At 42.2% G+C, this 121,896-nt stretch overlaps 5 protein-coding genes and 1 long non-coding RNA gene across 11 annotated transcripts in view; 5 read left to right on the forward strand and 1 right to left on the reverse strand.

Annotated features, from left to right (window-relative positions):
* LOC147252325 (uncharacterized) overlaps positions 1 to 434 on the forward strand; it is a 5,100-nt gene extending 4,666 nt beyond the window's left edge. Inside the window, exons 1-2 of the mRNA XM_086220597.1 lie at positions 1 to 30; positions 125 to 434. The exon at positions 1 to 30 is cut by the window's left edge and continues 4,666 nt beyond it. The gene's annotated coding sequence lies outside the window, so the exon portion shown is untranslated. The remainder of the gene's footprint in view (positions 31 to 124) is intronic.
* LOC147252324 (FERM, ARHGEF and pleckstrin domain-containing protein 1-like) overlaps positions 1 to 13,045 on the forward strand; it is a 60,492-nt gene extending 47,447 nt beyond the window's left edge. The window contains exons 14-27 of one of the 2 annotated variants that reach the window (XM_086220596.1): positions 450 to 637; positions 1,224 to 1,313; positions 3,207 to 3,340; positions 4,183 to 4,264; positions 4,350 to 4,587; positions 4,671 to 4,801; positions 4,938 to 5,006; positions 5,971 to 6,060; positions 6,348 to 6,430; positions 6,732 to 6,844; positions 9,075 to 9,211; positions 10,197 to 10,304; positions 11,653 to 11,804; positions 11,898 to 13,045. In XM_086220596.1, coding sequence (XP_086076722.1) covers positions 450 to 637; positions 1,224 to 1,313; positions 3,207 to 3,340; positions 4,183 to 4,264; positions 4,350 to 4,587; positions 4,671 to 4,801; positions 4,938 to 5,006; positions 5,971 to 6,060; positions 6,348 to 6,430; positions 6,732 to 6,844; positions 9,075 to 9,211; positions 10,197 to 10,304; positions 11,653 to 11,804; positions 11,898 to 11,979 — 1,697 coding nt within the window. In that variant the 3' untranslated portion in view covers positions 11,980 to 13,045. Of the gene's footprint in view, positions 1 to 449; positions 638 to 1,223; positions 1,314 to 3,206; positions 3,341 to 4,182; positions 4,265 to 4,349; positions 4,588 to 4,670; positions 4,802 to 4,937; positions 5,007 to 5,970; positions 6,061 to 6,347; positions 6,431 to 6,731; positions 6,845 to 8,163; positions 8,328 to 9,074; positions 9,212 to 10,196; positions 10,305 to 11,652; positions 11,805 to 11,897 lie in introns of both variants that reach the window. The other variant, XM_086220595.1, reaches the window with a different exon arrangement.
* A 1,515-nt stretch (positions 13,046 to 14,560) lies between these two features.
* Positions 14,561 to 91,300, forward strand: LOC147252326 (dedicator of cytokinesis protein 9-like). Of its 5 annotated transcripts, none has more exons than XM_086220601.1 (53): positions 14,561 to 14,948; positions 44,792 to 44,908; positions 50,367 to 50,456; positions 53,012 to 53,094; positions 55,006 to 55,075; positions 57,703 to 57,798; positions 58,886 to 59,020; positions 62,448 to 62,622; positions 64,210 to 64,262; positions 65,407 to 65,481; positions 65,578 to 65,718; positions 66,103 to 66,315; positions 66,959 to 67,081; positions 67,388 to 67,470; positions 67,658 to 67,780; positions 68,010 to 68,089; positions 68,223 to 68,410; positions 68,544 to 68,609; positions 68,691 to 68,783; positions 68,874 to 68,997; positions 69,128 to 69,249; positions 69,412 to 69,498; positions 69,615 to 69,704; positions 70,433 to 70,548; positions 71,490 to 71,559; positions 71,641 to 71,766; positions 71,855 to 71,926; positions 72,900 to 73,046; positions 73,128 to 73,211; positions 73,288 to 73,399; positions 74,417 to 74,595; positions 74,688 to 74,804; positions 75,836 to 75,947; positions 76,028 to 76,161; positions 77,416 to 77,530; positions 77,631 to 77,697; positions 78,226 to 78,273; positions 79,257 to 79,393; positions 80,794 to 80,909; positions 81,058 to 81,195; positions 81,282 to 81,464; positions 81,541 to 81,654; positions 81,746 to 81,961; positions 82,058 to 82,115; positions 82,209 to 82,315; positions 82,957 to 83,079; positions 84,176 to 84,289; positions 85,898 to 86,044; positions 86,140 to 86,350; positions 87,650 to 87,840; positions 87,939 to 88,039; positions 88,712 to 88,850; positions 90,207 to 91,299. In XM_086220601.1, the coding sequence occupies exons 1-53, from the start codon at positions 14,832 to 14,834 to the stop codon at positions 90,330 to 90,332; spliced, it is 6,264 nt and encodes a 2,087-aa protein (XP_086076727.1). In that variant the 5' UTR covers positions 14,561 to 14,831; the 3' UTR covers positions 90,333 to 91,299. The 5 variants fall into 5 exon arrangements, with proteins under 5 accessions (XP_086076727.1, XP_086076728.1, XP_086076725.1 ...); XM_086220602.1 differs by having other exon boundaries at positions 79,326 to 79,393; XM_086220599.1 differs by lacking the exon at positions 14,561 to 14,948 and adding an exon at positions 34,173 to 34,598 and having other exon boundaries at positions 79,326 to 79,393; positions 90,207 to 91,300.
* On the reverse strand, positions 46,033 to 57,490 carry LOC147252327 (uncharacterized). The gene is made up of 3 exons (XR_015118748.1): positions 57,258 to 57,490; positions 48,357 to 48,422; positions 46,033 to 46,303 (listed from the first exon to the last, which is right to left on the reverse strand). It is a non-coding gene; the product is annotated as an uncharacterized LOC147252327 (long non-coding RNA).
* A 1,838-nt stretch (positions 91,301 to 93,138) lies between the features above and the next one.
* LOC147252328 (solute carrier family 15 member 1-like) lies at positions 93,139 to 100,500 on the forward strand. Its single transcript, XM_086220603.1, has 19 exons — positions 93,139 to 93,227; positions 93,341 to 93,440; positions 93,662 to 93,752; positions 94,529 to 94,612; positions 94,716 to 94,798; positions 94,903 to 94,989; positions 95,065 to 95,154; positions 95,240 to 95,284; positions 95,365 to 95,397; positions 95,484 to 95,572; positions 95,814 to 95,895; positions 96,015 to 96,134; positions 96,245 to 96,382; positions 96,470 to 96,516; positions 96,882 to 96,989; positions 97,094 to 97,205; positions 99,800 to 99,937; positions 100,022 to 100,129; positions 100,261 to 100,500. The coding sequence occupies exons 1-19, from the start codon at positions 93,154 to 93,156 to the stop codon at positions 100,498 to 100,500; spliced, it is 1,869 nt and encodes a 622-aa protein (XP_086076729.1). The 5' UTR covers positions 93,139 to 93,153.
* A 2,615-nt stretch (positions 100,501 to 103,115) lies between these two features.
* LOC147252329 (solute carrier family 15 member 1-like) lies at positions 103,116 to 118,324 on the forward strand. Its single transcript, XM_086220604.1, has 21 exons — positions 103,116 to 103,197; positions 103,305 to 103,446; positions 104,966 to 105,085; positions 105,209 to 105,308; positions 106,918 to 107,008; positions 107,568 to 107,651; positions 107,754 to 107,836; positions 107,939 to 108,025; positions 114,411 to 114,500; positions 114,586 to 114,630; positions 114,711 to 114,743; positions 114,831 to 114,919; positions 115,183 to 115,264; positions 115,567 to 115,686; positions 115,797 to 115,934; positions 116,022 to 116,068; positions 116,434 to 116,541; positions 116,646 to 116,757; positions 117,627 to 117,764; positions 117,849 to 117,956; positions 118,088 to 118,324. Exons 1-21 carry the CDS (start codon positions 103,191 to 103,193, stop codon positions 118,322 to 118,324), a joined length of 2,061 nt encoding a protein of 686 aa, XP_086076730.1. The 5' UTR covers positions 103,116 to 103,190.
* The last annotated feature ends 3,572 nt before the right edge of the window (positions 118,325 to 121,896 follow it).

A 121,896-nucleotide genomic window follows, 5' to 3' on the forward strand; every position in this document is an offset into this window, starting at 1 on the left:
GAGCGATACGCACCTTTCTGCTAAAACATAGTAAGTAAGCTCAGTGGAAAGTGTTGAGACACAAATTAAGCTCATGCAGCCCAGTATGCATCTTAGCGTGTGTGTTGATTGATATTGCACCAAGGCTGCCAGAGCTGTCCGGACTCTACCGTGAGTCACTGCTGATTTTCCACTTCCTGGAGGCAGACGGCCCAGCTAGACATCATCATGTCTCTGTGCGTGGCCCAGGAGGACTGGGATCCTGAGTCAGCTCCTGTTAAGATTGCTGCTTTCAGTTTTGCCCTCTTACATTGTTAGTTCAAGACTTAGAAAATGTCACTGGTGTTTTTAGGGTTAGCATGAATATACATATGATTTCTTCACATGATTCTTGTCTGTCCAGAGATTTCGTGTCTGAATCCCTTTAATTGTGACTTTGTTCTCCTGTAACTGCTGTTGCTGATTGGCAGGAGTGGTTTCTAACAGCCCGTACCTGTCGGCGTCCTCCGGTCAGTTACACGGCATGGTGAATGGTCAGAAGTCCATGGAGCTGGGCAGTCACAGTCCAGACGGCCGACAACCCTCCCCCCTCACCAGCCCGCTGCTCAATGACGCCTGCAGCGTTCGCACGGACGATGAAGACGAGGTTCGGAGGAAGGTTTGTGCACGATAATTACTTTAAGATGCTTTAGCGTGCTGGTTTTTTTTTTTTGTATAGTTCTCCAAGTTTAGTCACATACTAAAAGTAACTTATTCTGAATTATCCACTGAAACAGAACATGCGTTTTTACATTAAATCAACCTGGAGAAACGGGGTCCACCACCACACCACCGACTCAGAGATCATAGTTACCAACCTCTGAGGTTTGTTTGTGGGCATAGTGGAAAAAAATGAGAGTAAGAAAAATAATCATTGCAAGGCCAAAAATTACAACTTTTTCCCACAATTTAGTAATTTTGTAGCCACAAGGTACAACTTTTAGGTCAGCATAGATATTTTTAGGCTATAATTCACAACTTTTCCTGAATTTAAGTTATTTTGAGGTCACAAGATATAACTTCTTTCCTCAATTTAACAAATTGTGACCGCAAGATATAATATTTTCAAAAATGACTAAGTTGAGGGAACAAGTTATATCTCATGGCCTCACACTATATCTAAATATTTTCCTGTCTCTCTCTATGGCCACTCCAGGGCTCCATACACAGTCATCACTCTCCCTGTGTGTTTTCTACCTCTGCAGAGGTTCCCTACAGATCGGGCCTACTTTATCGCCAAGGAGCTGCTGACCACTGAAAGGACGTATGTGAAGGACCTGGAGGTGGTGACGGTGGTAAGACAGCCAGAGTGGGCCTGCCAACATGCGGCTCCACTGTTTGTTTTCTCCTTCGCTGTCCTCTGGGGAGAAAACATTGATTATTCCGGTTAGCTGCTTCATCGCAGAGCGCCCGCCAAAACACGGAGGCAGGCAGGGTATTGTGGCAGATGCGATTACATTTTGTATTCATTCACCACACTTGCTCTCTGAGATATATTTCTGTCTCACTCAAGGCTGTGAATACTACACCGTGTTTCATTTTAAAACGATTTACAGTGGCTCTGTTCCCTCCCTATTTTAAACTGTTGCTTTACATTTTTCTGGCTGGGCATGAGCGTAATTTCATTTCCTATTATCTCAAAGGAAATGCAGCAGAAAAGCTATACTATTAAAAGTGCGGCACCAATCAGACTTGAATGAAGGAGAAGGTTCTCTCAAGGCTGCTGTTCACTGATGGCTTTAAAAGCTGCAGCTTTTTCATCTTTTAATTTTGAGAAAAGGCTTTCACACATCTCATAAATATTTGGGTTGGCCCGTGCCCTCATTCTTGTTTCAGCTGCAAGAGTGCTCGCGTGCGTGTGTGTGTGTGTGTGTGTGTGTGTGTGTGTGTGTGTGTGTGTGTGTGTGTGTGTGTGTGTGTGTGTGCTCGCGCGCGCGCGCGCGCGCGCATGCTGCCTCCTTCTCTAGCTCCTTCTCTTCCCATACCCCAGTCATTGCTGGTGAAGTCATCTGAACACCAGCTGTTGCCCCTCTGGCCGTCTTCTCATGCCCCTCTAGAAGCAGCGGCGTGTTCTAAAAGCCACTTCCCTTTTCCATCACATCACCTTGATGCAGCTATTTTCTGCCTGCTCGCTCCGACCCCATCACAGGCTAACCTAGTGAAACAGCAGTGTTTAGAATGATTGACTATTGATTCTTCCATTCATTCCATGGCAATTAAAGGATTTAAGAGATGTTGCACGGCTGAAGTACAACAGCAGAAACAAAGACGGAAAGGCTGAAGTGTTCTGGTTAAACCCGCATTAGCGCTGAATTGACCCGTGTCGTTCATGTGATCATCAACTGTGCTTGAGAGCTTCAAGCTCCTGGTTAAGACATTAAACCACGAAATGCTGCTAAATGTTTTATTTGTTAACCATTCTAGTTTTAATACATTAAAGTAAGCTTTATTTCGTTGGTCTGTTCTAGTATTATTCTGTGGCGTCTGTCTTTCCCTTCAAAGTGGAAAACTTTTAAGCCGTCAAAGATTTGTAACTTCACCCTAGAACAGATGTTCATGCTTCGCGATGATCTTTCCAAAACTATGAAGTGGAAAAGAGAGATGTTATTTATTCTTTTACAGCCTTATAACTAGAAAGGTTGATGATTGATTGCTGGGATTTTCTCATGTATAATGTGAGCTCTGTCTGACTGAGGCACGCTCACCGATACCCATCCCCCTCATTTCACCATCTATCAGAGGACTTTCCAATCCTGGAATTGTGATCGGAACAACTCTTGTGCAAAAGATTTGTTTTACATCGTTAAGGATTCATGCGTTCATGGAAAAACCAGGCAAAAGTCATGGAATTCAAAGTTGGCAATTTGCAATCCTGGAAGTTTTTGAAAAATAAAGCTGCAAAAGTCTTGGAAATATGTTGAGATGATTTTGCAGTTTTAAAGAACAGCAATAATAATGTTCAAGAAGAAAAAGCTCTAATCAGTGTCAGTATTGGACTGAAGCTGAAAAAATGTTGTGCAGCGCAGCTGGTCATTATACGCCGCTAAACTTGGAGTTTTTGTTTTTGTTTTCTATGGCATTTCAGTGATTGTGTGATCAAATATATCCCCGAAGTTGTGGAAAAGTCATGGGAATGTGTCTGAACCGCGACTGTGGCACTGACTGCATCCCTACATTGATGTTCTCAGTCTTTCCAGAACGCTGTGGGGCAGGATGAGGCGACTCCAGACTCTCTGAAGAACACTGTCCTCTCTACGTTCGAGCCTCTGCACAGTTTCCACACAGGTTTTCTCAGGGAGGTGGAGCAGAGACTGGCTCTGTGGTGAGTACCAGTCCCTGTAGGGTTCAAAACATGTTCACTTTTTAAGTCCAATTTTCACAAACTTCTCTTTTAATGAGTTTTATTGGCATTTCGTCTGAAAGAGCAATCCCCAGTCCTTTTTAGATGACCTCAGGAGTTATCATCTCCATGGCAACAGTCTTTCTGCACCAAAGCGGGCTTTTTCTTGCCTGTGGGTCTCTGCTGTCTGATCTCCTTAATGATGTTGTGCTTTATCTAACACACAGACTGAGTCGTGTGCACACACACACACACACACACACACACACACACACAGAGGCAGACAGTGACGCATAAAGCCAGGCTGTCAGAATTTACGGCCATTGACTGCAGACAGATAGTATTTTTATTACCACGCCTCTGTCGGCCTATATTGTTAGAACTCCAAATTAAAGCCGACCTTAATATTCCAGTCTGATAGGAACTGCACTCAAATGCAAATTTTTCTGGCACTGTATGTGTCCCTTTTTTATGATTTTGCGCATTGAAAGCCGTAGCAGATATATAGCTTTGTTGTTGTGAACATGATTAGAAAGCTGTCTGTTAAATAAATAAATAACATATTCTGAATGAATCCACTCAGAGCGGCTGATTATTTCACCTCTGAGGGGAAAGTTACGCTCAAGGGAGACACCTGCTGGTGGATTTCTTCCTTCATTATACGGCTCTCACTAACTTCATTGCGTTTCATGCACAAGGTGACATTTTGCTGAATAATCAATGAGGTTTGGTTTTGTTTTGTTTTTTCTTTTCTGCAGCTCAGTTGATTCATTACCTGTGTACAATGGCTTCATAATGTTTCGGAGATGTTTATCTGTTTTTAGGGAAGGACGTTCCAATGCTCATATCAAAGGGGACTATCAGCGCATTGGAGATGTGCTGCTGAAGAACCTTCAAAGCTTGAAAGTGGGCAAAAACTCTCAATAAGTTTCTGTTTTATAGTTTTGCTCTGTGATTTGTGTGACATTCTCCAAATTAAATCCGTCCACAGCCGCTGACAGCAAACTTGCATAAGCAGTCTGAAGTTCTAGTGGAGCTGGAGAAGGCGTGCAGGGCGTCCCGTAAGGTGGAGGGTCTCTGCAGGGAGTTTGAGCTGCAAAAAGTCTGCTATGTCCCCCTTAATGTCTTCATCCTGCGGCCGCTGCATCGGCTCATCCACTACAAGCAGATCCTGGAGCGTCTGTGCAAACACTACCCAGCTACTCATGTGGATTTCAGGGACTGCAGAGGTACGACGCTTCAGCCTCGTGTTCATTTGAATGTATGTTTATTATTTTACGCTGGTTTTAATTGATTTGACTCTCCCTGTTAGCTGCTCTGGCTGATGTGTCTGAGGTGGTGGAGCAACTCCAGGAAAACATCATCAAGATGGAGAACTTCCAAAAGCTTCTGGAGCTGAAGAAGGATTTGATTGGCGTTGACAATCTTGTTGTTCCTGGTCGGGTGAGCTTAAAAGAACACACACACACACACACACAAAAACCAGACTTCTAAAAGATTCTAATTCCAAGTCGATTTTACGTATTACACCATCAGTGGCTGTGTCTAAGATATCTGTATGTTCTCCCTCTTTTCCTAGGAGTTCATCAGGTTTGGCTGCCTTAGCAAACTGTCTGGAAAAGGCCTACAGCAAAGAATGTTTTTCTTGGTAACATCTTACTATATTTAGATAAGGTCATATCAATTACCTAAATTAAACAAAAGGGAATATTCCGTTCTGATTTATAGTCAATCTTGTGTTTACCATGAGTTATTTATGTTCCCTCTTTGTCATTCACATTTATGTTTAATTTCAGGTATAATTGTCAGACATCTTTTATGGCCTGTTTGAAACAAAATGTTGCAACAGAACACATGAGCAGAATACAAACAACATAAAGTAAAAACATGTGCTGTACACTGTTAAAGCTGTGGTGTAGAGCATTTGTCTCCACCCTGTGGCAGTAACAGGTATTACAAACAACTGTTGCTAGCATTCACATCATAGTCTCCTCCGTAGCCTCATCTGTCATTGCCGTTGCAGCTGTTGAACTGTAAAACCCGCATAAAATTACTCATTTCAGTATTAGTATTTAATCTATTCAGTCTAATGATATTGGGAAAGTCCAGCAGAGCCACATGAGTACAATGTTCGTCCAGAGTCAGACCACGAGAATGTCTCAACAAACCCAAACGTCATAAAAATACAAGGAGATTTACTGCCGAGCCTAATGAGTATCTTGAGAACATGAATGTCCCCCACATTCATTTGTATTAAAATATGCACAATAGCTTCGATTATTTGGCAGTGTATTAATAAATGATGCGTTTATTTTTGAAGCGCTTTAGAGTTTGTATGAGTTCAATGAGGTACAGCAGAAGTACGACTTTTCTATATTTTAATTCTATTCTTACACATTTTGTAAAAAGAAAATAAACATTTACGTTTGGGGAAAAAATAGATATTATTGCAATGGTAAATAAATCTAAGTTGTAGGTGCTGGAACATATGTGTTGATGTAGAATTATCTACATTGTTAATTTGAGTCTCAAAAAACAAATTTGTTTTTTGAAAGGCTGTTCATTTTCCTTTTCTGCCTCCTTTCTTGTTTTCGTGTCTTTCCTAAAAATAGTTCAACGACGTTATTTTGTACACGAGCCGAGGGATGACGGCAACCAATCAGTTCAAAGTGCACGGGCAGCTGCCGCTTCATGGCATGACAGTAAGTGTCTCTCATCTCAACAGAAAGGACTGTCACTAGATCCTGGTTACAGCCAATAAGCTGCAGCAATCGTTTATAATAGCAGCTCTTTCAGCATCTGAGATCGCACACACACACACACACACACACACAAACATGTGCGCGCACGTGCATACATGCACTCTTCCAGGACAGCTACACATGTTTAATCCTCCCTCTCTCCCTTCGTCTCTCCTCTGTCTGTCTATTTTGGTCTTGGCTGTCCTAGATATGCCTGCTCTCTGATGTCTTTCTGTGTCTTCCTCCAGATCAGAGAGAGTGAGGATGAGTGGGGTGTGCCTCACGCCTTCACCCTAGTGGGACAGCAGCAGTCTGTGGTGGTGGCAGCAAGGTAAGAACCCCTGATGTTAACTCATGGTGGCAGCACCCTGTGCTGCTTCCTCTGGAGTGTCGAGATTTTGCACTCTCAACTTGCAGAAAAATCCTGAGTTGTACAAAAAAAGCACACTTCTTCTCCTTCAAGCTAACATTTCGCTCATTCAGGTTAAGTGGCTTCCTGTCTTTTTTTGGCAGGACACTTGGACAAACACATGTTAGCAGGAGGGTTTCAGGCCGTCCCTCCATGACTCGCAGCTGTTTTACTCTTTCAGCGTATTGAGCATCCGATCCATTTTGTGCGTTTCTCTCCGTAGTTCTTTCACAGAGATGGAGAAGTGGATGGAGGACATAAAGACGGCGATAGAAACAGCAAAAACCAGCAACGGGCCTACATCTGACCTGCTGACCAGCAATCTGACCGACAGCAGTAAGTGACTCCACAAACACACTGATAATGTTGTATTTATGTATGATGTAACAACCTGGCCAAAGTACACACGGAATCCCTCAGCAGAACCGGGGCGGGATTTACATGAACCCCGAAGACGCACCATTCACACTCGCCAGGAGGTGAGCCGAGCCAAGTGCGCATATACATACTAGGAATTTAGTCGTTTCCTGTCTTGCACCTGTTGACACATGACGTGGTAAGATGTCCTGTGGAGGGAAGTCGTACCTTCTTCCCTGTAATGTTGCTGCTTGCATTCACCTCACGACCTTCCCAGCATATTCCTGCATTGTTTCCAGGTCTTGAGGATGGAAAGAAAATTGATTCAGACTCACATTCCTACATGACTGAGATGGACAGTAACAAAGTATATTTACTTGAGTGTTGTATGTGTTATGTATATTGTATGTACTACACTACATTACTATGGTGTGTGTGTGTGGGGGGGGGGGGGGGGCACTTTACCTAAGCAGGATTTTTCCTTTTTTTTTTTTAGCAATTTGCCATGAAATTGTGTCGCCAATGGAAAAGAAGCACAGTTGATACCTAATTCCATTCCCTGACAACCCAAGAGCGTTATATGGCCATTCCTATTTGCCGTGGGTAGTTTCTGAGAGCTGCACAGTTTTACAAATGCGTGTAAAAACAATACAGAAGTGCATCTGATATTTTTAAAAAAAGTACTTTTGAAAACATCAGTATTTTTATATCGCGCGCGCACACACACACACATACATATGTGTGTATGTATGTATGTATGTGTATATATATATATATATATATATATATATATATATATATATATATATATATATATAAGCATGTATCTAAATGTACAATTAGTTATGTGAAAAGAAGACAATAGTTTAACAGTGTAGAGTGTAACATGAAAGTAAAGCTGTTACTTCAAATGTACAGTTGTTACTATTAACAGTGAATAGGGAAGGATAATCAGCTTGAGTTTATAGTTTTCAATTTATTCAGCGAAACTAATAGATGTCATTCATCACTCATCAGCCGCCTGCCCCCCCCCCCCGCACATCTGCACCAGTCAGGCTCATAATAGAGGAGACCCCCCCCCCTTGATGTTTTTGCAACCAACTACAATGACAAGCATGTGATAGTGACAACATCAGGGGAGAGCAACACTCCCACGTCAAACATGAAAACACACTAATCCTGATTAATCTGACAGATGTGTGTTGATTTGTGAATGAGCTCACATTGTCTGTGTTTTAGCCCCCCCCCCCCATCCCCCCACTCATTGTCTGGCAGTAACAACCTCCTGACTTTCCCAGAATGCCCTGATGAGTCCTCGGTGGAGGCGGAGTCTGAGGATGACATGACAGCATCACACACCTCCCTGGAGAGGCCCACTCCTCACCGTGGTAACACCATGGTGCACGTGTGCTGGCACAGGAACACCAGCGTGTCCATGGTGGACTTTAGCGTAGCTGTGGAGGTACCGGCCCAAGTTCGAGCTCAGAACCGACCCTCTCCCACCTGCTTCGTTTGCCTTCTTTCTCTGTTTCTGAGTGTTTGCTGTTTGTTGATTCACTGTGATGATTTTTTTTCTGAGGGAACAGCTTCCCTCTGTGCGACGGTCCAACCTCATTTCTCTGCTTTTCTAAATACAGTTTTCTACAAATGAACAAAAAAATAGGAGAGAAAACAAATATCAGAGAAACCTTTGATTCAGATGATCTGATCTGCCTCTTTTTAACAACTTCAGGTGATTTTCGCTACTTTTTGCTAAGAGTCCCAGGAACCTCCAGCCGTAAACAGGGAGGATGCTGTTCCCACCTCTCCCTCTTTTGGCTGACAGCAGCCAACGTGATGTCCTTATCTTAACTCAAAACTGTGCCTTCCTCTGTGCTCCCCTCCTCCTCCTCCTCACCCACACTTTAAAGAGAGCAAGCATCCTTCACTACCAGAACTGATCCCGTTTTGGGATGTAGCCTCTCCTTACAATCCAGCTGTGTCCTGATCCAGTTCTGCTCTTCCTCCTCTGTCCTTGTAACGATGTCCTCTTCACAGCCTGGACTCACCATCGGCCTCCGTGCTTCTCCCTGCCACTGCATGCTTGTGTCTCACCTACTCAGCCTCTGTGTTTCTGTCCTTCCCTCCCTGTCTGTTTTTCTTTCTCTCTGTCTCTCTCTTTCTCTCTCTCTCTTTTCCTCGTGCGTCTGTGCGTCCCCCCCTGTGGTAGAGGACCCTAGTCCAGTCAGTGAGAATAAGACCCCCCTGGTGGGGCCCCCCAGTGGCCAGGGACCAGTGCCTCTGTGTGTTATCTGCTGGTACCGTGTTCAGAGCCTCTCCTTTAGTGAAGCCTGCAGGAGTCTAGAGGTAAAGGAGCCAGACAGATGAGGAGAGGCCCCCGTGTGTTTGTCTGGAAGTTAGACAGTAATTTCTAGACATAAAACTTATAAGTGCTTGTAGATACATTTGTGACTCAGAGCTTCAAAGTCATATTGGAATCTCTTTCATAATTAAATTGTACCATAAGATCCAACAATTGCTTTAAGTCTTGATCAGGCCCCCTGGTGAGTAATAATGCTACTACGGGTGGGCCGCAAAGGGTCATCGACCAAAATAATTGGTTTAATTAAAAGTTTAATTTTCAGTTCATATTATGGCTTGAAAAAAAATTGAGGAAGAATTATAATTTTTTTTTAACGGCTAACGTTAAAATACCATGATTAGACTTTGCAATTTCATTTTTAAAAAAAATCAAATCAGTGTTAAGGTTTTTGTAAATATAAATTCATCTGCACACATCAGTTTTGGCTGGGATAAGCTTTTAAAATATTTAATTTCAAATAGATGGTGGTTAATGTTTCAGTAAATGAACAGATGCATATTTTAAAATAGTTGTATTAGATCAACAACAACAACAAAAATCCTCAGCAACAGTAGATGTCCAGTTTACTTGGAAGTGCAAAACAATTCATTTAAAGGATGGTGCTGGTCTTATTCTGTATTTCTGCATCTGTGAAAATGGGTCACATGGTTAATTCTAAGGCTTAATATTTAGGGGGGGGGGGCTCTTTTCAGCTGTGGATTCATAAATATTTGGTGCTCTAGTGATTATTTCTATCAGGACAGTGTTGGAGAGTGATGTCAAAATAATCTGTTCCTACCTTCGTGCAGCACTCACCGATACGTTAATGATAGTTTTTAAAGACCAACTTGATAACTTTACATTTGATGTGTTTGTATTGAGAAAATCTAGAATATCACCAGGCTCATCCTTTAATCTCTTAAATCAGCGCGTTCTTGTCCTCGGCGTCATCGTCTCCCATGTCAACCCTGCTGTCTTTTGTTGTGGTAGAACCAGCTGTCAGGAAACCTGCTGAGGAAGTTCAAGAACAGCAACGGCTGGCAGAAGCTCTGGGTGGTGTTCACCAACTTCAGCCTGTTCTTCTACAAGTCTCATCAGGTGACGAACGCTCGCTTTTCACCCCTGACGCTCTTCGTCCAGTGAGGACGCGTCAACCTCAGACCTGAATGACCTCATCGCAGGGGAACACCTTCGGTGTTCACCTTCCCCTCGCTTGAGGGCATCGCACCTCTGTGTAGAAACTCAGATGGGTGTGTTACAGAGGGCACTGGTGGAATCTCACACTCTTGTTCCTCTGGATTCATTCCTGAGAAAATGTTTGCTGGCTGCAGACGGTGTGAGTCTGATTATGAAACGAAACATAATCGATAGAAAAAAAACTGAACGGCGCTGAGACCAGCTGAAACAGCCTTTGGAGAACGTCTCAGTGCTGCGTGGTCATGCATGATGAGGTTAGAAAGGTGGGAAATAACATTGGAAGGAGCTAATAGATAAATAAAATACATCACTTGGAGAGAACAAACCGACCTATCATCTATTCACACACACACCGGTCTCAAATACTTACATCCTTGTGCGTACATGACAGTATGTTATTGGAACACAAAAATGTATATAAATCTAATTGTCTTCCGGCTGAAGAGAAAGAAATGAAACCAGATATTAATTTATAATGTTAATCTTGATTGATTCACTAAAAAGTGGGTTTACTGGTGCAACGACACCTGAAAGCAGCCCAGTACAACTACAGCCTGACCCTCTCTGCAGCTCCACTGCAGCAGCCGGGGTTAAAGGTCACAAGGGTGGGGCCAGCGCGGCTTCATCACTTTACCCACCCAGACTTGTCCTGTCGCTCCTCTAACCATGAGGCCACCCCTCGCCTTGTGATCAGTTATTACGAGATGACAACACGAGTCGTATTTTGTTTTACAAGAAGCAAAAACTACTGGATTTTGATACTTTTGGTCATGAATTGTTTTTAGAGGTGAACAATGTGACCAAGGATCTTGAATAAAAGGGTTTCAGAATAAAAGCTGGTTTTCAACTCAGCCGGACCGAAACAGGAGCCAGGAATTTTAATTTTCCAGAATTTCAAAGGATCTGAAATTTACATATGAAGGATAAAAATTAGAAAGATTTAGGTTCAACCAAAGGACTTGTGGAAGGTATCCAAAATGAGAGGCTCCAGGAAGAAATTGTTATATTTCTGGAACAATTGTAAGAAAACATGTAGGAAACTTGGTAAACCTAAAAAAAAAAAAAAGGTTCAAAATTAATTTGACAAGTATTGAAATTTGTGATTGCATTAGTATGGAAGTGAATAGTTAAAGAGATACTTTGTGAAGTTCCCTAAAAAATGCGCAGTACACTTATAACCTCACTGCTGTGTTGCATTGCAATTTGGTTTGGAATACTAATTAGAATCCTCTCTCAATCCTCTTTTCAGGATGATTATCCACTGGCGAGCCTTCCTCTGCTGGGTTACTCCGTCACAATTCCCTCAGAGACCGAAAACATCCACAAGGACTACGTCTTTAAACTGCATTTCAAGTCCCACGTCTACTATTTCCGATCGGAGAGTGAATACACTTTCGAAAGGTGAAGAATCCCTTTTTTTTGTTGTTTTTGTTTTGGTAAGGCAGTTTTGTTGCTTCCCTGATGTTTGGAATTGAATCTTTTTCCTGTGTGCAGGTGGATGGAGGTCATCCGCAGTGCAACAGTCCCCTCCAGTCGCGCTCGTGTCCTGAACAACAAGGAGTCCCACGCTCACTGAGGTGGTCCGCCTACTTTCCACACGCTGTCTCGCTCGGGTGGGCATCTGCCCCGCCCCCTTGGACTCTTTGCTTTTCTTTCTACACATATCTGAGACATTTGTACATGTGTTCATGCACATTTTTGGTGCTTTTTAATGCTTTAATGGTGACACGTCCGCTGGTTTAGACTGCATCAAAGACTGCATTTTTACTCAACTCTGAAACCTCTTTTTAAGGATGTCATTTTGTACTGTTTTCTAACGGTCTGAACCACTTCCTATCTTTCTGGTTTTACATGCTGCCATTTTTTTTTTAATTTTTTAATTTTTAAAGAAGCTGATATAAATATTCAGCCTTTCTTTCTTAGATGGTTAAACTATCACGGCATTGTCATAACATTTTTGTCTACATTCGATGGAAAAACGGCTGCTTTGAAAATGTCCCGCAACTTCAGTGCCAAAATGATTTCTATCAATGTTCCGAACTTTTAGATGCTATTTTGTTACATTAAGGGTGAAGAGTGTCTCCTGTACTGTACACAATGACATTAAAAATCATGTAAAAACAGGCCGCCCTTTAAAACTCAATGCTCTGCCCGTTGCAGTGTGTTCTTGTGTGATGAAAATATAAAAACTCCTCTGTTGTATTAAAGACCCTCCAAGGTCGCTGCCATCAACACTAATAACATTTCAAGTAAATACTCTATTTGCGGATCTTTTCTTGTATGAATACATCTTTTTGTTTTTTGTTTTTTTTTGTCAACTGTGTACGAGAAAATGTGGGACGTGTTCATAATCGTCGTATTATGAAAGTAAGTGTAATTGAAAGCTTTAAGGATTGTGTGAAATAGAAAACCTTTCAGTTCCGAGCACCGTCGCCCTCACTGAACAAGGCTGCCTCCCTCCTACAGATCTTTTTATGGGTCCAAATGAATGGAAATATGCATTTGATAGGGTTTTGCAGTGAAGCTTAAAGGATGGAAAAACTCGGTTCTACTGAGAAATGCAGTGGGTTTTTTTTTCTCCAGACAACAGAGAGCTCTTTGGAAATGAAAGCAATAAAAAAAGACTTATTCAAATTAATGTTGTGTTTTGGGTATTTTTTTTTTTTTGCTTATGGCACCATCACTTCAGTACAGTAGCTCCTTCCAGCTGTGACCAACAGATGGCGTCGTTGGCTCAGTGGAGCTTCTACACTGACTTGCCAATATACCACTAATGGGTAGAGCCTCGAGATGGAGAAAGCGCCCTTGAATGGTTCATTGATTCATTCTTCTTTACCCCTGCATGCCAAACCAATCAGTTTCCTTTGAAATGATGAGAATAGAATTTCAGCACTGCTTATGTGCAACCTTTGTTTTTCAGAATCGTCTCTCAGTTACATCAAATTTTATCATGCTGCCTACACTTAAAAATAGTTTGCATCGGGAGGCATCATTGGACCCCCAAGTGGTGTACAGGCAGTAGCCCAAAAACCCCTTTTAACAGGGAAACAAGACAGAAACCTCCGGGAGAGCCACAGAGGAGGGATCGCTCTCCCAGGATGGACGAACATGATTTAGCAAAAACAGAGCAGATCAGCAAAGTCACAACATGAACAACTTTTGATTAAAAGGCATTAAATGTAATTTATAAAATGAGACGCGTACATTGAACAAGTACGGAGGCCATAGCGCCCCATTTACACCTAGGAGACACCGCTCTGAGGGATGTTGGAGAAGCAGCAACTCATGTCTTGAGAACCAGATGTATGGGGGGGGAGGGGCAGATATTCATATTGGAATTGTAGTGTTTAGTAAGAACCATCTATTGTACAATGCAAACATGCTAAATATTCTTTTTCAATTCTAAAATTCAAGTGCAGTGCACATTGTTTGAGAGGCTGCGGGATGTTTGATGTAAAATAATCATCCTGTCAATCCCCGCCTTTGATCTCAGATCTCTTCTATTCCTTGGGCCCTTTGTCTGATGAGGTGCTGAGCTGTGTGACTTAAAACCTCTTTGACAATCTCCTACTTAGACCTCCGTCATTCTAACTGTCACCCCATCATCTTTAACCTTCTGCTTTTCTACCTGCTAACATATTTGAATACACAAACATCGTGTAGAAAGTGTACTTTTACTTTTGTTACTTGAGGAAAAAAAAAAAAACCTGTCAAATCTCTCCGAAAGGAAAATTTGGATTGAGTTTTCTGCTAGAGTATTATTTTCTCAGGCAATTTCTACAGATAGATAGATAGATAGATAGATAGATATGTGCTTTATTGATCCCAGAGGGAAAATCAATAAAATGTAAGTAAAGTAATGGTGTCCTTCCCTCCTCGAACCCTGAATCTCAGACCCCAGACTATGAAACTTGGCTGTACGGATGCTGAGTTTTTCATTTGTACCATTAAAGACATTTCAACATCGCAACTCATCAAACGCCTAAGAGAACATAGCCGTCATGTTCTCCAGGTGATTCGTCACTGTAAAATGAGGACAACGTCGATAGAAAAGTCCCTCTGGTCAAAGTCCAGTCAGTCCCAGCAGCAGCCAGCAGTGGGCAGGCCTTTAAACCGGCGAGGGGCGGAGTGCGCCGCCGAGGAGAAAACCAGATTATACACCTCCTGTCTGGCGCTGGACGGCCAATGAGCCACTTCTCTGAAAGACAGTTTATCATGGAGATAACACATCTCACAGGAGAGGAAGGAAGAGCGCTGGGCTAATTTAATAAACGATGAATTTAAAAAGTGATCGGAGAAGTGAAACCGCAAGATGAGCCGGCTTCCAACTCGTGGTGCGCACTAGCGGGGATCGGAGAGGGATTAGCCGGTGATGAGTTTCCTTTAACCTTCGCTGATATAACTTTGAGGGAGGTTCGATGCGCGGTGATGGCTACTCCTGCGCACCCGGAGACCAGGAAATTTACGCGGGGACTAGGAAAGCCCGGCACGGCAGCTGAACTCAGGCAAAGTGTCTCTGAGGTGGTCCGGACGTCCGTGCTTGTTGTAAGTACACACCTTGAATCCTTCACCGCCGCTCCCACCTTACCACCATGGCCACAATCATCATGTCTGCTTATTTGGAGCAGGGGGTAATTAGCTTTACGCACATTTCCACGTAAACAGTCAGCTGCGTGGGAGCACGTGGGAATGAGGCTGTATGTTGTTATGAAGTAAGATCCTCACCGATAAAGAGAGCGTGATCGGGAGTGTATGAATGGAGCAGGAGTGGTCTTTTTACAGTCTGAATTTTTTTTTTAATTTTTGATAAATGGCACAATTTGGATTACGTACGAATTTGAACTTGCGTGAGTCTTCACGCCTTGATTTACAGTTTTACTTTTAATCACGTGACTTCCTTCAATCAGTGCCGTTCACGGTGGTTTGTACTTGCTGTCAATGAGGGCATCAGTTTTCAGAGGGATGCTCTAACATGACCTTAAACCTCCCGGCGAGGGAAAGCGTGGAGATTCCATTTCAAGTGTCCAGTGACAGTGACACCTTGCTGAATACGAGCCTCCATTTTTGGAACATGTGGGGGACGAGAACCCTTCAGTATCACTTTTCCTTGCGGAAAAGTGAGTCCTTTTGTTGTGTATCCAAGAGTACTCCAGCTTTTCTGGAAGAAGTTGCTAGGTAACTGAAACAGACACCATCCAGGCACTCTGTCAGAGAAATGGAATCCTGAGTCAGGATCCCAGACATCCAACCACACCTTCATATTATTTATTCATTCTCACTCAGCTCCAGCCGGAGGAGAGCAGACATGGATATAAGTATGCATGTTGGGAAATCAACAGAAGGATTGAACTAACTTTGTTGAAAAGTCTGCGTGCTACTGCTGTGCTACTCTCAATGGGCATCCGATTGCTGAGCTTGTTGATAAACGTGTGAGCAGAAATGTTTGCTGGAGTTTCTCAGTGGGACGAGAATGTAGCTGAAGACACGACCGCCGTCCACGCAGCGTGTAATTAATTCCTCCGTGAAACATGTAAATACCGCAGGAATAGAGGCATCTGTTTCACTGGCATAAAGGAGAGATTGTTGCTTCCGTTCCGATGATGCTGCTTCATTGTGAACACACATATTTCCGTCCCTGAAAAGCTCGACTATCATCTAATTGACAGGATGTTGCGTGCACGGCAGCGCAGCAGATACCTCTGCTACGTTTTAGAGTCAAGTGCAGCTTTTTGCTCCCTTCGTCTCCCAACAATTTGTGCATTTCCACAAAGGCGCACACTGACCAGAGCCTCTTTGTTTATTGTTGGTGTGGAGAGCAGAGAGGCCTGTGATAGGCCAGAGCCCTCAGCTGAGCCGTCCCTCACTCAAGGCATGCTGAGAGCACTACCGGCTCCACGAGGGCTGCCATTAGCTTTGAATTTGTTGATGCACTTGGACACAAACGGGCTTTCCAAGGAGGTAGAGCCGATATTGCTGAGTGTGTGCGGAGTTGAGGGACTGCATTCACACAGATGTATCAGCTGATGGCTGCATAACAGATCAATCACAGCTGGAAATGTTTAAACCATGTATGCAGGGTATGGAAGCGCTGGCAGGTTGTTGTGTTGTGTAATTGTAATCAATAGTCCAAACGGCCTGCCACCTAATGGGGATCTACTCTGAATCTCAGTGTCCTGTTATTCGTCTGACCCGCGGGAGCTGTGCACCAGATGGGTGTCGTTTTCTGGGAGTGATGCCATTAGCAATCCACGGCTGATACACACAAACACACACGCACTTAACCAAGTCACTGTGCAGGGAAAGTGGTGCTCCAGACAACAAGCGCAACTATCAACAAACATGCGTGCTGCTGTGTGAGCCGTCCTTGAGTATCGGTGATGAAGAGTTCAAATATTCCTGCGGTGTGGTCGAACCTGCTGCCTCTTTCTGCATCACGTGACGTTTGATATCACGTGTGCTCAGGTTGAACATGTCGGTCGTAGGACCCTCGCACCTCCATGCATGTTGGAGTGTGTGGTTGTTCTGTAGAGTGAGAGGGAGGTGAAACCTGATGATATTTCAATTTTGGACTTGTAGTTTTTTTCGTATCAGTCAAACAGAAACTGGACGCCACTTGAAAACAGGTTTGAAAATGACATGGCACCTTTGGATACTCGATAGCATTGAAGTAATGAGGCAGGTCCCGCCACGATCTGATATCTAACTTTCTCAAGGCTTTGGGGAACTTCCTAAGGCGTGGAAATACTGGGAATACCTCAAGCAGGTGTGTGTTTGTGATTCTAATCTGAAAAGTGTGTCAGGGACTTTTTCATTCACAGAGATTGGAACGTGTACTGTCATGTCGTGAAGCCAAATTTGTTAGTCACGCTACTCACCAGCATTGGATAGATTCTTAAAGTTAACTTGCACAACTCAGATTAGAGCGGTTTGATCCTCACAAGTCATATTTGTCTCTACCAAAGTGAAGGAACAGGTAGCGGCCGCCCGGCTGTGTGTTTGTGCTCTGGTTGTCATCGCATGCGCTGCAGATCGTCTGAAGATTACTGGGTCGTCAGCGTGGTGGTGCGACGCCTAAGCTGCTTGACCTCCCTCTGCTCTCTGTGTGTCTGTCTCACTGTTAAGGCTTGTTGGTGTCAGCATACACACACACACACACACACACACTCCTGCTACCATGATGATGGTACTCTAGTGGGGGGAGGGGGGTTCTCTCTTGTCAATAATACATGCTGCTCTTGTAACCAATCATGAGAAGAGAAGCCCAAAAATGTTTATTGGGATTTGATGCAAAATGTTCAATTCGAATGAAATGTTCCACTGGATGTATATATTGATCTGCCTGTCACATATCACATGTATTCCTGTTCATGTTGTGTGTATTGTGAGAAATTAAGATGATGATTTTGTTATCATCATGTGTCGAATTATCTCAAAGTGCCACTAAATAAATCAACAGATATGACAGCCTAAATTGGACCAGTTTGCGTAACAAGTTGGAGAAATCTGCTTTTTAAATTTTTTGCTACCCTGATATTGATTCTGACATTTGCATATTGGCCAATACTGAGTGCTGATCTAACAGCAGTGTGTTAGACAGATATGCTAATGACTGTGTCGTCTTCCAGCCCTAACAAGGGTGTTGTTATATGACCAGGCTCAGATTGTACAACTTGGAACAAACACATCCAGAGAATGAAGCTGGAGAACTTTTGTTTCATCATCTACTACTGTAACCTTGACACTGGACACATCACTTCATATCTTACATTGTAAAATATTGACACGTTGCTGACCTTGGGTTAGTTCCAGTTGCTCTGGGCGAGTAGTTGCTGGTGGAAGCGCAACACAACACAACTCCCTCGCTGGATCACTCAAGAGAAGCCTCACGACCGAACGGTCTGATGATGTGTGACAGTGGGTGGGGGGTACAGGCCCATACATTTATAAGCAATCAGATTACACATTTTTTCAGATAACATATTTTTGAACCCCAAAATTGGAAGGATTGGTAAGTTATAAACCACAAAAGTCCCGATGATGTCACATGACATTTAAAAACTTTGGTCGACAGCAAACGTTGCTCCAGATCTGAGGTTGCTAACGTGAGTTGATTCTCTTTGGGGTTTTGAATATTCGTCAAAACAAAATTCTGTGTTGTCTAGACTTTTTTTTAAAATAATGTAACAAAAGTGATTTGTTACATTATGGTTATGTTATTTACAGTTTTAATAACGAACATCATTATGTTTACGATGCTGCAGGTCGAGCCGCCTGTCAGCTCCACCTGTGCTTTCAATACAACTTAATCGGCTGAAACTTTTTCATCTCCTCTGGATGCAGTAGTGACGTGTGTGCTTGTGGAGAACAGGCCTGAGGAAATGTGAGAAATAAAAAGCACCCATCAAACTCTCTGTAAAATCTGTCAGCTTGGGTTTGGGCACGGCTCTTTGCAGTTGCGGTCATAATTTAAACCAGATTTGCCACTTTTGACATTTAGAGCGGAGTCAAAGAGCCAAAGAAGAGCCAAGATGGACGGATTTTGCTCAAAATGCAAATTAAATATCATGGATGTGAATCACGGCTTCCTAGTATTGTAATTCTCTGTGCTAGCTCCGAGTCCTCCGCATTCAAACTAATGTAAAATAAGGGTTAAACATGAACATCTGTGCAGGGTTAGGTAGTGATTTCTTGGCAAAAGTTAGTTCATATTTAACAGGTTTTTCCCATCACAAATCACTGCAGCATGCGATCTGAGAGTCTTTGTTTTTGTCTTCTCAGTGACTATACACACATAATTATGTACCAATTAAATGGTTGTTACATAATGGTCGAGTTTTTAGATTTCCTCTTCCATGACACAGCTGCATGGGTAACCCTCCAGATGTTGGAGCAGGAGAGAGCTCCCTGTCTCCTTGATCTCGAAAATCTTTCCATTTTGCCTGAACAGGAAGAGTCCCTTACTTCCTGTATTCCAGCCTCCCCTGCCAGAGTGGGCGCTTGTCTTTTCTTAGATAGTGCAGGTTAGGTTTTATTTAGGGGACAGTTTGGGCAGGGATCGCTGTCACACCGCCCCCACAGAGGGTTCTGCCTGATGGATCAGGATTGTTTTGGAGAACAGAGGTTACCATAACAGAAGTGGCCAGCTGCTGGGTGTTTTCCTGTTAGCAAGCCCAACACACCGCTCAGTGGCTTGTTTTACACCGTCTGACTATAAACATTTACCGAGCAATAACTATTTTTCTTGTGAAGTGCTCAGAACAGTCGTGAGGTCAGAGTTTGTTGAAGTTTGTTTTGTTGTTGGGTTGGAATGCACCTTGTGTGACAGTGTTTAGTTTTAGCGCCCTCCATAGCACACGGCCACTCAGGTGGAGACGTGTTGAGAGGCAGAGCTCCTGGGAAACCTTCAGTATTAATGGAACGGGCTCAGTGCAGGTGTGGAGGTTCAATTCCTGGTTTTCACTCACAACTGCAAAACCCAAATGAAAATACAATGAATCCCTCCTCTGTATCACCATGTTGTACAGTAAACCAGTGATTGAGGGCAGGGTCAGAGGTCATCAAGGTTTGCAAGAGATATTTTTCAGTTTCCTGTGCAAATGCAATTCAGGGTTTGATACCAGAATGTTTTTGGTGCTCAAAGTGAGGGCTAAACAAATGAATATTCCCACTTCAGTACAGTTACAGTGGGAATCGGTGCGTGCTTCCTCCTCCATCCCACTGTTGAGGCATAACATCCTGCCGCGGAGCCATAAGTGCAGCATATTATCATCAGCAGCAGTCATCAAAGGGAGAATGCTTTGCCTCTGTCCTCCACGCCATTAAGGTTTCTATTTTCATGTGGAAGGAGAACACACACCTACGTGCAGCTGCGGAGGACTCTGGTGTATAATCCGTTTTGTAATGAACATGCCTGCCATCATCTATGATCTAATAAGGAAGGACATTTGAATGAATGGAGGTAATGTATGTCACACAAATGCCTGAAAAATGTCTGGACGTATGGAGAATGTAAAGAGTCTTTGTTGTTATGGGCTGCATGTATGTATATCCACACATATATAATGACAAGGGATGTCATACCGAACCATTCAATAAAACCTCAAAAGTTCAATATGCATATTAAATGCAATTTTTTTTTATTTTTTTTTAGTCCCAACTGGGAAACATAAGTTTTATCAGCTTGTGTGTGTTGCCCATGCTCACGTGCATGGATGGCTCATTAACATCGCCCCTGCTGTACAACGCCGTGACCCAACTGGAACACAAACTGAACCCTGGGCTTTCTGAACCGTCACACCACTAATCAATACTGTTCTTAAGGTTCTATCACCAAAAAAAGCTCAGAGTTGTGTTCTATAAAAGATTTCAGTGGCAGTTCAAATAGATGGACAGTTGAGAACTGACTTGAGAAGCTTTATACTGGCGTAATTGACAGCATACAGGTGCAAAGGGGGGCCTCGCGCGCAGAGAACCGTGACCAAGCGTTGCTATTTGATGACCTGAGAGGAGAATGGCGCCACCACAAACAGTAGCAAGAGAAGAGGGGTGGGGGCCCATAAATGCTTCTGTGGGCCCTTAACTGACCGGGTCCCACAAAACATGAGAATACCATATTAAATAGTGCCTGATTTGTGTTTTTATGGGATTCCAACTCTTTAGCCACACCCCCTGCAAGTGAATGGATGAACTAGCAAGTGTAGGTGTTCGCTGGTCTGCATGCCATCACTAATTCATTAGTGTTGCTCGAGGCCAGGCTCAGTCAGGCAAAATCGTCGCGCTTCACACGTGCAGATTAAGCTCATCGGATTAAAGCCCTGAAAAGCAGCACAACATGACTTGAGACCCAACAGCACATCCACATTGTCAGCTGGAGAAATGTGTAGAAAGAGAAGCCTAATGACTCCCACATTTCCTTTTAAGTCCCTGTGTGTTTTTCTGTGAGGTGTATTTACTCTCCCAGTCCCAGCCGACTGGAATTGTCTATAAAAGTTCCCCTTGCATCCTTCAGCGCAGCTCGCCGTGAACTTGTAATTGTGGGAATGCTGCTCTAAGCATGACAGGGGAGATTGGAGGGTAGGCTCGAGGCCAACACTCTTAACCTTGTCATTACTTTTCCCACCTGACAGATGTCATTTTCTCCATGTTTGAGTCACTGCCAATTACAGGATATGCCTTCTTTTACAGTGAAGGTTTTTCTTGGAGGTGTGTTCTGACTCTACAGTGATTCATGCTCCAGAACCTCGATAAAGTTCCTTGCATACAAATTGTAAGCTCAGTTTCATGCACAATAGACAGAATCAAACAATGCAGGTGAACATTGGTTTCCACTTGTCAAACGTTAAGAAGTCAGAGTACATTTAGGATCCTGTACATCGGTGCTTTTACATTAGTAAATAGTTCGAAGCCTGAAACTTCCACTTTTACCACTTTTTTTTTTAATCTGAACTTTTTTTTCAGTTGCAATTTGTAGTTTTCCTGAGCAGATGAACTAGAACACATTTTGATTGGAGGGTAGAAATACAGTGTTGGAACTGTCAATTTTTAATGTTTATATGTTACTCATACACACACACACACACACACACACACACACTTGTACTTATATCTTTGTAAGGACTTTCATTGACGTATTGCATTCCCTAGCCCCTCACCCTGAATCTAACCAACCTGATTCTAACCTCGACCCTAAAACCAAGTCTTGACCTTCAGACGGCCCTTTGAAGAAGTGAGGTTTGGCCAAAATGTCCTCACTCTGTTGTTTAGAATTTGGTTGGAAACCTCTATGTAGCAAGAACAAGAACACACACACAAACTCACATGCACATGTGGTCAGAGAGTCAAGTCCAGACTGCATCTGTGACACCTTGTGGAATTAAACTTGCTCTTTTTCACACACTTCTGGAGTACAGAGCTCCCGGCCTGTTCTCAGGAGGTAAATCTGCTTTAAACAGCATGACTCCCCCAACATTGCCCAGTTGTGGTCAGTAGCCCTCCATTCACTTGTGGCTCAAAGAAGGCTCGGTTGCTGAATGCTGTAGCAGAGAAATACAAGTGATACAGAGGCTAGGCTCCTTTATTTCTATCCAGGCAGAGGAATCATCTGGACTTATTAAACTCGTAAGAGAGGAGAAATGTTGGAGTGCTGAATGAGTATTTATTCCCCCTCTGAAGTGCTTTGGGAAGTACTTATCATTCCTGCTCTGGGCTAAGGACCAGAAGTAAAACTCCCTGTTGTTTATCTGGGATTCCCTTGAATGTTTCGGACCTTTATGTACTTATTCAGCCACTACACCAAAGCAGAGGCGGATAAACACATGATTATTTAGGTAAACAGATTAAAGTCTGCGCAGTGTGAACCCTCCTCTCTCTTTCCCACGGTGCGTGCTGTGTTAGGTTAATGAAACCGACTTCTTATGGCTTTGTGCAGTGAGCAGTGTGTGGACGGGACCCGCTATAGCCAGAGGGGATCAACTCTAATAACTTTTCACCAGGCCGGCTGCATAGCTGACATTCCTCTCTGTGACACTGTAGGTCAGTGAGGGAAGGAGAGGGAGGGGCACAACCTGCTGGAGGCGGGGTTTCATCTCACCTTTAGATTTAAAAAAAAAAATCCAGCTGTATTGTTTCCTCGAATTTGTATCACAAACTTCTGCTGATCAGTAAAAGGATGAGTTGCTGTCGAGGCCCATTCACCAAACATTTACACGAAACACTGAGCTCCTGTTTTTTTGTTGTTTTGTTTTTTTCTTCCTCTTGAAAGCTCCATTGTGGACTCTGCCCACAGCAAACAAATGAGTTCTGTTTAACGTGACCCATTCACAAAGATTTATTTATAAAACTCTTTCAACTGCTGTTACATTTGCTGATATTGAGAAAAAAAATGTCGGGATAAGGTAGCAGGATTGTACTGAGTGTGCAGGACGCCGGGTGGATAATTGGAGTGAGCTGTGTGTGAAGGCGAACTCCTGGATTGCCATGCAGGCCAAGAGAGTGAGCCGAGCCTTATCTTACACTTTAAAACAGACATGGTGTCCAGCATGTACAATCACATCCATGTTGTTCGCCCCTGTGCAGTAAAGCAGCTCAGTATTCCTGACTTAACTTAATCTCCTGTTAGTGTCTCCGCTCAAGGCCGACGACACCCCCCCCCCCCTCCCCCCCAGTGGCGTGCTGCATTTACTACAGTCATCTGATTAGCATGGAAGCGCTAACTATTCCTAGGACATTCTTCCCTATGTGGCTCCAACATGTTTAGATGATGTAATTCTGACGTTTACTCATGTGAGCCTCTTGAGACCCACAAAAATGTCAAATCCATCTTAGTTGCCATAGCAGCCACACAGCTCACTTGGAAATGAAGCTGATCCGAGAGGCAGGTTCACTCCAACGGATCAGCAACAAATAATAGGATTGTTTGGGCTTTTTTTTTTTTTTTTGTCTACAGAGAGTTGCTCTTCTCTTCCTTAAAATCAACCAGCATGTTTTTAAGACAAAGAGGCAGAGAGACAAAGTGTGCAGCTCAGGTCTAATGGTTTGAGGCGAGCCATTCTTTTACTGGGATGTATCCCATAACATGTGTTTCCTCTGTCAGGAAGGGCGGGAGCCTGTGAAAAGGGGTTTGTCAAGGCACCGCTTGATTTGCTCCGACGGCACCAACAAACTGTAGCTACAACAGGAAGAAGGCAACTTGCCACCCAACAAAGCCCCCCCCCCCACCTGTGGAACAATGAAGATGATGCCTGATAGCACATCGCGGATTTATACTGGTGTACTTCAATATGAACATACAGATCAAGTTCACCACCTTCATGTCTTTATAAAAAAAAAAAAATTCTTTTGAGTAACAGTACAATAATTGCAATTCTTGTGATATAAAACAAGCTTGTACACATGAAAGTAAGTTTGAGGCTACAATATGGATAAATCCACTAAAAATCAATTTTAAAAATGTTAAACTGAGATGATCTTTATGCAGTAAATAGATTTGTCTTTTTCTAAATAAAAATGATCCAGAACTTCCAAAGTTCTGACTTTGGCTTATGTGACAAATCGATCCAAACTCCTGCAGTAGTTTGTAGCTACGTCTGCAAGAGGCAAATGTCCAGAGAGATGTTATGACGACTGCATGGAGTCGTAGTATGCCAAAAGTAACGTCATGTGATTTAAAGAAGTATTAATTCATTCATTTAAATAAAATGTTCCCACGTGGCCTGACTATGTAGGAAGGAAACAATAAAATCGAAATGTCAGCGATTTATTCAAACATGCAGGGCATTGTTATACAGTGTATTTATATATTCGTGCAGTTGGATCACAACATGTTAGTATCTGCGCAGTCATGTATCGACGTGTTGGGGTCTCCTGGAGGGTCCGTGGTTCAGTATCACAGTCAGACCTGCTGTCCCGGTAGCGGCGCAGGTGTACGGACGTGCCCTCATCTCCTCCTCCGTCGTTTGTTTCCCTCGATTGTCAGCAGTGCTCAGAGAATCAGGCTCAAGAGGATTTCCACTGATTGTACCAACTGAGATGAGCTGATGCTTTAAAGGTTCACAAACCCCCCCATAATCATCATCATCATCATCATCCCCACCGTCTTCACATCAGCATCTTTACCCTTGTGCTCTCCTCCTGTTAAAAGACCCGTGTTCTCGGCTTTTTTGTTCTCTTCCTCTGTTGTCTCGTCCTCTTTTTCCTTGTTTCCACTTTCCCGTTAAATCCTGACGCGTTTTTTTTTTTTGTCAGTTTAATGACAGACCCGATTAAAGTGCTTTCTCACTTCATCCCAGGCTGTGTAAACCTTCCTCCTGCTGTCCCACGCTGAACCGCGGCAACATCTTAACATCCGTCTTCCCCTCCTGACGTCTTGTGTGTACAACAGAGAGATGTACAGTACGGTATCACATGGAAAGGATGTGTTGTATCGTGGGAGGTTTGAGTCCATCTCAGTCTATATAGTACCAGGAAAATATTCCGGGATGTGTTTGAGGATATTATTCATTAGCTGCTTCAGACTGGCTTACTGTTCAGTCTTCATCTGTTACCTATTAAGGTTATATCACTTAAAGAGTAGAGGTTTGTGATGTTTTTATTGAGTTAAATCTTTTAAATTCGATAGATGAAGATATTCTTGCATTTAAGTGATGAAAAACACAGGAACGGGAGATGCGCATGCATGACCGAGCAAAACCGTTGCACATGTGACATAAAGCTGGTGGAATCCAGCTGTTATTTAATGAAGTGTTGTTGGTTTTTTTAGTGAGAACATATTATGTGATTTTGATATAGAAACATAAATATATTTCTGTATTTTTTTGTGTATGTTCTTGATCATCTGAACTGATGGCATATTTTTTTTTTATGCCAGCTCGACTTAAAGTGACCGCTCGATGAGTCAATATTAATAAAGTCGTAACTATTTCGCTTCTGCGCCTACATAATGTCAAACGCCATGAAGTTTAACCTGATTAATAGAGCTGCAGGAAGTATTTACCACACTGACGCTGGTTTAATGGTCCTACTGGACCTGCTTGTGTCTCATAGCAGGCTCCCAGTCTGAAGGGCTCCTGTCAGGCCAGTGCAGACTTGTCTGGGATGTCTCAGCTCTGAGCTGCCATACTGCATGTCAGAGCCTGACCCCGATGATGGGCGCTCCTTCTGAAATCTGCGTGACACCTGAGCACTGGCCGCTGACTCGGCGAGGCTTGTTCACCACAGGAAGTGATGACAGCTCATCATGGAGGGGGATGTTTTTCTCTGTGTGGTGAATGTGGGGACCTTTTCCTTTTTATTGAATAAAGGAGTGACAGTTGTTGTCATGTCTCTATGTATCACTGAGTTGTCCTGGGCAGCCACATGTCAGGCCTGTGATTGTCATTTGAATGAGTTTGTGGTGCTGTACAAATAAAGTCAGCAGGGTTCTTGTTCTTCTGGCTTCCTGTACGGTCTCTCCTCCTTCCTGGATAGTGACTCGAGTGTTGTGAATGATTGTTTTCACGCTGAGCTGTGGGAAATCACACGCGTTACACACAATGGCTGCATTCTACCAATAGTAAGGCCGACGGCAGGGAAGAGTGTTGTGTGCTCCGTCTGTAAAGTATCACTGCAATGAAGCGCAAGACTGACTCTGGTCACAACACAGCGGCAGAACCTCATCCATCATCCAGTTCAGGCTCACTGATTTGTCTCTGAGGCCTTTAATACTTCTGATGGTTGTTTTTAATGTGTATCATTTTTGGCCTGTAGGTGGCAGTAAAATAAAATATTCTTTCACTTTGGCTGTCTCTCTGTAAGGAGATCCTGTGTGTGTGTGTGTGTGTGTGTGTGTGTGTGTGTGTGTGTGTGTGTGTGTGTGTGTGTGTGGAGTGAAACCACACTTGTACAGCTGTCTGTGAGGACTGATAAGAGTACGATCTCTGTGAGGACATTTTAATAAGATTAGAAAATAAGGTACTTTTGGTCAGTTGCCATATTCAGAGACATTTAAAGAGCTGTTTTGGGGGTAAAGATTACATTTGAGTTTAGTTTAAGGTTAGGACAAGGATTAGAGTTAAGGAATTTATTATGCAAATATCCTCACAAAACAGCTGCGCCAAATGTGTGATGCAGGGAAGACTTCAAATTACTATTTGAGAAAGAAATCAGTTGTCTTTTGACCCCTTTTTCTGTTTTTTCTTCTTTTCCTCTGTGCTTCATCATGCAGTTTCCTGAGAAAAAGTTTGCAACTTCATTTTTAAATCGTTCAACTTTTAGATGTGCAATCCAGCCACTTTTGTGATGTGCGGAAAGCTTGAGTAAGCAAGTCTATTTTTTGGAGGTTATTTTATGTTGTGTCGAGTGAAACCAAAAACACAGTTGGCAGTGGTGAGTGGGTGATGGCGGACCCTCGGGGGTTTGGCACTGCTTCAGACCCTCTCTGCTGGTGCTGCAGCAGGCGCTTGTGCAAAGGCTGTGCTTGATTATTAACGTTGGGGTGAAACCACCTCAGAGAACACACACACACACACACACACACACACACACACACAGTGGATGGATTTGTGCACATTTGTGCCTTTGTGCAACATATTCTGCTCCTGGTGGCACCACTCCAAAGTAACGGAAGAGGTCCCCTCAGGAAAATGGACCAATTTCTCCTTCTTGGATAAATAAACTTTCCCAAAATAACAAGTTAAAGGAAGAGGATGTGGGCCTGTTTTATTTGTTTTGTACCGTTTTAGAAAGGACAGGATAACCTGACACGAAGCAGTCCCACTATTAGAAGACACACTCTGTAGTCGCCTCTCTCTGTTGTCATGCGTCTCGTATTTTAGGATTCTGAAATGTGAAGCATTTGACTTATTGAAATTCCAGGCCTATCTCTGTAGCCCACCCACATGTTAAACTCCAGGGCAGTGCTTGCTTCTCAAATAAAAACGCTTGAGAAACTTTGTCAGGAAGTGGCACGCTTAAAAATCTCTTGAGGGTTAAGAGTTTCTGGCTTTATCACTGACAAGAGAGTTTTATTTATTCCATTTTTGCTCTCTCTGGGAGCTTTGATTGAATTTGAAGGACTGTGGGCAGAGAGGGGGGTGGCTTCGTTATGACAAAGTACACATACACACACACACACACACACACACACACAGATCAGCAGGAAACAGCCACATCCCCTTCGTAGTTCTCAGAGGTTTCCAGAACAGAACCAGCCTGTTTTATCTGCAACATTGGAGTGTGGATAGCATCTCTATGGTCTTCCCCATTGTGTCCTCTCTCAGGTCACACACACACACACACACGCTCTCCCTGCAGAGGCTGGGCATGGATCTGTGTGCAGCTGCTGACTTTACCTTCATCCCAGAGAGACTCCTCAGATGAGACGCCAGCTCCTCTTGAACTCCAAGGCATGCAGAGAACCTTTTTGGCTTTGTTTTGTGAGGGAGTGTGAAAGGAGACACTGGGGCCAACCCTTCACTTTCCACATGAGCAGGCTTTGATGTTTTAATGCAGCCCCACCCACCACTCGCTATTTACAACTAGAAATTGCTGTATTCCTACAAGGGTGCTGTTTGGAGGGTTACAGCAGGTCAGCAGATGTTGAATGTGGGTATTTTCCTGATGTTGATGTTGGTACAGCAGTCCTACCTGAGACCAGAACTGGTGCAGCAGTACAAGTGCTGGCCCTCTTAGAAGCAGCCTCAGCGGGGCCCCTTCTGCTGTTGGACATACGAGTGGCTGAATCGACGAACACGTTGATTTTTTGCGGTTATTTGAAGGTTTTCGCAACTTATAGCAATTATTGCACGATGTACATTTTTATGGATTTTTTTTTTTTTTTAACCACAGTCGACTCCCTTCAGAGGTGAGAACTGGGAGTGACATCACACTGAGTCCACTGCGTTCCAGTTGTAGTGGGGATATGTGTGGAGAGAAAAATCACACAATGTTTACAGCTTTTACTAACAGCAGCTGTTGTTTTGTTTGCGTCGTAGAAACATGCAGATGAAGTATTATAAATTTGATATAATTAGAAGCTGTATCTTTTCAAAGTTTTCACACGACTGATGAGCAGAGCAGCCGTTTTGATTTGAGATCTAACGTTTGGCCACGTATCTCTTGAGTGTCCGACCTCAGGTGGGATTCCAGAAATTTCCATTTGTGAAAGTACGAATTACGATTTTCGAGTTCAAATGGAATAAAGACTGAAACTCATCCCCCCTCCGGTAAAGTTAACGAAATCTTCAACATTCCGTCTTCTCAGAGGCCCGTGTGAGGCACTTGGATGCCTTGTAGACAAGAAAATTAAAAAATAAAAGGGATAGTTTTGGTTGCATTTCTAATAACGTGAAACGTTGAAGACGCATATTGTAGCAGTTGTGATTCAAGGATTTTGAAAGTTGCCAAACAAACGTTCTCAATTTGTTTCCTTTTGCAATTCTTCCAAAGTCAACTTTAATTACTGGACAATTAAATGGAACAGCAACTAAAGAACACGTTATGCAAAATTTAAAATGTTGTTTTCATCAAATGCGTCTTGGCTTCTAATAATAATAATAAAAAAAAGATAGAGCTGCAACAATTAGTTGTTCAAACAAGATTGGGTAACAATGCCAAATATCGTCTGGTAAAGCGTCTCTACTGTGTGCTCATCTCTGTTTTTAAATCGATGCAAACAGGCCTGGTAATATCTCCGCTATATAACCTGCTGAAGACAGCGTAGCCTGGCTGGAACAACTGCAGCAGTAATCCACGCCACTGCACTCGCCCAGCAGTGTTTCAGCCGGCCTCTTATCTCCTCTGCAGCTGCTGCAGATTTTAGCAGAGCTGCTGGATCGTCACAGTTTCTGTACCCCACAGAGGACGTTCGCGCTTGAACGGATAGAACTGCGCTCTCATAGTAGCCTTGCCTGGAGCCTCAACTCGTGATTTAGAGTAGCAGACACAGTCACGCTGTACTGGTAGAGGCAGATGAAGACATATGTAGACGTTCAGGCAGAAATATAGATGACATTGATTTTGCCTGTCTTGGCACGTGTTTCTTGTGCTAAAAAGGACATTTAACTGCAACATTCATTTAAGAGGACCTGCAGACTGCAGGGAGAAATTGAGCTACACCCAATGACTCAGCAATCTCCTGTCTGACCTTAATAATTTATCGATTGTGGCGGACACTGACGCCTGTTGCAGTATTCAGACACAAACCCGGGAGGCATTTAGTCACTCTTCCTGCAGGTGGTTGTATGTGAACAGGAGCAGGAAATATAGCAGTGGATTCAAACCATGTTGTTACCACCATGTCAAACACAGTGAAGTCTCAAGTTTGGCACGCAGCCATTGCTTTATTGGCTTTTTGTGAGCAGATGTGAACATATTTTGATGACAGGGTGGTGCTGTGGTCTGTCTTGCATCACTTTCTCCCCTGCTAACCATCAGAAGGTCATCAGAACAGACCCAGGAGCTAAGTCGTCATGCCTTTGTATCGTCTAATCATGTGATGGCCGACTGATCTAACCTCCTGATTAACCTTTGTTGATTGTTTCATACATGGATGCATTGTTGAAGAAGACCTGGAGACAAGAACTGCACCAACAGAGTGGACAAACCATGTAATTACAACTATGGCGTCAGTCACATGACACACTGTAGCCAAAAAAGACATTTCCCTATAGTTTTAAAATGTGAAATTCCCATTGTTTGATCCGTATGGTCCAACAGTATATGAAAGTGCAGAGGCCACAGATAACTGTATCCCCCTCACTTGCTTTATCCTCCTATAGGTTGCCTTTTTCTTTTCCTTTCTTTTTTTGCTTGTGCGTCATCATGACACTGACGCTGTATCCACTTCTCTTTACGCATCCGAATGTTAGCATTTTAGTAGCAGGTAGCTTGGAGTCATTTTTCTGCACCTTGTTCACGATGAAGACATCTCTTCCCAATACAAACAAACATCTCTAGCACTTCATGGGCACCGCTCATAAATCAGTTTTCTGTTTAGAGCCCAAATTTTCCTGAGATGACTTAATTTTTATTGGGCTATTTGTGGAGTGCATGAAACTTGGCAGACTTACCTCCAGCTGGAGGCCTTTGTTCTGTTTCATATCCATCTGTTTCTCTCACTTTTCCTGCGTGCACCTCTACTGGTTCTGTCTTTATGATGCATCACTAGTTCCCCAAATCTAAATCACCATCATATTTTTGTCTATAGATTAACATTCTGTACAATGCCTCAACAGCGGAGTTGCCGGCCTCATTACAGTACATTGTTGTGAGCATGTTTCTACACGCACAAGAAGAATCTGTGTCCTCGGGCTGAGTGATTTATGATCGCCAGCTGTGACACTTCAGAGGGTGTCTACTTACAGCCCTGCATCATTGTCCGTTTTGTTGCACTCCTGTTTTTACTGCCCACTTAGCTATAGTAGCAATTATGGCAACTGGTTGTTCTGACAGACAAACACATATTTGTTCTCCGGCAGACTTGCAGAAAATATTAAAAAATGTTGTTGTTGCTGGAGAACCTATAGCTCCTGTTCGTACAGTGTTTGGAATGTATATTTTGGCTTTACCTTTTAGCAAATTCTGTTATTTTGCACGGTGAGTTGCAGAGACGCAAGGTGGAGTGTCGCTCAGAAGTGTGAAAAAAGATGAAGCACAAAGCCAGACACATTTCTAACAGCTCAGTGAGCATAGTCTCTCTCTCTCTCTCTCTCAACGATTGACTCTGCTCTTACTGTATATGTCCTCAGCTGCTTGCAGGCTGCTCAGCTCATCGTACAGTCAAATGTAGTTCAGTGTGTCAAGCACTACTGAAATATTAACGCAGCAGCAGCAGGAATGCGTGCAAGCATTTATAGCTTGGTGCACCAATGATGTAAGGAGGATTCCTCCAGATGTCAGTGTGTACAGTATTTTAAAGATAACTTGACATTCGGGAGGATTTTAGTGAAGTTTCCAGATTTGTTTTTTGACACCAGTGATTTTGTCCAACATTTTTTAAATGAAAGTAACCCTCAGCAGCAGGAGGATGTGTCATGTCTGATTTTTTTTTTTTTTTCCTATTGAGATCTTTTGTATTTTGCAGCTGCAGGAAGGGCAGAGACAGGGATAAATAAACCAAGACGAACTCTGCTCTGTGAAAGCTGAGCACAAGCAAGGTTGGGTATGGTTCACATTTGAACAGATAACGGTGCTGGTACCTGACAGTACTTTCTTTGTTCATTTAATTTTTTCCTAAGAGTAATTTCAATTGTTAAAACTGATTGACTAACAGCATTAGTCAATCAGATATCTAGTGCACACTTCAACTACAAACGGATGAGCTGAACCGTTTCAAAGCACATTTGACCCACAAAGTCCAGTTGCTTTGATTAGCGAGATTGCTGTGTACCACACCCAGGCTCTGTTTGCTTCCCTGGCCCTTCACTGTTAAAGGGGGTGGGCCTCGGCATGGAACAGTTGCAAGGGCACAGAGAGTGGACCTGACATAATCTGGGAGCTCGGCCGAGGTAAATGGTCGATTCCACTTGTACGATACTGTCGACAAAATATTCAACCTTAAGTAGCAAACCTATCTGCTCCATCAGACAATGCTACCGAGGACTGCAAACCCCATTGAGCCCTGACTAATGCTAGCCTTTGCCAGCTCTTATTAGAAGCTACAGGGTCAGGGTTTCGGTAATCTCTTTTAACAGACTTTGCATGTAAATACAGGATCTGTGGTCAAGGGAGAAAATGTTGGGAGAAGGATGCTCCTGGTTTTCGTTTGAGGAGCTTTGACCAATCGATTATGTCCATGTAAACAGTCCATGTCGACTGCCAAGAGAAGGAACGTATCGGCCAAAATGCAAGGTTTGAAAAAATTGGCTACTTTTGAAACAATTTGCTTGTATTTGTCATCTTTCAATGCCATGCGAATGTTTCAAGTTACTATACGGCCTGTGAACAACAAGCAGATGATGGAAGAGGGAAGTCTTGGACCGGATATCCACTAACTGCACCGGCAACCCTGATAGCCGATGGTGTCCAAGATTAGGCTTTGGGTACAGCGGGGTTGACGACAATCATGATTCAGATTACTGTTGGGCAACTGGGCCAAGCATGAGTGCCCCGTCTGATATATATTGTGTTTGATAAAGTTTTTCCTCAGGTCAGGTGTGTCGGTTTCAAATTCTGAAGTGTAACCACACTTGAGATCTCTTTCGGCTCACATTCTGTGGTGGGATTGATCGCATCGCATGGCCTCCGTCTTTTTCCTCCTTTCTGTAATGTACACTTTCACTCTCTCAGTCAGATGGGCTCCCAGGTACCAAACTACGAGTTGATAGTGAGCACCAAGTTCAGATTTTTACCCGCTCACAAGAGGAATTTAGTGACGAGCTCTCCTCTATCAAGAAGTAAAAAGTATTTTTTGCGGGCGGTTGTTTTAATGTGCAGCTTCTCCATTTGCAAAAGCACTCACGACATCAAGGAAGGGAGGTGATTTTCCAGCTGTTTTTTTTTTTTTTTTTTTTTTGAAGTTCATGAAAAATTTGCTGCTTTCCTGTCTTGGCTGTCTGTTAAATCCTGAGACATTTTAATAAAGGTCATGCTCGTAGATGAATCATGCTCTGGCATTTAGCAAGCTTGTGTACGATCAGATTTTGTTGTTGCACTCCCAATATATCTGTGTACTTGGCAGAGCAGCCAGCCTGTGATCAAGCGGCAGCAGCAGCGGCAGCTAATCTTTTAGAAGAGAAAACTCCCCATTTGATGTCTTGGCCTGAAAGGTTTAAATCCTCCCGTGTCCTTGCTGTGTTTTGTAAACACAGATTTCTTTTAGGCTCCGGAGGAGTCATTGGGTTGATATTTTATTTCTGCAAATGTTGTTTTATGACCTTTTTTTAATTTGTATTTTTGAAAGCTGCTGACTGCTGCAGATTTTATGGCATCCGTTCAATGGTGTTCTTCCATTGGCGCTGGATTGCTAGCTGAACTAAATAAGCATTCAGCCATATTGCTGTTTGCCTGCTCACAGAAGCAAATTGTCCCTCTGGATATAAGATCACATTTGGTGTAACCCATTTATTTCATAAAGGGCTCTCAAAAGGAATCACGTTTTTGCAGAGTAAATCACACTCACTCATTTCATGTGCAAATACAGAAATACAAGGAAAGAAAAATAATTTGTAGCTACAGGAACAGATCAAGCGAGTGAGCAAGAGAGAAAGGCTCAGTATTGGTTAAAGCTGCAGCAGAGCTTGCATCCTTCATCCCTCCCATCCCTCATTCTCTCCTCTACCTCACTCACTCGCTGCATCTCCTCTGCTGACTGAGGCATTCCTGCATGCACAGGCTGGAGCTGCTACAGTCAAACTCTCTGTGCATAAATTCATTCTCTGGACGTCCGCTTTTGCTTCTCCTCTCTGGATTTTGGACACCGGCGCTCACTTCCCCGGGTCAACGGTGGTGGATTTGCAGGTCACATCATGGACCAGGGAGGTGCGAGGGACAATCAAGGAAAGTGGGTCACTAGTGGGCTTTCCTGACTGATGCCTGTGTGGACCCGGAGGAATGGGGTGCACCACCAGCACAGTTGTGATTGATGGGCTGCGAACTGTCCTGGAGAGGAACTGTAGTGGCTACATCTGTAAAGGAGCCGCTGAGCCCATTGGGCCGTCTGAGGTTGAGCGAGCACTCAGTCGGAGAGAGTCGCGCGCGTTGCCAACACCAAGAGTACTTAAGGTGTGTGAAGTTCCACAATATTGCATAAATGTACATACACTTTTTTGAGCTTTTGATTAATCTATCATTACCTTATCATTACCTTTTTATCACTAAAATACCAGAAGTGAGGGGAAATGCCTTTTTTCCTCCTCTGATTAAGATATGCAGTTAAAAAATGTATGTTCGAGAGAAGATATCAGAACACTGGAGAGGCAGTGAATATTTATTTAATCGATTAAACAATTAGTAATCTGATTGATCCGTTTTGCTTCTAATGTGTGTATAAATGTCCTAAACACATGATTCTCCATATAAAACTGCTTCCAAGTGTGTGTGTGTTTTTTTTCAAATTTTGCGATGTTTATTCATGCTGTATTCCTTATTTGATTTCTCCTGTAAGGAGGGCAAAATGTAGAACATGAGGACGATAAATGATTCAGACGCTCGTAGTATTAGCATGTGCCGGGGTTGCTGAGTGCACCCCTGTGCTGCTGGAACCAAACTAATATTGTCAAGCTTCATTTCTGATGTACAAGTGTTGCTCATTTCACTGGGCACATGTACAGATGCAGCAGCAACTACGCCGTGTCAGTGTGTGTCCACGAGTGTATAAAATGTAGGGCAGTAGGAGGGCTGGATCTTGCCTCTCGCTAAGCACTACATGGGTTAAAGCCTCTGCAGGCTGGGTTGGGGCTGAGGAGGGTGGGTGGGTGGGGGGACAGTGAGCTCTGTGTCTGCTGGAAATCAATCACCACTCTTCATCTGCGAACCAGCGGGCTTGGCAGGGCTGCTGCTGCTCCGTACCAGCTTGTCTTGCCCTTCTTGGTTGTGTTTACTGTGTGTGTGTGTGTGTGTGTGTGTGTGTGTGTGTGTGTGTGTGTGTGTGTGTGTGTGTGTGTGTGTGTGTGTGTGTGTGATGTCTCCTTTCCCTTGATGGTTCATCAGATTGGCTGCAGAGTGACAGCGGCCCTGGCTGAGAGCAGGGAATTAGGTCAAGGGCATAGTTGTGCTCAGAGAGGTCTTATCATCCAGATGGGGTCAATTAATCCTCCGTCAGCGGCGTTCAGTAGTCGGACAGATCGATACATTAGACGTGTGTACGGAAGGTGGCTCGGCACTGACTCTGACCCCCTACTACACGTCCATGTACTTCAATGATGAAATACTCCTTTCATTACTCTCTCACACCTTTTCCACCCGTTATCCCTGATTGTTAAAGGCTATAAGCCCTTTTAATTTCCTCTGATTGCAGCAGGTCCTCATATTTCTGGGAATACCAATGAGAGGTAGTGGTCACAGTTCTGGTTCCTTCCTTCTAGTCCATGAAGGTCATTGTATCTGACCTTTTTTGAATCTCAACAACTCATTAATTTGTTGATCAAAAGGATCATTGATCATTTCATTATTTTCTCAAACAGAGGTTACCTTGTTCCAAAAAAAACTCATATGCTTTTCCTCTTTCTTTCTTCTTTGGTCATTTATGTTCAGAGACAGTAGCCCGGCATCTGAACTCAATCTTGAGTTCTCGTTTTTGCCTCCAAGCAGAAATTCGTCGGGAATTAGAAGCCAGTTCAGGTGAATCCTTCAGTCAGTCTCGTTCGAAGTCCGATTTAAAGAATCGCTCCTCTCATCTAGCCCTCGTCAGACTTGTTCAAGCCTGATTCAATTGGTTCTTGCCCATTCTTTGGTTGTCCTGCATTCCAAGATCTGTTCAGATTGGCGCGTTCGTTCATATTCGCCCAACACCTGATGAGCAGGTGAGAGGTCTGCGTGTGTCCTCATGGGAATGAAGTAAATCTATAATTGTAAAAGAAAAAAAAGAACAAATGACTTGTTTTGCTTTTGTGCTGCTCTGCTCTACGACAGCTCACCCTTTTGCCTTCTCGTGGGATCTCAATAACAAAAGGTGCTGATTTAAATAACACGGAACTACGAACGCTTTCATATTTCAATTCTCTTTCGGTCTGGAAGAAGTTCTTGGTGTCATCAACTTCCTTCCTGTATCTCAGTGAATGCTGGAGGCCAACAACAATATTGCTGTTACAGAAGTGCTGAAGTGTCTGCTGCTTTTATCGCAGGAATGTTGTTTCAAGGGAAGAAAGCGGTGACGTCAGCTGGGTTGAAGATAAAAGTATCTTTTATGTCATGTTTGGGGAGTGCTACTTCTCTGTTACTCCTGATGCTTTTGTTTTCGCGTCTAATGAGTGGATTATGCTCTGAGTTCCTGTTGAAACACAAACAGCCCCGTGAACAGGGTCTGAAATTAGACACAGATTAAATCCATTTAGTTTTAGTGACGTGGATTAGACTCTCTTCCTTGTGTATTTATTTTGGGATTTTGCACTGATGTGATGTGAGGGTGGAAAAATACCAGTTCACAAAAAATCGTTTTTTTTAACATTTCCACAAATCCGTATTCATTTCTTTGATTTACTTCTGTTACTGTGGTAATAGACTAAGTAATCCTAATTGCACTGTTTAGCAGGGTTGATCAGCAGGGTCAAAAGAGCGTAATGATTATGCGTTCGGTTATTTAGCATTACTTATACATTACCTGCTTCTTCAGTGGGTCCACTTAAATCGTTGGATGTGATCCAACAGCTCTACCATGAATTCGTCCCTTCTGAGACGATCAGGTTCAGTTTTGATCACTAGACCTCCTTTAAATGAGGTGGTGGTTTGCAGCGAGCACTGTAGTGACGACATTCAGTGGCTCCATTATCTCAAACTCGATGGTGGTAGCAGTGTCTCCTTAATCTGCTATTGGTAAGAGAATTAATTGTAGTTTTGTAGTTTTTCCCAGGGGCGGGATGGCTCAGAGGCAGCGTGACCGAAGGGTCGATCCTCACTTCCCCCGGTGGCCATGTCCAAGTATGCTTGAGCAAGATGCTGAACCCCTAATTGCTCCTGTTGGCCCTGCGATGGACTGGTGATCCGTCTAGGGTGAACCCTGCCTCTCTCCCAATGTCAGCTGGGATAGGCTCCAGACCCCCTCCCCCACCCCACGACCCCTAACAGATAAGCAATGGATGGATGGATGGATGGATGGATGGTTGGATGAATGGTTGGATGGATGGATGGATAGTTTTTCTCTTTTAGATAGATGTAAGTTGGTGGAGGAGGTGAGGAGGAAAAAACTTCTGAGAGAATGGTTGCTCCTGTTGGGGATTTAATGTTCAAAATTGAATGTTCATTGATCGGTTTTCTACTTGAGGTATCAGAAGTGTAATCCGCCTTTTATTCAAAATTGAGTTTTAACTCTAAATAAATTAAAACAATAGATGTAAGCATCGTTAATGTTTTGTTTTTGTCCTCCATATTATGATTCCCCATATGCTTTGTGTTACACCTGGGTCATATCTCTGCTTAAACAATCACTCTGCTCTGTTGTTGCAAACTCACTGTGTTCTCTCTCTCATTCTTGCTCTCTCTCTCCCTTGTCTGTCTCTCGCCCCACACACACACACACACACACACACACTAACACACAAAAACCCTATAATTCACCTCGTCTCGTGTCTTAGCCCAATGGATTTACAGTAAAACAGCAGCTACAGTGCAGCGTTGTTTTTTCTGGTGTGTGTGTTTGTGTGTGTGTGTGTGTGTGTGTGTGTGTGTGTGTGTGTACACACACTTGTTTGACTGATAGATGGGACCATTATCTCCAGCACTCGTGCTCGTGTACTTAAAGGACAGTCTGGCAGCAGCAGCGTGATGTTCCTACAGATTGCAGTGCAGTCTTTTCATGACCTGCACTGATCAATACATTAAGATTTTTCGCTGCATTCAGATTTAATCTCACTTTAAGTACAGTAATATAGTTGAAATTTTATATAGTTACCAGAGGATTTGTTTGCTCTAACAACTGCTGTGCCTCTCGTTTCCATCCTGTTATTATATAAGTACCATTTTGTCTCCCCCGTCTCTCTCTCTCGCGCGCGCACACACACACACACACACACACACACACACATCCTGCCCCACTGATGTCAGACATGGCGTGTTGTCATTATCACCTCCATGTTAAAACCTCATTCTCAGAGCACTCGAGGGGGACTGACTCCAAACAGGCTGCTGGACGTTGGGCTCTGGTGCCGAGGGGGTGCCGAGGGGTGGGCCCTGTTTTTGTTACATTCCAGGTTACACCCTGTTTTGCTTTGGCTCATAGTGGGAAGGCCGCGTGATTGCATCAAGCCTGTGTTATGTAATTGAGAAGCTAATGTGTTCATCTTGATAGATGTGGGTAACATCAAATACATTAACACATTAAATAATCACACAACAATGACAGGAATATTTAGGAGCATTGTGACAGCATCCGGGCTGCTGAATATGGCTGAAATGAGAGCTCAACATCTGCTCCAGAAAGATTTACGCTACGAAACAATCTAAATGAATCAATAAGCGCATTTTATCATACATTTGTGAAGTTCTGATTTTTGAGTTGATAGTTGCATTGCGACCGCATTTGCAGGATCATTTTATGTGCCCTTTTTTCTGTTTTTGCAAATTTAATGTCAAAAACTACAGCAGCTAATGCAAAGACACCACTGCTCAGAGTACAAGATGCCTCGCTTGTGGAATCTGAGGTCAGTACTTGATTCCTTAAACAAGTGTCGAATCTCTTGCTCTACTTGAAGAGAGGGGGACTTCTGGTGATGCAGGCACCCGAGTAGACGAGTTCTGTTGGGGTTTCAGCACAATAACCTGCAATATAAGTTTTAAGCAACGCTGATATTTTTATTCTGGGGGATGTCCTTGGGTTACTTTTGGAGCAGGTTTGCTGGTATAATGCCTCCAAAACAATATTCTAGACTGAAAAACACCCTTTCAGCCTCCCCTCAAGATAGCGATGCTATGCTAACAGCTAGCATGGAAGCTGAGCCAACACTGACTAACGCAATCACAGCAGTTCTCACTTAACTGATGGAAGAACAGCAGGACGAGTAAAGTAGACGCCATCCGTGGGTCTGTTCAGAAACCTGGTGGTTCCTTCGATTCTCTTCATTCTGCTGATTGTTACTTTTTCCTCCCCCTGACTTTTTGTTCCTCTCATGCTGTTCCATCATGTGTTTTTAATATGAAGTATTTTTGCTTTATCATTGATTTCCCTCTTATGGGACTGAAACAAGTTGCACTCGTATTACCTGAAGCACCGTTACAAATCAGGTGACAGGTGGGGTCATTTTCTCATGAGCTTTTTGACAGTTGTACCTCCTTTTTTGCCCCCTGCTGGTCACATTGGTTTCCTCCTCAGAGGTGGAAGCTGCGTCCACATTTTCACACTCTCTCTGATATGTCGTTACCGCGGTCATGATGTTGAGCTCAAAGCATTTATCGACACACACATTTCTTATACAAATAAATCCAGATGTGGCCAGAGGTTAGTTTTTCTTATGTGATGTGTGTCAGTAACACTGTCTTGTGCGGAGTCTGCTTCATTTACTGGGGGTTGCCACAACAGCACTCACACAACTGAATGCACTTGAACTTTGGTGGAAGAAATTTGAAATGAACTTTGGTTTACTATTGACAGAGTTTACACTGTCGTGTCAAACCTGGAAATGTCATTGAAGAGTTGGAAATATTTTGAATAGCTCCATATTGGAGCGTACGGTTGTGATCAACTGAGACAAATCGATGTCGCTTAATTTACGGAAATCAATATGCTTTTTCCTTTGAAACCACAAAGCAAGTAAATCATTGCGGTTCTATATACTGTGATAAATTTCTACGTATTTTAGCTCTTATTTTTCAGGCCTACGTATGCTTCAGCAAATGTATCACAAAGATGGAAAAAAAAGTCATGAACATTTTTGAGGAAAACTGTGCATAATAAACCTTTACACACGAAATATTTGAACGGACATAAAGTAAATAACTGATAAGATGCAAATAGGCAACTGGAACTCTGTGTATCACCTTAGAAAATCCAAAAGCTGCGTATTAAAATTATATCAAGCCCGAGGCTACAGTTTCATCTCTGGGAGGTGGAATTTCGAAAGAGGTGGGAGTGTTTTACAAAGTGAACAGAAGGGTTGCTCTTATAAATATTTGGGTTCAGGCTTGGCTGTTAACTGTGAATTTTTGAATTTCTGAGGAATCATGATATGATGTTTTTATTTCATTAAATCCCTTTAACTGCTAGTGGGATTCTCACATGCACGGTGTATATATTTGTCTTATAATACCTTTTTAAAATATTCTTTTGGTTATTGATTTGGTCTGAGTTGCCCATCCCTGTGTGGGGCCCGTAGGAACATGTGACATTGTGGAGTGGGAGCAGCTGAAGAGCTGTCCTGGCCTGGAAAAGATAACATCCTCCCCTGCTGTGAGGAATCTGTAAGGTCTGGCCCACTCCTAGGTGGGTTGGCTGGGGCTGCATCATGTTGGAATGCCCCTCCAGCAGTTGCATCAACAAGCAGCGAGACAGAAGCTGGGCCTAATCTCAACTCTGTGATTACAAACAGCCACTATCTCAGCCACAGTCATGCTGTGGAAGCGCGCCAGCACTAAAAAGTGACCAATGTTTGTCCGTCACATTTTGCGGTGATTAATTTGCTACGCTGCACCCATGGCTGACAGGGAACTGAGTCACCCGGCCCTCTTAAGCAGTTCACATTGGTCAAGTTTTGCCCGTGAAGCTACAATCTGATGCCCTCAACCTGGCACCTTATCTGCTGTTTATGAGGAAAATCACTGCGGCTGATTCTGCAGCGTTAGCTTCTTTGAATGTTATTGTACAAGTAAAGCGCAGCAGTTGTTATCTCATTCTTGAGTCAATTCAAGCAGCTCTTGTTTCAGCTGTCCCTGAACACGAGGAGCGGACGATCCCCCAGCAGACTGTAATACTTGAGGAATGCTTATTGTTTGTCAACCCCTTGTGTCACTGTGCAGGTGGATTGCACAGGGTCAGATTAGGCGTGTGTGTGTGTGTGAGCGCGTGTGTGTTTGTATGTGGGTGTGGGTCTTTTAACTCCCCCAGGCAGCACAGCTGACTGTGGGAGGGGCCATCACAGCAGCCTGGGTGTGAGTCCAGCACTCTCACAGAGACAAGGCAGTGCGAGTTTGTGAGGGAGAACTTCCATAACTTTTTCCACTTCAAGGAGTTTTTCCTCTTCGGATATGCTGGCTGTCCACTTCTTCTGGGGGTATTTCTCTGATTTATCTCACCACAGCTGTTGACAATGCAAGGACGGGCGGGTAAAACTCCAAAGAAGGAGTTAGTCATTGAGAGCCCTCAGCAGTATAAGAGCTTGGCTGCAGCCGAGGCTGAAGTAGACGCTGTGCAGCAGGTGGTGGTAAGTCACTCGAGGGTTCCAGGTGTAGCCAAACAAGTAGTTGGCTGGTCAGATATCAGTTATGTTACATTGTGTAAACCACAAGACTGTGAGCAGAGTCCTGTGAGTGATGTTTGCTTCAAATTCATTCGAACCCTCGCTACTCACATCTGAAAAGAGACACACTTATTACTTCTTGTAAAACACTTTATTTGGCTCAAAAATCAATCTTTAAGACCGTGACAGGAAGGTGTCCAGCGGTCATGTCTCGTCAGTTGCTGAAGACTGGATGTGCCTGATAGTGGCACTACACAGCACCATTGTTCCAGGCTGGTGGAGGGTGCTGTGATGGCATGAGTGGGAGCTGCAGTGAAGCAGCAGCTGGAGAGGGAGTGCAGGAGGAAAACTGTAAATTCCTCCTCCTGATCTGTTGCTTTAAATCATTACACTGATGTTAAACATGCCTTGTTCTGGATTAAACAAAAATCCATGAATGGACATTTTCTGATGTGGATTAATGTCGGTGCTTTGTTTTCTTACGTGTTTACTGCACTGTTTGCTCAACCACCTTGAGCCCCTGACAGTGTGGGAAAGCCCAGAGGGGGAACGCAGAGACAATAGCAACACCAGCAGAGTCCATCAGTGGTGAGAGGGGTCAAGTCTTCCGTCACATTGATTGTGGAGAGCTGTGGTTTCTTTAGGGGTTGTTGTTTTTTTTTTGGTGTATAAGCAATGCGCATTATTATTGTTGTGTGAGGACGTAAAAGGCTGTTCAGCAATAACTCATTTAGTAAAACCCTTGTGGAGGGCGTGTCATCATTCCCATGGTCAGCTTGTTTGTTTACTTCCACCAAGGAGGCAACTTTGACCAAACATGGTGGGAAATAAGGTGCCCATTAAATCTGAGGGCAGATCCATTTAATATAGTGAGAAAAAAATGTGTGTGTGTGTGTGTGTGTATATATATATATATATATATATATATATATATATATATATATATATATATATACACACACACACAAATTTTACATTGGATTTTGTGGACGTAGACAGAATTCCATTTTTCCCCTCTGATATTTGTTGGTATTGACTGAAGACGTGTACTTTAGCTGATGTTCTGAAGACGGCAGGTACAGGCTGTCTGGCTGTTTGTAAAGATCTAGAGATAAACACACACACACACATTTTATCTCACTGACGTCTGTAATTCCCTCCTGATTTACCTGTCCTGCCTGCATCAATCTAACCCTCAATCTTAATCTACCTTTTACAGGACCACCGTGTCCAGATACAACTGAGAATGAGTCAAAACCTGCTGAAGCTGGCAGACTTCTGCTACTAGTATACAGTAACTGGAAGTGTATCATTTAAATGGGATGTCGTAGTTTTTCTCCAGTACACCAGCAGGTGGTCTGGTGGAGCAGACACCGTCACCATCATGATCACTAATCCTGCTGTCAGAGACATGTGGATTTGGGAAACATTACACTGAAAATGATGAGACCTTCGAGATGAGTTTTTCATGTGTCAGGAATGTAAAACACACTAAAGAGTGCAGCTACCTCACCGGGGTCCGTTTTCTCCATACCCATCGGTTGAGTATTAGTTGTTGTAATTGTGAGTCATGACAGTTGTATTTCCCAATTTTCCTGAGAACAACGTGACAGAGCAAAACCCCCCAAATTCACAAAATCAGTCACTCACAAGGCCCTCGGTGTTGATCCCACCCCCGCTTTAAGAAAATAATAAATGAAACTGATAATATAAGATCTGATAATGCTGTAACAGAATGAGATATGTATAAATTGTATTTAAGAACAAATTTAATCAAATAATGTCTACTTATTTATATTTTGGTCATGTTTTTCCTGGGTTTTAATATCTACACATCAGCCTTCAGTGTCAGGTTCTAGCTTTCCGTCTTGGCCTCCCAGATGTGAGCAGCGCCGTCACTCAGCCTCAGTATCCGGCTGTGTGTCGCTGTTTTCTGCTCTCCGGGGCTGTAATATTTATTCTTTTGTTCCATCGACTGGAAGTTTTATTTTTTGTCGAACTGCTACTGTCTCAACTGTAACTCATGAAACGGGCCGCTCGTGAATCTCCATACATTAGAATACAGATCTAAAAATGTTGGCAACACTGATGACCAAGCCACATCGGATCGGCTCGAAACAGAAAACAATCTAAATTCTGATTGTGTCCAAACTACCAGCGAAGGTTTTCTGCTCCGTCACATTACTGTCACAGCAAGTTGGACTGTTTTCCTTGGCGGACATGTTATGCGTGTTGGCTTTCACGGAGAGATAATCTGATGATGACCACCTTCCTGTTACAGAGGTGGATGCATATCCCAACAGATGGAGCCCTGATAGACTTATGGCAGTGTGTCTAACAGTTAGCACATGTTGACGCTGCCTCAAGTTAAATATGTGCTGATCAGCATCATCGAGTATACGACATGTAAAGGAAGTTGTGTGCCAATTACAAACTCGGATATCAAGACGTAGCTGCCATCACTTAAATCCAAGTATTCTTCTTTGCTCTCGTTGCATTTACACGTCATTTCAATTTTCCATGCAACCTTTTAAAACCGTCTCCACCGGTGACCTCATGCTGCGGTTTGTTAGATGTGACGTCTTCCAGGGTCACAGTCGGGTTCAGCTCACTACCAATTTCGATGACGATTCAGCTGAGCCAAAACTACAAGCCTGGGAAGTTTTATGTGTTTGTTAAAATGGATCGAATATCGGTCAAAATAATCAAAGATTTCTCTTTTTTTTTTTTCAAAATTTTCAGCCCTAAGCGGTATAGATAGTGAATAAATCATCAGTTCATATTTGATCAAAATCAGCTTAAGTGAGCTCTTTGAATGTTTCAAGTCTAGATGCATGTCAGGGTCTAACAGGGTTCCCTGTCTGTGTCCCCCAGGTAAAACCTAAGGTGATCGAGCCGCTGGACTATGAAAATGTACTGGTGCAGAGGAAGACGCAGATCCTCAGTGATGTCCTCCGAGACATGCTGCAGTTCCCCCTGGAGGACTTTGAGGTAGGTGTTTGTTGTTGTTTTGTCTACCCTTGTTGGTTTCTTGGATAAATGTGTTTCTTCTGCGCTTGAGAAGGAAACAACTTCGCAAATTCATATGGGAGCGTCGGCGCTGGTAGGAAGTGTAAGGCAGTACTGTTATGTTGGCACCACGGCTACAGTATAGCTTCGGGAGCAGCACTGCCAGATTGGATTTCCAGTAGGGCTTCTCGTGTTACTGTGGTGAACAATCGTGCACTCTGGATTAAAAAAAAGTTAGCTGAATAATGTGTTTTAGTAGGAGACAGAACCGCACACACATTCCTTTATTTAATTTACAATAATACAAGACTACGCCGTTTACTGTTATCCGTCCAACATCTCTCTCATCGGACCACATGCTTGTTTCCTTTGTCGTGTTTGTTTGGGGTTTTTTTTTTGTTTTTTGCAGTCTTTTCCTGTGGCTCGGGTGCGCCCGCTGTTGTGAGTATTAGGGTGGGGTCATTCACTCAGGCCTTCCTTTGTTTACATCTGTCCGTGTTGTAGTGAGAGACAGGTCAGGGGCCGTCTGTTTAATTGGCTCATTCTGCCCCCCATGTTGTGATAGAGTCGGTCTTATCTGCAGCCACATTGTCACAGGACGTACGCTCCCTCACACTTTCCAGCCTGGAACTTTTAACATGGGACTCTGATGTTGTTACTTCAGGAAATCAGATTTTACCAACAGCAACAGCGTGACCTCGACATTACCGGTGTCAGTGGAAATTTTCAGGATTCTGGATTTGACTGTCGTACCTTTTTTTTTGTTGTTTTTTTGTCACTGTTCACGGTGTACATCTTTTATGTGAGTCTCTAGCATGCAAGTATAAAATAGATCCTATGATTCCTCTCAATCCCCGCTTTTACACCAGGACTATGTGAGAAATGTTCTCTTGAAGACATGGGGGACACAAGATGTTCCCAAATATATTCCTCCGCTGTTGTAGTGGGAGCAGCAATCCAGATCCACCACTGCAGCGATGTCACATGATGATTTTTTTTCTTTGATGGAGCGCTGAGTTTAGCAGAAGAGAATGTAGGTATTGTTTAAAACATGTCAACAGTGCTGCATCATTTTCTTTTGGTGGAGCATCATAATATCACTTTATTCTAAATGTATATTTCGCACACCATATTCAAAACCTGCGTTGGCTGCAACAGAATTGAAACATCAGTAGAAGTCGTGAATATTTAACACCTGGATGACAAAATCACCATGGGACGTGTACCTGTCAACACCGCGCTCCCCTGTACAAACTCTTTCAGGTTGGCTAGACTGAAAGGCACAGACCTTGCTTGAATTTGCAGATCTGTGGCAGCTGGCTGCTCACTGGCATCTTTGACTTTGTCTTTTCTTGTATCGGCTCTTCCAGACCTCTGCTGTACAGACAGTACATTGTTAGGGGCTGACAGGTGATTCTGAGTGTGTGTGTGTGTGTGGGGGGGGGGGGGGGGTAAAAAAACTACTACTAGAGGCGCAGTGATTGAACGTAACATCTGTTCCTGCACAGACTCTTGTTCCTGCAGGGTTTTAACCAGCTTCTGTATCAAGGACCTTTCAGTGAAAGGAGGTACGGCTGGTGTGTGTTCACACTGTGACCTCGCTCCGTATAGAGACAGAATAATACATCATGATGATAAATATATGGCTGATAATAATAAGATGGCGGCAAATTTAGTTTCACATTGTTGTATTTTCTACTTTTCTATCAAAAAGACATTCCTGTGCAAGCAACAACATTGTTTGATTCATGTTAAAGGACTCATCCAGCTCCTGAGCCGTCAAAGCAGACAATTATAAATGTGAGTGGCAAGCTGTGATATGGCTGGGCGGTTGTGCTGGGGCACCACATGTGCGGTTAGCTGCCAAAATATTTGATCATCTATCACGTGTGCGGTGATATTTTATTGCTTTCGCTTTTTGGAAACAAAAGTCAACACTGGCACTTTATTCAAGGTGCAGCTGACAACCTCTGTTAAAATACAATACCTTCACATATCAAACTGATCCGGAATGATCAAGAAAAACATAAAATTCTCGTGACTGTATATGCTGATGGTTTACCAAGACAGACACCGTGGTGCTTTGTGTACATTACTAGTTGATTACAATCCAGGCCAAAACAAGCAGATGGAGCTTTAAATCAGATCTGTACTCTGATCTTACCCCTCCTGGCAAAACGCTGAGTCACGTGTTGCTTCTGTTCCTCTGTGAGACAAAGTTTATATCATCTCCATCTGGTTTTGATCTAAAGGTTATTAACACAGCGGAGCTGCGCAGGTTTCTCTCTCTGATCTCTGTGAGGTTTCAGGAGAAATTTGTCCAAGATTATCAGTCTTTTCGTCTCTCCTTTCTTCCATCTGAGGTTTGCTGAAGCCGATCCGTAAAAACCCAGTGGGATTCTTTTCGGGCTACTAGAGTAAAATACCCTTCACGAGGAGGTTCTACCTTTCTCTTGAACCTTCCCTGACCTCAGAGAACTTGGACCCTATATATCCCAACCCTCTCTATGGCCTTCACTCCAGCCTTCCTTGCTCTACTTGCGCTCAACCTTTAAAAATATTTCGTGTGAAGGTCAGTCTTCCACGGAATATTGATGGTGACTTTGAAAGGGGCTTATTGAAGGTTGCGCGGCAGCTCTTGGGTCTCTGTACCACTGCAAGATGGTGGCGACAGATGCACTTCACAAGTGAGAATCTGCTGTAGCCTGTATATCTGTGATATGTAATCAATACATAGACAGATCAATACACACAGATCATGACTGTCGACCGCGCCTACGTCAAGAAGCACAGATCACTATTGCTGTGTTAGCTCGTTTGCTAGAATTAGCATGACAATGCAAAACAGCCTGTTAGCTTTTGCATATACTTTTTGGAATTTGATCTGACTTTGCAAGAGAGGGAATCACTTGCATCTGGTGGCCTACAAATAAAAACCAAAAAACAAGTACGTAAATAGTATCAGCATACTTTTAGGAAATACTGGACAACCACAATATCCAGTCACATGTTTTTGCAGACACACTGTCTTCTGAAGGTCAACTTGACACAGCCTGTAGTTGAAGTGAGCATCCATGAAAAAAATCGCATCCCCGGATCTGTTTATTTGAGTAAAATTGATGGGACACACACACGCACACACTGCTCTCTGATCTTATTTTTTTTCCTGCCAATCAAATATTGATTAACTGACTACTCTGTTTGAGTCGTCACTACTCCATCCGCTGTAGTTGGTTGACATTTTGAAGTGAAAAATGAAATGAGTGATCTGTTATTTCAGGGACAGAGAACGATTTTGCAACAAGCTGCAAGTGCAGGATCATTCCAAGCTAAATTTGCACTAATTTCTCCAGAGATTTATATGGCTCTCTTTGACTTCTTGAAGCCCAATTAAAAGCTTCCCGTTGCCCACTTCCTGTCTCCCTCTTACCTCTGTGTCTGTGTACTTCTGCTGCATGGATTGTGAGGATTACCGTCTCCTCTGCAGGAAACCTGGCTAGCAGAGAGGAAGGGAAAAGGTACATAAATATGAGCGCAGTAAGGAATTTGTCAAAAGTGTCCAGGATAACTCAAAAGAACAGGGAGGCTGGGGAAAGGACAGCAATTAAACTTTTTTTGGTGAGTGCCTAAGTGCCTTTCAGGACACATTGACAATATTTATACGGATGGGTAATTTGTTCTCACCTTAATCTGACCCTGTAAACAGTCTTTAATGTGAACAAAAAAAGCTTAAAACCGTCTGTTTTTACAATGTGTAGGATAATTTCTCCGCGAATCACAGGGAAAACATTCACAGCATTCCACTGCTTTCGATAAAAAGACAGAATATGCTCGCAATAATCTCACTGACATGTTTTCATATTACATTAAGTAGGAGGAAATGGATTCATCCCTGATTGTGGTTAGTAATATTTACTCTTACATAGATGAAGCTAATGTCCAGATAAATATCCACATCTGAGATCGTGGGTGTCGTATAACGCAAGTCTAAAAACAAAACTGTGTTCAGAGAAAATAAGCCTGTCTTGTATCGCGGCCATCGGGTCACAGAAAAGCAGCTCACTGCCGGCGACCGTTTGACTCACAGTGACCCCTTTTAACCAAGTCAGTTGAACTGCTCTCACTTCATGTTTGTACTTAGATTTCACTCACTCACTCACAGGGATTATGTGAGTCGCTTTAGTTTTCCAGTTAGGGTTAATCCTGCGGCGAGGACCTGAAGGGAATATCGCTCACTGTGGTGTGGTTCTGAATCAATGCTGGCGTCTTTGCACCACGTTTTCCTGGAGGTCACACACCATAACATCTTCACATCCTACCGCTGCATCCAGTACAGTTGACACTGTTTTTGAGGGGGTTGTTTTTTGGAGGTTTTTTTGTATCCCCTTCAAGCCACAATAGATGAGTTTTCTCTGGATTGGGTAGAGTGACAAACTGGCAGTGTATTAGTTTGGTTCTATTCTGACCTCCCATTTAAGGATTTTTCATCCAAATGAGATTATGGACACAAGTCTGATTGGACAACTGAAATGTGCGTTGCTTTAAAACTCTAATGATTAGTTGTTGCTCATCTATGTCAAGAAGAAAAATCGCCTCAGAGACGCATTGCAATTCTTAAATGACATTGTTAGTGTAGAAAACTGCAGAAGAAAACTTTATCATTTTGGAAAGAGTCCCTCTTTATTACATTTATCTAATGCCGAAAAAAAACCAAAACGTAAATGTAGCGTTAGGCTTGCTAAGCTAAAATGTGCAGTGTTTTCAACTCCTGACAGAAATGACTTGAAATCAATGCATTTCTTTTTTCTTTTTTCTTTTTTAATTAGTAATCCAGATTCATCTGTAAACAATTTTGATCCATTTCTGGTTTGCATAATTGGAGCTGAATGGAATTGTTAAAGTGGTTCTGGGCATTTAAACAGTTTTTAGCCCGGTTAGTCATATACACACTTCTTTCTCAAAGTTTTCTCACCATTCAGAAATTTAAGGAAGAAGTTATTGTGTATAAATATTGAATGGGTGAATGAAAATAAACAATTATTGATTGTTTTCCTGTGGCGATAAAAGACGTGTTTACACACTTGAGGAATTCTTCTGACTTTTTAAAACATTTTTATACCAAAAACAAAAGTCTTGAAGGAGGCATTAGAGGTGCCAAGATGCGAATCACTTTGAGATTATCTGGATAACAGCAGATGAGAGCCAAATGTGTCTCTGTGAGTCTTGGAGCCAAAAAAATATGGATGAACCCCAGATATCTGTCTGCTCGCTTTAAAAAAATATAAACAAAATTTGCCCACATGCTGTGAGAGACAGCAGAAAATTCCTCCTCCATGTTGTTTCCATTTTTATTACATTGGTCTTTTGTTTAATTACATTTAATGTTGTTATATCCCTGTTGTGTCTTTTTGTTGAATGAAATCTTTGCTTTGTCTGACAGATTTCCACTTTGAGGCGCCATGGAAGGACCCTCTACCCCACAGTGCCTCTAAACGCAGAGAGAGAGGCCCAGAGCCTGTTTGTCCAGGAGGTAGGCTGATCAGACCCTGTACATGACAGAATAATGGGACTTTTACTACTTTTTCCAACAACATTAAAGGAAAGCTGGGTAATGAATATGCCTTCCAATGTGAGCGGGACGTAGCTCCAGCAAAGCACTGGAATGAATAGATGACACGCTGTAGAAAATAACATTTACGCTAAGGTCAGCTCAAGTTCTTGATCGTGAGAGACGCAGCAGGTGTCTCTTTTATCGTGACAGTGAAAATATCAAACACTAATTAAACAAATACAGTCTGTTTATTTGTTGAGACTCAGTGGCAGCTCGTGGAATGTCTGCTCCAAGAGGTCAGAGAGTGGTTATGAACTATATCTCTACACTACACAGACACATGACAGGAAACTGTCACTGTCATGTGCTTCATTACCTCTGTTAACCTTCATCTAAGTCTGTGTAGCCTTGGAAACTATCATGACTGGACTATTGGGGCCGTACATCCTCAGTAATAAGTGTTTATGACAGTAGAATAATGAAGAACACAGAGAAATTAACTCCTTACATTCATTCAAATATCTGGAATGAGTCAGTTCATGTTTAAAGTGCTGCCAGTGACTCTTGAACGTGTTGGCTCAGCTGTCATGCTCACTTCCATCTTCAAGCCAAAAGGTCGTTTTAACGTGTCATTGCACGATAAACACAGCTAACTTGAAACATGCCCGTGTTCCATTTAGGTATTGTGCTTGCTAGCTTACTGGAAGAGCTGTCAAACTAAATAGAGTGAGACCGTGATTAATGAATAATCAACCTGGTATGACGTGTGAAAATGGCTGCTGTAAAAAGCAGCTTTCAGACGAACAAGATACAGACTTAGAAGCACATAGTTGTCGTCAGATTGTGACATTTTATGTTCTAGCAATCATCGCTCCGCCAATGAGTGGTGATCGTAAGCGGTTTAGTCAGTGTTGGCACATTCCTCCCTTGATTCAGCAAGAAAAACCAGGTCCCATCCAGCCATTTAAAGCTTGTGTTATTCTGATGGTATCAGCATATCAGCATGCACATACGTGTGTGTGTGTATATGTATATATGTGTGTGTATATATAAACTTGTCAGTCCATATCGGTACTAACAGTACAGGTACCTTCTTTCAGTACTTTACATCTTCTGCAAAGTAATATCAGTTCTAACTAAAACATTCTCCATCTCATTTAATTCATGGACATTATGCAGGTGTTTCTACAGGCCGTCACTGTGACGTCATTTTTCCCTATAATTTAAACTCCCATCATGCACTGCCAGGTACCAACTTTTGGCACATTTTAATTTATTGTGATTATATTCTCTGTAGTTCCTATCTAATTCTGTCAGTACTCAGACAAGTACCACTAACTCCTACCTCTGTCTTCTTTCCAGTAAGTGTTTATAAAACAATGACAGATTCATGTATTTTTGTGTATCACATCAGTGGGTTACCATCCCAACCTGGCTCCCTCCCTAAGCCAGCTACAAGCTGCTTGTAGTTAACCTTCAGAGTCAAAGGTCACTGCTGAGGGAGCCTTGTCTAATGTTTGAAAGATACAAAACTGTGTGGTCAAGTGTTGCATGACATCATCGGGACAGCTGTGGAGATCCACCCAGCAGGAGCCTCCCTGTTTCCCATCACTCCTCTGATCAGGTTGCATGTGGACCTCCTGGCGGTCAGTTCTGGAGAACAAATACCAGCGAGCCGCTCTTATCGCTTAAGGTTTCCAAGAAAAGGAGATACTCCCTCCCTGTCTGTGTGAGGGGATGTTAGTCAGAGGTGGAGGGCGAACGCAACAACAATCGTCAAAACTGTGTCAGACCACCTCCTCCGCGCTTCTGAAGTCTGAATTTCAGGGGCTGCAACCTGAAATCCAGAAATGAACGCGCGGGGAGTGAGCAGGTGTGAGAAGGCCAGAATAAAAAATAAGAAATAGAACGCTCAAACTTTCTGTTTAAAATGCTGACTGTTCGTGTTCATGTGAACGACTGAGAGACTCGTGACTGCCTGGAGGGAGGGACAGATCACAAGTGTTAACAGTGAGCTTTCTGTACTTTACAGTACTGTACATGTACACACCACAGATACCCTGGAATACATTTGTGATGCATTTTGTTTTTCGACGTAGTTTAAAGGTCTCTTTATTTGTCCATTAGTTCATGTAACAGCATTTTCACTGCTTGTTTTCTGAGCTTATTTTTTCTGCATTCTTACAATATTACACGACTGTTGTGCATTTCACAAATTTGTATTTTTTGAGTATTTTTTACGTTTCTTTATGATAGAATTGTCTTTATTTTACATTTACTTTGAACATATAAAAGATATGTATCATGTCAATAAAATCCTATTGAATTATTAGAATGGAATTAAATCAGAAGTGTCCACGATTATTCTCACACCATCAGCATCCTCATTCATCGGGTTCTCGAGTTTTCACTCCACCTTCAATCGTGAAAATTCGAGATCAGCTATAAGTACTTTAGCTTGCTACTTTACTGTTCAACACACCGTATCCCGTATTGCTGCAGTTTTGTAACCAGCGTTTACTGTGTCTTTTTAGTGCATCAAGACCTACAAGACTGACTGGCATGTTGTCAACTACAAGTATGACGACTACTCTGGAGACTTTCGTCAGCTTCCAAAGTAAGTCTGACGCCGTAAAGCTCAGCTTTCCTGAATGCTGCGCTCACAGAGGTCGTGTTGTGTCAAGACTTTCGGAAAGATGGGCAAGTAAAAACAGCTCCTCCAAATAATGCGTGGATGCCAGGAACTCTACACACAGGGGTTTTTGTGTTTTCAGTTCACCTACTGTAACACATTGTTTGTGTTCCTGCTGCTGACACAATGTGGTCGTGACAATTAGGAGGAAATACAAATGATACTTCTTTCCCTCCAACAAAAGAGCGTATTCTTTATACGACACACTGGATAATTCCTATGGAAAGCATCCTCATTGTCAGGAGATGGTGTCATCAGCCTCTTCCCTGAAGAATATCTATCTTACTGTCAGTGTGCTGGAATAAGAGTTGACAATGACCTTGACGGTATCGTTGCTGCCAAATGTTTTGTCACTTGACAGAGTCTGGGGAAGTTAAAACAATGCACCATGACGTGGACGGCCTGTTAAAGGCTTCACGCTATATTCACTTCAAGTGTACCTTTGGCACACATTGATTTTCCAACAGGCAAAAAAAACCTCCCCCTACACGTTTCCACTAACAGAGTCCTGGAATATGCATTTACCGGAGGGCTTCTTTTTTTTCTTTTTTCTTTTTCCAGACTGTCCTGAGACAGCTGCGCATCATTAACCTTACATCTTTAAAAAAAAAAAAATGCGAAAAAACCAATGAGTTCAAATCCGATAAAATCAGACACGCCACTTTAGACGGCATGTGCAAGAAAGATTTTCAGAGTTAAGCTCGTGAAAAGTGCCAGCAATATCTAGGACAGGCATTAGTTTGCCCCATGAAAAGTACTTACATATGAGAGGGGATTGTATGAATGTCCCAGCAGAACGATAGATCCAGAGGAGCTTGAGGGTTAAACATGATCTTAATCTGATTAAAATAGATATTGCAGTATTGCAGCTGCTCAGAATTGTTCTGAATGCAAGTTACCAGTTTGTGTTTAAGGAGTTAATGGATGGTAATTCCTGGACACCTCAAAGGACGTTTTCCTGCGGTTCTAATGTAATTTATATTTTCATGTTTTTTGACATTTTTAACAAGTCGCAAGTTGTTCTATTCTTTGAACGTGTTGGAAGAAATTTAAAAGTGGCTAATTTTTGTTAACTGTTGTTACTTAAAATAACTTGTGACGATTGCTTCCCTGTTGCTATGGTGACACATAGGGCGTTAGTTTAGAACAACAGTTCCTTAACCTTTTTGGCCGCGCACCCCCTTCTATATCCCAACCTGACTGCCCCCCCAATTCCCCACACCTTAGGGGAGGAAAAACCTCAACAATGCCGCATGCAGCGCGTAGAAGGTAACTTCTTCTACACTTCATCTTAACGTGAGGTGCATTCTGAATAGCCGGCATTTATTTATTAATTAATCATCAGCTTTTGATTTTAAGTTTTACAAAGGAAATGTTTATTTGAACATCTGAATTGTGTGGGAAAATCCCATATAAAAAACACTTCAAACCGTCATCACATTTTTTATCTCATGCACCCCCTAGTGGCAGCTCACGCATCACCACACTTTGGGAAATCAGCTCATGGAAACCCAGCAGCCAATCAGATTTGAGTATTTACCTATTGCCCAGGAGTCCTCAAACTTTTTTAGCCGAGCCCCCGTCTTGTGGGGGGAACACACCTGTTTAGATGTAATCAGTTATTGATTTCATTACTGTTGTCATCCAACCTTTACCTGCCCGTTGGTAGATTGTCCTCCAAGATTTACTCAGTTGTTTTAAACCCCACTCTGCCCCCCCCCCCCCCCCCCCCACACACACACACACACACACACACACACACACACATTTCACCCATGGGCCTGCCAAACATTACGAGAACTACTGTTAAATAAAATGTAATATTTTATTTCACAGCAAAGTGTCCAGGCCTGACAAACTGGCGGTCCATGTCTTTGAAGTGGATGAGGATGCTGATAAAGACGAGGTTAGTTTCTATCTTCCTTTCCGGTCTTTAACAGGGTTCTTTTGCTCGCGATGTGGCTTTCTCAGTTATCTCTATTATTTCTATGTAGGTTTAATGTCTGCTGACAGAAAACTGAACCTAAGGTAGAACTCCACTGAATGAATGTTCTTCCAGCAATTGTTGTTACAAAGAGAACATTTTGAATTTAATTGCGTGAAAAAAACGTTTAAAGTCTTCAACTGACACACCCTGTCACAGCGGAATATTCCAGATCCCTGCGCAACATTTGGATCTTTTCACCCTCTCCTCATTTGTGTGTGACGACCTGGGTGTGTATTTTGCATAGAATACATTGTTGTCTTTGGAAAGGCGTGTGGGAGCGCACAGTGAGGCGGCTCGTAAGGCACCTGACAGACATTCGGATGACACAGCGCTGTGGATGAGTGGTGTATTGTCGGTGCCTGTGTGAGGATCCAGACCTGTCCAAGTCTGCCTCCTGTAGGAGAGTACAGTTGAACCTAAGAATGAGTCTTCATTCCCAGGTCCAAGGGTAAGGGTCTGTCCTGGTCAGGCTCGTTTAAATGACAAGATCCTCATTGCCTCCATCCCACCACAAAGATTGTTTCCCAAGGAGGCTGCTTGATCAGATGAATGATTTGAACATCCCCTCATAAATAATAGTTTAATAAAACTGCCAAATAGTTGAGTGTTTTGGGCCACATCTAAAATAATTTGTCTGACTTGCTTCCTCTTCCTTTTTGTCTGACTTTAGTTTTTCTGTTTTCATTTGCTGGTTTTTTTTATATCCTACAAAGTTTTCTGGAGTAAATTGGAGGTCAGAGGGAATGAGCCTGGTCATTTGTATTCCTCTCTTGGGACCTCTGGATGTTGTCTAGACACTCACAAGACTGTGAACCTTTCCAGATGCTTTTTAGATAACTACATGAGGAACATTGAAAAATATTATGATTCTGCCAGGATCTCTTTTAAAAAAATCTCTGTTTGCTTTATGAAACTGAGGAAAGATAAAGAAGTCCTGCTGAAAGGGAATGATGATTTCACACAGTCTACATAGGTTTACGGTTCCTTGCTGTAGCCTTTCAAACTTTAGATTTGCATGCATGGATGACGTAAACCCATGCAGGACTGTAGAGACCTCTCCCTTCATTACTCCCCTAATTGGTTTATTTAGACTGATGATTCTAGCGGGCGGACCGTGTTTGGTCACACATGGACTCTGCCAGTGAAGGACATGATGTCATGAGATGAGCGGGTGCATGTGTCACGGATCTGCTGCTGTGGAGATCTCAGTGTTTATTTGGCTTCACAGTTTGTTGAATATTTTTCTGCCTGCTTGTTTGGACTGCAGCAGACCTCCATCATGTTGGACTCATCTTTAACCACAACCATCAAAGGTTCTCTGCTCTGTAGGACAATTCTTTGGCAGGGAGTTTTATAAGCTTTAATAAGTGCTGTAATACTGCATAATGTAAAATTCTCTCACTGAGTCTAACACTGTCAAGGCTTCTGAATATATTGATAAAATGTCCATGTATATCGGTTATTGTGACTCGGCCGGTCCAAGGTAGAGTTCTAGCATAGTTCTTTGTGGCCTAAAAACACAAAATTCAGTGGGCCTCTCCTCTCAAACTCAGCAGCACCAGTAGCTGCCAGTTAGCACACACTAAACACTGGCTAGTAAAAGCTAAACGCTAACTAGAACATGCTATCTTCCCGCTAGCACACACTAAATGCCAGATAGGACAAGCTAAAAGTGGACTAGGACAGGCTAAGTGACAACACTGGCCAACTAGGACAAGCTATATGTTGAGGACAATCTAAATGCCGACTAGGACAAGCTAAATGCTGCCTAGCACACACTAAATGCGTCCTAGGACAAGCTAAATGCACATTGGACAAGCTAACTGCCAGCTAGCACACATTCAGCACAGGCTACGACAAGCTAAAGGCCAACTAGGGCAAGCTCAATGCTTGCTAGAACAGGCTAAATGCCAGCAAGGTAAAGCTACAGTAAATGCTGGCTAACACCCAGTAAATGCTGGTTAGCACATATTGAATGCTGGCTAGTCCCACTTAATGCTGTCTATGCCAAAGTAAATCACAAGTTAGCACAAGCTAAATGCCAGCTAGGAACATGAAAACAAAGGCTAGCACAAACAAACTGCAGGTGTTTGTCACCTACCTGCCCAATAGAAAGCAGGCCAATTCTTCATCGCTATTCATCCCAGTCCCTCCTTGTGACTGACAGCGAATGAAAGCCAAACAGAAGTTCACTCCTGTTCTCAAACAAGCTTTTTCAAACTACACTTTTCATCTCTGTAGATCTGTATTTTCTTTTCCTTGCTGCTCTACGTGCATCCTCCATTTTCTCAGAAATTATTTTTATCTTGTCGGGTATTTTATCCGTGCTTTACATCACCTGCACACCCACTCCCCACCCAGAAACATCCTGACAAAATAAAAACATAAAAATGCACACAGAGGTTAGCGGCTTTGCACACAGTCACCGCCACACATGTCAAGAGACCCATAAGTGAAGATTGAGCCTCATTAGTTTTCTATAAGCCTATTTTTTTCAGGAAAGTGTTACAGACTCTAGCTTTAACAAGATCTCTGCTCTCCTGCAGGATACAGCCTCCCTAGGATCCCAGAAGGATGGGATCACCAAACATGGATGGCTTTATAAAGGCAACATGAACAGTGCCATCAGCGTCACTATGAGGGTGAGAAATCTGTATTTATATTGTACTGTATATATTCTGAGTGTGTAGTGCAGACCTCCACCAAGGCCCATTTCAAATAAATGCAGGATTCTACAATTTTAAAAAGGTCTGCCCACATGATTTGATGGGTTTTTCCTTGGCCCATGCTTCACCACTTCATCATGTCTCCTGAAAATGGGCTTGTAGTTTTTGCAACTGACAGACGGGCTTCTTGCTGAGCACAAACCTTCCCCAATGTTTAAAAAAAAGGGGGGGGGGGGCAATTTTTCACGATGTGAAACAGATCTGTCCCAAAAGTTACAAAAGTTAATGGGTTTTTCCTTGGCCTATGGTGTACCCCCCCCCCCCCCCACCCACACACACACACACAAAGATTGTGGAAAATTAGCCTGGTACTTTTTGCATGTGATCTTGCTGACAGAAATAATGAGGAATAGAAAAATAAGGATAATAAAAAAAAAAGTACAAAATTTCTCATCCACGCCATGTTAGATTTTTGTGTCCTTTTTTGTCCCCTGTATTGGGAAAAAAAATCTGAATTAAGAACTTAATGATCTCATTAATTCAAAAAACAGAGCAGATTTTTTTTAAAAATCTCATTAATTCAGGAAAACAGTAAAGAGTAAATCCTACAAGAAGCTCAAAATCCTGCGAGCAGATGAGCTCTAACAGCTGTTGCTTCAGCTTTAGAACTCACTGGACTTCAAGCTTCTCATGGGATTTCTGTTTTTCTGAATGAATGAGATAATTGAGTCCTTAATTCCGAAAAACATGCAAGTTTTTTCTCAACTGAATCTAATAAACTTTATATTTTGATGTTACAGTAATTCTATTCTTTGCAAGAAAGGTGATCAGTTTCATCTTCATTTAAAAAAATGGTTTTCCACCTCAATCATTGTGTTACTCATATGTTGGAGCTTTTTGTGTTTTTAATTTTTTGTGTTTTTTAGTTTTTGTCTTGTAACAGAGAAGTCCTGTACAGTACTGCACAGGTCACTCATGACTCGACTAATTCAAGTAACCGAAATGTTGCATTTCTCTTTTCAATACCTGAAAAATTAAAAGCTATTGTCTCTGGTTGTTTCAGTCATTCAAGAGGCGATATTTCCATCTGACCCAGCTGGGGGACGGCTCTTACAATTTAAACTTCTACAAGGATGAGAAAATCTCCAAAGAACCCAAAGGAACCATATTCTTGGACTCCTGCATGGGTGTTGTTCAGGTACCTTCCCAAATATTCCAGTGATTGTAAAACTCCAGCATTCCTGTATACAACTCATTACCTGCTTTGCCAGACGGGATATCCCTCCTGGCAGCCTGGCAGCGTAGGGTGTAACCAGCTCCCCACCGATCATTAAAATACCATTTACCAGAAATAAACAGAGCAGCTTCCTCTCCCTACTGCTGATGCGTTTTCCATCTTGCAGGGTACAAGTCAAACTAAAACAGGCCAAACTAACTGCTCCGCTGACGAAAGTGATCTGAGAAGCTCTCTCTTGTCCATTTCCCTGAAACCTGAGCTCATTCTCCTCCAAGGTCAGGCATTACTGCTGACGCCGAGCCGATGCAGAGGTCCCTGCACTGCCTCACAATCCAGTCCATGTACGAGCATCTGAATATAGGCCAAGACACACTGGGTGTATTATAATCTCACAATCATCACAGTAGATAGAAAGGACCCAATTCGACTGGCGAGGCACCCAGCTGATATTAATCAGATATGTATTGAGGAAAGCTTCATGAAGAGGAAGATTGGCTGCCTGAATCCATCCTGCTGAGAGAGAGAGAGAGTTCCTGGTTCAAAATGTTGAAAGGTCCGGTCGTGAGAGCAGTCCAGTCCTCTCAAAGTGAACCCGAAAGTAAACCGACAGAGAGGAGACTCGGTTCCTTTTGTGTTCACATTGTCATTTTCATAGAAAGAAGACCTAAATCTCTCTGGTCCACTTCAGCTCTGATAGAGCCTCTTTCTGCTCACACTGTCTGGAGCTCAGACCTCGATTGCTTTGGATTATAGGTAGTTTTCACTTGGAACAAGATGGCTGTTATTTTACGTGCGTCCTTCAAGTGCTGAGCCTCCCGGTGCATGTGAGCTGTCCACAGCAAGCCCAGAGGGTTACAATACAACGGCAAAAGGCAACGTGAACCCGGAGCGCATATTTACTAACCGCGACACGGACTGGGCAGTGAGCCATATTCAGACCGAAGCTCATTCGTATATGCACAAAAAATACTGGAACATCGGTTTGAGTTGCTGTCAAGCTGTTTAACTGTACTGCTGTAGTTATCTCAGTGTAGAAGAACAGGATGAATCTGTTTATCAACGTATGAACAGTATGTCAAGGTATGCCCCTTTACAGCCAGTTGCAACTTTTATCTGATGGACTTTTTTCTACATAAACAAGTTAGCAAGTATTTGGAGACTTTGCAGAAGAAAGTCAATTGATATTTGGATTTTGAAGTGCTGCTGGACTGTTAATATGCAAAGGAAGTATTCAGACTCTGGATGGCAGTAATACATCATCATGGATGCCAGCTGCCTGTAAAGAAGTTAGCAAGCAGTGTCGCTGTGCAATTGTTGACTTAAATGTAATGATTATAGGGAAACAGACTACAGCACTACAATTGTCCTCATTGCCAATTGGAGCATATACATGCTAGAGTTAATTGATCCCAGCTGTATTGGCAGGTATTTTGACTTCAAAATATTACACTCAATTATTCTATATTTACGTGTATTTTTAAAAGTCCAGATTTAGTCTGATCGACACAATAAATCTGCTTTTTCCAACTTAATTTAAATGTTCTGACTGATGCCAGTTTGTTGTGCCATAAAGGAAAAGCCTTCATGAAATACAACAAAATTGTATGCTTTCGTATCTTTATTTACTCTCTTTGATTCATATGATTAAACCAGTCCAGTCTTCTGCTCTAGTTTGTCTTGAAATACATCCAATGGAATGTGCAGCCTCAACAGATACAGGGATTTATTTCATTATTCACATATTAGTATGAGTTGGTGTTCATTGTCATTAAAAAGCTTCCCGTGTGCTGTAAAAGTTGTGCGTTTTTCACTCAAGGGTCAGAATTGGATAATAATACGGCTCCTAGTTGAGGCAGCAGCTTGAGCTCCTGAGTTTGCACCTGCAGATGTTAAACTACGTAGCTGTAATGGCATCTGGAGTGACGTCGTGTTGAGCCTAGAGCTGCTCTTGCACTTTGTTAAGAAATTCAAACGGACAAAGAATTTCTTACCTATGAACGCGAAGTAGGAATAAGGGCAGTACAGGGAAGATGATTTGAATTGGACTGTCTCCTGAGGTAACGTGGAACTGCCAACAAAAAAAAAGAAGCACGTCCTTCAACATACTAGCTGACTAAGTCCTTTTATCAGGTTTGTTCCCCTCCTAAGCGCTCCTCTGGGGCCTGAAGGTAATGAATCTCTCTTAAATCACTCCCACTGTTGTTTTCACATTTTAGGAAAACTACAGTGGAAAATTTAAAAAAAAACAACAACACAACAATCCAATTGGTTCCTCCGAATAATGAGATGATTTCTCAAAAGAAACAGTGCCTCATTATTTGAGCTGTTTAAGGAGCAGCCCTGCGTCATGGAGTAACTGCGGCTGAATCAGCACTTAAGTGAATAAGTTGTAAAAAGAATGATGATGCTGAGCCCCAAACGAGAGTGTGACATCACTCTCTATGGCTGCTCGGAGGTTATAGTTTGGCTCTTCTTTTTTTTTGGGTGGGGGGGGGGGGGGTGAGAGCAGATGGAAATACTCCCTAACTCACTCTGTCCATCTGCTTTCTGTAGCGATCAGTTTACATCTGGTTTAGCTGCTCGCCTCCTCCCAAAACTGTGACTCCCATTTAATAGATTTATGTTGCTAAATAGTTATTTTACTCCAGGGTTTTTCCACTAATATTGTGAAATCTAAATTGTTTTTATAAACTTTTTATATTTTTATAGGTTCACTCAGAACAGGGCTGCAGCTGACTATTGTCACTTTTATTTCCATCACCGGTAAATCTGCGGATTATTTTGACAGTAAGTCAACGAACTGTTTAGGCTGTGACGTGTCAAGAAAATTTGTCAAGTGAGCAAATGTCTTCTTTTTTCCATTTAACTGTCAAAACCCGAAGACATTTCATTTTCTATCATAACACCAAGAAAGCAGCACAAATCAGTATGTGTATATCAGGAACTAGCAAACGTTTGACATTTTTCACTGAACCCCCCCCCAAATAATTCAGTCATCCACATTGTTGGCAATCGATTTCTTCTGATCGATATATCAATCAATCAGTTGTTCGTTGAAGCTCTAAAAAAAATATAAAATGACATTTGTGTAATCCAGATGAAAAAACCAGTCTCAGATTGCGCCAAATTACAATCGCGAATAAGAATAGCGAAAATACAAATAACAGCAAAGGGCATCGAATGAGAGAAATATGAAGTGTCTACGTCGTATAGTTCCTGATAATGAATTCACAAGAGATATTGAATATAATTGTACATAAAAGTATTGTACCTTTTATATTGGGGAAAAAAAAACCAAAATAAAATGAAACCTTTCGGTATTCTCCAGTTGGGTAGTTCATATCATATAAATGTTCCCGCTCTTCTTCGCTGTTCCACTGTGCTGCAGAACAACAAAGTTCGGAGGTTTGCTTTTGAGCTGAAGATGCAGGATAAGAGCACCTACCTGCTGGCTGCGGACAGTGAAGGAGAGATGGAGGACTGGATCAACACGCTCAACAAGATCCTGCACAGTAGCTTTGAGATCGCCATGCAGGAGAAGAGGAACGGAGACATTCATGATGGTGCGACCTCATTTGTCCTTGTACCTGATGATTTGATGTCCTGTAACCCAATCAGTCAATCAGATGTTCTTTATTTGAACAGGTTAGAATAAAAAAAAAACTAACCAAAAAAATGAAAACATATAGAATACACAAGCAGGAAATGAGTTCGAAAGAAAAATCAGTTACGGTGAGGGATCCGGGTTTGAAAGGGTTTTGGATGAAGAAAATCTAGTTCCCTCCCTTTTTTAATATGAATACATATTAATATTCATATTATCAGGTGTATCAGATTGAAAACAAAACAGAAGAAAACAAAGACCCTTTATCCAGAGGCAAAAACAATCAAAACATCTTATAAGACTCCTTATCCTTCCTGTTCTAAATGCACTTCACTTCTCTTTTATCCATTCAACTATATTTTTAAAGATTTGTGTGATATAAATGATTAATTAAATGACTTGTCACCTAAATTCCCATATAATAATGCGGGGTTTATTTGGGAAAGATGAAGGAACTCTATAATACTTCATGGTCATCCATCTAGGTTAAAAAGACAATCACATCTCACTGTCTGAAGAGATATAAAATGGACCAGTACAGCAGCCTACATCTTGTCAAATAGTGACCGAATGGGAAATGAGGTTGTAAGTCTTTTACAACTGTTAATTACTGGTTTATGAAGTGTATATAGTGCAAGCAATCACACTCACACTTAAAATCATTTATTAATCCCTCATAAGGAGAGACATTTTGTAAAGTGGTACATTTTTTCAGTGGCAATTCAAATTAATCCGGATTAAATCCCAAATCTAATTGATGTTTTGTCCTCAGCCTAAATTCTATCATCCTACCAAATAACCAAATCATTCCACAACTTCTCTGTCTAACAGACGGAGCAACACTGGTGGTCACATGACTTCCTTGGAGGAGGTAAAAATATCAATTAAGTGTTTCTCCACACTGGAACCTGTCAGATAAAAGCACTTTTAAATGGTCACATTTTCCCATTTTTTATGTGGAAAGCAGGTACTTTCCAACCTAAAAAGTGCCTCTAATGTTATACAGTGTTATTATAGCCATAATAATAATCAACCACAGTAGTAGATGAGGTATATCGTTCATCATTATGAGTTTATTTGCTCTGGCATATTACATGTGTCAGATGATACACCGCCACCCACAAGTCGCGGCTCACTTCTTCTCAGCCTCTTCCTGGCCTTCCATACGTGTAGTCTGTGGTGGAGATACCGGACCACCCAGGCTTTTAATACTCACCTCCTGTCTCATCGGAGGCTTAGTCGTGGAGGAAAGACGCTGAATGCCTCCGCACAAAATGCTCTGCTAATCTCTCTAACTCCTCAGCCTTTATTAATCAGGATACAGAACAAGAGTGTTCTGCGGTAGATCTCTCTTAACATGTTCTGCTGAGACTTGTTGTATCTCCCTCTGGATCCTGACCGATTCATGAATGGCTGAATGACTGTTTTCTGAACTTAACATGTCAATAAACCTTCAAGGAGGTTTATCTGCTCGAGAGGGGAGTTGTGTTTGTTCTCTACATATTTGGTCTGCATCCAGTGACTTCTTGTATTTATTTATTTCTAGATGATGATCTTGGAAAGTCAGACAGTTCCTCTGGCAGCATGGACAGCTTTCAGGTAGACTCTTCCCTCCCAGCTCCATCCTTATACATGCAGGGTCACTACACCATTCAAAGGACAATCACTCCCCCACCCACCCCCCCCCCACCCCCCAAAAAAGGTACATGCTACTCAAGATAATCCACAGACCTTGTGAGAAGCTCAATGTTGATGGGTGAAAGACGATAGCACCAAACTAAAACGGCTCACAAGTTCATAAAGTTTTATTCGTCTCAGACTCCTGTGTTGTGAAACTTTTTTTTTTTTTTTTTGCTGTCTCTGAGAGTCAAAACCCAGGTTTAGTATGCCAGAAGGAAAAAAAGAAGAAAGACAATAAAATGCAAACCAAACTATGATTTCTGGAACTGTTGAGTTCGTATTTCTTGAGCAGCACAACACAAATCCAGTTCTACTGTTTTCAAGAGAAGTCTGAGGGTGGTATCACTAAAATTTGGCAACCTGAGCCAAAATAATTACAAAAAGCAGCATTTTTTTTTCTTTTTTTGTTTTGGGGTGAAGTGTCCCTTTAAAGCTTTGTTTCCTTTTGAGGACGATCTTTTCGGCCTTAAAACAAGTTTTTCCCCTCGACTTCAGTTGAGTACTTGTAATGTTATGAACTTCTCTGGATTCATTTAGTCCAGCTTTACTGTTCAGAATTGTATCTGAAATATCTCCAGCATTTCAAAGCAATAAATTTAAGGCCTTTGAACAGAAACAGGCCATTTTGATGAACTTAATTTTAAAATGTTAAGAGGTGGAAAAAGTGGACACTCAATGTGACGTAATGATTCCCGTAAACACTCACATCTGAAGAACGTTCTAGATTTTTGAGGATAGAAACATCTGTCTATGGTAACGATATGCTGACTGATGACTTACAGGATCATTTCTCTTCCTAAATGGATATTTGATGTTTTTAGAATTAAACCCTCCATGCTGGCAGTAGTTCAGTCGTATGTGCGTGGAAACAGTTCGCTGGAAAACAGCTTGACAGGTTTTTTTTTGTGCCACCTGACTCTGAGAGGCTCATTTCCAGATGGCTCCAAATGGCAAAAAATAACTAATGATAAAACCAACTGAGTGAAAATCTCCCAGACAGCGCCTCTGGCATTTCAGACAGGTTGCGGTTTAATCAATTTAAGAAACCTGTTCATCTCCTCAGAGCACAAGAGAGATAGAGTCTCGGATGAGGAGCGAGACCAGATTGAAGCTGTTCACCCTGGACCCTGATACACAGGTAATTCAATGTAAAGCACATTTCTGTTCACTTATTCCCACTTATTCATTTATTCCCCCTAATCGTTTGTAATTTCTTCAATTGTGCTGTCTTCAGAAACTTGATTTCTCAGGAATAGAACCAGATGTGAAGCAGTTTGAGGAGAAGTTTGGTAAACGTGTTCTTGTGAACTGCAACGACCTTTCGTTTAATCTGCAAAGCTGCGTGGCCGAGAACGAAGAGGGGCCAACGACAAACGTGAGACGGATCAAACATCATAGAAATATCATTATTTGCATGACTAACTGTGCATAGGATGTTGTTGCGGCCGGATGGACTCCCCTCATTATTTTAGCTCCTGAAGAACTCCTGTTGGCATAGCAACCTGGCTACCAGCTCAGTAATGGCAAACAATCTGTATAATGGAGTCTGATGTCCTGCTGTCCCTCCCTGCATAAAGTGTCAATTACAGACCCTCTGTCTCCACAGAGAAGCTGACAGTTCATGCAGCTCCCTTCATTGACATTTTATCAAAATAGCAACTCACCCACTTTATCCTAATTATAGTGACTGCTTGAGAAAATACGGCAAAATGCAAAATGAAATAAAGATCAGCACTAACTGTTGAACTCTTTTCTCCAGGTGGAGCCATTTTATGTCACCCTGTCATTGTTCGACATCCAGAATGGCAGAAAGATCTCCTCAGACTTCCATGTGGACCTCAACCACCTGTCTGTGAGGGGCATGATGCCCACAAACAACAGTCAGTATATGAATGGGGGAGGGGATGCCCACCCAGAGGGACAACGCTTGGTCCACGGCGTGCCGGAGACGGCCATGCAGTATCCCAGACAGGTGACATTAATATAAAGTTTAGTTGAAATAAAGGAAAGGATCCCAAAAATGGCAAAATAAACTACAAAATAGGAGGAACCACTAATGCATCATTGTAGTTGTGTACCTCCGCGGTGTGGGCCTGTGACCTTTCACCACCAAAGATTTTTCAGTTCGTCCTCATGTCTCAGTGAACATTTGTATCAAATCTGAAGAATTTACCTCAAGGTGTTCCTCAGATATCTCCTCCGAATCAAGTGACTTTGACTTTTGAATTTTGACAATCAAACTCTCGTTACTTCAGTTCTCGTGGATGTTTGTGGCAAATTCTGTGACAGTCCCTCAAAAAGTTCCTGAGATACCCATTTATGGAGAATGAGGTTGTTGCACACTTGTGAGTGGACAGTGACCTTGACTTTTGACCTCAAAAATCTTCTCATTTCGTCCTTGAGGCCAAGTGAATGTTTGGGGCAAATTTGAGGAGGCACCAGAGCTATCGTGTTAAGTGAGAAAGGTTTGCATTTACAGACTGACGAACAACCTGAAAATACAAATCCGTTGCCAGCACTGAGGCTTAGAAACAGCTGTACAATATAATTTTCAGTTTAATTGACTGCTTAAATCTACTACATGTTAATCTGTAAGATATCGATTGTCTCCACAGGGAGTCTTCTCAGTAACGTGCCCCCACCCAGATATTTTCCTGGTGGCTCGCATTGAGAAGGTGCTCCAGGGGGGAATCAACCACTGTGCCGAGCCCTACATGAAGAGCTCCGATTCCACCAAGGTACCGACCCAGACTCAGACCTATCAGCAGCCTCAGCACTTTTCACCAAATCATTCCTCTTCATGCCCAGATAATCCTGTTGAGAGTGCTGACCAGACTCAACACAAGCATTGATTTTGGCTGCACAACTGTGGCTGAAGGGGGCCGAGCTGGGCAGTAATGGGGCTGAAGAATGTATTTGTTAGTGTGTGTTTGGCTTAGGCGCCATCTTATCAAGACTTTCGTGTTGACTTGCCTTAAAACTGGCAGCATGCGGAATCTGTTAACAGTGCTGAGACCCACTATTCTATTCCTGTTTTCCACCAGGTTGCACAGAAAGTCCTGAAAAACGCCAAGCTGGCATGTAGTCGACTGGGCCAATACCGAATGCCTTTTGCCTGGGCAGCAAGGTAAGATACTTTCTACTCTGTCCTCTCGGGGGTCCCCATATCCCACATTCAGCACATTTTTGAATTAAACAGTGGATAAAAAAGATTGGACAACACGTAGCTCATTAGAGTAAGATGAAGCCTTCTATATATTTAAGTGGAGAGATGATGAATGAATTGTTCCTGACCCAGATTTTCTTTATTGCAGGTCGTTGTTCAAAGATGCTTCAGGGACGCTTGACAAAAGTGCTCGTTTTTCGGCTCTCTACAGACAGGACAGCAACAAGTTGTCCAACGATGATATGCTCAAGCTGCTGGCTGACTTCAGAAAGTGAGAGTTCATCCTCAGACTGCATAGCATTATAATATTGAAGGTGCACTGGAAAAGAAAGTATGGAGCTATTGTTTGGGAAATGTTGATTATTATTGCAGATAAAATGTTAATCCACATTTCTAACTGACATATTATACCACTAATCTCATTTCTAAGCAGACTGCCTGTTTTTATACTCAGTAAATGATAGCAGAAGGCTAACTAGAGTTTATTTTCATGTCCTCAGGCCAGAGAAGATGGCCAAACTGCCTGTAATCTTAGGAAACCTCGACGTTACCATCGACAATGTCGCCCCTGACTTGACAAGTAAAACTCCCTCCTTGCATTCAACGCTAGAAACTAAATCTGCTCCTCGGCCTCACATTGATGGCTCACGTTGTCTGCACGCTGTTTATTTGGTTTCCCTCCCTCCCTCCGTCCCTCCTGCTTCTGTCCGTAGATTGTGTTACCTCATCCTACATTCCTGTGAAGCAGTTCGATGTGAGTGAGAAGTCCAACATCTTCTTTGAAGTGGAGGAGTTCGTGCCATGTATAGCCAAATGTTCTCAGCCTTTCACAATCTACAACAATCACCTCTATGTCTACCCCAAGCACTTGAAGTACGACAGCCAGAAGTCTTTTGCAAAGGTATATAGGAAGTATGATTGCTCTGCCCTACATACGTATACTTTACAACTAAATTAAAATATTCTAACAAGACCCCTTTTACTGTGATCCAAGTCTTCAGTCCGCTGTGACTAACTAGATCTTTGTGTCACAGGCTAGGAATATAGCTGTCTGCATCGAGTTTAAGGACTCAGATGAGGAGGACGCTGTTTCGCTAAAGGTATAAATTGTTCTGATTCTGTTTCCAAGAACAAATGTAGCCCATTACAGGGACTAAGCAACCGTAATTATGACTTCACAGTGCATCTATGGCCGACCTGGAGGGCCCTTGTTTACCAAAAATGCCTTCGCTGCAGTATTACATCACCAGCACAACCCGGAATTCTATGATGAGGTAAGATACCAATTTTCTTAAAAGTCTTTGAGGCAAATCTGAATTAATCTAATCTATGACTCATTTGTGTTTATATGCCTTTCCTTTTAGTTTAAGATTGAACTTCCAACCCAGCTCCATGAGAAACATCATTTGCTCTTCACTCTCTATCATGTCAGCTGTGACAGCAACAGCAAGGCCAGCACAAAAAAGAGAGACCTGGTTGAGATGCAAGGTATCACACACACACACACACACACACACATACACACACACACACACACACACACACAAATAAATCTCGCAATATCCTATTAGAAGCAGGAAGTGGCAATGCGATTAACATGTTCTACCTTCACTTCCAGTGGGCTATGCCTGGCTCCCCTTGCTGAAAGATGGCCGGGTGATCATGAATGAGAGTCAGATCTCTGTGGCGGCCAACCTGCCTGCTGGATACCTCAGCTGCCAGGAGGGCGGCGCCAGTAAGGTAGAGGTCATCGTGTGGTTGTTAGGCTTCACCTCACCCAGTCAGGGTTCATGATCTGTGTTAATGCAGACCCGATTTATGAGAATTCCGTTAGAATGTCTTTTGGACATAACTTCATTAGTGGTATATTAATATGATGAGTAAAGTCTTTTTTTCCCTCAGCATTCAAGCCCTGATGTCAGATGGGTGGATGGAGGCAAGCCTTTATTTAAGGTGTCCACTCACCTAGTGTCCACTATCTACACTCAGGTTAGATTTTTTTCCTTTTTAAAACTCACTAATTTGCATCTTTTGCAACGTCCCTGCCCCATCTGAATTACGAGTATCATGTCCAGCTTCATTTATTGTCTCTTTTTTTTTTTCAGGATCAGCATTTGCACAATTTCTTTCATCACTGTCAGAGCATGGCATCTGAACCTCAGGCATCAGGCGGAGAACTGGTCAAATACCTGAAGGTAATCTGCTGACATTGCCTGCTAATGCTGCAACGCTTTTAGCCAATAGAGTTGAGATATACAGTAGCCTGCATTAATGTTGGATTGTACTGTGTAATTAAGGCTGCTGCAGAGAAATAGAGGATTGGGATTAACGTCACAAGGGATGATTTATGATGACGGCTGAGGAAGGAGCACACTAGGCCTGTAGTGTTTAAGTCTAAAACATGGTAATTTTATCCAAATCTGTGCAAAGCTATAGTTTGACCATTAATGAATTTCTGTTTAAATACGTATCTTACCCGTCAAACGCGCACCTCTCCTATTATACAGTGCCTGAGTTATTTTCCGTGTTGCGTCAGATATCACACGTCTTACTCTTCTCCATGGGAATCTCAGTTCACTCCTCCCCTCTTGGACATCGATGTGTAGAGTAACACTTGGTCCAGTGCTGCTCTTGGGCTCTCATATAAACACAGCAGTGCACGTAGCCTGATTGTCAGACAGCTGCACGCCAAATGACTTGGCGAGGTTTGTGTTACACAGACAATGATGCATCAGTCTCCATCTTTCCTCTGCCATGTTCCAGCCACTGAAGCGTGAGCCGTGGTGATTAGCACGGCACTTGTCAACTCATGTTCTCTAGTTGTTACTAGATTAGGTTCCTCATCCTGTAATTCCTCTCCTTTGTTAAAGGGAGGCTATGTTTTTAATGTATGGTTTTAATTGAATACCTATTTGACGCTCAGAGTCTACACGCCATGGAGAGTCACGTGATGATCAAGTTCCTGCCCACCATCCTCAATCAGCTGTTTAGGGTGTTGACCAGCGCCACTCAAGAAGACGTAGCAGTCAACGTCACCAGGCAAGAATTCCTTCAACCCACATTTACTGTGTTTATACAACAGCACTATATAGAATATAGCTTTTAGGTGGTTATTGTGAAATCCAATTGAAAACATTTTTGATTTTCAGACATTACAATTATTTTTATCTTGCAAAAACACTGGTAGAATTTGCTTAAAATGTCTCTCAGAGGCAAATGAAATCAATGTTCTTGAACTATTTGGATTACAAGCTTGATTTGGGCCTCTTTTTAAATGTGTTTTTTTTTTTCCCGCATGCTACTGGATTTCTAAAAACACAAATGAAGTTTGAAAACACTGAAAAAGAATTTGATTATGTTACATCTTAATGTTTATTTGAAAGATTCTCCTTAAGATGACTTTATCTAATTATACTTTTTTACTTTATTGTTCTTGCAACCAAGCATCAATCACAAGGATCTTCCCAACGATATAAACATGGCAGTGTAGTAATCCCACAGCTTGTCTTGGGCTCTTGGAATTGTAACAATTAAAAAACTAGTTTTCCTTTTTTTTTTTCAAGTGGAGTTAAAACACATTAAAATGTGTGATAACGGTCTGTAATTTCCCCCTAAAGAGATGAGAGCCGAAAATCCAGCCCAGCTGAAGCTAAGAAATGATCTTTTAATAGTAAATTCCTTCTTTGTGTTTCAATTATCACAATTAAAAGAGGAAACCTTTGTTAAAAGAGTTCAAACTGGAAGATTCTGTGCCTTTCATCATCTCTTGGAGCTACTTTTATACAAGACCTTTTTATTGATGTCTTGCATATCCAGCATGATCGCAGCAACACTTGTTACTTAAAGATAAACTTGTCAAGTATTGATAGCGCATGCATCAAGTATTGATAGCGCATGCATCTGTGTGTAAAAACTGTCAATAAGGTGCCTTCTTTTCTGGTCAGATCTTCACCCATGCTTCTTCTCCCCTCATTTGTTAGAGTTATGATCCACATCGTCGCCCAGTGCCATGAGGAGGGTTTGGAGCACTACCTGAGATCATACGTGAAGGTTAAAAAAAGCACGTTCACAACTCACTATCCAGCGTGTTAACATGGCGCCTTCTTCACTATTATCGTTGGTGTCATGCAGTTTGTTTTCAAGACGGAGCCCTACACATCGTCCACCGCCCGAACAGTGCATGAAGAGTTAGCCAAAGCCATGACTGCTATCCTCAAGCCTTCCACTGACTTCCTCACTAGTAACAAGCTGCTCAAGGTACACATATTTCTACTTCTTTACTTTGTCTATATGCTGTATAATTCCCCCTCTGTTCTCCACTGATTGCTGTTTGTCTGCCCTCCAGTACTCCTGGTATTTCTTTGAAGCCTTAGTCAAGTCCATGGCTCAGTACTTGATTGAGAGCTGTAAAGTGAAGGTAAGTTTGCCCCAAAGTATGACTCACAGGCTAGTGTCTGCTTTATTACAGCTCAAGTTCTCCGTTACAGTTGTGCAACATGCCAAGTCTTGTGGACAGCCGCAGCACCACAGTCAGAGTATTATGTATCTGCAGTCTGGCCTGCACTATTCTGCACTTGAATTGGCTGCATTTGTTCGTAGCCCATAACCAACCACTTCCTTGTGTTTAACGTCCACTGGTATATTCTGGCAGCCACAGCGGAGTAGAGCAAAGCGGTCTGAAAACAGATCAGTAGATCTCATGAAAATACCAAAACCCTCTGTCTGTTAACACGTCACAACCTCAGCACTTGTGTGTGGCAGACATTCCTCCTGAAACCTACTTTAAAATACTACTAAAATTGACATTAACATTCTTTTAATAAGTACATTTCCCTTAAAAAATACACAGAAGAATACAAATTTGTGGATATTATGTCGTTAAAAGTCAGTTTTGGTAATTGGGAATAGAATTCCCAACAAGACTTGTCCAGTACCACGATGTTCCTTCGTATAAAACATCTTGTGTCAGTTTTCTAGCAAATATTGTAATGCTGCCTTGCAGAATTAGGATATACTTTTATTTAATTCTTTTAATACATGTGTTTGTTAGCAATAAATGACTTGGAAATGTCCTGCTGTTAAAAACATCCCATTACGGACAGAAAGGCTCAAGGTCAGAAACTGTTATTTATCAATAGTAATATGGAAATACCCCTGCAACTTGTCATGGAATGAATTTTAAATTCTTTTTTTTCTTGTTCTCCCTGATTCTTCTATTCATTATAATTTAAAATATTGCTTATTTGATGTGATTGTTGTTCTTGAATGGACCACAGAAAGCCCAGCAAAAACTTAATGCAGCTGATATGTACCAAATAAAGAATGAGGATGATTGATATGAACTGTTTAGTGCTGTATAATAACACTAACCTCCTGATCGTGTCCTGCAGCTGTCCAGGAACCAGCGCTTCTCAGCATCCTTCCATCACACGGTGGAAACTCTGGTCAACATGATGATGCCGCACATCACTCAGAAGTACAAAGACAACTTGGATGCAGCCAGGAACGCCAACCACAGCCTGGCGGTCTTCATCAAGGTGAGGACCCAAGAGATGTGAATGTATGTACAACTTTTCTGTTTCTGTTCATCAATAACAATACTTCTGGTCACCTTGCAGCGCTGCTTCAACCTGATGGACAGAGGCTTTATGTTCAAGCAGATCAATAACTATATCAACTGTTTTGTCCCTGGAGACCCGAAGGTAACTTAGCGGCATTTATAGAAACAGGACCGTTTATTCATAGCTGGGCTTATTGTTTTTGTTGTTTCTCACACAGACTCTGTTTGAGTTCAAGTTTGAGTTCCTGCGTGTTGTGTGCAACCACGAGCACTACGTCCCTTTAAACCTGCCCATGCCTTTCGGGAAAGGAAGGATACTGAGATTTCAAGGTGTAAATGCAATTAATTTCATTTTGTGTGTGTGTGTGTGTGTGTGTGTGTGTGTGTGTGTGTGTGTGTGTGTGTGTGTGTGTTACAACATCAAAAAAGGATCAATTGTACTGTGTACCCAAAATATTACACATGAAACAAAAATATGAACACATTTGTGTTGTAGCTGTCTGAGTTTGAAGAATATAATTTGTTCATTCTGTGTGTTCCTGGTGTTTTTGTCATGTTTTTTAGCTTTATTATCTCCCTATGATACAGTGGAGTCATTCGATGCTCCAGTAGGTAGGCGCGAGGATGCAGCTTGCATGTTCCCTGTGAGAACAGACTTTAATTTAGTCTTTCTACCACGACCAGAAATTTGGAAATTCCCCCCCCGAAATCTTCATTGAATCTCCTCAAGTTTTGCTGCAAACTTGCTGATGTGGAATAATTTATCTGTCCGAGACAAAGAACCAAAAGATTTATACTAAATTTTTTTTTTGTGCTCGTATGTCTATGAGATTAAAAAAGGCCTCGGCAAGTGTGACTAATGAAGTTAAAAAAGGGAAATTTGGTGTGAATATTTCCAGGTGCATTTTATTTGCTGTGATTCCTAAGAAATCATCTTTATAAAGCTTATAAAAAAAAGCTTTGAGAAGATGAATTTTAGAGGTACTCTTGTTTGTGTGATTTCTTTCATGCTATTGGAAGCAGGCAGTGAACGGCCTCCTGTGTTCAATCATGAGCTTTAATCCTGTTTGTCCGCCATAATCACAGTTAATGAAGGACTGCAGCTCAGTCACACAACCTGAATATCTCAAACATGAACCTTTTTTCTTCTTCCATAGTGATTGGGAGGTAATAAGTTTAAGGCCGGGTGAGAACCATGTCTGTACAAATATTTGAGCGCTGGCTACAGTGGGGTTTCATTGTGTCAGATTTATGAAAATTGCTTTTATTGTTTGCTGCTGTGTGATTCTATCTCTACTCACATGCTTTTATCTACTAGTCCTAATCTCTTCATCCTCCTCCTCTCAGACCTTCAACTGGATTACTCGCTGACAGATGACTTTTGTAAGAACCACTTCCTGGTTGGGATGCTCCTCAGGGAGGTCAATGCAGCCCTGCAGGAGTTCAGGGAGATCCGACAGATCGCCATCCAGGTGCTGAAGAACCTGATGATAAAACACACCTTTGATGACCGCTACACCTCAAAAGTAATCACGTCTCTCTCACCTCTGAGTTTTTAAATCAATTCTCACTCTGGGTTTATGTTTGTGAAAAGTTGAGAGATCCGTTTGTCTTCCAGAGCCAGCAGGCCAGGTTGGCCACCCTCTACTTGCCCTTGTTTGGTCTGCTTCAGGAGAACGTCAACAGGTTGAATGTGAAGGAAGTTTCCCCGTTCACCATCAACCTCCCCAGCAATGTAAGGGTGCCATCTAGTGGTCAGTTACATCATAACCGAGAATAACTTCAGAGCTTTACCCCCCACAACACTTTGAAAACAGATATAGATGTCACACAAACAGAGGGAAAACATCCATCCATCTATCCATCCATCCATCACAGGGCCAACATAGAGACAGACAACCATTCACACTCACAGTCACACCTACAGTCAATTTAGAGTATCAGTCAGCCTCGTCCCCTCTTGATGTCTTTGGACTGTGGGAGGAAGCTGGAGTACCAGAGAGAACCCACACAGGAACAGGGAGAACATGGAGACTCCACACAGAAAGATCCTGTGCTGGAGCCAGGACTCGAACGAGGAACCTTCTTGCTGTGAGGCAACAGTGCTAACCACTGCGCCACCGTGCCACCGAAGAAAAACCTATAAAACATAAATCTAAAAAGGGATACAGGAGTCTTTGATGATAAGTTATCAACTAGAAGTTCCACTGTGGCATCCTGATTAATTCACTTCACGGCACAACCGTTTACAGTTCGTGTAAAAAATGTGACTAAAACACCTGGTCTAACAGAGACTAACATCAAATAGGTGAATAACATTCCAATTTCATTATCAACTTATCCATTCAGGAGTAAAACATTAATTCCTAATATTTAAAAAAAAAAATCACAATTGTCAGACTATCAATTATGTTTAAAACCTTTGGTATGTTTGTTTAGGGCAGTACGGTATATTTACTTAAAAAACTTTAAACAATACTAAATATTCCCAGTGGTTCCAGGATGTGCTCCCATGTAGGACATTCACCATCTAAAAGAACTGCTATCTTTCCTTTTCTGAGGTGCTACTTGCTTCAGCCTGCTAGGCTTGCAGCTGTGGTATGGAGTTATTCCTTAGTGAGCCGCTGCAACATTTGAAAAGTTGGAATCCACTCAGTCAAAGATAAAGCCAAAACAGATGAACAACTCAAACGACCTACACGAGCACCTAAAATCATAGCGTTCTAGATTTCTGACTGTGGCCAACAAATTCTTGTTTCCCCTCAGAATGGAAGAGAAGACTCACTGCTCACCAGTGCTTTGATGACGCCGCCCAGATCCAGCACCTTTCTGGATGCCAGCTTGCACAAAGATGTCTTTGGAGTCATTTCTGGCACCGGTGAGACTGAAAACGACAGGAGAAAGTCAAAAAGACAATTTTGTTAATGAAAGGGTAACGCTAACTTCAATTTCTTACAGCTTCCCCTCACACGTCATCGACCCCCAACATTAACTCGGTGCGTCACGCAGACTCCCGCGGGTCGCTCATCAGCACAGACTCCGGTAACAGTCTGCCTGAGAGGAACAACGACAAGGGCGGTTCCTTAGACAAGGTACATCTCAGAAACGGCTACAAGACCCGCGTGGAGACATTTAATCCAATGTTTATTCAAATGCTGGTTCCAGTGATACCTGTAGACCACCAGAGTCTCTCAGAAATCTCTTTATAATGACAAAAATTTACCTGACAGTCACTAATTGTTAACTTGTGCCCTCAACTCCACCCTGTGCGTCTGGCTGCAGCAGACGGAGAAGTTTGCACGGAGACACTCTGTCAGTGTGCTGCGTTTCTTTACGGAGACTGATGAGTTGGTGGTTTCCGTCACCGCCAAGCGTGTCACCGTGGATTTCTCTTTGCTCTCTGCCCCCACTGTGCAGCCCAACAATGCACTTCAAGTATAAAACACAGAAATTCCCAGAGTGTCCCACGTGGGAATGTAAAAGTGTGTGAGAGTGTGTTTCCTAATCTCGAGGCTTTCCAGATGATCCTCCGGCTTTTGCATGTTTGTGTTGTGGAGTAGCAGCCGCAGCACAGTGGCTCACAGGGCTTTTTCTGCTGGTTTACCAGACAAGCATGCACCCTCGGGGGCTTTCGCTGTTTCTCTCATGTGTGCTGTGTCAGTTTTTACTCTTTCTGTGATAAGAGACTGATTCTGAGAAGTCCAGTGGATACAAATGACGCAGTTTTTCTGGTAGTGATTGGAGGCAGCGTACACAGTGAGGGAGGGAGGACAAACCTTATTACATTTGTTTGTTTTTTTTTCCTTCAGTTGGAGTTGCTTTTACCTGTGTAGCTTTTACCTTCATGTGTACAGGAAGAGAAGGAAGCCAACCTTAAAAAGGTTATATATGCTGAAAGCTATTTTGAAAAACTAAGAGCCCAACAGCTTTTCAAGTGCTCCATTCTCAGTTGCTCATGCTTTCCATGAAGTCATCCGCAGCCAGTTTCAGGGTCAAGACTAACTGCTGGCAGAGGAATGCACTTGGTATACTGCCAAGTCCTCGCTATTACTGTCTGTTTGTCCCCACCGCAGCTGGGCCACAGCGGCCTTTGCCTCAATGCATAGAGCACTATTACATCTGAATGAAGGACTAACCAAGCTGTTATTGACCCCCTAGAAGTATCTTTTCTGTGTATTTTCTGCGACAGCATCCTTGATGATAGATCCATCAGTGATACAGATCCAGATTTTGAGCCATGAGCACTGAATCAATTTGAAAGTAAAAAAGAAAGATAGTGCAGCGGCTGTAGTAGCTTGTTTTCTCGATCACATATTTGTCTCTGACCAGCCTCTTTGTCCCCTCAGAACCAGACTGCCTCAACCCTGGGCGGCACTTTACTACGATGTGATAAACTGGACCAGACGGAGATCAAGAGCTTCCTCATGTGCTTTTTACATGTGCTGAAAAGCATGTCCGAGGGTGAGAGCTCACCTTTTCTGCTGTTTCAATGCGTTACACTTCACTCAAAGATATACATGTCGAAAATACTGAAACCTATAATCATTTCTACGACTTCCAGATGCTCTTTTCACTTACTGGAACAAGGCTTCATCTGCTGATTTGATGGACTTCTTCACTCTTATCGAGTAAGACTTCTTGGAGCAAAACTTTTCACAAAGCAGAAATTTTGTACCTACGTCACCTTGTTATGGTGATTTGTGCCGTGTTCATTGCCCAAAAACTTAGCAACTTAATTTCTAAAGTGGTGGAGAGATTTTCATTTAATTTCTTAGAGTAATAAAACAATCATTTAGATTTAAGTATTAGCCAGGAACCAGATCCAGGTCTAATGAGGTCATATCTCCTTACCTCCATTACCTCGACTTTTGGTGTTAGTTTGAATGATAAAGTTGTTGAAAATGTCTTGGACAATTTAATTTCTTGCTGTGCTGGGTGGTGAAGGTCCATTTTTCTAGTTTATGGCAGCTTGCCACAAAATCAAGCCTGACAAATATTTCTCAGCTGCTATTCTCTGTCTCTCTGTCCCTACCAGGCACAGCTGAAGTGCTGAGTCGTGCTGTGCTGTGCCTGTGTTTTTTTTCAAAGTTTTTTTTTTTTCATACAAGTAACTCTTGAAACATTTATAGCAGTTAATTTCTCTCTTTCTTCCACAGAGTTTGCCTCCATCAGTTCAGATACATGGGAAAGCGATACATCGCAAGGTAACGTTGTTCGTGTCTGAATAAGACTGAGAAATGCTACTGGGTTTTAATTAACATCATGTTTTAATTTATCTTATTTTTTTTTACAATACACGGTGATGACAAGGTTTACACGGCTCTAAAACCAGTGGAAATAATTTGTGAATAATCTGGGAACAAAACACTTGGCAACGTATGTGAAACTACAGTCACAACAATCTAATACATTAACCACGGTGGAAATTGAGAAATGGAACATGAATACTGAACGAGGTTAATCATATGAATTATACATCAACAGAAACAATAATTAAGTTAATGGATTAAACTTCTAGTCCAAAATGTCTCTTAGAACGTAAGTTTACCAAATAATTTCAGGCGTTCCAGCGTGAACAGTAAATGCTGATATCAGAGATTTTGAGGGTCCCAACTGTTTATTCGGCATAATTATTTAATTGAGAATTTATCTTAAATGCATAACGTGTCCTTGCTCCACTGTGTGGGGCGTCAGGCCTCGACTCCCAGGGGCTTTTTGGGTGTTCACTCTCACTAACGTCCCACTACTTTTTCTATCTCTATTCACTTAAATGCTGGCAAGTTTAACATAATGACATAAAAGCTGGCTCCTGCCCTCTCCTGCTTGGGTAAGAAGAAAAGTCAAACTAATGCTGCATGATATCTTCTCACCGTATAATCGCTACACAGCTGCGATGACACCGAGTGCCCTCCTCATGCATGGCTTCAGCTTTAACTTACCGTTGTTTTGCTGCCTTTTCTCATGTGATTAACCTGCATGCCAAACATGCAGTCTACATGTGTGAAGGCAACCTGACTTGTGTGTATTTTCCAAAGATATTTTCTTTATTCAGGCTTCTCCTGTTAGCTAGATCCTTAAATCTGCTTTGGCTTCCAGGACATTTGAGGGATGCAATAATCATCCTAACCTGCTCTACTAACACTGGCTCTGCTGGAATTCATCTAACATTGTCCTGTTTCCTCATCAGGAACCAGGAAGGGGCAGGACCCGTAGCACATGAGCGGAAGTCTCAGACTCTGCCTGTGTCCCGTAACAGGGCGGGAATGATGCATGCCCGCTTACAGCAGCTCAGCAGCCTGGATAACTCATACACTTTTAACCACAGTAAGTGTCCCATACTGTACTTCTAATCCTCCCACAGAGGAATCCCGCCCTCCTCCGCCTCTCCCTGTGTAGTCTTAATGCTTCTTCTCATCATCATTATCATCATCGTCGTCGTCATCATCATCACCATCACCCTACACTTCCCTGTCCTCTGTTAAACCCAGCCCGCCATCAAGCAGGACGCAGGAGATGCTTTAGAAAAGATTTTGAAATCCGGGTCCAGTTCATTTGATGTTACAGGGCTTAAACTATGTGGCAGTTCTTTGAAATGGCGTCATTTAATAAAGTTTTTTGTGTTTTCAGTGTAAGAAAGATTTCAAGTATTCTTGGAATATCAGTAGACCATGGTAAGAATGTATCAGGTTGGCAGGCAGTGTTCATTGGTTGAATTAAGAGCATGCCTGTCTTAACTGAACATTACCAGCTCATCTGCTTTTAACCATGTTTTACATTTCATCAAAACAACTGTTGCCAAATATGAAGGCTTTCATTTCAAATTATCGCTTGTTGTAAAAATTGCTGTTTATGCATCTGTGCTGCTTTTATCTCCCGTTTTTTTATTAATGGAATTCCAGTTGTAATTGTCTTTTTGCACTTAAGCAGCATTATGCAGCCTTTTTAACATAAGGTAACAGTTTCAGCACCATTTACAGAGAGCACTGACCTTCATTCCTCCTCTGAGCTCCGTACGCCTGATCCTGCTCTCTGACATTTGAGCTGACCTGCATGTAAACTCCTGCTAGCTTATAGCGCTGCTTTCTAGAGGCTAGCTTGGAATTCTCAGCACAGAGACGATGTCACACTTGAAAAGGCCAAAAAAGACTTTTATGGAGGAAGCTATGAAGAGACAGAGGAGAAGAAGACCTTTTCCCGCTACTAGTTAATCATTCGGTATAATGTTAGTTGTTAGCTACTTCATTTTAATGCATAATGAGATTGATTAGTAGCATGCAGCAATTCACAGTTGAACCAAAAATGCGGTCCCCTCACGTCAAAAGACGTTTCTGTTCTTTCCTGTCTCACTTTTGTTGAAAATCTGTTGCTCACTTCAAATCATGTTACATTTATTCAGTAATCTGCAAATTCTCACATAAAGAGACGTGAATGCACCAGCACGTGTTGCTACGTCTTATCTGCAGCCATCACCTCTTCTCTGAAAAACTGCATAATGCTCCTTTTAAGAAACAATGAACATCTCACCATTTTCATTTACTATTCATTGCTTCTTTTAAGTTTTTTAAGATTTTTTTGAAAGTTTTTTTTGTCAAGTTTAAAATGAAATGACTTGTCAACCTCAGAAAAATGTTCATTCTTCAAGCAACATCTTCAATTGTCATAATTAATTGTATCTTACATACTGTATATCTAAAGAGGTCTGATCTGATCTATGTGTTGTTCAGCCTACAGTCACTCGGACGCCGACGTGTTAAATCAATCCCTGCTAGAAGCCAACATCGCCACCGAAGTGTGCCTGACTGTCCTGGACACCCTCAGTATCTTCATCATGGGTTTCAAGGTAAAACATGATGTCATACTTGTGATGTATGTCAGGATTTATTATCTCATCAGTCCTGTAACTATTATAAAGTGTCACATCATTCTTAAGTATTCTTTCATCCAAGTATCTGATTCCTATATCTGATCTGACTTGGTCTTCACAATAGACACAGCTGTGCTCCGACCATGGCCACAGTCCTCTCATGAAGAAAGTTTTTGAAGTTCACCTTTGTTTCCTGCGGATCAATCAGTCAGAAACGGCCCTCAAGCAGGTCTTCACCTCACTGCGAACCTTCATCTACAAGGTGCAAACGCTGCCCTGTCCATCAACACTGTGTTTATCATGATAATCCCTGTGGCTGAAGCCCTTGTCGTCTCCTTCGTCCCGTAGTTTCCCTGCACGTTTTTTGAAGGCCGTGCTGACATGTGTGCTGCATTCTGCTATGAAATCTTGAAATGTTGCAACTCCAAGCTGAGCTCCATTCGAAGTGATGCAGCTCATCTGCTCTATTTCCTCATGAAGAGCAACTTCGACTACACTGGTCGTAAAACTTTTGTACGGACGCACTTACAGGTGAGATATTAGTTTGTGGATTGGAGCCAGCGTCAAGGAAGCGCTGTATTCATGATGAGTCTCTCCTTTTCGTCAGGTGGTGATTGCTGTCAGCCAGTTAATTGCTGATGTCATTGGTATTGGGAGCACTCGCTTCCAGCAGTCCCTGTCAATAATCAACAACTGTGCCAACAGCGACAAAACTATAAAGGTCAGGAAATTAGTTACTACTGGAGTTTTCCCACTATTTAAATGAAGTAATCTCATGGTTTAGAATTTTATTTCTGCCGCCTCCTCAACAGAACACAGCTTTCCCATCAGATGTGAAGGACCTGACCAAACGCATCAGAACAGTCTTGATGGCCACTGCTCAGATGAAAGAACATGAGAGAGACCCGGAGATGCTGGTGGACCTCCAGTACAGCCTGGCCAAGTCCTACGCTAGCACACCGGAGCTCCGAAAAACCTGGCTGGACAGCATGGCTCGAATCCACGTGAAGAATGGAGATATGTCCGAGGTCGTGTACTGACAGGATTGAAAATACTTGAATCAACCTCCTTACACATTGTACTCGAGTTTTCTCATCTGACCTGGTTTGCTCCTGGTGTTACAGGCCGCCATGTGCTACGTTCATGTAGCAGCACTTGTGGCAGAATATCTGCGGAGAAAAGGTACTTTGATCATCATATTGCTGCTTGACACACAGCAGCTCTGTCAGATTATAGTTAATATGTTGGTTTAAAAAATCTGACGCCATCCTGCAGGCATGTTCAAGCAGGGCTGCACCGCCTTTCGGGTTGTGACCCCAAACGTTGATGAAGAAGCAGCAATGATGGAGGATGTTGGCATGCAGGACGTCCATTTCAATGAAGTACGTATATATTTTCTATTGCTAAAGCAAACAAGAAAAATCACCGGCTAATTTATTGATTTACTGCTGAAAAAAATGAATTTTCTTTGGAATGATTTCTATTGTCCAGATATGCAACTCTCACTGCCTTGTAGTTCATCTGTTCCACCTTTGCTTAAATTCTTGGAAAACTACACAGAAGGTGATCCCTATTTAAATGATAAAACTGATGTTTTATATTTAATAAATAAATAAATAAATAAATTTACATGCAGGCATATATGTGTGTGTGTGTATATATATATATATATATATATACACATACATATATGTATATATATGTGTGTATATATACATACATATATATGTATATATATACATATATGTATATATGTATATATATGTGTATATATATGTATATGTATATATATATATATATGTGTATATATGTAGTGCAATGTCTAATTCTTCTAGTAATAGATTATTTTTGGAGTCTTTCAAAATCATAACCTGTAAGAAGAATGAAGTTGAAGAAGTTGTACTCAAGGAATATATATGCTGCTGCGCTGGTTATTTACCTCTAGATCCACCATTATTTGTTATTCTCTTCAAATATGATCAGTTTTTTCACATATCGATCCTCACCGATGTCCTCTTCTCAGGATGTGCTCATGGAGCTCTTGGAGGAGTGCGCTGATGGCCTGTGGAAAGCTGAGCGTTATGAGCTCATCGCTGACATCTACAAGCTCATCATCCCCATCTATGAAAAGCGCAGGGACTTTGAGGTATACACAGCTTCCTTCATCGGCAGTTACTTTAGTTTTATATAAGGTAAAGCATAGAAACACAGTCAAACACTGCATTTTAGCGAGTCCTAATAGGCCTCAAACTGATTTCAACTTCACAAAGTGTGTGGGCAGCGTGGCTCAGGGGTAGAGTGGCCGTCTAGCAACCGAAGGGTCGCTGGTTTGATCCTCACCCCTGGTGACCATGTCGAAGTGTCCTTGAACAAGATACTGAACCCATCATTGCTCCTGATGAGTGGGTTGCCGCCTTGCATGGCGGCTTTCACCGTGAGTGTGTGTGTGAATAGGTGAATGAAATGAGTGTAAAGCGCTTTGAGTGCCGCTAAAGTAGAAAAGCGCTTTATAAATTGAGTCCATTTTAGTTTCTGCTTCTCTTCATGTGTTGTGTTGTTCACTTCTTCCGTATTTTGGTCACCGCCCAGAGGTGTGGGGCGCCACTGCTGTGACAAATAGCAAACCTTTGTTTGTGTTTCAGTAAAAAGCAACGTCGTTAATAAACAAGGGGGCTGCAAAAGAACACAGCAGACTCCTTTCCAAGTCACATGAGTTGAAATTAAAGATTTCATTGATTTGAAAACATTATTAGTCACATTTAAAGCCAGAAATACTGTAGATTAGTACCTGTTAATCTACAGAGGATGTTTGAACTAAGATGAACTGGTGACGATCGTAGAGGGTAATTTAATTTCACAAGCCATATCGAGATGCACATACAGGGGAAAGCCGATGGGAGTCTCTGTGGAGTTAAACTGTGGAATTATTTGGATAATGATTTTTTTAATGCTTTTGAATTCAAAAGAATGTAGACGGAAAATGAAGAAATTGAGTCATATTAATGGTGCAAAAGCAGTAATTTGGTCATTATGTACTGTTGACTTCAATGTAAATGTGAAAAGATGGTAAATACAGGAGGGTTGGCTGTAATTGAGGTCATTATTGAGAGGGGGGCAGGTCGTACGTGCTCCTGTTGGTTTGTGGAATTATACACTGAACCGAGCAAATAAACCTCATAGTTTCTGCTAATTCCGCTACAGGTCTTGAAATTAAATCCTAATCATGTTCTCTGACTGCACAGAAACTGGCGCACCTCTATGACACACTGCACCGAGCGTACAGCAAAGTGACGGAGGTCATGCACACAGGCAAGAGGTTACTGGGCACCTACTTCAGAGTGGCCTTCTTTGGCCAGGTGAGTCAAACACTTGAGCAACAGCATATCCTAGACAGTTCTAGCTAGAATCCTTGTTTTTTTGATTTCACAAACACACACACGCACACACACACACACACATACACGCGCGCACACACACACACACACACACACACACACAAGTATTAATTTGGTTGCTGGTGTTGCATGGGGGCTGCCAGTGTCTAACAGCCTTTTCTGCTTTTTATCCTCTTTTAAGGCAGCGGTAAGTTGTACGGTAAACTGTACTAGCTTGTCTGAGCAGTGGTGGTGTTGGTGCTGCTATAATCCATCGCACTCGTCACACCTAATTTGCTGCTTGACGTCACAGTAACAGTCTTCATTACTGCTTCCTGTATTTAGGACTATGTTGCATGGCGCTCATCCTCCTCTGCGCTCATATCAGTGTTCACCATTTGTGGTACAGATGTAGGTTTCTAAGAATTTACCACCGGCTAAGGCTTGGATGATGAACTTATGTCCTGATTTGATACTATCAAAATACTTTGATGCAGTGTGAATTTTTATGATTATTATTGCAATTTTACAAGAATGTTGAACTTCAGACTACAATTTTGGTTTTCTGGACATTTGACTATTCTTCCAAGTCAAATCATACCCTGAATCATTTTACAGGGTTTTTGAATGTTTTTCCAAAATGTTAAATTGCACCTAACACCTTTAAAACCCACCTGAATTTGGAGACTTTTCTTATAAACACCAGACTACATCTCAAAGTTTGTACCGGTAAATAAATTTTGTACACAAAATTAAGAGAAAGTACTTTGAAATTAATTGAACAGCAATATTAGGCTGCTAGCTGCTGATATTCAAGCTGCAAAAAGCAACTCTTTACTCCAGACACTATGATAAGCATTCTTGTTTTAATTCAGGAATGAAAAGAAAATCAATTAGCAATACTGAAGTGAATGGTTTATTCTCCTACCCTTCCCACTGACCTCCATTCCTGTCCAAGTTTGTGACGTTTTCTAGATTATCTTCTGAGTGTTGTTACTTCTGCCTGTGTGCTTCAGTAGCAATGACAAATCTGTGTGTCTTTCTTCATCTGAGTGTGTTAAATTTCTCTGTAGTGTTTAAGGTAGCTATCATGGAATAATGATTGTATTCTCTGTTGTCCAAACCCTTGTAGCAGTACCAGTTTACTGACTCAGAGTCTGAGGTAAATCAACACGTGAGCCGACGTTGCGGTTGGCCCGCAGTGGTGTCGTAGGTTGTGTTGTGCTCCTTTGCTAATGCAGTCAGTGCTAGATTATCCTTTAACTCCCTTTTACTCCAGTGTTGTATTAATAATTACAGGAAACCTTTGAATATCTCACAAACATTTAAAATACACAAGTAGATACAAGAATATTTACCGTCTGTACCCCCCTGTCTCACAGTGCTGCATTTATTCTTTTTTTTTATTGTTTTTGTGCCTGGACATTAGATAGAGGTTCATGTATATGTGGAGGACATTACCATTCATTTACTCTTGGAATGACTCCACTCATGGCCCATCTGTGGTTTCACGTGGTTGTTTGCTTCTGTATATTACAAATATCCCCTACCACGTATTGCGATTGAAATGTGGGTTTTTCATCTTTTCAGGGCTTCTTTGAGGATGAGGATGGTAAGGAGTACATCTACAAAGAACCCAAATTCACTCCCCTGTCAGAAATATCCCAGAGGCTCCTCAAGTTGTATTCTGACAAGTTTGGGCAAGAAAATGTGAAGATGATTCAAGACTCTGGAAGGGTGAGACAACTGCGGTTTTATTTATTGTGATTAGAGCCTGTTTTTCCCTTTCTGATGTATAACTGATCACTTATAATTTAATGTGTGTTGTGCAGATTAACCCCAAAGACCTGGACTCCAAGTACGCATATATACAAGTGACCCACGTGACCCCGTACATGGAGGAGAAGGAGCTGGTGGACAGAAAGACTGACTTTGAAAAAAGCCACAATATTCGTCGTTTTGTGTTTGAGATGCCGTTCACCATATCAGGCAAAAAGCAAGGTGGAGTGGAGGAGCAGTGTAAACGCAGGACTATACTAACCAGTAAGTACTCCCACAGTGTAAAGGTAGTAGTACCTCTTAAGATACACTCTGAAAGGAGGGCTGTGAAAGTAAGCAAACTTTCACGGGAACACACACAAAAAAACAAAAACGTCTGAATTCCTTTCTTCTAAATCTTCCTCTGTTTAAACTTCTCACCTCCAGTTCCAGTAATTCAGTATTAATTCAATTTATTAACCAAAGACAATGAAGACAATACGAAATACAGATCCAGGTTCTATTATCCCATAAACCCTGTAGACCTTACAAATTTTCCTGCAAACAGACAAACATCAAAAGCTATTTAGAACATTTAAAAATAAATAAATAAAATAAACAAATACATATAGATATAGATATGTGTACCCGTGTGTATGTATGTATATATTTATACATGTATATACATTTGTGTGTGTATAAGTCATTATTTAACTATTTTTGATATTCAGTAAATATAGGAATGATAAAAAGAATATAAATCGGGTATTTTTAAAAATTTCAAAACTCTCACATTGTGTCAAAATTCATAAAAGAGTTCATAAATACATAATGAATAATAATGGAAACCATTTTGAAAATTTGCTCGTTTGAAAAAAATCAATGTACTACATAAATTAATTGAATTGAAGCTGTGGATTAAAATGTTAATCATGTTGAAATCTACATTCTGAATTTGTATATTTCATTGTTCATGTATGAATTCATAGTCCATATTTTCAAATAATATACTAGTTGACTGTTTTATTGGGATTAATATATATCCTGTGATATTACTCTAAGTTCTAAAATAAATCATTTATTACCGAGATGTGATAACTTCCCGATACCATTTTTTTTCAGATGCTAGAAAGGTCATCTCGTGCCAGCGAGGACGTCGTGCAAATGTTCTCTCAGCATCATAGTTCTCATGACGAGTAAACTGTTATTCACCACAGGGGAAACTGCTGTGTCTCAATTGCAAACATGCAGATCAAAGTATTCCATAGTAGTGCGTAGTTATCAATGTCACAAATGAGGTACATTCTTCAGCCAGGTGTTTCTCACATTTTCATGACTCAGCAGAATGTCGCTGCGCATGATGGGAAGATCTTGATTCGATTATGAGCATGTCAGCCGTTTGTGAAGGACCTTTCCTTATCCACAGTTATTGTTTTATGGTGCAAAGGATTCAAAAGTTCAGCTTTATCGTCTAATCTTTATTATCAATGGAGTATTACTACATATACGAGTAGAAGCTGTAAAAGTCAGAGTGGCACATGCAGGAAGAAAAAAAAGGAGTGACACTGTGTTTCTGTTCTCCAGCCACACATTGTTTCCCTTACGTGAAGAAGCGTATTGCTGTGATGTACCAGCACCACACTGACCTCAGCCCCATTGAGGTGGCCATCGATGAGATGAGCAAGAAGGTGGCTGAGATAAAGCAGCTCTGCTCCTCCAGCGAGGTGGACATGATTCGCCTGCAGCTCAAACTACAGGGCAGCATCAGTGTTCAGGTGCCAGCTTTGAATTTATATCATGCACGCACAGACCATGCCTGATGACATGTAAAAATAAAAACTATAATGGTTATGACTCATACATGTACCCCTAGGTAAATGCAGGACCACTCGCATACGCCCGCGCTTTTCTGGATGACGCTAGTGCCAAGAAGTATCCTGATAACAAGGTGAAGCAGCTGAAAGAGGTCTTCAGGTGAGATTTGAAAAGCTTTATATGCATTTACTGCTCTATAACCTTCCTTGGACGCATCTTAACAAGTATACTTTACCTTTCGGGTACTCAAAAACTGGTAGCTACTGCTCACTTAGAAGTTTCTGTGAAGCCAGAAGTCAGGAAGAGCCAGTCACTAATATTTAGCTTAAAGCTAAGGGGCTGCTGACAGCTAACCTTTACAGCAACAAAAAAACAGCAAAACTGTCCAGAAACATCCATTTAGAATCTCTCCATCACATCGTCTGGTATAATCCAGTTGTATGCTCAGTAATCCACGACTACTCTGATTTGAGTTACAAACAAACCGTATCACATCAGGTTCACGGTAGCGCTGAGTATGACCAGCTGGAGCACTCAGGTGACCTCGCTTGTGCTCATTCAGGGAAGCACAGAACCAGTAGGGTCATTGTTGGGTTTGTTTTTAAGTTTGCCAAATGTTTTCAGAGTAGTGAATTTACAGCTGGATAAAGAAGACGTGGATTATACCAGATGATGTGATGGAGAGTTTGTAAACTGATGTTGTTAGCTTCAAGCTACTCCTTCTGCACTCTGGAGTCACAGAGAAGTGACGCGGGAAGGAAAATACTTTACTCGATGGGCCACGTAAACTTTCAGGGTGAAGAATCACTTCAACTCTCTTTCTCTGAACAGGCATTTTGTGGAGGCCTGTGGTCATGGCTTAAGTATTAATGAGCGGCTAATCAAAGAGGACCAGCAGGAGTATCACGATGAGATGAAGGCCAACTACAGGGACCTTGCCAGAGAGCTGTCCATCATCATGCATGAGCAGGTGAGTACATGATTGCATCATCGGGAATATTGGCAGTCATCATCTGCCTAAATAATGGTCCCAGTGTAATCTGCTTCTGAGTGAGAGCCGTTCATGAGACGTCTGACTATGTGATAAGGTGCTCTTTGATAACTCCCTTCTCTGTTTCTCCCTGATGCTGACACAAGCAGATTGGATGGTAATACAACAGTCAGACACGTTGTGGATTGGTGGTCCAGCCAGACTACAGCATCTGATCACTGACATTATTATACACCTTAAAAACAACAACAACTGGATTTGTATACCTTCATTTGATCCCTACATGAATTCAATCTATTACAGACCTTAACACGCACGATACACGCACAGGCTTATCTTAATATGTGGATCTTCTCTTGATATCTGAGGAATCAAACCAACTGACATCTTACCTTTGCAATCAGCACGACTGATGCAGCAGCTGGCTGGATCAGTCTCTGACATGTTAATAGGAATCTGTTTGCATGTGTGTACAGTTCCTACACTGTGTGTGTTTCAGTGTGTGCATAAACTTTTTTTTTCTTCGTGAGTGAACCATGGAAGCATTATGTTGCACCTTTTGCTGATATCTGCATCCATACACAAATACGCTTTGAATTTATTTTGGATTTATTGTTGTTTTCGTTATCGATTGCCCTTCAAGTAATGGATGTTTTGACTCCCCCCATAAAGGCATATCGAGACGCGTATGTATTTATGCGATTGCAGACGGATGTGAAGATTTCCTCTGCTCACATGTCTTTATAATGAACAGCCACGGCCAGCTGACTGGCTTATCACGCCGTAAAGTCTGAAAACGTGAGAGGTACTTCTGCTTTTGTCCAAAGATATGAAAATCCACCTCTCAGCACCTTTAAAGGTAACACAAAACAAATGGTGGTTAAAGCCATACATGCTGTGTTGTTGCCGGGCAACAGCAAAGAAGTAAAGGAATCATCAAAAGACCATTTAGAAAGAGACAAACCACTTACGGAATTCTGAGCAGAAAAACTAAACTCAAACTGTCATTTTCTATGTGGTATTTGTGTCCCAGTGACCATAAATATGCAGGTATGAATCTCCCCCATTTTATTTCATAGGATCCTGTCTTTTCAACTCAAAATAATTGCCTCGAGTGTCTGTGACTATAGTTTGGCCAGAAGTCTTGCTCTGGAAATGATCCCAGTGGTATCACAAACAAGAATTTACTACTCGTGAGATTCAGATTTCTGTTTGTAGAAAAGTGGTGGATGGATGTTGTTAGTCGTCGCTTGCTTTTGCAGTCTTTATATTACGATGAACTTTGCTAGCTACAAACGTTCGATGTTTGTGTTAATATCTCATTCCTGTTTCCAGATCAGCACCGTGGAAGACGGCATCAAAAGCGTTCTCCCTGACTCTCTTCACATCTTTAATGCCATCAGTGGCACGCCGACGAGTACCACCATCCAGGGCATCCCCAGCTCCTCCTCCGTGGTATGATGCTAGCCTCGGCACACCGTCGCTAGCCTGGCATGCCCGTGAGGGACAAAAGCACAGACAGCTTTGGCCAATTTTCGTCCAAATTTTTGCTGCTGGCTTCCTCTGCGGATTAGGACCGAGGCACTGTGTTTGATACATAACTACACAGCACAGTTGGATGTAGCCAATCGCAATTCCCTGCGAGAGCACAAAGGTCAGACGTGAGCAACAAGAGGGGAGAGAGACGGCAGGACACGGACTTTGTCACTGCTTCAGATAGTGATTATGTAACCTGTCTTCATCCTCACGTCCACCTGACAAGACTAAGCAGGGTTTTCATGGATCCATTCCTGTTGGAAACTTTCATATGCATGCCCTTATTACATTACACCCACCACCCGTCCCAGTTTTTTTGTTTATTTTGGTAATGTTTCACATTGTGTTTTTGTATAGTCCACTTTTATAAGCCAATGTATTGATATCTAGATGAACTGTATATGCTGCATACGCTCACCAACCTGTACATGAAGTAATATTTCTACAAACATTTACAAAAATGGCCTCCTTTGATTTATCTTAGCTTGAATCACTTTAATGTCTTAGAACGGGGAGAGTTTTAAAATATTTAAAGCCATTGCATACAAAATATATTCCAAGTTGTTTATTAATGTTTGTTAAAAAAGGATTGTGTGCAATATTTGCTAAATATCTTGCTGTGTGGAGCTCATACACTGTAAAGATGAGGTTCACCTTCTTGCCAAAGCAAAGAGGTGTGGAACCAAACACTGCACCTACTGTGGAAGAAATTTGAAGCTTTTACCATTTTAGTGTTCATTGAGATGTTTAAGGAATTGTTTTATATTTGGGCAGCAATGGTTTTTTTATTTTTATTTTTATTTAACACAAAGTCACTGTTCTGCTGTAAAAGGATGCTCTCCAATGCTTTTCTTGTAATAAAATACACTAATTTCTCTGCAACGGGTTGCGTTTTAATCTCCCATTTGATCAAGTCACTTTTATGAGTTGTCAAGGACCATATATAGCTGACTCCCTATCTCCTGTTTCTCTTGTTCCCACCCATCATAAAAGCGACACAGTCAGCAGGGTGCAAGACAGCTCAAGGATTATTAATAAGAAGCAATATTATGCAAACGCTCCCTCACTCTTGAACTGAAGGATTATCCCTGTAGAACAGCAGCCTCTCTCATCCATCATGGCAGGTGAGATTTTTCTTTTGGTGTGTCTTGAAGATCAAAATCTGCCGAAATCCCTGGAGATAACATGCAGGTTAGAACGATCACTTATGTGTAGTTAAACCAGTTTAATATCCTGCACAGATTACAAGGATCCAGAGAAAGAGAAGAAGAGTAAAGGGACGGTAAGGTCTTTAATAAGCTGGATGTTCATGCCAGATTTTTTTTTAATAAAGAGATCAATATGCATTTTTCTGTATGATCCACTGATAACTTATTATTCTGAAGTAGACCTACCTGTAGTAAATGTTATATCTGTTTAAAAAATATGTTTGATCGAATAATTTTACCCTGCTGAATGTTGTTCAGGACAAAACAGTTTGTGGATACCCCATCAGCATTTTTTTCATCGTGGTGAATGAGTTCTGTGAAAGGTTCTCCTACTATGGCATGCGCGGTGAGAATATTTCACATATGACCGAACATTTCAGAGCTGTAAGATCTAAGATGGATATGAAAATACGAAGATGTTTGCTGTGCTTGTCCCCAGCTGTCCTGGTGCTGTACTTTAAATACTTCTTGAGCTGGAGCGATGACTTGGCCACCTCCATCTACCACACCTTTGTGGCTCTGTGCTACCTGACCCCTATTTTAGGGGCCATTGTGGCTGATTCCTGGCTGGGAAAGTTTAAGTGAGTTCACACAAGTGCCGCTAATTGAACGTGTGACAGCTAGAGCTGCAAGTTCGATTTATCTGCGTCATCCATGACTCGCTTACTTGTTAAATCTGTCAAAGAATTTTTGAGAAATGGTCGTCGGCAATTTCCCATAACTCCAAATGTTTCCTCTGTTCATCCAGCGACCCAAAGACTTTTCCTTTTCTTTCATATAACCTAAAATAGCGATCAAAAAAAACCTTATGATCGTAAGAGTGGAACCAGCAAATGTTATTCTTACTAGGAAGGCGACTGAAATTGATCCATCATCAACAGAGTTGCCTGCTTGAATTATTTTGTCATTCAACACACACCACCTGTTTGAGGTTAAGACTCCCGTGCAAAGATTGTATACTTTGGGAGTACCTCTATGTCCTTGATTCTTCATTTACTACATGTTATATTTCAGTACTAAACTTTATCTAAAATGAAATCGAAAGAGACTCCAAGGCCTTAAACTATCCAATCCTTTTTTTGTTTTTTTTAACCACCACCTCTTTCATTATCTGCCTGATGACCCTCAGAGATCGATTTTTATGAACCACAACAAGGAGTTGAATCCTTAAGCGGGGAACAACTGGACTCAACTACTTATTGCTCTTCTAAAATGAGCAACAATAAAATTCTACTTACACGAACGCTCAGTATCTCAGGAGTACTTCACAAAGTAGTACTGTGTACATATGTGAGGTGGTTCTGCTCGATCATCTTTACTTTTGAAAATGTAAAATAACTGCGATGCCAGACCAGTGAAATACTCTTTCAGCAACCCCGTTATACAGTTAAAGTGGGATTTTTTTCCCCTTTTTTTTTCATGTGAAGAAATTTGATAGTGCGACTTTCACTTGTAACCGAATTTTTCACATCTTTCTTCCTCCCTCCCTCAGAACCATCATCTACTTGTCCATCGTCTATGCTATTGGCCAGGTAGCGATGGCTGTCAGTGCGGTCCATGACATCACTGACACCAACAAAGATGGGAAGCCAGACGACATGACCTTTCATGTGTGGGTTTCTATTCTACTACTATCATCCCACCCACCCCCCCCCCCCCAAAAAAAATTTGAGTTTTCACCATGTGTTCCTTCATTATGACCTCCTCGTGTTTCCCCACGTTCAGTGTGATGGCGATGGTGGGTCTCTTCCTCATCGCTCTGGGAACTGGCGGCATCAAACCTTGCGTGGCTGCTTTCGGTGGTGACCAGTTTAAAGACCACCAGGTTGGAACATGATTTTTATGCTTGAGCACATGCGAAAATGCTAAATAGTATACAATAATAATAATAATACAGCCATATGCTGGTTGGTCATGCCGATTTGCAGTAGGAAATATAATCTCAAGGCCTCTTATACTAGTAATCTTAGCACAATGCAATCAATTTAACACACTCAGAATAGGATGATGGCAACACTAATGCGTGATTATTTTTTCTCTGCCCAGGAAAATCAGAGGAGAACATTTTTCTCTATATTCTACCTGTGCATCAATGGTGGGAGTCTCCTGTCTACTATTATCACTCCAATCCTCAGAGGTAAATAGCCGTCTACACACCCCTGGACGTGATCTGGATCAAATTCTAGACCCTGGTTCCTTTAGACTGTCAGGCCATTGGCAGGATACATCTAATGGGGGCATTTTCTGATGATATGTCATCGATGAATTTCAGTCAGGCCCCTTAAATCCATGTGAAGGATGAAGAACTTTAGGATTGTAGATTTAATCTTGATTGTGTTCTGAATGAACGATCCAGGAGACCTTTCATGAATTTATTTATTCATTTGCAGATAGAAAGAAAAAATTATGAATGGATTTTGATGATACCGTATTATATTCTTTATCTCAGTAGCCTCCTAGGGGAGGACAGTCTTCTCTGTCTGTGTCCTCACCCTTAACCAATAGTCTTGCTTCTAATCTTCAGATGTTAACAATAATTTTGTGTCCCACAAACAATCACTTTTCTCTTCTTGAATTTCATCACTTCACCGTGTTGTCACTGTTAGTGTCAGCTGCCTTTGATTGTGTTGTTTTATTGTGATCCTTTCTGTTCATTTAGCATGCAGTCAAGTGTTTGTAGACTATGGGCCCTATTCAAGTGACCTATGGCACCAGGAGGTTGAAACTAGCAATGGCGCTTTTGCTTGTTTCAACCTCCTGGTGCCATAGGTCACTTGAATAGGTGTGGAACGCTTTTAAAAGAGTCATACTTCTGTTTTTCCAGGCTGGATTCAAATATGTGCTTCGGCAAAGATGTCGCTGGAAGTCTTCACATATGACAATTTTAAATGATGTGTTTGTCTCCACCTGCAGCTCAAGAGTGTGGCATCCACAGTAAGCAGAGCTGTTACCCTCTGGCCTTCGGTGTCCCTGCAGCTCTAATGGTCGTTGCCCTCGGTGGGTCCGAGCAATTATGAGATTCTGGTTCCGCAAATGAAGCAAAAATGTAAAAATGCACTGCTTAATGAAAGTAATGTTTTGTCTGTGATGCTCCAAACAGTGGTCTTCATTGTTGGTAGTGGTTTGTATTACAAAGCTGAGCCTCAAGGAAATATCATGCTGGATGTGTGTAAATGTATTGGGGTAAGTCAGGTTTACACTGTTTGCATGAACACATTCAGTGATTCAGTGTCTCCTGGTGTTTCTGAAAGTTTCTCACTCTTTCTTTTTGCTCACTTCTGATTCAGTTTGCCCTTAAAAACCGCTACAGGCACAGAAGCAAACGATTCCCAAAGAGGCAGCACTGGATGGACTGGGCAGAGGAAAAATATGACGTAAGTTTTACTGTTTGTGATTGGCAAAAGTTCCTTATGGGCGATGCAATAATATATATTCTCTCTGCTCTGTAGAAACTCCTGATTGCTCAAATAAAAATGGTGTTGAGGGTCCTATTTCTTTACATCCCACTTCCAATGTTCTGGACTCTTTTTGATCAAAAGGTATTTTAAAGTTTCTTGTTAGTTCAAAGCTTCTCCAGTGTTGCACCATGGAACCCACATTCTAAATCCTCCACCTGTGTTTCAGGGTTCTAGATGGACTCTGCAGGCCACCACCATGGATGGGAACTTTGTAAGTTTATTGATACATCAATTGGAGATATATTTGCTAAGCAATGTGTTCATATTCTAATGATCTCTTTCTGTCTGCAGGGGGCACTTGTTATCCAGCCTGATCAGATGCAGGTACATTTATCATTGTCACATGGACCGATGTTCTGAACTGCACTGGATTTGAAAAAATCTGTTTGTTTCATGGTTGTCTTTGACAGACCGTCAACCCCATACTGATTTTGACTCTGGTGCCTATCATGGACAGTCTGATCTACCCTCTGATCAAAAAGTGTGGTTTTAACTTCACGTAAGTAACAGCAGTTTGGCAAAACATGCTTCTGTGCTTTCCATTCATGTTAGTATTGGTATAAATAAAATTAAAAGCCTCATGTTTTACATGCAGGCTAGCTATGCTATGAGTTAAAGTGTTTTTCTGAAAGCAGGCTTTTGCAGAGGAAGAGCTCAAACATCGTACATTTGAAAATATTCATATGGACTTCAGGAAAAAAAGAGCAAATGAGTAACACTACTCAATTTTGACTCAACAGTCCTCTGAAAAGAATGACAGTGGGGATGCTTCTAGCAGCAGTGGCGTTTATCTGTGCTGCTCTGGTTCAGATTGAAATTGATGTGAGTGGACAATTCTTTTTTTTTTTTTACTCTATCATATCTCAACTAAAATGCTTATTTGTTCAGTGATTGGAGTTGACAGCAAACACATTAACTTTCTACTTTCTGCTAATATTCAGAAAACACTGCCCACATTCCCATCAGCCTCCCAGAGTCAGCTGAAAATACTCAACATGGGCAGGAATCCAGTCAAAGTCACACTGTCAAACGATGAGCTCCTGGATCTTCCTGCTGCTCAGGTGTGTCTTTATGTGCATAAACATCAGACTCAACTTTGACCAAAGTTGGAGTTTCAAGTGCTCCATATTTGAACCTCCATTTTTGCTCTCGTCCATGTTTTTGTCTTTAGGCCAGTGATAAATACTTCACATTTAGAGAAGAAGTAATCAGCGTTTCAGTCGACGGAGCAGAGAGATCTATTGACTTGGCCAAAGGAGAACGACAGACGCTTCTTATTCCTGCAAACTTAAGTCATCAGTGGCACTTGGTTGGTTGGAAGTGCACATATAAGAATTTAAAAATATAAGCCATTTAATCATTACCTTCATAAACATCTACTGTTCTGTTCCCTCAGATGCAGGATTTGACGACCAAACCACAGCAAGGAAACAACGCAATCAGGTAAAGTTCACCATGTTGATTAAAGTTAATAATTATGCCATGACTGCTTTGGCATATAGCAGGAAAATATAGCACTGAAAATCATTTGTAAATAGCAGCCCAGAAGATAACATAAAGAGAAATGTGGAGTGAGGCCACCATTTAAGGTGCCAACCTGCTCATTGGGACAATTAGCAGTCCAGTGTCCTGCGAGAGGACACCTGGACAAAGTGTCTGGAGGACGAATCAAAGCAGTAATGCACCCAGTACCAGATGGCCACTCTACCAAGATCCTAGCTATGTTGATAATGTTCTTATGAATTTATACATGGACTGTGTTCATCTCTCTGATTTTAATGTTGTTGCTAATCATGCATTGATTTCAGATTTGTAAATGGACTGGCCACAGGAGTGAACGTTTCTGCTTCCGGAGCAGACTTTGGATTAATTGAGTCGCATGATTATTCCAACTATTCCCAGATAGAAAATGGAAAGTAAGTTTTGATCTTTTTACATAAACCAGTTCACTGTTTTTATCCTAAAAAAAAAGTGTGTTTTTTTTGTGAACAGTTAACAGATTTTATTTTCTCATGATCAGGGCCACATTCACCATACGGACAGATTCACAGTCGTGTGAATACAGCAAGGAGTTTGGATTTGGAAGTTCCTACACTTTCTTTATTCCCAGCACTTTAATCTTTGGACCAGCTGTAAGTTTTCGACATGATTACTTCTTTTCAAACCGAGTTATGAAATGCTTCACAGACCAAGATCAACTATGAGTAAAAACATGGAGCATGGGAACAATAACCACAAAGAGAAAAATAAAATCATACAACATAAGATTCACATAAAGTGCATTAAGAAGGTAATATAGATAAATAGCAGATTTACATTAAAATAATAGCCTTTCTCTAAAAATGTTGTTTTTAGTTAAGTTTATTTCACACATAAAAAGAAATGACAAACAAATAAAAAACCTAAAGAGAATATACAAGTATGTTTGAGGGCGTGGTTGAAATCTGTGAAGGGTTTTTCATTTGTTCATTCATTGTCCTCCGCTTATCCGGGTCGTCCGCCAAGACATATAATCCCTCCAGTGTGTCCTGCTCAGCCCAGAGGCCTCCTCCCGGTTGGACATGCCGGGAAAGTGTCCAGGAGGTATCCTCACCAGATGCCCGAGCCACCTCAACTGACTCCTCTCGACATGGAGGAGCAGCTACTCTGAGTCTTTCCTAAATGTCCGAGGTCCTCACCCTATTTCTAACAAAGAGCCCAGCCACCCTGCGGAGGAAACTGTATTTGTGATCTTGTTCTTTTGGTCATTACCCAAAGCAAAATGAGAGCTTTGCCTTTTGGCTAAGCTCCCTCTTTACCACAATGGATGGGTTTAGTGCCCACATCACTGCAGATGCCACTCCAATCCGGCTGTCAATCTCCACTTCCATCCTACCCTCTCTCATGAACAAGATCCTGAGATGCTTAAACTCCTCCACCTGAGGCAGGACCTCCCTCCTGACAAGGAGTGGGCAGGCCACCCTTTTCCGTCTGAGGACCATGGCCTGAGACTTGGAGGTGCTGATTCTCATCCCAGCTGCTTCACATTTTGCTGCAAACTGCCCCAGCAAGAGCTGGAGGTCATGGTTTGATGGAGCTAAGAGGACTGCAACATCTGCAAAGAGCAGAGACGACATCCTCCCACCACCAAACTCGACCCCTTCTACCCCCTGGCTGCGCCTAAAAATTCTGTCCATAAAAGTTATGAACAGAAACGGTGACAAAGGGCAGCCTGGGCAGAGTCCAAACCTCACAGGGAACAAGTTTTACTTACTGCCAGGAATGCTAACCCTTTGTAAGGGGCCAGCGAGCCCATACTCCCGGAGTCCCCCCCCCAAGGTGCTCCTTGAAACGAAGTCAAACGCCCTCTCCAAATCCACAAAACAGATGTGGACTGGTTGGGCAAACTCCCATGCCCCTTCCAGCACCCTATCGAGAGTAAGGAGCTGATCCACGGGTCCACAGCCGGGACAAAAACCACATTACTACTCCTCAATCTGAGGTTCAACCTGACCATCCTCTCCAGTACCCTGGCGTAGACCTCTCTGGGGAGGCTGAGGAGTGTGATAGTTGGAACACACCCTCCAGTCCCCTTTTTTGTCCCCCGGTCGGACAATGAAGTCCCCAGTCGGGGCGCCATCCAGCACCCTTCCCAGGGACTCCAAAAAGGGTGGGTACTCTGGACTGCTGTTCAGGGCATAAGCACAGACAGCAGTCAGGACCCGTTCCCCAACCCAAAGGCACAGGGAAGTTACCCTTTTGTCCACTGGGTTAAACCCCAACGTACAGGCAGAGAGTCTGGGGGCTATCAAAAAGCCCATCCCAGCCCTCTGCCTCTCACCCGCAGAAACTCCACCAAAGGAGAGAACCCAACCCAACCAACTCTCAAGAACTTGGGTTCTGAAGCAGCAGCTATGTGTTGAGGTGAGGTTGACTATATCTAGCCGGTAACGCTCAACCTCTTCCACCAGCTCTGGCTCCTTCCCCGCCAGAGAGGTGACATTCAATGTCCCAAAAGTCACGGCATGTGTCTCGGGATCAGACAGCCAAGGCCCCTGCCTTGGTCTGCTGCCCAAACCGCAATGCACCGGAACCTATTGGTTCCTCCTGCGGGCGGTGGGCCCATAGGGTGATGAGTCCATGAAACCTTTTCGAGCTGGGCCTGGCCAGACCCCATGGGCGATGGCCTGGCCACCAGGCGCTCACCCACAGGCCCCGGTAACCCTCCAGGCTAGGTACACGAACTCTTTTGTCTTCTTCCCATGAAGGGTCTTTTGAACTGTTCTTTGTTTGATCCTTCACCGAGGACCAGTCTGCCTTTGGTGACCCAACCAGGGGCAAAATGCCCCCACAGCATAGCTCCTAGGGTCCTGAGGGCACTCAAACTATTTGAGGAATAAATATTATACTTCCTTCTCAACTTTGGTTGCGAAACACATTTCAGAATAAAAAAAAATCACACCTTAAAAACAGTTGAATTGTAAATGTGTTCTATATGTGAGTTCCTCCCCTTGAGACTGAAAAGGCAGATTGCAATACGTAGCATACAATTCAATTAAATCACGCACAGTAATAGTAATAATAATAAGTTAAAATCTGTTGTTAGGTCAGTTGTATTGGCAGAAGCATCCAGTTTTAAAAATCAATAAAAGTGATTCTGTTGTGTTTCCTAAATGTTACCTTTGTTTTAGGCAACATGTTCCCAAATAACTTCTATTCACAAATACAGACTGATTCTTCTTTTCAGTGTCAGGACTCTGTTACTGCAGCTGAGGACATCAAGCCCAACTCGGCCCACATGGCCCTCCAGATCCCACAGTACTTCTTTATAACGGCTGGTGAAGTGATGTTTTCTGTCACAGGTCTGGAGTTTTCATACTCACAGGTAAAAAGGAAAGACTATACAGAAATCAGTCCATCATAATATGTACTCTGTGTTTATTTTATGTCATTATTCTGTGTCTGTAAGGCACCCAGTAACATGAAAGCAGTACTACAAGCAGGCTGGTTGTTCACTGTTGCTGTTGGCAACTTCATCGTTCTGATTGTGGCTGAGATCGCTAAACTCCCCAAACAGGTTAAAAACAGATTTACTCACAAAAATTTTCCTGAAAAAGTGTGTCAAAAGGATAATGGATGTTTGTAGTTAACACAAGTGACTCATGATGGTGCATTAATGCCACGTTTGTTCCCCTGTCTTTTTCAAAGTGGGCGGAGTACGTGCTCTTTGCCTCTCTCTTGATGGCAGTGTGTATCATCTTCTCCATCATGGCGTATTTCTACACCTACATTGACCCTGCTGAGATTGAGGCCCAGTTCAAGAAGGACGCTGGTGAAGTTGATGATGATGATGATGATGACAAAAAGAAACCAGCGATTGAGATGGTCAAGAAAGACCCAGTAAAATGTGATGATGAAAATATTGCAGCTAAACAAACTAAAATGTGAAATCCATTCTAAATGGTAATAGACACCAATGGGTCGGTGGGTGGGTGGGGGGGGGGGGCTTTATATTGAAACTTGTCCACCCGAAGCCTGAGGGTCTGAGGTTTGGCTCATCTAAGTACACATACCCGGATTAAAATCCACGGTCAGATATATGTGTATGATCTTGGGTGGTATGGGCAGGTAACACCACAGAGAATGTGGAGCAGGTGTCTGCAGGATTGTGACTGTTACTATGCATAATTAAATTATTAGAAACCAAAGGAAAAAAATGTATATTTTTACTCTTGCCTAAAAAAATCTGAATGATCAATTCCTTGACATGGTACATTGGGATAGCTCAAGTGTTCTAAATGAGTTATTTTATGTCTTACAAGTGAATCTGACTGTACTTATACAATTGATTTTTTATCCCAGGCGGCTTTTTATCATCAGATTATAACACTGTACACAGGATAAAGCAACAGCAAAGTCTACTCAGTTTTATCATTTAGTCTTGAAATTGAGCAGTAATTTCAAAAAACTGAATATGAAATGCTAATATTAATGTACACTCAGTATGATGACTGCAAAATGATACAACGTTGAAAACGTATCAATCAAAAAACTGTTAATATTATTTTTGAATGAATATCAAGAAATGATTGCTAAACAAATGTTATTTCGACAAAAAACAACAGTTAGGACATTTGTTATCACTAAAACACCATCTTTTAGAACCCACTGTACTGAATTGGATGATGCTTTCACGGGGAAATTAATCGTGACATTGAAGGGACCACAGGGTAAAGATGCTGTTCATCAGTCCCGTGTTCATAATCATGCATGACAGAAGAAATGTGTCCAAATTTGGCTGAATTTGTGTAATCTAATCCTGCCACTAGGCAGGTAGATGTTAAGGTAAGTCTCTAGAACTCAAGTGCAACCATAAAAACACAAAACCTGATTGAAATAAAAGTGCGTATGTGTGTGCTTGATTGTTTTTTTTAGTGAGGGATCAAGTCCTCCACCATTACAATGAGTATAAAAGATGTCAGTGAACATGTGCAGTACAAACAAAGAAACTGATTTCACTTTTACATGTGCAATGATGCTGTTATGTGTCAGTTGTGATGAGGAAATAAATAAGAAGAAGCTATATTTCTTTGTCTCATCATTAACAAGCATGCAATGCTGACCCCACGCCAGAGAATAATCAGGTTGATTAGCATGTAAGAACCAGTGGTGGGTGACTGAGGGAGCTGACCAGGTAGCATCAGAATGTTAGCTTGTAGCACTTGCTAGCACCGGCCTTGTTTGAGACTTCACATTGGTGCACAGATAGCCTCCACACAGTCCTTGACATAAATTGGGTCAGAATCCATTGCCATGCAGACCAAGACAACCTGGAACCCTTCCTTGATGCAGCCTTCTTCACCTTTGCAGACATTATTGTTTTCTTCACAGCCATCAGGCCCAATTTAAGTGATTTATTGTGCCAAGGTTTGGAGGATGGTGCCAGGAGGACCAATGTTTGCGCCATACACCATGAAGAGGCAGATCTTTGGTCAATGGCATTGTGGAAGAAGTGATATTTATACGGCGCCTCAAGGAGTAAAGCAGATCCCCAGCATTTCAGTGTGGTTCTATTGGTGCCCAGTAAAGTGGAAACATTTGCTGCCAGCTCCTCCCAGGCCTGACTCACCTATGATTACCTCGATGGATTCTTGCTGCTTCTTTATGTGAACATAGGACATGCGTCTTCACCTGGTGCACTTGTTTCTTCAGATGAGAAGTGCTCTCTTTTCCTGAGTTGAAATGCTTGAACCACTTGACAAGGAATTTCCAGTATCCAACCCCCCCACCCCACCCCCACGTGACCCTAAAAAGGATAAGCGGAAGAAGATGGATGGATGGATGAATAGCAAATTCCTGTTCAGAGATCAATGGACAAGCTCTCTACCCTCCAGGGGAATCTGAAGGGCTCATGAAAATACAACATATTTACAGTTTGTGCTCTTGGGATCTATTTAAATTAAACATAAATTGCACAACTTTTTTTTTTCATTACATGATAGCACACATTACAACTCCCAATCACTAAATAACTTTCACTTGACCTTTTGAGTGAGATAGAAAAGTGCTGCTGTTTCTTGTCTTCCTTCCTGACAACCACTACCCAAAGTAGGAAGAGAGAGAGATCTGAAGTACTGTCCAAATAGAAAGATGGCAGTGACTTCTCTGATACATTATAGCAGGTAATTATTCTCTTCTGGTGTGTTTATTTATTGAAATTCATGTACTCTTTGAAACTTGTTTCATAGAGTACAGACATCAAGGATCCTGCGGACAGGATGGAAGGAAAAGGGACGGTAAGCAATTTAATTATCGGTATGAAAAAGCAAACAAGCAACAATTTGCCATTTGTTGTATTGGTGATACACTAACATTAAACTTAAGATTGAAGTACTCTGAATTTACTCTACTGTGTTTATTGAACAGTTGTGTCCGTTCATTAAAAATGACTCATCTTCTAATAAAGTGAAACTGAACAATTTCACAGCTGTACCTGTTTTAACATTCTGTTGGGTCAAATAATTGTCCAAATAAACGCTGTGTGTTTCATCCATCAGGACAAAGTGGTTTGTGGATATCCACTCAGCATTTTTTTCATCCTGGTGAATGAGCTCTTTGAGAGTTTCTCTTTCTTTGGAATGTGTGGTGAGAATTTTCCACACATCAATAAGATTAAACGTTTTAGAGTTGTGGAGTGTCAGACTGATGTTTAAATACTAAAATATGAAGATGTTTGCTGTGCTTGTCCCCAGCTGTCCTGGTGCTGTACTTTAAATACTTCTTACACTGGGATGATGACTTGGCCACCTCCATTTATCATACGTTTGCGGCTCTGTGCTACCTGACACCTATTCTTGGGGCTATTTTGGCAGACTCCTGGCTGGGAAAGTTTAAGTGAGTTCATATAAGTTTTACTGACTTAGGACCCTGTTTTAAGCACAGCGCTGGCTGGTGATCTGTCAAGTGCAAGTGCCATTGCTTGTGTCAAACTGGTGCAAATTACATTTTACCCCAAGCACCCTTGTGCTTTAACTAGCGATTGAACTTGTGCTTTGTCTGTGCCCAGCACTGAAGTATGTTAAAGACACGTGGTCTGGTACAACCGTGGAGCATTGATATTTTTGGACATCAGAAAATATTAACTGATCTTTGGTCAGCTTCATTATGTGAGAAGTGCTCTTTAAAGGACGCATCAGTCAGACAAGTAGAAACAAAATAGCAATGTGGTTCTGTTGATACCCAAAATGTGGAAACATTAGTTGCCACCACCTCCCAGTCCTGCTTCACCTCTGATGGCTGCAGAAGATGCCTGCTGCTCCCGTATATAAATATAAGATGTATTTGCACACCTTCAAATGGTGCACAAGGCAGTCCATTTCTTCACAGGAGAAGTGCTCACATCTGCTGATTTGAAGTGCATCTGCCACTGAAATAGCAACACACCCAGTCCTGGCTCAACCTGGACTTTAAAGGGAATGACACAAGACCTTGTGATTGGTTTTGATTGATTAGATTGGTGCTGAAAGACACCTATGAACAATTAGGTGTGAAATGACTGCCCCTTTGTGCTCTGATTCCTTGCTTCCTAAATACCAAAATGAGGCTGAACGCGCCCCAACTTGCCAACTGCCATGAAGCCCTTAAATAGGGCCCTGACAGTGAGACAGCTTTCATAAGTAGTGGAGAGGATTACTACTCTTGTCATTTCTAGTGGTGGAAAACAACAAGCAACATTCCCAAGTACTGAAATTGAACATTATATACTCTCATATATTTAAAATTCCTTTATATTTTTCGAGGTTTATTTAAAAAAAACTTTGTGATAATGTGAACAAACAAAAAGAATTAGCCTTTGGTTGATTGCCGCTCACATAAAAAGCATTGCCTGCACTACACTTACTTTCTTTCTAGACTGAGAGAGCTAAAGGGTAAAATTAGACAGTATTTAATTAGAAAAAAAGACTAGAGTCCAGGAAAAACTATAATACAAATGGTAGTTTTTCTCTTTTCTTAGCTTTTTATCTGATAACCTTCAAATATTTGTTACTCCCTAAAGGTTAAGAAGCACTAGACTACACTACTTTACCTGTATAGGCTCTAAAATGAAATGACATGGATGCATCAGTGAAGGAGAACTGAATTAAGATCAGTTGCTTCATTGGCAAAAAACAAAATGTAGTTCTCACAAGAGAAGAATCCATTGCGTTACAAGACAATATCTCTGGTGACAGTGTCTCTGTGACATCAAGTGTGTTACCTTACGTTCAAAGAATGTTGATAAGAAACCAATGAAGCACTCTATAAACAAACCAATAATGACATAATAGATACTGCTGTTGATTTTTATTTCAGTAGATTTTAGGTTCAAGAACTTTTAATTCTGTCACATTGGCTCTACCTCTTCCTCTCTCAGGATGATCATCTCCTGTGCCGTTGTCTCTGCTATGGGCTATGTTGCAATGACTGTCAGTGCAGTTCATGACATCACTGACTTAGACAAAGACGGGACACCAAACAACATGACCTTTCATGTGTGAGTTTGTATTCTACCATTGAAATGATTGAGTTAAAAATCCAAATTTGGCATTTTTGCAAGGAATTTTCACCACATGTCTCTGTCCTTCCTCCTCATGTCCATGTTTTTCCTCTTATTCAGCGTGATGGCGATGGTGGGTCTCTTCCTCATCGCTCTGGGATCTGGTGGCATGCAACCTTGTGTGCCTGCCTTTGGTGGAGACCAGTTTAATGAGTATCAGGTTGGAATGTGTAAAAATGTGTAATTGCACTTCAACAAAATCCCAGTTTGCTCATGATGAGTTGGTAGGAACGTAAATCCCAAACCAAAAAGTCTACAGTGATGCATTAAATGATGTATGCTCATCAGCCCAATTAATGACATTTTTAGTATCCACTCAAAATAAGCAACTGAAATGTATTGTTATGTTCTGAAAAATATGATTTTAATTTATGGACATTAAAGCGGGCTGCATGGTGGTGCAGTGGTCAGCACTGTGGCCTCACAGCAAGAAGGTTCCGGGTTCGAGTCCCGGCTCGGGCGCGGGATCTTTCTGTGTGGAGTTTGCATGTTCTCCCATGCCTGCGTGGGTTCTCTCTGGATTGGCCGTGGGTATGAATGTGAGTGTGAGTGGTTGTTCATCTCTGTATGTTGGCCCTGCGGTGGACTGGCGACCTGTCAAGGTTGTACCCCGCCTCTCGCCCGTGGATGCTGGGATAGGCTCCACCCCCCCCACTACCCTAACTAGTAAGGAATAAGCAGAAGACGATGATGGATGGACATTAAATCTTTTAGAAACCATTGTAAAACATCAAAAACAAACTAAATAAAAAAATTCAAATACAGCTTACTCTCATGTGGATTGGACATGATACAGGAATACACTGATGATGGCTGATGACAATACGGATGGATATATGTAATTCCTATCATATTTGTATTATGTTGCATCATTGATCATTGCATAAATACATCTATGCAGATCAGTGTATCCTTCCATACCAAATATTTAGGGGTGGGAACAATTACTTATCTGGTGATACCCTCCATTCATCCATCCATCCATTTTCTTCCGCTTATCCTGTAAGGGGTCGTGGGGGGGTGGAGCCTATCCCAGCAGCCTTTGGGCAAGAGGCGGGGTTCACCTTGGACAGGTCACCAGTCCATCACAGAACCAACACATAGAGACAGACAACCATTCACACTCACAGTCACACCTACGGTCAATTTAGAGTATCAATCAGCCTCATCCTCTCTTGATGTCTTTGGACGGTGGGAGGAAGCTGGAGTACCAGAGAGAACCCACACAGGAACAGGGAGAACATGGAGACTCACACAGAAAGATCCTGTGCTGGAGCTTGGACTTGAACCCAGAACCTTCTTGCTGTGAGGCGACAGTGCTGACCACTGCACCACTGTGCCACCCTTTTGTGATACCCTTGGATTCTATATTGAATGAATGATTAATGATATTACTTCTCTGTTAAAAAATGTTGCCCCCAAACTGTCTTTGAAATTTTAAGCTATTAAACATTTCTTTGTGTAACATAACTAACACACATAGCTTGACACAAAAATAGGAAGCATAAAGAATAATATCACCTCATTGTATTTGTTTTACTGAATTGAGAAACTGTGAGCAAGGAGAATGAAATAAATGAGGACAAGCCCACCATGCAGTGCAAACATTATGATGTTGACTTTATTCAGTCACATTTATGAGAGCATTCACTTGGAATTGAAACATTTGTAGCTGAAACAAAGTGATTGATGAACAAACCAACACTGGCATGATAAAAAAAATTGTGATATTTAATGCCCCAATAAATGACAGAGATTTATTTGCACAGAAAAGCCAAAGGACAACATTCTTCTCGATATTCTACCTGTGCAGCAACGCTGGGAATTTCTTGTCAACTATCATCACTCCGACACTCAGAGGTAATTATTATAACTTTAATGACAAATAAGAAAAAATGTTTATACATCGATAAAAACATGCATAACTACATCATGAATTGCACTGCAGGACCTGTTCAGACATGCTTTCAAAATCCACACCATGTGCTGGCCATATTTATCAAATAACTCAGATGTTTTTGTCACTTTATCATTCTGAAAAGAAATGCAAGATGTTTTGATCCAAGTTTTGTGTGATTTTACTGACATTCATCAGCAATTTAAATATTAATCTGTGTGCTTCTTCACTGGTAATATGTCATCCAGTTTGATCTTCAAATATTTTTCTTGTTCAGGACACAAAGATGTCTGACATCGAAGAGCAACTCTTTTTCCTTTCATATGATGCACTAAACACCTTGTCCATAGAGCATCTTGTCTGTTCTTATAGTCATCGTGGTAGAACATCTGTATTCAGTGCTTGTAGATGGTTTCTTTTTTGACTTCAGCTGAATATTAAAATATGTGCTTTGGTTAAGATGTCGCTGGAAGTCTTCAAACATGAGTTGAATTTAAGTGATGTGTTTGTCTCCACCTGCAGCTCAAGAGTGTGGCATCCACAGTAAACAGAGCTGTTACCCTCTGGCCTTCGGTGTCCCTGCAGCTCTAATGGTGGTTGCCCTCGGTGGGTCCGAGCAATTATGAGATTCTGGTTCCGCATATCAAGCAAAACTTTAAAAATGCACTCCATAACGACAGTAATGTTTTGTCTGTGATGCTCAAACAGTGGTCTTCATTGTTGGTAGTGGTTTGTATTACAAGGCTGAGCCTCAAGGAAATATCATGCTGGATGTGTGTAAATGTATTGGGGTAAGTCAGGTTTACACTGTTTGCATGAACACATTCAGTGATTTAGTGTCTCCTGGTGTTTCTGAAAGTTTCTACCTTACTTTTTGCCAATCTGTGAAACAGTTTGCCCTTAAAAACCGCTACAGGCCTGGAAGCAAAGGGTTCCCAAAAAGGCAGCACTGGATGGACTGGGCAGAGGAAAAATATGATGTAAGTTTCCTTCAGTCAATTCACTCAGTACGGCACATAGCAAGGGATATTAGGCCCTTCCGTGGTAACTGTAGACACCTCTATTCACTCCTTATAAGGTAAATGACCTGTGGAAACATATGTGTGTGAGGCTGCGCCCACACATACACACATAAGTCATTACAGTCATTCTTCTGTTTCGTACGCCTTTTAACTCACTGAGAAAACCTCTAATAAGACAAGCCAGCTTGCTGTTAGGCAGCTCTGTTTTGTTTTTCACCTCAGGCCACTGCCTCCTCGAAATTAGCTTAACTGCCCAACATGATGTTGGCTATCAGTGTAGCTGCCCACGGTGCACAAATTTTGAGTTTGCCTCCTCAAAGAGCTTTGTACTTCCAGATGAGCACCCAGCCTAGTCTGTTGGAGGATGAACAGGATATGTTACCATCAGGTCAGTATGTGGGCACTGCTATGCCTTCCTCGTACCACTGGCAGAGGAGGAGGAGTAGCTGCAATTTATCAGTCAAATTTACTTATTAACCCTCGACCTAACTGTTCATTTAATTCATTTGAGAGCCTTACTGTCAGCTTTTCCCACCCAGACTGGAAAGCAGAGAAACCACTCTTACTTGCTGTGGTGCACCTTATTCTGAGTTCTTAGACTAATTCCCTGACTTTCTGTCAAACTTGGCATTGAATTCAGACAAAGTCATGATAGTGGGTGACTTTAACATCCACGTGGACGTCGCTGATGATTGTCTGGCCACTGCGTTTAAGTCGTTTCTTGATTCTGTTGGCTTCTGTCAGAGGGTAAACAAACCCACTCACACTTTTAATCACATCCTTCATTTAGTACTCACTTATGGAATAGAAGCTGACCTCATCACAGTTCTTCCTCAAAACTTCGTCTTGTCTGATCACTCCTTAATTACATTTGAATTTACCCTAACAAATTATATCCTACCTGGGGAAAAATCCCGCTTCAGTAGATATCTATCTGACACTGCTGTTTCTAGATTTAAGGAGCTTATTCCAGCAGAACTTGCTGCCACATTTTGTAGTGATATAATGGGCAGTTATGCTGATTTCACCCCCCTGCAGGTAGACTATCTTGTGGATAGCACTGCAGCAGCACTCCTTGGGACACTTGATGCCGTAGCTCCCCTGAAAAAGAAGGTTATCAACCAAAAAAGAATAGTTCCCTGGTACAGCCCAGAGCTGCGTGCCTTAAAACAGAAGACCATACAACTGGAAAGGAAGACACATTCCAGCCAGCATGAGGAAGACCGCCAAGCCTGGAAGGATAGTTTATTAATATATAAAAAAGAACTCCGTAATGCAAGAAGCGCTTACTACACATCCTTAATAGACAAGAATAGTATGTTTGCTCTGTTCATATTTCCGTTGCAGTCCTGAAATTGCTTTCTTTCGCTCATCTTCGCTTGGGTATTTTTCAGCGAATGCTGAGTGCTTGTTTTGAAAATGTCTTTCAACATTACATTTTTTGTTGTTCGATAATTGTTTTCCACATATCAAGCACTCAGTAATCCAGCATCGTAAGCAGTGAAGGTAAATTCATCTGTCCACGCAGAGTTAAAGTCTCTTTTTTCGTCTGAGTTTTTTAGTTTTTTACTCACGGTGACAGAATGGTTCGCACACGCAAGAAGCCGCCTGCAGGCAAAGGCGAGGGCTATAGACGTCGATGTGAAGCATATTTTAGTTTACAAATTTTTTTAAAAAAAGTTTACAAATTAGATGTTAAAATAGGCTATATAACCGTAGTAGTAGTAAATAAAATGCAAAAATAATAATGTATAAATAAAAATTAAATTAAGAAATAACCATTATTCATTTTCATTTAAAAAAAAAATATTTTCATGATTTTTTTTTGTCGATGCCAAAGGGAGCCGCAACAAGGAGGCTGAAGAGCCGCGGGTTGCCGACCCCTTGACGAGACCATGAAATTGGGATTAAAGGACCTGCCCTAAAATGGTTTAAGTCCTACTTATCAGATAGGTTTCAGTTTGTTAATGTTAATAATGACTATTCAGAGTATAGCAGAGTTACATATGGAGTACCACAGGGTTCAGTTTTAGGACCGATTCTCTTCACTCTTTACATGCTCCCATTAGGGGACATAATACGGAAGCACTCAATCAACTTCCACTGTTATGTGGACGACACACAACTTTACTTGTCGATGGAGCCAGACGATACAAGCAAGTTTACTAATCTGCAAGACTGCCTAAAAGACATTAAATCCTGGATGTCCTCTAACTTCTTACTGCTAAATTCAGATAAAACTGAGGTCATCGTGTTTGGACCTAAACACCTCAGGGACACACTCTCTAATCGGATCACTACTCTAGATGGCATCACCTTGACCCCGAGTACAACAGCAAGGAACCTTGGAGTCATTTTTGACCAGGACCTTTCCTTCAGCTCCCACATAAAGCATGTGACGAGGACCACCTTCTTCCATCTGCGAAGTATCGCTAAGATTAGGAATATCCTTTCCCAGAGTGATGCTGAGAAACTGGTGCATGCATTTATCACTTCTAGGCTGGACAACTGCAACTCTCTCCTGCCAGGATGTCCTAAAAACTCTCTAAAGAGTCTCCAGCTGGTCCAGAACGCTGCAGCGAGGGTTTTGACGGGAGTTAAGAAGAGAGAACACATCTCTCCCATTTTAGCTTCTCTCCACTGGCTTCCTGTAGGATCTAGAATGGACTTCAAAATCCTTCTGCTGACTTATAAGGCTCTCAATGTTAAAGCCCCATCCTACTTGAAAGAGCTCATTAGTCCCTACTGTCCTACCAGAGCACTCCGCTCCCAGAATGCAGGTCTTTTAGTGACTCCCAGTATCTCCAAAAACAGACTGGGAGGTACAGCCTTCAGTTACTGGGCTCCTCTACTGTGGAACCAGCTCTCTCCATGGGTAAGAGAGGCAGACACTCTAACTACGTTTAAGTCCAGGCTTAAGACTTTCCTTCATGATAGAGCGTTCAGTTAGGACTGGTTCAGGTAGCTCTGAACTATTGATAGCTATGCTGCTATAGGCTTAGACTGCTGGGGGACACATCTGGTTACATGGAGCCCTCTCCTCTCTCCTCCTCTCCTCTCCTCTCCTCCTCTCCTCTCCTCTCCCCTCCTCCATTACCATTACTTGTTGCACTTTGTAGTTTGGCCTTGGTGTCTCGCAGTCTCTCTGTGTTTCCACAGATCCACCGAAGCTCCATCTCTCTCCTCCAACCACCCCCTGCATCGCCCCCCACCCCCCTTTTTTATTCCCTACTGTCAAACCGGCCTGCACTCCCCTCCCATGAAACAGTCTGCCATCCAGTCCCCCATCAAGCTGGCTTGCTCTCCCTGCCTCCCCTTCCAGAAGCTTCCTTCTTCAACTGTTATTAACATTTCCATGTTTCCCACATTTTGCATTGTAAACTGTTTTCTTGTCTGTAACAACATCTACTGCACGTCTGTCCGTCCTGGGTGAGGGATCCCTCCTCTGTTGCTCACCCTGAGGTTTCTCAGATTTTTCCCTGTTAAAAGGGTTTTCTATGGAGTTTTTCCTCAGTCGATGTGAGGGTCTAAGGGCAGAGGATGTTGTTATGATGCCATGTGAAGCCCTTTGAGACAAACTGTTTGTGAAAACGGGCTCTACAAATAGAATTGCCTTGCCTTGCCTTGCCTATGCGCGGTAGCCCAGAATACATGTCTTTCTTATCACTTTGCCATTTTGTGGTTAAAAAAACTTGAGATCGACGGCCTGTGTTTGGCTCTGCAGACATGTGGGCCAATCTTTGATGTTTGAGAGAGGGATAGGGCTGTGTTTTTGAATGAACTAGTGTCTACTGAGGGTTTGTTTGAGCAATTCTTGACACCATTCAGGCTAAGTTTGAGATGAAGAAGAGGCAAACTGAAGCTGTGTCGCATTATCCCCTGATGTGAAACGAAGGTCAGGCTTTTCTCCAGTGTTTGTAAGTCTCTAGTACTGCTGCCTCCCCCAAAGAAGGCTGCACTATCCCTGAGTTTTGGCTCCCAATCGCTGAACTCGCAACAGTGCAGAGAATCCTCATGTCTGTCTGATTGATGCAAGGGTCCACCACCAGGCCTTGATAACAACGAAGTGTTGCAACCAAGGGCACCGCACAACCCCTAGCTTTGGAAGTACTGGGGCCTCTACAGCAGGAAGACACTGCTGCCCTCATTTCTTGCCATTCAAGAGGCGTTTACCGTGTTCTGTTCAGGGGTACGGTCCCAAAAGTGATTTTTTCCCCCCCCTAACAGTCTCCCAAGCACTCATCCCCTCTCAACACAAATAACTTTACACTTCCTCAAGTTGTTACTCCAGTTCAGGTGTGTTAAAAACCTCACTGCATTTCCACTCTGTTGTAAACACTGTAGCAGGGATTGAAATGGTAGTGGTGCTGGAGGACAAAATAAACACTTGGCTGAGCAAGAATGCCTTACTAGCTGCTCCATTTTTGGAGGAGAGCAAAGATTGGTAAAGCTGTTATTTCATTATCCTGAAAAAAGGGGAGGTCTCTGTCCAATCCTCAATTTGGGACTCTTAACTGATACCTGTGAACTTAAAAGTTCAAGATGCTAACACAATGGCAGCTTCTGAACGTCAGTCAGGAAGAATGGTTTGCAATGATTGATCTCAGAGAGGCTTACTTAAATGTAGCAATTCATCTAGACCTCAGACAGTTTTTCAAGTTTGCCTCCAAGGGTAGAGCGTACAAATACCTGGTATGAACAGCGCATGTCAAGGCAGCGATAGCTCCTCTCCTGTGAAAGGTGTTTGAATCCTGGCTTAACTGGAAGATTGGGCTCTGGTGGTGAGCACCAAGGGGGAGTTGCAGTGAACAGCTCTGCCACATGTTCAGCCACCAGGCTTTTCAGTGAAGAAAAGTTCATTATTGCAGACTCAGCAGTTCCCTTTTCTCAGACTCATATGCTCCATTTATGGCTGAGTACATCTTTCAGAACACAGACTGGCTGTGTAATGGCTGCCTTGCTCAATTTCAGTTGGGATACAGATTGAGTTTCGGACAGTTTTATAGCTGTTGGGAATTATAATGCCTACAATTACTGTGGTGCTGTTAGGATTGGTAAACATGTGAACATCAATGCTTAGCACAGTCTCTAAAAGCTGTGTGCACTATTTCACCTAAGAAGGGGGCTGTCAATAACCTCATCGTGTACGATGGCTCTCGTCCCATGGAAAGATTATGGACTTCTGAGTCAGTGCTCCACAATAGAGAGGGTGTCTTTTCACAGGATGGTGTCCATGAATGCCTCTCTGAGGGGATTCTGACATTCTGGCAGTGGGAGGCGTCTGGGCACCAGTGCAACACTGGCTTCACATCAACCACTTGGAGCTTCTTGCAGTGTTTTTTGCTCTGGTCCTGACTGGCCAGCATGCTCTGATCAGGATGGACAAAATAATGGTGGCTTCTCATATGAACCTGCAGGAAGGGACCTGCACCACAATGGCATACAAGGTTGTGGTATGCTGAGATGATCAGTCTGCTAGCAGAGGGGCTGTGGTGGCTCCTCTAAAAAAGGACCAATCAAGGATTGTTCCTTACCTGACTTGTGGTGACTTCTTGCTTACCTGTTGATAGGACCAGTTTGATGGCTGATGGTCTGTCCACTAGTGTTGTGGGAACAATCCAAAGCGAGAGGGCATCGTCCACCAGAGGTCAATATGCCTATAAATGGCAGGCATTTGAAGGGTGGTGTGAGGACAGGAATGCACTCCTGTTTTAGAGTTCTGTTGTGGACATTTTAGGATTCCCTCAGAAGCTGTTGGATAAGGAGCTGTCCTTTTCCACAATTTTTTTAATGCCTGTCGTGATAGCTCTGGGGATGTGATGTCAGGCGCTGACACTCTACCAAGTAACCTTAATGCTTTATTTGTGCATTCATCTTGTACCCAGCTCTCTTTGGATGGCTCCATGTCACATGATGTCCAAATGTGGCGTGTTTGCCTTGTACATGGCAGCAAAGATTTCCCTGTACACCGTAAGGTGAGGGAAACTTCCACAAGAATGCAGAGGGGTTTTTTTTGTCCCTGCTTCAGTGTCTGATCTGCTGGGCATACTGTGTGAACTGACTGACACAGAATGAAATGATATGCATGTAACTGCTGTTCCCTGAAGAATAGGAAAGTGGTACAACACCTGGTTGACCTGCCTCATAGCTATGCTAGGAGAAGATGGCTATCAAGCTGAGTAATGTGGGGATGTGTTTTTTTATGTGCAGGCAGTCCTCGCCTTGTAAGGAGTGAATAGTGATGTCTTCAGTATCATGATATAACAAATCTGCATGACATTTAATTTTACTGTACGTTATGACTGCAAGTTTTCAATACAGTATTATTCTCTCTGCTCTGTAGAAACTCCTGATTGCTCAAATAAAAATGGTGTTGAAGGTCCTATTTCTTTACATCCCTCTTCCTATGTTCTGGACTCTTTCGAATCAAAGGGTATTTTAAAGTTTCTTGTTGATTTAAAGCTTCTCCAGTGTTGCACCATGGAAACTGCATGCTAACTCCTCCACCTGTGTTTCAGGGTTCTATATGGACAGTGCAGGCCACCACCATGGATGGGAACTTTGTAAGTTTATTGATCACTGGAGAAATATTGGCTAAGTAAAACAATGTGTTCATATTCTAATAAGCTCTCTCTGTCTGCAGGGGCCACTTGTTATCCAGCCTGATCAGATGCAGGTACATTTATTATTGTCACATGGACTGATCTACTGGAGTGAACTCTATTGCAAATAATTCTCATTTACTGATTTATGTATTTGAAAGACTGCCAACGCCATCCTGATCTTGACTCTGGTGCCTGTCATGGACAGGGTGATCTACCCCCTGATCCACAAATGTGGCCTGAACTTCACGTAAGTGATGTGGAAGCATTAGGAAAAGAGTTTATTTTTTTCCACTTTCGATGAAGGCTAGTATTGATATTACTCTGATATCAATCTGTGAAATGAATAATAATGAGCTAAATTATTTGACATGGAGACATACCTCTCAGTACTACAAGTGAATAAGCAGCAAATGTAAAGTTTTTTCAGGAGACAGACTCTTGGAGAGGAAGAGCTCAAACTTGCGACACATTTGGTGAAATTAATAACAACACTCAATTTTAATTCAACAGTCCTCTGAAAAGAATGACAGTGGGGATGCTTCTGGCGGTGGTGGCGTTTATCTGTGCTGCTGTGGTTCAGATTGAAATTGATGTGAGTGGACACAAAAAATATCGATTTGAGTTTCTATTTCAAATAAAATGCTTTTGATGTCAGGATTGATTGAACTGTTTTATTTCTTTACGAGCACCTCAGGCATTAACAATGAGCCAAGCAGCACCACTAGAGCGACTTACACTTTTGTTAGATGTGTTGATTGGTTGGGAGAGACTGAACCCCCCCCCCCACTGAGATCAGTTATTGAATGGAGTTGAAAATTGTGTGTGATTTCGTTCAGTTACTCTTGAAGGTCCTAGAAAAAAAACGCTTAATTTCTACTTTCTGCTAATTTTCAGAAAACACTGCCCACATTCCCATCAGCCTCCCAGAGTCAGCTGAAAATACTCAACATGGGCAGGAATCCAGTCAAAGTCACACTGTCAAACGATGAGCTCCTGGATCTTCCTGCTGCTCAGGTGTGTCTTTGTGTGCATAAACATCAGACTCAACTTTGACCAAAGTTGGAGTTTCAAGTGCTCCATATTTGAACCTCCATTTTTGCTCTCGTCCATGTTTTTGTCTTTAGGCCAGTGATAAATACTTCACATTTAGAGAAGAAGTAATCAGCGTTTCAGTCGACGGAGCAGAGAGATCTATTGACTTGGCCAAAGGAGAACGACAGACACTTCTTATTCCTGCAAACTTAAGTCATCAGTGGCACTTGGTTGGTTGGAAGTGCACATATAAGAATTTAAAAATATAAGCCATTTAATCATTACCTTCATAAACATCGACTGTTCCGTTCCCTCAGATGCAGGATTTGATGACCAAACCACAGCAAGGAAACAACGCAATCAGGTAAAGTTCACCATGTTGATTAAAGTTAATAATTATGCCATGACTGCTTTGGCATATAGCAGGAAAATATAGCACTGAAAATCATTTGTAAGTAGCAGCCCAGAAGATAACATAAAGAGAAATGTGGAGCGAGGCCACCATTTAAGGTGCCAACCTGCTCATTGGGACAATTAGCAGTCCAGTGTCCTGCAAGAGGACACCTGGACAAAGTGTCTGGAGGACGAATCAAAGCAGTAATGCACCCAGTACCAGATGGCCACTCTACCAAGATCCTAGCTATGTTGATAACGTTCATATAAATTTATACATGGACTGTGTTCATCTCTCTGATTTTAATGTTGTTGCTAATCATGCATTGATTTCAGATTTGTAAATGGACTGGCCACAGGAGTGAACGTTTCTGCTTCCGGAGCAGACTTTGGATTAATTAAGTCGCATGATTATTCCAACTATTCCCAGATAGAAAATGGAAAGTAAGTTTTGATCTTTTTACATACTCCTGTTCACTGTTTTTATACTAAAAAAAAAGTGTGGTTTTTTTGTGAACAGTTAACAGATTTTATTTTGTCATGATCAGGGCCACATTCACCATACGGACAGATTCACAGTCGTGTGAATACAGCAAGGAGTTTGGATTTGGAAGTTCCTACACTTTCTTTATTCCCAGCACTTTAATCTTTGGACCAGCTGTAAGTTTTAGATTTATAATTATGATAATTAAATCTTTTATGTTTATCCGTCCATCCTTTCATTTTCTGTACCGCTTATCCATTAAGTGCCATGGGGGGGGGCTGGAGCCTATCCCAGTTGACATTGAGCGAGAGGCGGGGTTCACCCTGGATGGGTTGCCAGTCCGTCGCAGGGCCATCAGGAGCAATTAGGGTCTCAGTATCTTGCTCAAGGATACTTGGACTCGGTCACTGGGGGAAGTGAGGATCAAACCAGGGACCCTTCTGTTGCTGGACAGCCACTCTACCTCTGAGCCATGCCACCCACTCTTTTATGTTTACTTATTTTCATAAAAGAGTCCTCACTCCAATAAGGCACAGGGGAAGGAGAGGAGATAAGCGATCCTTGAGGATGTGCAAGCAGGAGTTGAAGAGAAGTGAGCTGGTCAGATGGTCCGAATTTGGCAGCAGGGTAGCCTGAATGAAATGAGAGCGAACTGTAGAGTGCAAGGTCAAATGGACTCAGCTGTGGAAAGCTGAACCCCATCAGATAAAGGACCACATCGGCAAGACAATGTTAAGGCCTGACATCGTTCTTATCTCAGGAGCCTCCAAGCATGTAATTCTTTTGGAGCTCACAGTGCCTTGGGAGGACCGAATGGAGAGAGCCAATGAGAGAAAGAGGGCAAAGTACTCCGAGCTAGTGAAGGTGTGCCGGAGCAATGGTTTGCGGATAAGATGTCAACCCATCGAAATGGGATGCTGAGGATTCGTGGGCCTATCCCTCTGCAGGGTCTACAAAATAATGTTTTCCAAATGTTACCTTTGTTTTAGGTAACATGTTCCGAAATAACTTCTATTCACAAATACAGACTGATTCTTCTTTTCAGTGTCAGGACTCTGTTACTGCAGCTGAGGACATCAAGCCCCACTCGGCCCACATGGCCCTCCAGATCCCACAGTACTTCTTTATAACGGCTGGTGAAGTGATGTTTTCTGTCACAGGTCTGGAGTTTTCATACTCACAGGTAAAAGGGAAAGACTATACAGAAATCAGTCCATCATAATATGTACTCTGTGTTTATTTTATGTCATTATTCTGTGTCTGTAAGGCACCCAGTAACATGAAAGCAGTACTGCAAGCAGGCTGGTTGTTCACTGTTGCTGTTGGCAACTTCATCGTTCTGATTGTGGCTGAGATCGCTAAACTCCCCAAACAGGTTAAAAACAGATTTACTCACAAAAATTAAACTGAAAAAGTGTGTCAAAAGGATAATGGATGTTTGTAGTTAACACAAGTGACTCATGATGGTGCATTAATGCCACGTTTGTTCCTCTGTCTCTTTCAAAGTGGGCGGAGTACGTGCTCTTTGCCTCTCTCTTGATGGCAGTGTGTATCATCTTCTCCATCATGGCGTATTTCTACACCTACATTGACCCTGCTGAGATTGAGGCCCAGTTCAAGAAGGATGCCAGTGATGATGATGATGATGATGATGACAAAAAGAAACCAGCGATTGATATGGTCAAGAAAGACCCAGTAAAATGTGATGATGAAAATATTGCAGCTAAACAAACTAAAATGTGAAATCCATTCTAAATGGTAATAGACACCAATGGGTCGGTGGGTGGGTGGGGGGGGGGCTTTATATTGAAACTTGTCCACCCGAAGCCTGAGGGTCTGAGGTTTGGCTCATCTAAGTACACATACCCGGATTAAATTCCACGGTCAGATAGATGTGTATGATCTTGGGTGGTATGGGCAGGTAACACCACAGAGAATGTGGAGCAGGTGTCTGCAGGATTGTGACTGTTACTATGGTTAATTAAATTATTAGAAACCAAAGGAAAAATTGTATATTTTTACTCTTGCCTAAAAAAATCTGAATGATCAATTCCTTGACATGGTACATTGGGATAGCTCAAGTGTGCTAAATGAGTTATTTTATGTCTTACAAGTGAATCTGACTGTACTTATACAATTGATTTTTATCCCAGGCGGCTTTTTATCATCAGATTATAACACTGTACACAGGATAAAGCAACAGCAAAGTCTACTCAGTTTTATCATTTCGTCTTGAAATTGAGCAGTAATTTTAAAAAACTGAATATGAAATATATAATGTACACATAGTATGATGACTGCAAAATGATACAACGTTGAAAACGTATCAATCAAAAAACTGTTAATATTATTTTTGAATGAATATCAAGAAATGATTGCTAAACAAGGGCTGCACGGTGGTGCAGTGGTTAGCACTGTGGCCTCACAGCTTTCTGTGTGGAGTTTGCATGTTCTCCCCGTGTCTGCGTGGGTTCTCTCCGGGTACTCCGGCTTCCTCCCACAGTCCAAAAACATGCAATTGGGGACTAGGCTGATTGAATACTCTAAAATTGACCGTAGGTATGAATGTGAGTGTGAATGGTTGTTCGTCTCTCTATGTTGGCCCTGCGATGGACTGGCGACCTGTCCAGGGTGTACCCCACCTCTCGCCCGTTGACGCTGGGATAGGCTCCAGCCCCCCCGCGACCCTTAATGTGCAGGAATAAGCGGAAGATGACGATGGATGGATGGATTGCTAAACAAATGTTATTTCGACAAAAAACAACAGTTAGGACATTTGTTATCACTAAAACACCATCTTTTAGAAACCACTGTACTGAATTGGATGATACTTTCAGAGGTAATTAATCGTGACATTGAAGGGACCACAGGGTAAAGATGCTGTTCATCAGTCCCGTGTTCATAATCATGCATGACAGAAGAAATGTGTCCAAATTTGGCTGAATTTGTGTAATCTAATCCTGCCACTAGGCAGGTAGATGTTAAGGTAAGTCTCTAGAACTCAAGTGCAACCATAAAAACACAAAACCTGATTGAAATAAAAGTGCGTATGTGTGTGCTTGATTGTTTTTTTAGTGAGGGATCAAGTCCTCCACCATTACAATGAGTATAAAAGATGTCAGTGAACATGTGCAGTACAAACAAAGAAACTGATTTCACTTTTACATGTGCAATGATGCTGTTATGTGTCAGTTGTGATGAGGAAATAAATAAGAAGAAGCTATATTTCTTTGTCTCATCATTAACAAGCATGCAATGCTGACCCCACGCCAGAGAATAATCAGGTTGATTAGCATGTAAGAACCAGTGGTGGGCGACTGAGGGAGCTGACCAGGTAGCATCAGAATGTTAGCTTGTAGCACTTGCTAGCACCGGCCTTGTTTGAGACTTCACATTGGTGCACAGATAGCCTCCACACAGTCCTTGACTTAAATTGGGTCAGAATCCATTGCCATGCAGACCAAGACAACCTGGAACCCTTCCTTGATGCAGCCTTCTTCACCTTTGCAGACATTATTGTTTTCTTCACAGCCATCAGGCCCAATTTAAGTGATTTATTGTGCCAAGGTTTGGAGGATGGTGCCAGGAGGACCAATGTTTGCGCCATACACCATGAAGAGGCAGATCTTTGGTCAATGGCATTGTGTAAGAAGTGATATTTATACGGCGCCTCAAGGAGTAAAGCAGATCCCCAGCATTTCAGTGTGGTTCTATTGGTGCCCAGTAAAGTGGAAACATTTGCTGCCAGCTCCTCCCAGGCCTGTCGCACCTATGATTACCTCGGTGGAATCTTGCTGCTTCTTTATGTGAACATAGGACATGCGTCTTCACCTGGTGCACTTGTTTCTTCAGATGAGAAGTGCTCTCTTTTCCTGAGTTTAAATGCTTGTGCCACTTAAATAGTAACACGTCAAAACTGGGCGTTCTGAATAGCAATGCACCATGGTTGTGCCAGACAGTTCCTCGTTAACATAATGAAGCACCTGCCAGAGCAGGTGGAGATCAAATTTGTGTGCCAGCTAAAGGGCAAGGGTGCTCAGCGTGACAATGTCATTTGCACTGGCTTGAAACTAGCAATGAGCACTAGTTTGCAAAATGCTCAAAATAGGGCCCATCATCTTCCATCTGCTCCACCTTTGGCCACTTGGTTACTCTTCACCCATAGCTTGGGTGATGGTCCAAACACCAGTGGGCCTGCGAGCATTCTGTCTGGTGCCTCATGCCTCTCCAAGATCCCCTACAGTTTGGCCTGCAACTGCAAGGCCCCAGGGACCATCGGTGAAGACAAGGAGGCTCTGCAGGAGTCTTGGCGTTGGAGAGACTATGGACCAGCAGGAGGAGACTTGTGCGCTCGCCTCCTCTTTTCACCCTACAAGTGGGGCGAGCTGCTCAAAGAAGACAGTGGCAGGCAGAGGCAGCATGTGGTAACTATGAGTACTTGTACTCAGTACTCCTATGCTGATACATCACAAGCCCTGTATGTAAACACACACGCACGCACGCACACACACACACACACACACATCCTGCTTGGAGTCCTGGCTGGTATTCAAAGACCTTTCTTTTATTGACTTCATAGTCTCACCATCAGTGGGTGCAAGATTACTCTTTGCTTAAGAGAGGGGAAGGAGGTCTGCTGCACAAACATGCTCAATTGTAACTGATTGTGTATGTGAGCTGATGTCTGGGGGACGGTCTGATAACTCTCACCTCCGCAAGTGTTTTCTCCTCATTGTGGGGGGTTGGGGAAACTGATAATCCATCGTTTATGTTCTAACCATGGACTGTAGAGGCGGTTGTTCTAAGCTGTAGTCAGACACACATCTGTGCGCATCATGGCAGCAACCTGCAGGCGGACAACAGGCTGTTCGGCAGAAGTAAGAAGCTTTTCTGACCCAGGGATCTCCTAAACATTTCGAAATTTCGGTTGTCACTGAAGCAAAATCCAAGGTTTGGCAGAGGTTTCTTGGCTCAGGGTGCGAATGGAAGGGAAGTCAACTGCTGACCCGGCCAGAGAACCTTGCTGGGAAGTAGAAGGAACAATTTGAAGAACACATACGTGACCAACCATTCCTCTGTGGAGGAGGCAGAGCCTGGGAAAAGCTATTGAGGCTCTGCCTGAAATTAAAGTCGAATCTGAAGGGCTCAAAAAGCATGATATGCTCTTGGAAACTTTTTTGAATCAAACATATTATTGCACAATTTTGTTTTTTCATTACATGAAAGCACACATTACAACTCCCAATCACTAAATAACTTTCACTTGACCTTTTGAGTGAGATAGAAAAGTGCTGCTGTTTCTTGTCTTCCTTCCT

Source organism: Aulostomus chinensis, chromosome 12 (genome assembly GCF_037954235.1).
Source record: "Aulostomus chinensis isolate RoL2024-O1b breed Wild chromosome 12, RoL_Achi_v1.0, whole genome shotgun sequence".
NCBI lineage: Eukaryota > Metazoa > Chordata > Actinopteri > Syngnathiformes > Aulostomidae > Aulostomus > Aulostomus chinensis.

Coding starts and splice junctions, on each gene's coding strand:
- LOC147252326 (XM_086220598.1), top strand. CDS start 34,428: ATGGGGTGCACCACCAGCACAGTTGTGATTGATGGGCTGCGAACTGTC. Junction 65,719..66,102: donor AAGAGGGGCCAACGACAAAC/GTGAGACGGATC, acceptor TCTTTTCTCCAG/GTGGAGCCATTTTATGTCAC. Junction 68,610..68,690: donor AGGACGCTGTTTCGCTAAAG/GTATAAATTGTT, acceptor ATGACTTCACAG/TGCATCTATGGCCGACCTGG.
- LOC147252328 (XM_086220603.1), top strand. CDS start 93,154: ATGGCTGTCAGTGCGGTCCATGACATCACTGACACCAACAAAGATGGG. Junction 95,155..95,239: donor GGACTCTTTTTGATCAAAAG/GTATTTTAAAGT, acceptor CCTGTGTTTCAG/GGTTCTAGATGGACTCTGCA. Junction 96,990..97,093: donor TCCCAGATAGAAAATGGAAA/GTAAGTTTTGAT, acceptor TCTCATGATCAG/GGCCACATTCACCATACGGA.
- LOC147252329 (XM_086220604.1), top strand. Junction 107,009..107,567: donor CATCACTCCGACACTCAGAG/GTAATTATTATA, acceptor CTCCACCTGCAG/CTCAAGAGTGTGGCATCCAC. Junction 116,542..116,645: donor TCCCAGATAGAAAATGGAAA/GTAAGTTTTGAT, acceptor TGTCATGATCAG/GGCCACATTCACCATACGGA.